Source organism: Chiloscyllium plagiosum, chromosome 16 (assembly GCF_004010195.1).
Source record: "Chiloscyllium plagiosum isolate BGI_BamShark_2017 chromosome 16, ASM401019v2, whole genome shotgun sequence".
Taxonomy (NCBI): Eukaryota; Metazoa; Chordata; class Chondrichthyes; order Orectolobiformes; family Hemiscylliidae; genus Chiloscyllium; species Chiloscyllium plagiosum.
The window spans coordinates 46744295-46864070 of NC_057725.1; the positions used below are offsets into that span (position 1 = coordinate 46744295).

The following is a 119776-nucleotide window of genomic DNA, read 5'->3' on the forward strand; positions in this document are numbered from 1 at the left end:
TCTAGCTTACGAGTCCGTTTCACACTCTCCTCTTCAACAATACGGTCCCTCTCATTCATAAATACTGAAGAAAAGTATTCATTCAAGACCTCTCCTATCTCTTCCGACTCAATACACAGTCTCCCACTACTGTCCTTGATCGGACCTACCCTCGTTCTCGTTAAGAGAAAACAAAAATAAATAGTTAAGTGGATTGAAATCCTCGAAACTGCCATTTGAATAAAACAATCACTGGCATTGAGGCAGTATGATGACAATTGTTTATAGTCACTGTCTCAAGCTGAACAGGTAAATAATAAATTGCTTAGGAAATCATTGTAGAGATTTGAAATACGATAATCAGGAGGATCTAAATTCTACGTATAAAGTCTACAGATCAATGAGAGACAAATAAAAAAAATCACCATCTTTATTTCTCAGATTGTCAAAAACATCATGGGCATTTTAGCCCTTTGATCCCTTCAGGAGAAAGTGTGGTCTGCAGATGCTGGAGATCAGAGCTGAAAATGTATTGCTGGAAAAGCGCAGCAGGTCAGGCAGCATCCAGGGAACAGGAGAATCGACGTTTCGGGCATAAGCCCTTCTTCAGGAAGAAGGGCTTATGCCCGAAACGTCGATTCTCCTGTTCCCTGGATGCTGCCTGACCTGCTGCGCTTTTCCAGCAACACATTTTCAGCTTTGATTCCTTCAGCCCAATGAACTATATTTCACTCTTCTTGAAAGCATTCAATGTTTTGGCCTCACACACTTTCTGTGGCAGAGAATTCCACAGGATCACTATTCTCTGGATGAAACCATTTCTCTTCATCTTAGTCCTAAACAGTATTCCCTGTATGCGTAGACTGTAACCTCTGGTTCTAGACTGCCTTGTCACTAGAAATATCCTTCCTGCATTTACTCTGTCTAGTCCTGTTAGCATCTGATAGGTGTTTATGAGATCCCCATGATTCCTCAAAACTGTAGTAAGTTTAGAGCAAATTGATCCAGTCTCTCATTCCTGCTCCTGTACTTGAATCCTCTTGTTTTAAGGCTAACATACAACTGGTCTTCTTCATCACCTGCTGCACTTGCATACTTACTTTCAGTGAGAGGTGCACAAGGGTATTGAGGTCTGGTTGCACCTCCCCCTTCCCAATCTATCACCATTCAGATAATAATCAGCTTTTCAATTTTTGTTATCAAAATGGATAACCTCACACTTATTCACATTATACTTCATTTGCCATACATTTGTCCGCTCACTCAACTTGTCCAAATCACACTGCAGCCTCTCCCAGTTCACTCTCCCACCCAGCTTTCTAGTGCCTGCAATGTGGATCTATTACACTTAGTTCCCCGAACTAAATCATTAATGTATATTGTGAATAGCCGGGGTCAAAGCACTGATCCCTATGGCACCCACTGGGTCACTGGTTGCCACTCAGGAAAACACCTGTTTATTTCTACTCATGCTTTCCTGTCTGCCAGTTAGTTTTCCATCCATGTCAGTACATTACCCCCAATCCCTTGTGCTCTAATTTAACATGCTGATCTCTTTTGTGGGACCATAATGAACACTCTCACTCTGAAGGTCCAAGAACACCACATCCACTAGTTCCCTGATCAACTCTACAGTCTTCAAAGTTCAAATCGATTTGACAAGCATGAGCTACCTTCTGTAATCCATACTGGCTCTGTCCAGTCCTGTCACTGTTTTCCAAATTCTCTCCTATTAAATTTGTTACAATGGATTCTAATATTTTCCCGACAACCACTGTTAAACTAATAGGTCTATAATTTCCTGTTTTCTCTCTAGCTCGTTTTTATAAATAGTGGGATTAGACTAGGAGAGGAAGTGGCTGTTACTGTACTAGCAATCTAGAAACCCAGGCAATGCACTGGAGACATGGTTTTGAATCTTACCGTAAATAAATATAGCACTCCAGCTTCGTGGGAGATAATCACATTGTTATTGGCATGCAGAAGGCTATTGTCATCAAGAACTGGTCACCACCAGTTGGAAATAATGACCATTACTTTAAAGATGCCAGTCAGGAATCAGGCCTAGACTCTGAGGCAACCCATGATTGTTCATGTACTAATAAGGCAAGTAAAGTTCAGAATATGGTTGATCGTGCACAGGGGGTATTAGCTAGCAACGGTTAATAAGTTGTGGAAGAAGATTAAAGATAGAGGAAAAATTTCAGACAACAGATCAGGAGGCCTATACCCAGTTAAACCAATGTTGTGAAGTCCTAACATGGATAGGCTGAAAACCACTACTTTTAATAAGTATTTGTTTTTTACTTGTTATGATAAACTTAATAAATTCTGGAAACATGTGAAAACACATTTGTACCTGAATTGGCCCTTGTATCTAGTCAGGACTAAGTTGGCTTTCTTTTAAAGCTCACTCTAAATTGTAACTGACTAAGATCTTGGAATTAAATATAAATTGAACCTCAAAACCTTACATCTGAGTGAGGATGTTCTTCCTCATCTCAGTCCGAAGTAGCTTTCCTTTTTATTCTGAGCATTTCAGCTCATTTTAAACTACCACAATGAGGGGAAATGTTTTTTTCTGTATTCCCACTGTCTAACTCTTGAAGGATTGTTATAAATTTCTATAAGGTTGCTTCTCATTCTTCTAGTTTCAGAAAATAATGTCGGAATGACACGCAATACTCATGTGCAGTATCACTGATGTTCTATAAATTGAAGCAATTTGACACATGTTGGATTTTTCCAGCAAATGTTCTTCTCAAAAGTGCAAAAGCAAAGTCACCTTTTGCATTGTTTGTTGGATAGCAAACACATTTCTCTGGCTTTGCAAGTATCGGAGTGGAGTACTCAAGAAGAGACAATCCTGAGTTCATACCATTAATGGGTCTGTATCGTTAATGAAAGATACAAAATTGATGTGCAGACTTTTATTTATTGACACATTTCAGATATAATGTAGATATAAATGAAATATGTGTAACTATTCATGTTCACTCTACACTTTCTGTACTCATCTTAATTTTCCAGCAATTTTGGAATAAGAAAGATATGCATAGCTTAAGGAATAAGTCAAACAAAATTATAATAGATTTTCTGATCTAAACTTTTTCTTAAGTAAAAACATGCTTTATCTATCAGCCTGGTTAGTTTAGAAGTACATAATAAAGAAGCTCCAGAGACTACCTTTGTGAAAGACTCATATTTTTCATATTTCCTAGTAAGTACAACTTAGTCTTATGAGCATTGCTTACAAAATTGATTATTTTATTAAACATGCTTCTTTTTATTCAGTTGTGAACAATAATGTATGCTGCCAGTGTCTCTTAGGTTTCTTTCAAATTCATGTTTTCAGCTAAGTCACTACATTATGGACCAGTCTTGAAAAGTAAACCAATTGTCCATTCATCCAGCCCCTCTTGGAAATATTTTGATTGCTTTGCATGCAGTAGGTTGCTTTGATGTACAAGCTGTTGCCTAGGCACATAGGCAGCAGTTGAAGTACTAGTCCCATCTTGTCTTCAAGAATCAATGAACACCAACCATCTACCAGAGCAATAGAAAAAAGTTAACATCTGTAGTATTTTCATAAAAAAAGATACAATTCAGCTGGAAAACTAGACTGGCATCTCTCACCAGTGCAATTTGCAAATTGCTTGAATAAGTTGATCATTCTCATTTCAAGAAACACTTTGAATCCCATGAAAATAAGGAAGTGAGAGAGAAAGTCAACAGGTAATGGGAGCCATTTGTGGAGAAAGAAACAGAGGGAATGTTTCAAGTCCAAAATCTTTGGAAGTACCTGAGCCTTGTTGCATGCAGTGGGAGGGTTAGACCGAGTGTGAGGTAGCAGAGAGACAATGGTGACATTTATCCTTGCGGAGCATAGAATGTCATTGATCTTGTGGCATTGCTGGGCATTACTCTGGACCATGGAAACAGCATTGACCTGTTTGGTGACCTTGAACCAAGCTGGCAGAGTTTGGTACCATGGTCTCCTCTACTGGTCTTGATGGAAAAAGAGATGCCTCCTCTGTGCCAGCCTGCCCACCTAAACCTCCAGGTCCCCATTGGTGAATGGGATGTCATCTTGACTCAGTCCACCATCTTTGGGATAGCCTTTCAGACAAAGGAAACATGTAGGGAAGCTCTGAACATTTCAGCACTTCATTTGGTGCATAACTGCATTTTAAATATGGTACAAGCACCAAGAATGTCAGGAGATCTCAGCAGTGGCAGGGTACTTCCACCTCTGGCATAGGATGAGTGGGGCATCATAGAGAGGCTATGTGTAGGTACCACTGACCACTGTAGTGGGACATATCTCAAACACTAATGAGACAGTGCAGGAAAGAGACAGCTTAGTGGCATGGTGTAATGACAACAATCTCTCCATCAATATCAGCAAAATGAAGGAACTGATTGTTCCATTCAGGAAGCAGAATGGAGGACTGTATTAATGATACTGAGGTGGAGGTGGTTGAGAGCTCCAAGTTCCCAGGAGTAAATATCACCAGTGATCTATCCTGATCCATCCACATCAAGAAAGCACACCAACACTTCTACTTCCACAGAAGGCTATGGAAATTTGGCATGTCCACAATGACTCTTAACAATTTTTACAGATACACCATAGAAAGCATCCTATCTGGATGTACCACAGCTTGGTATGGCAACTGCTTTCTCAAGACTGCAAGAAATTATAAAGTGTTGTGAACGCAGCCCAGTCTATAATGAAAACCAGCTTTTCTTCCACTGACTCTGACTACACTTCCCGCTGTTTCGGATTGAAAGTCAACATAATCAAAGACCCTCCGACCCTGTTTATACTCTCTTCTACCCTCTTCCATTGGGCAGAAGACACAAAAGTTTGAAAACATATACCAACAGATTTAAGAACAGCGTCTTCTCCACTATTGTCAGACTTGTCAATAGGTCTCTCATATATTAGAACTGATATTTCTCTGCACCTTCTCTTTGGCTGTAACACTATATTTTGCATTCTGTTCTATTACACTGATGTACATATGTAAGGTATTATTTGCCTGATCAGCATGTAATACAATGCTTGTCACTGTATCTCAGTATGTATGACAATTATAAATCAAATCAAGGTAATGAGGTGAGTTTCAGATAATAAGGCAAGAAATCTTGCTAGGGTTCATGGAGAAAATCTTCACTGAAACTTGCCAAAATGATTATTGGTGAAATTCAGCCCACAGCTTACAAAACATTCAGTTTATGCTATCATGTTAAATAGACCATGTGTGGATCCTTATGTAGTGAGAGACAGTAATAAAATTAAAGCAATCCAAAAACATACAGTGCGATTCTGTATGAATCAGTATGGGAAACAATACCAGTGTAGCATCCTTGATCAAAGACCCGAAATGGGAATCACTACAGCAATGGATTGAGGAAATTAGACTGACCGTGTTGTATAAAATATGAAATAGATGAGTGGGAATTGACAGAAACCAATATGTACTCTCTAGCAATGGCAAAAGATGAGGTAGCCAGCCATACAAACTACAAAGGCCATTTGTGACCAAGACATTTAATGAGCCATCTGTCTTCCCAAAGAAAAAGTTATAATGGAACCAGCTACCAAAGGAAATAGTCACAGATCCAGCACTTGAACTTTTCAGGCCTCAACTCTACGTTATTTATATTTGAAAGTTTCATTTTCTTTATCAGGAATACTTTCTCAGCAGATCTTGTCTGGTTTAGTTAGCATTACCTGTACCACTGTTTGTGGGTTCTTGTTGTGTTCCTATCATTGAACCCGAAACCCTGGGTTCAAGTGCCACCTGTTCCAGAGTTGTGTCATAACATAACTGAACAAGTTGATAACTATAAATGTTGACAGAAGACAGATATTAGTGTTAGTGACAGAGTTGAAGCAGAAAAAATTGCTGTATACACACAAAAAAGTATGCTAGTTCCTCCAGTGTCAAAAATGTCAGTATAGTGTGCTTTTGGCAGACTTTGTTCAGGAAGAATATTGACCAAATCACTGGAGGATCTGTCCAATACATGTGATACCTGCTTGACATTATCATAAAATAGACTCCTGATGGCAGAAGGACATTGACTTCATTATCTTCTTTGTATTTCTTGGGTTATTCTTAGAGTATTCTTGAGACTGAAATTAAAAACAAATAGTACCACTTGAAATATTCACTTGGACAAAACAGTGCTGTGCTCCTATGAATAGGATATTGTAAGATCTTTAGCAGCTACTGGAAGAATTAAGTTTTTATGTTTCAGTCAAGAACAACACTTTGAAGTTTGCACCATATATAGACAGGCTGGTTAAAAAGGCACACTTGCCTTCATTGCTCAGAACTATGTAAATAGGAGTTGGGAAGTCATGTTAAGGTTGTATAGGACATTGGTGAGGTTCTGGTTGTCCAGTTATAGCAAGGATATTATTAAGCTGAAGAGGGTTCAGAAGTGGAATGAATTTCCTGAGGAAGTGTGGACGCAGGTACAAATACAAGATTGAAAAGACATTTGGATAGGTACACGAATAGGAAAGGTTTGAAAGGATATGGGCCAGGAGCAGGCAGGTGGGACTAGTTTAGTTTGGGATTATGTTCAGCATGGACTGGTTGGACTGAGGGGTCTGTTTCCATGCCATATGATTCTATGACTCTATAAACACTTCCCTACCATATTGGAGTATCAGTTTGAATTGGCCTGGATCTTTAGAACAGCTTTCATATTGAATGTGTAAACAGTGTCCGCAAAGGTTTTTTTACAATCTGACCTTTTGGAGAGGACATGCCCCCTTTTCATCACATTAGTTGGCATTTTCAGCTTAGTTTTCAAAAGTCTCAAGTCTTTTTGTAGGTGAGTAGGTGTGAGGAAGTGAGCGGATAGACGAGTGGTGAATTGTGAGCTGAGTGAGAAGTGTATGATAGGTCTGCTTGGTATACAAATATGAGAGGGAAGATTGGATCGATTGGAGGGTATTCCAATCAGGTCATGGGGATGGTCCATCTTCAGTCAGAAGTGCCCACTGGATGATCCATTGAGTCTTCTTCTGAAATCCTCGCCATCACAGATGCCATTCTTCAGCTAATTTGATTCACTCCACATGATATCAATAAAAGCCTGACCGTATTGGAGATTGAAAAGGATGTGGGCTCCAATGACGTTCAGAAAATAATGAAGGCTTGTGCTCAAGAGCTAACTGCACCCCTAGCCAACACTGTGCCACCACTGGCATCTACTTGGCAATGTCAGAAATGTCACAGGTATTCCCCAGGCAAGAAAAATCCCAACAGTCAACTACCACCTGATCAGTCAACTTTCAATCATCAGCAAAATAATGGATGGATTCAACAACAATACAGTAAAGAGGCACTTCCTCAATAATAACCTGTTCACTGTTGCTTAGTTTGGATTCCACCTGAGCCATCAACTCCTGACCTTAGTCCAAATAGCTTTGGTCCAAACATAGACAAAAAAGCTGAACTCCAGATGCAAGTTGAAAATGTCTGTCCTTGACATAAAAGCAGGAATTGAGCAAGTATGGTATCAAGAAGCTCTAGTGAAACTTGAGTCGATGAGAATCATAGGAATAGCACTGTACAAGTTGCAGCCATATCTAGGATAAAGGAAGATGGATTGTGGTTGATAGAGGTCAATCAACTCAGTTCCAGAACTTCACAGCAGACATTCCTCAGCATAGTGTCCTCGGTCCAACCATCTTCAGGTGTTTCATCCTTGACTTTTCCTCCATTACATTGTGCAGTCATTAGTGAGTATCTCTATTTCTGACAATGTTCGGAACTATTTGTCATTGCCCCCCAGCTACCATACGCATCAAGATCTCGGCAACATGCACATGTGAGTTGATACGTAATAACGATGTACAGCATGGAAACAGACCATTCAGTCCAACTTATCCATGCCGACCAGATATCCTAAATTAATCTGGTCCCATTTGCCAGCACTTGGCCCATATCTCTCTAAACCCTTCCAGATGCCTTTGTGCCATGAAACATTCGTGACACTTAAGGCCAGGCAAAGTCATTACTATCACTGAATCTCTCCCTCTCAACACCCTGGAACTTACCATTGACCAGAAACTGAACTGAATCAACTCCAATCATATGGTTCCAATCAGAAGAAGTACTGTGTGGACTTCTGGTTGCCACATTCTAAGAAGGATATGATTGCACTGGAGATGGTGCAGAAGGAATTCACCAGGATGTTGCTTGTGTTGGAGCTTTTTAACTATGAAGCAATGTTGAGTAGGCTCAGGTTGTTTTCTTTAGAATGGAGAAGGCTGAGGGTGTACCTGATTGAGGGTGATTGGTACTCTCCACCTTCATGGATGTGTACATATTCATCAATACTCAAGAAGCTCGACACTACCCCACCTGACTGGCACCCCATTCACCACTTTTAACACTCGCTCTATTCTCCACAATGTGTACTATCTACAAGATGTGCTGCATTATCTACTGAGGCTCCTTAGCAGCTTTCAGCATTGTGACCTCTACCACCTCGAAAGGCAAGAACAGCTAAGGTATGGGAACCTGCGAGTTCACCTCCAAGTCACACACCATCCTGAAGTGGAAGTATATCATTTCTTCACTGAAGTGGATTCAAAGTACAAGGATCACATTTCTTATAGCATTGTGGATGTCCCTACATGCCAAGGACTGCAAAGGATCATGAATGTGGCTCACCACCATTTCTCCAGGGCAATTGGAAATGGTTAATGAATGCAGCCTAGCCAGCAGTGCCTAAATCCAGTAATGAATTTGAAAAGAGGATACTCAAAACAAAACTGTGTCTTTTGACAAGATTTCAGCCACTGATAGATTAGATTAGATTAGATTACATTACAGTATGGAAACAGGCCCTTCGGCCCAACAAGTCCACACCGACCCGCCGAAGCGAAACCCACCCATACCCCCACATTTACCCCTTACCTAACACTACGGGCAATTTAGTATGGCCAATTCACCTGGCCCTGCACATCTTTGGACTGTGGAGGAAACCGGAGCACCCGGAGGAAACCCACGCAGACACGGGGAGAACGTGTAAACTCCACACAGTGATAATGTGACCTTAAAATGAAGATGTCGTAGCCAGACACACCAGAAATTAACATTCATGTCCAGATGTAAATTCTTACTTAGAGAATAGGCAACAGTAACTTTTTATTAGCAATAATTGTTTAAATGACACAAAGTTCCTGTGCATACTTAATTGACTTGTATACTAATTTTGTAATGTAAAATCATGGGTTGTGCTCACCATTCAGAGTGCAGTCACAATCATTGTGAACATTTTCTTTTGATGATGCTTTGATCAGTTTGGATTGAGAACGAGTCACACTCAAATTGCCATCAGATCACTTTTGAATTTTCAAGTTGTGACTTAGCTATTGGCTTGCATGTGGAGTACAGCCTGCAGCCAGGAATGTTTGCTTTCCACCAATCCTACATCCCTGATTTAGGTGTAAATCTGGTGATACTCATAGGAATAGACTCTACAGATACTTTTGAGTGATCGGGGCTGTTTAATTTGTGAGTCAGAGTCTCATAAATCTCTTCCATCTCTTTCTTAAAAAAAGATTCATTCACTGAATGTGACTGCAACATTCATTATCTATTGCCCATCCCTGGCTACCATTGAGAAAGTGGTGGTGAACCAGCTTATGGAACCATTGCAGGCAGTGTAGTGAAGGTAATGCCACGATATTGGAGGATCACAGCGTGATAATGATTAGGAGTGGTGACTGCTTTTTCTCCTCTGCCCTGGGACATTGAAGGTAATTGTAGTATCTTGCCTGCCATCCTGAATTAAGTTAATTTTTCCTGACTGGGCTATGAACTCAAGGATTTTCCTCAGTTTCCAATTCTCTATGGCCTTGGGCAATGCATTGACTTTCTGAAGTGTTTCAGAGCTGTTACAATTCCTCCCCGTTTAATTTCTCTGGAGTGATCAATACACAAGTGGACAATAATAATGTGAGAGAAACCATAGCCTATGGGCAGCTGCACGCGTTTGTTAATTGCAGTTCCATGTAATTAGACCTAATTTCATAGTGGATTTGATTTCATAATTTTATTTGAATATTTTGGTCCAGGGGATGTAATTTACTTTGTAAAGGAGTAAAAGTGACTAACTGTGATTTATTCCAACGCAGCTGGAGTATGGTTGATGGCCTGAGTCAACCACAGTCGATTCATACACTTGAAGGGACAAAGACACTTGAATCCAAGCTCCAGTGTATAATTTGAAATAGTCTCAACATCGATTGAAGGTGGTGTTCTAGGTTTTCACTATAATAGAATTATCTTGGTGGGAGGGCAGGAGAAGGACGTGGTAACCATAATGTTATGAAATGAAATATACTATAATTATAGTAACACCAGTTACTTATTTTGGAATTTTCCTTATCAGCATGGTATTGAACTTATTTGCTTTAAATAATGTAATTAATATCTTACCCTGACCAGTCACAGATAGAAATGCAAACAAGTCAGAGAATAAAAAGGACGTGAGCAAATCTGAGTACAATGCAATATATTGCAAATTTCTTTTCTGCCAAAGGTTCAATATGTGATGTCTAGCAATTTTCCACAAGCTAAAAGATTAAATAAATTAACAGTGCCCATTATGCCAGTTCATCTTTACAAGGCCTCTTGCAGGTTGGACAAAGGCAGCATTGATATAAAGCTAGGTATACCACGTTTCTCTCAAATCAGAAATGGCACAGTGAAACTCTCATAAGATGGAACAGTAAATAATTTAACATGCTTCCAGAAAAGAAAGTTAAAAGGATCACCAATGTATCATGGGTTGTTATAAATTAATAAAGATATCACTGCTGGACTCCACCAAAGTGTTAGTAGTTAAAGGCACCACCTAGCATTATGAAGTCCGGGGAGATCTGCAGTTTACTCTGAACTACTTGATGTCAAAGCAATGCTGCTGGTTTTATCATGTGGAAGGAGATGAGAGAATTGACCACAGTGAATAACTCAGCAGGTAAAAACTGATCTCTGCACTAACACTGTTCCATCTTAATTTATATTGTAAAACTTATTAACTATCATGTGGTGCTAATGTACTCATACACTGTACAGTCGAAAACTATAAAATATTTTAGACTGCTTTCGTGTTAATAACAGTGACTTCAAAAATGTTTACTGTCATTATGGAGTATGTATGTGTCCAATTAAATGTTGATTTTTAAAAAAATTGTTCCAATGTACCTAGAATACAGTTGATGGCTTGGGTCAATGACAGTTGACTACAAGAATAGGTTAGAGGCTAGGAATATTGTGGCAAATAACTCATCTGACTCCCCAAAGCCTGTCCATAAGCTACAAAGGACAATTCAGGGTATGATGGATATACTTCCCACTTGCCTGGATTGGTGCAGCTCCAACAACACTCAAGAAATCTGAAACCTGATTGTCACCACGTCCCTCCACCACCAACACTCAGTAGCAGCAGGGTGTGCCAGCTACAAGAGGCAGTGTTATTAATACACCAAAGGTTCATAGATAGCACCTCCCAAACTCACGACCATTTTCATTTGGAAGAACAAGGGCAGTAAGTACATGGGAACACCACCATCTGCATGCTCCCTTCTAAGCCACTCCTGACTTGGAAATATATCGGTATTTCTTCAGTGTCGCTGCGTAAAAATCCTGGAATTCTCTCCCTAAGGGCACAAACTGCAGTGGTTCGATAAAGCAGCTCCATCACCATCTTCTTCAGGGCAATGAGGAATGAGCAAGAAATTCTAGCCAAAGACACCCACATCCTGTGAGTGATAAATAGAAATAAAATTGTTCATGAGATGTGGGAGTGTCGCTTGAACTAATTGGTTAGATGGGGCCACTTCAGAGGGCAATTAAGAGTCAACCACATTGCTGTGCATTTGGAGCCTGGTCTGCCCAGGTAAGGATAACAGGTTTCCTCCCCTAAAGATCATTAGTGAGTCAGATGGGATTTTACAACAATCGACAGTGGTTATAAGATTGTCAGTAGGCTACCTTTTCAATTCAAACACCAGACAAGTTACCAGCTGTACCTGATGTCTCACTGAGTCAACAGAAAGTGCACCCTGGTGTATTCTAGCTAAAGTACCCACTGAGGTATCAGCGTCTGAGCTGACAAAAGATGCAGGAGACAGCCTTGCTGGTACCTCCTCTGGAACTTCTTCCCCAAAGCTAGAGAAGATGTGTTACATGGAGAACTCCTCCTTTCAGAGCAGAGACTATGCAGTTGCCTCTGGAATCTACAGAAGTAGAGAGGGAATGAGTTGCAAATGAAATAGGAGCTTGAAGTTTTAATAATACATTCACATTGATGGTAATAGGCGAGCAGTACTTGACAATGTATGTTGTCAGGACATGGAGCTGACATAGCCAGTCTCTATATTCTCCGATAAGCTCAAGGATTCTTTTCTAGTACAAGGTGAGGAGACAAATTTTCTCCTGAAACCAAATCCTGGGCAAGATTCCCCATGTTATTATAATTCCAGATGCATAGCCAAATCATTCAGCCCCCAGCTGAGGAAGAATGAAATGGCTCTACTTGGTTATTCATTCAGCCCTTGGTTTGATTTCAATAAGTTTAATTTAAAAAAAAGATTCCTCCCTCTTGCTGTCTTTCCCCCAGATCAAACAAATTTATGCTGTAAAAGAAGCCAATTTAATCTGGCCTTTTCTCAATAGTAAGAATGGTAAACCATGATCTTGGATGGTTACAGTAGCCTAATTTGATTGATTGTGAGGCAAGATCATAGCATGGTTCAGAACTTAAGGTACTATGGATAATTTTAGCTTTTAATTTAAAACATTTTTTTTAAAAATAGAACTACAACGGACAAAATAAAAACTACGGACATACATTCAATGCTGTATATCTGTGAGAAAGAAAGAGAGAGAAAGGGAAAGAAAGAACATTCCACAATGGGATCACAATCATGTCCATCTTCTTTCTCAACTGAGGGTTCCCTGCTATCATTGTTGACAGGGCCTTATTAGTAATATACTCTTCATGAAAACCTAGAAAGACTGTTCCATATATTTTCTAAATTTTATCTTTTTCTTGAGATTGCCTACCTATTCCTAAACTGCATGCTTGTCTGTTGTGTTATTAATTCATTCCACATTTAGTAACTAATAACAAAATAGTGATCTTAAATCAAGGAAGCAATTTAAATTCACTCCTTTTAAACCAGAAAGGCATCCACAAGAGAGGGATCATTTTAAAAATAATTTTGTTATGCTAGATGTCTGAAGAAGGGGAGCCAGTTCATTACTCCTCATCTGGAAGCTTAAATGTTTTAGAGTACCTGCCTGAATCCATAACTTCAGGAAACTCACTCAGGGCCTGGTGGAGACAAGTCACAGAGATGGTGACACATACCTGTTCAGAGTGCAGAAGGTCAGACACAATCCTCCTGCATTGCTGGGCATTTCTCTGGATCCTTGAGAATATACTGACCCAGCTGGCAGCTTCAGACCAAGCTGGCAGAGTCTAGTATGTTGGCTTCTCACAATCCTGAGGAACAAAGATGGACTTCTCCAACACACCATCCATCAGCACCTCCAGGTCCTTCATCTATCAGAGTTTAGATTAGGGTGGTGCTGGAAAAGCACAGCAGGTCAGGCAGCATCCAAGGAGCAGTAAAATTGGCGTTTCGGGCAAAAGCCCTTCATCAGGAATTCTGGTCATTGTTTTTACCTTCATCTATCAGCCATCTTTAGAGTAATTCTTCTCAGACTGAAACTATAAGTGGCTCTCTGGGGCTTGCTGTATTAGATCTGGTGCACAGCTCAGCTTTAAATATGGTTTGGTGGCAGGAAATCTGAAAAGTCATAGCGCCAGTGAGGTCACCACCACTGGTCAGAACAAGATATTGTGAGAGCAGTGCTGTTGGGTCAAGGTGCATAGGTCATGCCACAAGCAGTGAGAAAACTCAGTAGAACTCACAAAGAAAACTCTCTGTGAATCTATAAAATTGACACTGAACTAAATTTTGGGAAAATTCAGCCTTGTGTTATATTTATGCCTCTAATTTTGGACTCCCACGTAAGTGGAAACATCTTTTATAGAGTTACTCTAACCAATGGCCTCATCATCCTGCATTTATTCTACTCAGTGAGGCACATTCAGTATCTCAAGAGGGGCCAGAGTCAAACAAAACCTGTCATCCATTGTTCCTGGTATGTTCTCTTTCTGCTGGAGTTGAGGATTCCATGAACTTATCCTGTCACTTGATAGTTTAAGCACAGTTCTAATGCCTCACCAAAAGCAAAAGAAAAATAAGTTTGGCAAATATATTTTTGATGAATGCAGTAGTTTCTTCAAAAGGAAGGTGTATAATACTATTTCTAACCTATACTTATTGGCCTCAACATAGTAATACTGTCTTATTTTAAGAGATATATTGTGCTTGCATGTCATTCCAGACAGTACTGTGCTGACACAACACCATCTGCTAGGATTAAACAGTAGACGAGTTGCGAATATAGATTAGGGATGTTAGCCAGTGCTAAAGCACTACCTTTATCTTCAAAGGACATCTTGATCAAATTGCAAGCTGTCCATGAGCCAGCCTCGATACAAAAGCAGATTTTAAACATGCCTTGTATTGTGCACATAAGCCAGGGATAGGCCATTGTCTATGAGGTAGAGGTTCCTGAAGATTTAACACAATGTGAAGATCAGTGACACTGGTTAGCAACAGTAAGAAATTATTGGTAGAGGGTGCAAGTGTTTTTCTGATCTTCCACCCAAAATGTTATAATAGAAAGGGTTGGAAAGACTTAGAAATTCAACTCTGCACAGTATTTCACAAAGCAAATTCCACTTACCTAAACCAATTTCACTACTATCCTTGAAAAATGGAAATGAAGAAGGGCTAATGCCCGAAACGTCGATTCTCCTGTTCCCTAGATGCTGCCTGACCTGCTGCGCTTTTCCAGCAACACATTTCCATCTCTGATCTCCAGCATCTGCAGACCTCACTTTCTCCCCAAATGGAAAGACTAGTAAACCACATATCCTATCCCCTTCTTGGGCCAACTCTGCTTGACTTTCTAGGAAGCTTTTAATCACAAGACCTGATTTCCTACATATTAACTTCTAATTATCAAACTTCATTCAAATCCCAATGCTTTCCAAATGAGAGTTTATACCTTCTTTTCATTTCATTCTGATCCCAGGAAACAAGTTGTCATCTTCCCAAACAAGAAAGCAGGTTTATCAACCAGACTGACTATCCCTATTTCTCTTTTATATAGTGAATGCAAGCCAATGAGGCCAAGTAATCATTTCTTGCTTTGTTGGTTTTCAGGTAATTAGTCCATCACTTTAGCTTGCAGAGAGTGCACTCCTCAGTAATATTCAGCATTGTTTGTATGGAGGCCTCAGTGGTGGAGGTTGGCTATACCGATAAGATTTGGCTTATTCAGAACTTGCTTAGCAAGAGTCGAAAAGTGTGGCAGTAGAAAAGCACAGAAGGTGAGGCAGCATCTGAGGAGCAGGAAAATTGACATTTCAGGCATAAGCCTTTTATCAGGAATCCTGATGAAGGGCTTATGCCTGAAACATCGATTCGCCTGCTCCTCAGATGCTGCCTGACCTGCTGTGCTTTTCCAGCACGCCACACTCTTCGACTCTGATCTTCAGCATCTGCAGTCCTCACGTTCCCCTGCTTAGTAAGAGCAACACTCACTGCGGTAGATTAGAACATGCCATTCGACAGATGGATTTTATTTTATTTGTTCAGGGGATGTGGACTTTACTGACTAGGCCAGCATTTATTGCCTATTCCTAATTGCTCTAGAGAAGGTGGTGGTGAGCTGCCTTCCTGAACTGCTGCTACAGATATGTGCTATAGATACAAACATGATGCTATTAGGGAGCATTCTAGGATTTTGACCCAGTGACACTGAAGGAATAGTGATATGTTTCCAAGTCAGGAATGTGAGTGACTTGGAAAGGAGGTGTTCCAAAGTACCTGCTGCACTTGTCCTTCTAGTTGGTAGTGGTCATGATTTTCGAAAGAACTGTCGAAGGAGTCTTGGTGAATTTTAGCAGTGCACCTTGTGTTGGTATACTCTGTTGCTACTGTACATTGGTGATAGAGTGAATGAATGTTTGAAGATGTGTCAATCAAATGAGCTACTTTGTTCCATATGCTATGAGATGCAGAAGGGTCTTTATGTTCTTGGTCATGAATCACAAAAGACTAGTATGCATTTACAGCAAGTAATTAAGAAAATAATAGGATGCTATCATTTATCATTAGGGGAAGTAATGTAGGGAGGTTATGTTTTGGTTATACAAGGCACTAGTGAGAAGGTATGTAGGGCGTTGTGTACAACATTGGCCACCTTACTTAAGGAAGGATGCAAATGTTTGGCGCTCAGAGAAGATTTCTGCTTTCCTGCCTTTTCTGGGAAGAGAGTTTCAAAATTCATACCCTTGTGCAAGAAGAAGATTCATCTAATGGGCAAATTTTAAATGGGTGACCACTAATTTAAAATCAACGAACCCTAGTTCCAGAATCAGCCAAAAGAGGTAACATTTTTTCCACATTTATCTTGTCTAAATTATTCTAAATCTTATTTACCTTAAGCAAATCACCCTTCGCTGTTCTAAACTCTAGTGAGGCGAGCCAAGTTTGTCTAACCTTTCCTCATAAAATAACCCATTTATAGCAGGTATCCATTTTAGTACCTATCCTCTGAGCCACCTCCAACATTACTAAAATGCGCAGACCAAAATCACAGACAGTATTCAGGGTGTGGTCTCACTAATGTTCTGTACAAATGAAGCAAAACATCCTTCCTTTCAGATTCCACTGTAATAACGACTAGAATGCCATTATCATTTCTGATTATGCACTGTATCTGCAACTAACCTTTTGTGACTTGTGCTCTAGTACACCTAGAATTCTGCAATTGTTCTCAGTTTAAGTAATAATCTGCTTTCTTATTCTTCTTGCCAAAGTGAAGTAGTTCATATTTTCCGTCCATCTCCCAGATTTTTACCTGTGTACTTCATTACATCTCAGTGGGCTACTGTGCTGGAAATCAAGTTAATGATTTTATAAAAATATGCAAAATTCCCCAATTATCAGTCTTCACAGATCAAAGTTGACAGAAAACACAGACCAAGTTTCTGCACTTAACAAGAATGACTATTTATTATGAATAAACAGATGCTAACTAATAGCTAGACAATTATGAATCATGACATATAACTCTACTAGTTAAAACCCTAACCTTTTATAGAGCTTTCCCTACACACTTGTACATATGAACACAAAAATGAAATGGGTGATATGGGCAGACAGAGACTATGAAGTCAATCATCTAATATCCAGAGTGTTTGCTGAGATGATTCTTTTAGCTTGCCAGGACTAATTGCTCAATTAAGAGTGGTGCTGAAAAAGCACAGCAGGCCAGGCAGCATCCAAGGCACAGGAAAAATTGACGTTTTGGGCAAAAGCCCTTCATCAGGAAGCCCTCAGATGCTGCCTGACCTGCTGTGCTTTTCCAGCACCACTCTAATCTTGACTCTAATCTCCAGCATCTGTAGTACCCACTTCTGCCCAGGACTGATTGGTCCTCAACCCTCCATCTCAAGGTACTTTCACTCGCTTGTAGGAGGTACAGAACTTCTGGTTCATACTGTTAAAGTCTCTAACATATTGGTAAAGAGCCACACCTTATAGTTAATGTCTCCTAGAAACTATTGCTCCAAAGCAGATGCTGAGTTAGAAAGCTGGCAGTAGGTGGATTGGACAGGTCATCCTGCACTGGGTAAGTGAGGTGCAGCATGGATGGTTTTAGCCAGCTTGTGGGTTTTTTTTTTGTCAGTCAGCAGATATGTGGGAGAGTGTTGTTTATGTTGACGGAAGACAAGGGAAGGATGTTGAGTGGGAGGAAGATTCCAGTTATGACATTGTGAATTCAATTTGCCTACTCCTTCTCCCAGAATATATTTTGTGGTAATATCTTATGGATATTTTTCCTTCACTTGTCTCTGTGAGCAGGGCTCAATACCATTTTTCCATAACAACACAAAATGGCTGCAATTTTCCAATGTTTTCAGGTGCTGACTGAGATACCATTCCTACCACTGAGAGAGCACAACATAGTATGTGCAAACTGCCCATTAAGACCCCAATCAGAGGCAGCATCTGGGTCCAAAGGTCTTAATCATTGACTACTTCCTAATAGATGCTGTAGCAACAAGATAATTCACTGCAATTCTGTTCTCACAAAGTGGTAGTTGAGGAGGTTGGGGAGGTTGGAGACAAAGGCAACAGGGTGATATTCAGAGACCACCCCCTCCCTCCTACCCATATCCCCAATTATCCCCAGAGTTTGATAACTTGAAGCTCCCCCCAGCCCAGCAGTCATCCTGGTTTACCAATTGGGAACAACCACTGTTGTCATCTACTGGTAAGGCAGGTATTTTGTCAGGCATTAGGCCATTAATTAGTCAGTTAAGGAGTTAATAGATGATGAGTTGAGTGTGTCAGTCATGGACCCTCTTACCTGGAACTTAATTAGTGAGCTGGCAAGAGGGGGAACTAATTGAGTGAGTTGATACTGGTGAGATATTGGTCGCTTTCTTGCCACCTCTTTCACCATTGCCAAGGAGGGGGAAATACACTCAACTTCTCTTATATCTACTCAAGGGCATTATAGTTATCTTCTGGTAACCTTTTTGACAGTATTTTGGGGAGTGGAAGTTTCTTGGTAAACAGTTATGATTATATACCCCTCTGAATGCCTTTTGTACAACCCCAATTCACAGAAGGCTGTGAAAACTCAGTCTTTGGATATATTTAAAGCAGTGATTTATAAAGTTTTGATTATTAGTGGCATAAAGGATTATTGGGTTGGTGTGGATACAAGGCATTGAAATATTTGATCAGCCAAGATCATATTAAGCAGCATATCAGGTTTGATAGGCTGAATGGCCAACTCCTGTTCACATGCTCCTGTGTTGCTATCTTCTTTCAAGGTGACCTAGTCGATGTACCAAGTACAGTGGCTAGCCAGCAGCTCTGACCTGCAGATTACTGCCCAGAGGATGAATGAGCTACCACTCATCATCTTCCTCCTCCCCACAATCAGTGATGCCTGAAGTACTCTTGGATGTGGATGATTCAGTCGAGATATGCATAAAAGAATTCTGAACAAATGACTTTGAACTCTGCACATCATCTAGAAATATTGATATTCATACATTTCAGCATAACGCTGTGCATTAATGACTCATTACAGTATTACATATTATCAGACACGACGGGACATTAAATTATTTAGAGTGCAGATGATAAGTGAATGTAATCAGTATATATATGCAATTTAAATTCAGAGTGCTTTATTCCATTAATTTGTCGAAGTTTTGAAATTGGAGGAAAAAAGAAAATTCTGGAAATATGTAACAGGTCGGTAGGCATTCCTGAAGGAAAGGTGGGTTACTGTTTTGGAAGGGGGCGTGTAATTCCTTTCTGTTTAAAAATAGTGAAATCTTGATGTCGAAGATATACTGCAGTAAACACATCAAATGTGTCGTTAAATTTTAATGTAGGTGGCAGCGTGGGAGAGTGCATGGGAATGAGAGTGGAGTGGGAATACAGGAGAATGTGGGCGGGAGAATCAGCTCTTAGCTAACATTAAAATAATGAAGTTCAAAAAATTCTCCAACCATTCAGTGCAGCTTCTAGCCCAAAGGAAAAGAAGCATAACTACTTTGTTTGGTCTGGTTATGGTTGGGTGTTAATCGGTCACTTGGTCTGTTTATTCTCCTGCCTATATTGATGTGCTTATGATAGCAGTTCACATTGGTGTGACAACAGTATTATGATATGACGAGAAACAAACTGGTAAATAAAATAACTTGATAGTACAACCAAAAGCACAAATTTGTAGCAAATTTAAAAATGAGAAACCCAAATATTAACAAATAAAAAAATAAGTAAACACAAATCCATTTCAAAAGATATTTACATTTTTGTAATGTTTTTGCCCTCCCTTAAATTTAAAGTAATATTTTTGTGTTGGGTCATTTTAAGAGGTTTTCAGAGCCCTAGTGTATTAACTCCTTTCAATGTCTTTACTTTTAAATTTGATCCTGGCCTTACAGGGACACAACACCAGATTGGTATTGTCGATTTTTGCTAATTCACATCAGTTACAGAACATTGATGGAATCACATATGTTATATTAACTTACCAGTCCATAAATGTTACTGCTTCACTCTAAAGAACTTTACTGTTTCCGTGAATAGAAGGTAAAACTATTGTGAAATAATGAAGGGACAATTTGTTATCACTTCCTGCTTTTATATTCATCATTCCTATAAATTAAAGGAGAAGCCTTACTTTTACTTTTTTTTTGTAGCCTTTAAGTAACTTCTACTTACACTCCAATATTGAAAGATCAATCTAGGTCACATCTTCCAATGTTAACAGTGGGGAGTCGAAGTATCCAGAACTGATGCATTTTCAGAACCTGATGATGTCTTGATAGCTGCACTTGCACTGCAATTACTTGGGAAATTTAAACTCTCTTTGGGCTGTTTTGTTCCCAGGACCATGTCTTTTACACTGAGATCAGAGTCAGAGATTTAGACTGGATATTCAGCACTTTGCTAGACTTTTACCTGAGAATGTTACCTGTTATGCTATTTGATCTTTATTGCCACTTTGTGATTAGCAGTAACACACCCAATTGTGGTCTGTTTTGCAGAGCCTACCTCTATCAGCTCAGGATTGGGGTACAGTAGCGGCATTGAGGCTCCTTTCTATACTGAGTCTAAGGGCCAGTTTGGTGAACAGTGGTAGACCATGCATCACTAGTGAGTCCCATCAAGAAGAGACACTTGCCTTAAAACAAGATGTTGTTTAGTGAATGATAGCAGACAGTAAAAAGTTACCTTTGCACATCTAGAAATCATTGCTAGTACAATCAGGAGCCAGAGATGACACATCAACTAGTGCATGTTCATGCTTCCTTGAAAGTGGAGTTGCAGGTAGATAGGATCGTGAACAAGGCATTTGGTGTGCTTACCTTTTATTGGTCAGAACATTGAGTACAGGAGTTGGGAGGTCATGTTGCGGCTGTACAGGACATTGGTTAGGCCACATTTGGAATATAACATGAAATTCTGGTCTCCTTGCAAGAGGAAGAATGCTCTGAAAGTTGAAAAGATTCAGAAAAGATTGACAATGTTCTTGCCAGGCTTGGAGGGTTTGAGCTTTAGGTGGTGGCTGAATAGGCTGGGTTTGTTTTCTCTGGAGTATCAGAGGCTGAGGTTTATAAAATCATGAGGGAGATGGATAGGGTGAATAACCATGATCTTTTCTGTGGAATGGGGACTCCAGCATGGGAGAGCATAGGTTTAGGGTGAGAGGGGAAAAATTTTGAAAGGACCTAAGGGTCAGCTTTTTCACTCAGAAGGTGGTGCATGTACGGAATGAGGTGCCAGAGGAAGTGGTGGAGGCTGGTGCAATTATAACATTTAAAGGGCATCCGGATGGCTATATGAATAGGAAGGGGATCGAAGTATGTGGGCCAAATACTGGCAAATGGGACTGGATTTACTTAGGATATCTGGTCAGCATGGATGAGTTGGGCCAAAGGGTCTATTTCTGTGCCGTACATTTCTATAACTCTATGACTTCATCAGGACTTTAAGCTGAACTCCTCATTGTTCACTCATGAATGGATGATATCAGATTCAGTACAGCCTAAATAAAAACTGAAAGAACTGTGGATGTTGTAAGTCAGAAACAAAAACAGAAATTGCTAGAAAAGCTGAGCAGAACTCAGAGTTCTGAGGAAGGCGCACCAGACCTGAAACATTAACATTGATTTCTCTTCACAGGTGCTGCCAGACCTGCTGAGCTTTTCCATCAATTTCTGTTTTTATTAGTATAGATAGAACCTAATGTCATCTCCACCATTAAACCTTTCAGACAATACCAGTCCATCCCACCAAACCTCACTACCGAGCCTCCCAATCCAACTGCATACTCCCCTAAGTCCCCAATTCTCATGACCAGATACTCTGACTGTTTCAATTTCCCCCGAACTGACTACCCAGTCAACCTCCTGAGGTCAGCCTGGTGAGACATATGCATATCTACATCTACACCTGAATTTCATGAGTTTATTTTGTATTTTTATTGAACCAACAATTTTTTAAATCTTTTCTGCTTATAAAAAAGATTCTCCCAAGTTAAGTTAGTCAATTTATATTCCACCCTTGTCCTTTTCTCTTTTCTTGTATAGAGGACGTAGTACTTTTGTTTCTTCGTTCATGGAATGTAGACATCACTGGCTGAACCAGCATTTACTGTCCATCCCTAACTGCACTTGATAAGGAGCCACCTTCTTGAACTGCTGCTGTCTATACGATATGGGTATACCTAGAATGTTATTAGGAAGAGAGTTTCAGCATTCCAACACAGTAAAAGTGAAGTACAGGCAATGTAGCTCCAAGTAAGAATGGTGTGTAGCCTGGAGAGATCTTTGCAGGTATTGGTATTTCCATGCAGTGCTGGCCTTGTCCATGTTGGGGATAGAGGTTCTGGGTTTGGAAACTGCTGTTGAAGAAGCCTTTGTGAATTATTGCAGTGAAATATATCAATGATACACACTACTGTCCTGGTGCATCAGTAGAAGAGGGCTCAATGTTAAAGTTCGCAAATAGAGTGTCCATCAAGTGGACTGTTTTGTCCTGGGTGATGTTGAGCTTCTTAAGTGTTGTTGGAGCTGCATGGATCCAGACAAGTTGAGAATAGTGTTGAGAGTGTGGTGCTGGAAAAGCACAGCAGGTCAGGTAGCATCCGAGGAGCAGGAGAATTGATGTTTCAGGCATAAGCCCTACCTGATGAAGGGCTTATGCCTGAAACATCGATTCTCCTGCTCCTCAGATGCTGCCTGACCTTCTGTGCTTTTCCAGTATTACAGTCTCCACTCTAAGCTCCAACATCTGCAGTCCTCACTTTCTCCAAGTTAAGAATATTACATCACACTCATAATATGTGCCTTGTGGGCAGGCTTTGTGGAGACAGGGTGATTTTCTCACTGCAAGATTTCCAGATTTTGTCCTAATCTTGTAGCCACAGCACTTATATGGCTAGTCAGTTCAGTTTCTGGTCAATAGTAATCTCCAGGATGTTGATAGTGGGGGAATCAACAATGGTAATGCTATTGGGTGTTAAGGAGTGATGGTCAGGTTCTCTATTGTTGGAAATGGTCATTGCCTGGAATTTACGTTGCATGAATGTGAACTCTCACCAAAGTCTGAACTTAAATGTTGCCTGGGTCTTGCTACATGTAGACACAATGTTTTGACAACTTAAAAATCCTATTTATACAATATTTGGCCCATTTGCTGTTTCCCATTGTTTTAATGTTGGCGGATATATACAGCCTGAGTGACATTTCTGCTTTTGATTTTGTAATTTTTGTTTTCAATAATTTTATTTAATGGTACTTCTACCTCAAATATCCTAGAATCCTACCTTTATCTTTCTATGTACAAACTAAATCGAAGAGTTCCTGACATTTTTTTATTTTCAATTAAGCTGAGTTGGAAAGTTAGAAGTGGTCTCTGTTTAACACTGAGTTTGAAAATTGGCACTTCTCACTACACAGCTCTCCCTCAGTGATGCATTGAAGTGTCTATCTGAATTAAAGGCACAAATCTCTGGAATAGGTTTTGGATGCAAAGCATACTGATTTGGAAGTATCTATGCAACTATTAAACCAGTATTCTGAATTAGGATTTATTTAACTTTTGTATATTTACAAAAGGAGGTATTTTAAATATAAACCAGGAAGAAGTGTTACTATAAAAGAGGTAACCTTGTCAGCAGCCCAGTAAACCAACTGGAATCTGTGGTCAATATTTTCTATCGACTTGCAATAAGAAGTGCAGGCATAAACCTTGGAAGGAAACTAGGATTATAATGGTATCACTCAATATATAAATACAGAAGATGCTATTTTTATCTTACTGGTAAATAAAAATCTTCCAAACTTACTGATGATTTCAATCCAGGTGAGTTTTGAGATTAGATTGTATCCTGCAATTTATCCATCCTGTACTTTAAGCAAAAAGTACCTTTCGCTGTAAGAATTATAGATTGGCAAATATTCTCCCAGGGTCTATGTTTCATGCAGGGATCAGTGTAGGGTCTTGTCCCAGTCAAATGGAAATGGTAGTAGTCTAGCCCGAAGTAAAGCAGTAATGTCACTTTCATCTGGTAAGCTTGTACCATCTCTCAGGCTCAATCAACAATAATGTTCATTGTGCTTTGTCAATGGCTGAAGTAGGGTTGAATGAAGCTTAAAACCCGACAGCTGTTCTGATGAGACTTCTGGTTGTACTCTCATCCAATTTGGTTAGCTCCATTAAACAACATTATAAAAGTGAAAATCTGTGATGTGTAAATCTAAGGGCTGGATCCTATGTTTTGTTGGCTAAGTGCAGGATACAACAAGTTATTTGGTGGTGTTTCATTGTGAGGCCTAGCAGGATTTCTTGCCATATACTAAACTTATCTCAGTAACTGCCTACCCAATCCCATGATGTCCCTCTTGTTTGATTCTACACCTATCATACCATGCATCATTCCCAAAGCAATGTGACAGCTGTGCCACCTACCTTCAGCTCATTCAACCCCTAGCTTTCTCCCATTCCAGGGGAAAACAGCACAAAACAGCGCAGAAATGACCCAGATTGTGAAGAGGGGAGGGGGGCTTGATGTTAGGCTCCTCGTCCCCTCTGAGAAGAGAATTCTATCCCTAGCAGAAGACCAAGTCCACTCCTGTGTGTCGTTGAGATATCCTTGTCCTGTTAACCAAGTAGCTATCACTCTTCATTCCACTACAGCTCTCACAATAAGTCCACTGTCAATATTAGTCATTGCATACTGCTTCTAACCAATGTTTGCAATGCCTGCTGTGTCATGGATCTTGAGGGTATCGGCACAATGTCCATGACTTCAGCAGAGAAATAGCCTATTCCACCTGAATCCACCTGCTCAACCTGGAGGATGAGAGTATGGAAACTTTAGAGGTAGCTGCCTCCTGCACCCTCCATCAACTCAGAACTGACACTTTGGTTAGACCAAGAAGGTTTGGATCAAAATCTGGTGAGAACCTTACTGTTACAGTTCTGCAGCTGGCCTAGGAAGAAATGCCCAAGGCCACTGGCACTTTGGAGACTGCTGAAGACCAGGCACCTCCTCCAGGCAGGAGAGGTCCTTGTGACATTGGCAGTCAAGACCTTTGCCCACATGCATGGGAGGGACAAGAGTGGCAGATAAATAGGTGGGACGCAATGGACGAGAGGTTGCCAGAGTCCTATAGGTACCCAACCACCTCAAGCATGTGACTGGTTGCCTCCAGGCAATTGCCATGAAGAGACAGGTCCAGCCCCCACAGGATCCACAAGAGAGGTACATGTACCTGCACTCCGTTGCCTGGCTATTGATCCTCAGGACCAAAGGTATGCTGATAGGGGGTTAGGAAGACTCCTGTAAAACTATAAGACATACAAGGAGAAGTAGGCCATTCAGCCCATTCAGTCTGCTCTGCCAATCAATGAGATCATGGCTGATCTGATAATCCTCAGGTTCCAAAGGTTTCCAGCTGTCTTGTTCATCCACCCAAACTGTTGAGCTACTTGGGAGTCACCAATCTGTAGACCAATCAGCTACTTGTTGCCAGCTAAATCTTCTTTTTCACTCATCCCATGCTGCACGTTCACCTGTGACTGACCTTCCCCTACTGATTGAACAAGCAGTAGCGTCAACAGCAGTTACAAAGAGCATCAGTTACCTGCCTTTAAAAAGTGCAGCAGTTACTTCCACAATCATTGGTTTTTGAAACAGTCCTTTTCCCATTTCAGTCCACAATCAAAAGTATAGGAAATAAACAAACAGATGGGAGTTTACAACTGTAACCCGGTCTCTCTGTCTCTCTTCACAGATGTGAACTGACCTATTTTGAGCATTTTCTATTTGTATTCCACTGTTTTGATTTTGTAAAGAAAATTGGCAAATGGGCTGCAGAACAAACCTTTCCAACCAACTGAGTTTCTATCTAAGTGATGGGGTGTCACAGAAACTGAACCCTGTGATTTAGGGATGACTACGCACTGCAAAATGCAATGAGTACCACAATGCATTGTCTAACAAAGTTATACATTTATTACTGTTTCATACATAGAAGCCAAAAAAAATGCTGCTAATTAGATGCTAGGAAAACCAGCAATGTAATGCAATAAAATAGGGCATCATTTTGTTATTTTCGGTCGCAAAGGAGATAGGTGTGTTGATCCTACTGAATAATACATCAATCTTCTTTTGCATCACTTGAGCAGCAAATTGGCTGATACTGTGAGTGACCTGTGCTAGCTTGGAAGAAGGTAGTGTGAAAAATTGAGCAATGGCCTTGATTGTTAGTGCTGATATTACATACATGGCACAGGCTTTTTGCATGTGTGCAGATATTAATTGGCTCTTTGCTGCTTTGCAAATACTGGAGCTATTTCCACTTCATTGTATTCTTTGGCTCGTACATACATTTGGTGATAAAATGGCAGCTGCATTTTCTTCAGTTTTTAACACCCAGCCTCTGAGCTTTTCTTCTCTGATTTCCTCATACACCAGAATGTGGCTGTCCTTTAATATCCACATTGGCTGTATCCAAGATGCACAGGACTATCATTTAAGATCTAAATATTAATGCCTCCATTTAAAGTGAAGTTCAGCATTCAGGGTTTGGTGCATTTTGTATATTCTGGCAATCGGTGGCTATTAACTGTTTATTACATTATTGTACTGATAGCGGGAGAACAAAGAATTCTGTCATTGTCCCAACTAGCTTTCCTCTAAGGAAAAAAGATTAACCCATCATTTCTGTTATTACTGTCTGTAAGATTTGAAATGTGTGAGTTGCTAGCCTACACAGCAGTAATTGCTTTCTACAATGTGATTCACTCTGTATGAAGCACTTAGGAACCTCTTCCAGAATGTGATAAACAAGTCTGAATTACTTGTAACGCATTTGAGAGATCACATTTGAAGGACAATACTGTATACAGTTTAGCAGAGATGATTTTATCTCACCATGACATGTAGTGACATTGCAAACATAAGTTTCCTTCTGGCAAATATTTTTGGTAAGATGGTCTTCACTTGTTATCCAGCACAAAAAGAAGGTGCAACATAGGAGAGCAACAAGAGTTATTGCCTGTCCAAGGGAGTGAGCAATGAGGAAAAATTAAAAATAGATCCAACTTTACAACTGAAGGAGAAACATTTAAAAGATTAACTCACAGAGAAATCATTGGAAGTCTAAATGGCTTAAATAAGATAAATCCTGGATATTACTCTAAAATAAGACAGAATAGTAGCATCTGAAGTCATAGATAGATAGTATTAATTGGAAGCTTGGTGAACAAAATGGTTCTTTTTCTTTCTCATCCTTGTACTTCTCTACACCCTTATATGAATCATTCCTTCACATTAATATTCTGAAGATGAAGCAATCAATATGAGCTGTTGTCTCCAGGGAAGTAGAGGCTCCAGAGCTCTGCAGATACAACTGTTCTTTTTAATTCAGTACAGGCTTATCTTGTTTGGAATTCTACACATTCTGAATATAACTGCAGTAGATTCTTTGCCTTTCTAATCTCAGTTCACATTGGGATCACTAACACCTGTAACACCTCAGGATCCTGCTGCCAATTATTTGTATCCACACCATCTAAACTTGCTGTGGTGGAAACAAACCTAAGCCTAACTTTTTGAAATTGAACAGTGCATTTTTACTGAACATTATAAATAATCCCAGCACAACACAAGCACTATTTCCATGACTGACAATCAGCATAATGAACTCTTTAAAAATATAAATTCGTTTATCAACAGAATATGTTCCTACATATAATCAACGTTACAAGTCTTGGGGCTACCGAAAATGTGCTGCAAATAAAACATGTAATTTATATGTCATGCATCCCACAGTTATTTCTGTGGGCTACATGTGGGCTGCTCAGACTTGTTTCTTTTCAATACTTTGCTTTGTTAATGTTAAGCATCCAGAATGTCACAGATAATATTTTAAAATCACCTATGATTATACTTTTATGTATCAATCCCACACAAATGACATGCTTCTCGAATTAAAACTCGTGATTTGATGTGTGGTATCTTTGTGCTTTCTTACTTTAAACTGGCTGAAATTACTATTTTTTTTCCTTTTTACAATGTCAAGCTGTTTTGGCAGTAGCCAATGGAGGAAGTTGACATCTGTACTCATTAAGGGCAATTATTGAATAATTAATGTACAAATCGCCGACCTACACACCAGTCCCTTCTATTTTTCCCTGGCAGTACTGTTATTAATACTCCCGAGGGTTATAATTAGAGGATTGTGGAGCTGTTATCATCCACTATATCTGGAGACTTTATTGAGAGAGTAAGAGTAAAGAGAAATTAGAGTGTGATTGTCGGAAAATGTTATTTATTTATTAGATGGAACAGAATATAAGATTTCTTCTAAAAGGGAAGCAGTTAAAAAAAAAAATCTCTCTACAAGTAAATGGGAAGAAAGTGATCCAAAAGCTTTTTAAATTTGGACCTCCAGCGAAAGACTAGAAGTGAAAGCCTTCTGAGAAGACTTTCTTCAGAATCAATGATGACTTGCTTCCACTCCAGTTTGAGGTGTTCTAAGATGACTGATATATCCAAGATTCAATTTGCATGAGGGGCATGTGACGCAGGAAGCGCTAGATAGATGGGTTGTTTTGAGGTTGCTGCATGGTCTAACTGAAGTCTCTTATGTGCCTGCTGCCGTTTCAAGTTAACCTTTTCCATTTTGGTTGGTCATGAGCCAAGGTGCCCATCAGTCAGCAGAGATATTTAACCAAAGCAGGAATGCTTTGAAGTTATCCATGAAGTGGATGTCCCCTGTGATGCCTGAATTCTGAACAGAGCAGGTGCCTCAGGAGTAAAATGAAGGCATGCAAATGACATATCCCACCAAACAGCTGATTTTTAGTGATTATACTATCTTGACATTGGACAAGTTGGCTTATAAGAGGGCATTGCTTTTGGAAAACATTGAGTAGCAGGCAGTACAAGTGGATTAAACCCATTGAGGATATAACTTTATCAGTTTTCATTTTTGCACCTAGCCAAACAAAATTGTCCCAACCCAATTTGATGTTAGCTGGTATCAAAATAGTTTCCTTTGCATGACTTGAATTCATTGCCAACCATAATACATCTGTGGATGCACATGACACACTTAACAATGTTTATTTTTAATGACAGGCAAAGCAACAACAGTTGTTTCTTTGTTGACATTAAAAATAAGGAAATTGCAAAGTTGAATAAACCATTAGAGCATCAAGCTTGACAAAAACAGCAACCCTTATTTCGGACAAAAGCAGAAATTGCTGGAGAAACTGAGCAGGTCTGACAATATCAGAGAGAAAACAGAGTTAACATTTTGAGTCCTGTGACTCTTCTTCCAAACTAGAATCAATTAGTAAAATGGGATATTCACACTAATGATAAGGTTTGGGATGGTGGGGAGGAGGGAGATGTGAGGAGAAAGGTGGAGATGGAGCCTTTCCCAGAGAATGAGGGAAAAAAAGATAGACTGAAAAAGGGAATGTTGGTAGTAGACCAGTGATAATAGGACTTTGAGTAGTTGAAAATGGATTGGTTAGACTGAAAACAACTTATTTTGTGACAGGACCTGGGTTGTGGGGTTAAGTATTAGATGAGGAATGGGGTGTTCTTGCTCTGAAATGATTAAACTCAATATTGAGTCCTGAAGGTTGTAAGGTGCCTAAGGGGGAGATGAAGTGCTTTTCCTCCAGCATGCATTGAGCCTGGCTGAAGCAATGCAGCAGGTCTAAGACAGAAATGTTGGTGCGAGAAACGGTGGTGCGTGACGTACCTAGAAGAGATGTGAAATATTTCAGATTGTATATATTATTTTACACCAAGAAAAATAAGATGATTTACCCCAACATGTTTTTTAGTATTTATGCTCCACACAAACCTTCTTTGACCTTATTTCATCTCTTTTTTTCAAAATATTCCTCCAGTCCTTGTTTCCATCTGATTTTTTTCAAGCTTTCCCCTAAATGTATTTATGCTGCTTCCATCAAACATCATTTAAAATAAAACACTTGTACAGTCTATTTTTTGTTTCACTGCTTTACTAAGAAGTGTACATTATGGTTATAGTAAACATACGTGTCTTGTTAATCTGTGAACTGAGATTACATGTTGGTTTCTTCTCACTTGCATTTGCTAATCAAAGATCCACTGAGCTTTATCTGGGTTCCCAATTATCCACACTAACATATATGACTTATTAAATTTAATGTAATTTTCCATTGAAGAGATCCTTACCTTCTTTCGGTTTGATTACAAATCCAAGCAGGTTTTGCCCTATCTGTGATTTGAGGGCTTCTGAATCCACAAAGACTAATAAACTTCACCAATCTCATCAACCTCATTGAGAAAAAAAAGAGTATAAATGTAAGGTGAAGGCATGACAGACACAAAGAATGCACAAGATGCAATATGTCATTTCAATGGGGGATTCCATTGTGTAACATGCAGATAGCTTGAGCTGATGCCAATTCAGAATGATACTTCATGATAGACTTTCAGATCTTCAGGATCATGTGGACAAGCATGAAATGACATCACCATAGGAAATGATGCCACCTCAGGAAATGACATCACCAACCCAAGAAAACGGGGTTTCTTATAAATAGAAAGCTGGCTACACCACTGGTGCTTCATTCAGAGGTTCACTGAAGATGTTACCTAGTATGGTGACAAAATTTCTGGAAATGAACCTTCCAGCTGAGCGAGCAAACCGACATCCAGAACAAGCAGATGCATGATAGCCTTCAGGGCTTTGCAGTTGGTTTATCTATTGCTAGGAAGGACATAAAGGAAAAGCCTTTTTGATTGTGAGGTACCAAAAGGAATGTTATAGATGACCTGAAGGACAATGATGTGAGTATTATTCTTTTAGCTACTCCCAATTATGACTGAAGCATTAGACACAAACAAAAAAAATTTGGATTCGAGATATGATTTCAGGATCTTTTGTAAGAAGGAAGAGGATGTACTTCATAGCACAAATACAAATGATTTAAGAGGGATGACTTTCAAGTAAACCTGAGGTTGACATTGTGCTTCCTTTTAGTAAACATTTGACCTATGTGACCTTAAGGATAGTATAACTATGTTTGAAGATAATCTTGCTAGATTAAGCAGCCAGTATAAAGATATTGTTGACACAATTACTAATCTAAACCCAGAACATAGAAGATAATTAATTTTGCATTCATAATACACAAAAGAATGCAAATTGAGTATCTATTTTCAAATGGACAGAGTTTTCTGAAGAACAGTAAAACATGCATGCTATATCCAAGGTGTCTCTGTGTTAAAATTTGTCAACTCTGGCAGTGCCTCTAGATCCCCAGCAAAGCACTGTTAATAGACACATGAACTCAATCTATTGACCTATTATTATGATAACAACACACAATAGGGAGGAGGAGAAAAAAAACATATTAATTATTATTAAAGAAAATCACCTGGTTTACCAAAACGTTTAGGAAAGGAAATCTGCCAAACTTATGTGGCCTGATCTACACAAGATTGCAGGTCCACAACAATGTTTTTAACTCTGGAATGCCCCCTGAATTTCCAACCCATTCAGTTGTACCAAGCCTCTATAAAGTCACAAAGAAATGAAAGCAGATGGGCTACCTGGTATTAAGGCAACATCCAAGGAGCAGGAGACGTCAGCCCTTTCTCCTGTTCCTTGGATGCTGCCTGACCTGCTGTGCTTTTCTAGCAACACATTTTCGGCTCTGATCTCCAGCATCTGCAGTCTTCATTTTCTCCTACCTGGCATTAACAAAAGCACCAGAAATAACAACTGCACACACAGCACTGTTGACCTGCAAAGCAATCCTTATTGATACCTGCAGACTTGATCCAAAATTTGGGAGCTGAGTCCTACAAACTACTCAAGTAACAGGCTGACATAATGATGCTCAACTTATAAACAATGCCCAAGACATCAGTATCACCATTCCTTCTTCATATGTGTGAATATTCTGCTCCTTTAGTAAGATTACTTTGTCCTTGGTTTTTCTTAAGAAGGGTTGTAAAAGGCAGAGCTTCTGATTTGTCTGGGATTTGGGGTCTTTGCTAGTGGCGAATAGATACTGCAACAATCAGGGAAAAGGCTTTTTTGTTAAACACTTGTGCAACAAAAGAGAAGGGGCCAGTTCTCCCAGTTCAGGGATTTTTCTACTTTGATTTAGTATTTAGCAGTTAGAAACTGCTGGGGACAAAGAAACAGATACAGTGAAAAGTGGTTCCATGGTGATTCTCTCTCTGACAGCTCTATTGTAAGAACCTGGGTTTGAATTTATCTTTTTTGCCAAGTGGTGAGTTTATGGAGATGTTGCAGGAAATTGGAACAGTATCACTATGTTGCAATAAAGTCAGTTGGGTTTTCAGATAGGTTAAGTTATTGTATATTCTGTTTGCTTTTGTTCATGTTTTTCATTCAGTAGTCTGTAAATAAATTGTTTTGTTTAAAACAGAGTGATTTGACCAGCTGCACCACTCCTGGAATATGCACCTTGCATCTGCTTAAAACAACTGAAAGGTTAGGATCTGGGCTACCTTCTTGCAATGTTTTGAGGGGGTCTGGTCTGGTCCATTACATATGTACTTTGCATTAAGGGGGAGGACCAACAGAAGATTAAATAATTAAGCAAAGTCCAAACACAGCTCATTCAATCTGGAAGCAAGTTTCAATTAGGGGGTTGGTCTCTGGCCTCTCAGTGTCAATAATACATTGCTCTGTCATGTTGTCCTGGCTGATGTTCTCATGCTCCTCTTCAGAGGATTGCTATCATTCCCCTAGGATTTTTTTGCATCCAAGGCATGCCCTCTCCCTGATCTATTCCCCACCTTTGTTATCTCCAACTGAGAAGGACACAACAATCCACAATAACGTGGCACATCCTTGCTGGACTAAATTGCAAGAGCCTTGCAGGAGCAGTCCAGCATTTAAATCCTAATGCTAAAGAGGCTATGGTCTGTTCCATTATGACCCTGGTGGAAGTGTGAAATGTATCGTACATTTGTTCTGTGTCAGTCTGAAGTTTTCATGAAAGGGTCATCAACCATTGTTGCAACCAATAACCTTTGTAACCCAGTGATTCCTGTACGGACTTAGAAAGACAGAGGAACCTCTGAGTCCCCTAGCATGTACAAGAATATCTGGTGCACATCTCATGCTTGCTGGTCACATATAATTTGAACCAGAGGGAGTGGAAGCCTTTCTGTTGATAAATTCTACAGACTGGTGATAAGGTGCTCTGAAAGTGATGTGGGCACAGTCAGTAATACATTAGACCCGAGGGAAGGCAATAATGATGGACAATTCCACTGCCAGGGATGCTTGGCTGTCCTTATCATAGGGACAGGATATGTGGAGAAACTGGTCTCAGTTATATCCTGGATGCATTTATCGTTTGAGAATTCGGAGGAATGTTCCCTGTGAGCTGCTCTGCCGCACAGCTGCTCTGAGGGTAGGCATCGTGACAATGCATTCATTTCTGGTTTCTCGAGGTGCTGCCAATTTCTCCAGCAGCTGGAGAATTTAGAAGAAAAATAGATCGGGAGATATTATAAGGTTCCAGTTGTTCCTCGAAATGAGCAACTAGCCTGAAAATTCTGGGCATTTTTACTCTACCCTGGTGCTTTGGAGTTTGATCAGGAAAACCACTGACCTCGGGCACAAGTACACAAAGCTGACTGATGTGCTCTGCCTTTAAATTGATGCGAACTAGATGACATGAGATTCTCAAGTGCTACAGACTTTACATTGAATGTACAATGTAACTCAAAGAAGTTTCACCTGAATGAGTATCATTGAATGCATATGCATTGAAACTATGAACTTACTAAAGTAAAGTGTAAGACCTGACATATAATTAACCTGCTACTGACTTAATCTTTGCATTTCAATTCACTACAAGGAAATGAATTTTGAATCCTACCTAGTTTAGTTACACTGATCACTTCCACCTCTTGTGAGGTCCTTGAAACTGAAACCCCTCCCCCTGACAGTTTATTCTATTTTGGAATACATATAGGTGATCTAACTTGATCAATAAGATTGATATGGAGAAGTGTTTGCTGTCAAAATACTTTTTTGAAGCTAACTTAAATAAATCAGAAACTAAACTTTATTTGTGGAATAAATCTGAGTCAACAGTGCATGGAATAGGCTGCCTCCTCATATATTAAATACTGATTCAGTCAAAGCACATAGGATTAATCTCAATCAGTATGGAACAGAGGGACGTGGGCATGGTGAAGGACAATGATGAAAAATTGCCAGATGTATCCTGCCATCATGACTCATGCACAGAGATGAAGGGGTCAGCAGAATTTCCTTTTATTTTCTTGCATTCTTATGATCATGATAGACCTAGTTAAAGCTTTGATAGACAAATATTAGCAATACATTTATTGTAAATGTAATTCCCAATGGAAAGTTACCCAGAAAGAACCTGATCCTCAATATCAGGTTAAAAAAAAGTCTCCACTTATGGAGTTCACTGTTGGAGCTTAGCGCAATCAGGTCAAAGCAAATAGTTCTATGTTGCAAAACCTGCAACTTAACAATGGAACAGCAGAAACCTGTTTCCACATAGTATTATTAAGGAAGCAACACTGAAACAGTCAGCATCAGTTAATTGTCCTATTTTAATTCTAATTTCTCATTTAGCTATCAAAATGTAATTTCCGTCCTAGATTTTTGACAAGGATAGGATATGAAGAGCTAGCTCTAGAGAAAATGGCAGCAGTTGCATCTCAAATGCTGTTAGGTTTTGAGAATTAAGAGCTGTCCCACAGGTCCTGAGATGCTCCTAGAAATAAGCCGCTGGCATAAAAATTCAGGGCATCCGTGACGTTAACCGACGCTAATCAGTTCGCTGAGCACAATTCCTCTTCCAGCAGATGGCACAGTTCAGAGTTGACAGCCCAGAGTGTCCTTAATTAATACCTCAACTGTCTCTCAGAAAGTTGGGGAAAATGGCAGCGACGCCTCTGGAACCTGGGTCTTAACATACTCCCTCAATTTCTTGCAGGAGCTTCACCTGCCTCTCCTCTGGAAACTGTGCAGCTTCTGCTGGAAGTTGCTGCTCTTGCTGATGATGTTGAAATTGCTATGTCCTTCTACATTGTCTTTTGAATTGAGCCAAGGTCACAGAGACTCCACTGGTGGCATTCTGTATGGGAGCTCCATGAACAGATAATCTCTGAGGAATGTCAGAAAAATAATACCATTTTATTATGATAGGGTACCTGTCACAATGAAGTTAAGCCCTTACACAGTATGACATGAATGTTTTTTCCAAGTAGGTCATTATCATGTGTCTATAAGGAGTTTGAGGAATGTTACCTTATCTAATCTGAAGTGTCACAGTCAAAATTCACATGCTAGACCAGACTTGTAATTCTGTCAATAAACCACCATAATAGTTCTCCAATCTTCTCCTCATCCTCCTCCTCCTGCTCAGTAAGTCAGCATGATAGCCCACCCAAAGTAAAGGTTCCCTTCCACATCACAATCTGTATCCATGCAGTACAAGGTAACCTATCCCCAAATATGAGTTCCCACTTTACCTAGGACTCCATCACTGCCACCTGATAAGCCCCAATCATTATTGAGAAAACCCCCGAAGACTGACCATGACCCATCCCAAACTGACTTGGTAGGACAGCCCTGACTGACTGCAGCGCAGCACCTAGACTCATTTTCCACAGAATCCTGATTGACCTACCTGTAATTCCTGGACTGCTTTCACTTGACCTATGGATTGACCACGGCCAAATTCTTTGACTCGAGGATCTCTGGATTCAAGTAGCATTAAGTGCTTGATTACTGGGACCAAATCCTGCTGTGTTGGGCCCTTATTGGACTATAACAGTACCCCTGAGTAACTGTAAGGTCCCTCGTCTTCCCATTAAAGACTGCTTCCCTTTGACTTTCACATGTCATTGTTTGCTTCGGGCACATGCAGTGTGTTTGCTGCATAAACTGCAGGTGTGTCATGAATGTAACATGGTGTTGCACAGTGACATGTCAGTTCCCTGTCTGAGTAATAGAATTGACTGTTCAGTGCTCTCTACTATCACAAGCCACCTGCCTCTTGCTGTAACAAGATGCATCATAAGCATAAAGAGTCAGGCAGTTTGTAATTGACCACTAAAGACCCCATGCCCTAAGAAAACAATGCATTTCACACAGAAGTGGCCAGCCTGTAAGTCATTATTGAGGTCACTGTAAGATGAAGTGGACAGAGGCTGGCAGCTTCTCAGTAATTGCTCAAGCAAGTGACTATTAAGAAGGAAGGCTAACAGCCAGAAGATGTGTGTGTCAATGATTTAGATGGATGTGGTGCAGATCTGTTCTTGCATGAAAAGTGAGTTCACCAAAGCATCCAAGACATGGATATCCTTGAGCTCCAAAGGTAAGTGCTAAAGCGCTGAATGAGTTAGTCTGAGAGGAGACATGATGATGTGGTGAGGCTGGTGTTTGCTGATGCCACTTTGAGTGGATGACAGATACACTAGAACATGGAGCATGGAGGGATTTTGGTCAGAAGGAGTAATTGCATGTTGGCTGGGACCAACATTTGGAGAGCTGCAGCCACCGCATACTTACTCTATATTACCATCAGGAACTTGCATTGTCTAATTTCTTGCTGAGGAGAGAATTGAAGTGACATTATAAACAAGACAAGCTAAGCTTTAATGAGATGTAACTGGATAGAACTAAGGTAGTTGTCACTCATTGGTGAAATTCTGAATTCACCATCTAAGGCTTGTTGGAAAATCAAGAAAATGTTTCTCAATGTCAAGAATCTTGTTATTTTCATTCTCGGTCTATTTCTCCACCTTTTTCTTTTACTGACTGCCTGCTTCTTTTTCCCTTGTTGTTGACAAATAATGGCTTAAATTCATTCTCCATTAAATAATCTTCTCAATTGCAATGCTGTTGAGCCTCCACTAAGAGTGAAGACATTACAGGCTTGAACCTGATTTTACTGGAAAACTACTTCAAACTTCACACACCAATTGCACATTGCATTGCATTCTCTAGAAAAAAAAAGATATTTACCAACCTCCTAGTTGATAATTTCACAAAACCGCACATTAACTGTTGACAAGTATGCTACAGATTCTCCATAGCATCATGTACCTGCCAGGACTGTTACTTGCATTCTCGCTCTATTTCCCCACCATTTTCTTTTACTAACTACCTGTTTCTCTTTCCCTTGTTATTGACAAATAATGTCTTAAATTCATTCTCCATGGGGATAAAAGTACATAAGGTGTCAAGAGATCTCCAAAACTTTGTAGGTGTCCAATCTTTAAATATAAACTGTGTATTGCTGAGAATTTCATCTACTCTGTTCTACCTTAGTTCTATCCAGTTACATCTCGTTAAAGCTTAGCTTGTTCTATTTATAATGTCACTTCCAATTCTCTCCTCAGCAAAAAATTAGACAATGCAAGTTGCCAACTATATATGCTTGTAAACTTCTGGTAGTCAATATTTTTCAAGCCCCAGGTCATTAGCATTCTCTTCCGATATAGTATAAATCATTGCACTCTTTGAGATGTGACATTTTTGCCATTTTGATCTGATGAGTGCCAGAGAAAAAACTTTGACAGGATGTTCATCTTTTCAACAATATACAATATTATGATGAATGAAAGGAAAACTTTAGTCTCAATGAAGGAAAAATTCCAACGCCTGATGAAATATACATTAAATTTCATGTCTCAATTTAGCGTGGATATGTGCCAGGGGATTGGAAAGTTGCCAACATTGCACTCATTTTTAAAAGGAGACAGAGCTAATCTGGATAATTATAGATCAGTGAGCTTAGCATCCATGATAAGTAATATTTTAGAGCCCCTAATTACGGATGAGATTACCGGATATTGGAGTAAAAAGAAAAACACTAATGGCTGATACTGATTTCAAAAGAGATGGTAGCTGTTGATGAACCCTGTTGGATATTTTGAGAAGATAAGAGATATGGTGGCTGAGAGAAATGAAAAGAAAGTAGTGTGCATTGTGTTTACAAAATCCTAATGCAAGGAATTACATGGAAGGTAAAGGAGACCACTGCACGAGATTAAATCATTTGGAATTAGTAGGAGGATTGCTAATGTGATTAAAACATGGCTAGAAAAGGGAAAAAAAAACAGAATAGAAGTGAAGGACAAGTTTTTAGCATGTTGAAAATTGATAGTGGCAACTCAGTGGTAACTTTGCTATGGGCCAGGCCTGACCCCTCAAAACGTTTCAAGAAGGTAGCTCAGACCCCAATTTTCAACCTGTTTTGAGCAGGTGTTAAGTGGATATTCCAGAAGCGATGCAGCTGGTCAAAACCCATTGGTTTTAAACAAAACAGAATTTATTTACAGACTACCAAATGAAACACAAACAAAAGAGCACGGAATACAAAATAATTTAACCTATCCAAAAACCCAACAGCCTATCCCAACTTAATGATGCTGTACTAAATTCCTGCAACAATCCCCGTAAACACCCCTTGGCAAAAAACGATAAAATCAGATATAGGTTCTTATAGTAGAGAGAGAGATGGCAGAGAGATTCAGCACAGAACACCTTCTTCCATGTAGCTATTTCTTTTGGGTTTCCAGCTAACAACTGACCAGCAGCTCTGAACAGCCAGACAGCTAAAACCAAAACAAGCCAGAGAAAAGGAGTAAAGGAGCTATAGAGTATAAATTGGGAACAATTGTTCTATGGGCAGTGCACAACAGAAATGTGGAGGCTGTTTAAGGAACACTTATTGTGAGTGTTGGATAACTTTGTCCCACTGAGACAGGCATGGAATGGTAAGGAGAAGGAGTCTTGGATGATAAGAGAAGAGGAGCTTCTTGTCAAGAGGAAGAAGGAAGCTTACTTATGGTTGAGGAAGCAAGGATCAGGCACAGCTTTAGAGGATTACAGGGTAGCTAGGAAATAACTCAGAAATAGACTGAGGAGAGCTAGGAGGGGGCACAGAAAAGCCTTGGTGGGAAGGATTAGGGAAAACCCAAAGGGGTTCTATGCTTAAATGAGGAATAAGAGAAAGATCAGAGAGAGTGTAGGGCAATCAAGGATAATGGAGGGAACTTGTGCCTAGAGTCTGAAGAGGTAGGGAGGCCCTAGGTGGGTTTTTTTGCCTCAGTATTCACTAGAGAGAGGGACCTTGTTGATAGTGAGAACACCATGGACCAGGTTAATAGGCTTGAACAGATGATATTAAGAAAGTGAATGAGCTAGAAATTCTGCAAAGCATCAAGATAGACAAATCCCCAGGGCCAGACCAGATATATCTAAGGTTACTATGGGAAGTGAGGATTGAGATTGCTGCGCTTCTGGTGAAGATCTTTGCATCCTCACTCTCCACAGGAGTAATACCAGATGTTTGGAAGGAGGTGAATGTTGTTCCTCTGTTCAAGAAGGGAAAGAGGGAAATCCCTGGGAATTACAGACCAGTCAGTCTTATGTCTGTGGTAGACAAGATACTGGAAAAGATTCTGAGAGATAGGATTTATGACTATTTGGAAAAACATAGTTTGATTAAAGATAGTCAGCATGGCTTTGTGAGGGACAGGTTATGCCTCACAAGCCTTATTGAGTTCTTTGAGGATGTGACGACTCAAGTTGTTGAAGATCGAGCAGTGGATGTGGTGTATATGGATTTCAGTAAGGCATTTGATAAGGTTCTCCATTGGAGGCTCATTCAGAAAGTTAGGAGGTATGGGATACAGGGAAATTTGGCTGCCTGGATACAGAATCGGCTGGCCGAAAGAAGACAATGAGTGGTAGTGGATAGAATGTATTCCAAGTTTTGAGACGTATTCCACCTGGAGATCGGTGACCAGAGGTTTCCTGCAGGGATCTGTTCTTGGGCCTCTGCTCATTGTAATTTTATCAATGACTTGGATGAAGGAGTGGAAGTGTGGATTAGTAAGTTTGCTGATGACACAAAGATCGATAAATAGATCCCTCAAAGTTGTCACCCAAGTTGATAGGATTGTTAGGAAGGCGTCTGGTTTTTGGCTTTCCTCAACAGAGGGATTGAGTTTAAGAGCCGCGAGGTTTTGCTGTAGTTCTATAAAATCCTGGTTAGACCATACTTGGAATATTGTATCCAGTTCAGGTCGCCTTATTACAGGAAGGATATAGATGCTTTCGAGAGGGTGCAGAGGAGATTTACCAGGATGCTGCCTGGATTGGAGGGCTTGTCTTATGAAGAGAGATTAAGTGAGCTCGGGCTTTTCACACTGGAGAGATGAAGGAAGAGAGGTGACTTGATAGAGATGTACAAGGTAATGAGAGGCATAGATATAGTAGATAGCCAGAAACGTTTCCCCAGGGCAGAAATAGCTGTCATGAGGAGTCATAATTTTAAGGTGATTGAAGGAAGGTAAGGGGAGATATCAGAGGTAGGTGCTTTATGCAGAGTGGTGGGTGCGTGAAATGTACTGCCAGCGGTGGTAGTAGAGTCAGAGACATTAGGGACATCTAAGCGACTGCTGTACAAGGACATGGATGGCAGTAAATTGGGGGTGTGTATGTTAGGTTGATCTTACATTAAGGTAAATGCTCGGTATAACATCGTGGACTAAAGGGCCTGTACTGGCCACTCCCCTTTCATTGTACAAGTGTTTTTTTTTTAACCTAAAAGCTTCTTCAAGTAGACAAACACAGGGAAAATGGAATCTCTGTTTTTATAATCCCTCTGAAAAAAATTCAAGGACAACCTAAACTTGTTAAAGAGCAGCATTATCACAACTTCTGTTCACTGTGTCTATCAATAATTTGGATGTCAGCTTAGAGTGAATGGCATAAACATTACCAAGTTCTACTGAAATAGCTGATGGTAGTGTATTACAGTCATTCTGGTAGCCTAGAGCTATGAACAGAGATGATAATTTCAATTTTCTTTCCACTAAATGATTGATCAAGAATCTTACCTACTCTTATCACTTGTCGTTAGCCTATTGGAAGGCTTCGCAAGCTGACAATCAACCAGTTTGGCCATGGTATGAATGCACCTTCTCTGGCTATCAAGTATTGGGAAGACTCAAATCCAGTCCTTCTGGTTCAGAAGCAGGCATAACATCATTGCACTATAACATCTCTATACTAAAATAAGAGTTTTCATTAATTCTTTGGATAACTGGATAATTAGAGGACGTAGCAAGGGGATGCTTGCAAATGTGTGTATAGACTCAAAAATAGCACTTGGAGTTGACTATCAATAAATTATATATTTTGGTTGAAAGAAAGAAGATTAATTATATTCTTAATTGAAATAAGTCAGTGAGGAGCAAAGGAATCGGAGGTTCAGATATTGTAAGGCCATCAAATGAAGGACAGGCAATTACTAACATAAGAGACACATAATCCATGTCTTTTGTACACATCAGGACAAATGCAAGAATGATAATTTTTGAGGGAGCAACAATTAATACTGCATGAGAAAAGGCTACTGGAGTTTGGCAAGTCTACTCCTATTGATTGAATTACTGTACCAGAATTTTATTTAATACAAAAAGGTACAATGCATGGACGTGTTCCTTTTTCTTGCAGTGGATAGCTATGAATATATGTAAATTCTCACAAGAGTATATGTAAGTCTTTTGAGTCATGTGACTCACACTGGAGTCTGATATTTTGGATTGTTTAACAAGTGATGTCTAATCATAGGAATAGACTAATTGAATACTAGGATTTGTCATAAATTATAGAATGTAAACCCACGAGATAACAACAAATGAGAACTCTTTAGGGTATTACTTGCAGAATTTGTCTCCAGACAAAAGACATTAAGGCTTCAGAGAGGCACAATATAGATTCACTCAGATGTTACATGACATAAAAATTAAAAACATGAAGAAAAAATGGGGGGATAAAAAAACTGGTATTGTTCATCTGAACAAAGCAGATAATGAAATATATTTAAAGTGAAGAAAAATTTGGACAGCACAGGTATGTCTGATAATTTAGAGATCTGGAATGAGAGCCATTAATGCAAGATTAAAAATAATTTAGAACTGAGAACAAGAGACATTTCATTGTTCATTGTGGAGAGGCTGTGAGATTCACTTCCATGGTTAATGATTGAGACTGAAACAATGTGAACATTCTTTAAATAAAGGAAAAGAGGTTGAAGACATATGAGAAAAGCCTGATTACATGTGACTAGGACTATTTTCTTAGGTGAAGAGTAAATGATTATGCTATTGGTTTCAAATTTTAGTTGCATTTTGAGGTAGTATGCATCTTCAGCCTCCAAGAACAAGAAGATGGCTGCTTAGAGGCCAAGGATCTGATCTACACCTGACTGCCAATCTCCCTCTGCTTTCAAAACACCAAGGGCAATATGTGCATGACAAAAGCCACAAAACTACTAGGATTCTCATGGAGAACATGCTAAAACAATACTTCTATTACCTGGATGGCTCAGAGGGCATCGCTCTGTTACAGACTGGACCATGCCTCTCAGTTTGTGGTAGTCTGATGCATCCATCAAAATGTTGTCGTCATGTGAGTGTAGCTTATACTGATAGTAACCCAGAGGGCACCCTTTGGTGGAAGAAGAGGTCTGTGCAGTGTATCTAGGGTCCCACACTTTGCTGCAAATGGACTGACAGAAAGCAGCTACTCAAACTTTGCTTTCTGAAGAAGAACTTTGCTTTATTGTGATGATTCAACTATTCCCCAAGTAGGGCACTGTATCACAACATATCTTTCGCTAAAATCTACAACCTAAATGACCAAAAATCACACTACCCAACATCTTAATCCAAAAATTCATCACTGCCCATTCTTTTCACGCCAATTGTTCCTCCTTAAGTTTGACTTAATGCTCTTATACAGTGCTAACCCAATTACTGCAACATGGCTGGTGAAAGAAAGACAGGTGAAGAATTCAGATATCTTAGCATTCAAGTAACTCTGGAATGCATTGGCCTGGACATGGGCAGCAAATGTCTGGGCTGATTGACTCATATACAGCAGCATATGTTCTCATAAAATGATGGTAGTGGGGAAAATGGATTGTGTCATTCTGAGCGATGATAGTGGGTTCATGCTACAGTGTCACTCCCCTTTCATTCACATAACAGCTAGATCCTAGTAATCTGTGCATTGTCTTCAGCTACATTTGATCTGATCAGCTTTTTTGATAGTTGCAGGAGCTTGTCTGGTATATCTGCCAATGAATGAAGCATTTCAGTTTGTATTCCCATCAGCATCCTTGTCTGTGCAACCTCACCAAAGTCCTCATCTAAGACTCCATAGCTGAACATTTCCATAGTCGCACCCTCCAGTGAGCTGGAACATGAGTTACCACAACAGGTTTGACTACACCCCATTCATGGTCAGTGACGCAACTCATGCTGATCCCCACTCCATAAGGGCCTCTGAAGTTTGTGCAGTGACAGTGTCTGAGCTGCTGGCTGTGAGTGTCAAATCAAGTGATGAGGCTTCTTCATCAGTGATGTGGTGTGTTTTTTTTCTCTCTCATTCTCCCTCTCTCCCTGTCTCTTTCTGTCTATATTCAACTGGAAAATGCTGTGGTGGCAGATATCAGTTCCTTTTACCTCCATGCATCATATCAGAAGAGGAAGGTTGTGATGAGAGAAGTGGGTGTGAGGTAGAAACAAGACATTCATGTCTGCACTCTTTGCAGCTCACAGTTGAAGCCAGTGACATGTTGTCCCTCCTCAATGTTCTCCATGATACCTAATGCTAAGGGTCCAGTTGCAAAATGATGGTGCAATGAACCAGCTGTATGGGTCACAGTGGATATAGGTATTTCTGCCCACTATTTCTTCTCTGTTACCTTCCATTTCATGGTTTGTTCCGGTGAAGTGAGAGTGACTGCCCTTGACAATAAGGAAATATTTAACTGAATGGGACATCAATGCAGTTTCTGCAAAACTGCAGTCAATGGGTAGCGGAGAAGAACTTTATGCCAGCTGGCTTCACACCTAGTCAGAAGAAAGATGGTTATGATGATTGAAGGTCAGTCATCTCAGCTCCAGATCAGCTCTGCAGGAGATTCCCAGGGCAGTGCCTAGACTCAACTATCTTCAGGTACTTCACCAATGGCCTTCCCTTCATCATGATGTCAGGAGTAGGAATGTTTGCTAATGGTACTGAAACAGCCTGCAGCCATATTCAGTGAGACCCGGACAACATCCAAGTGACAACTAACAGCCGCATCATGCAAATGCTAGGCAATGGCCAATTCCAAGAAGTCAGAATCTAAGTATTGCCTCTTGACATTCAATGGCATTATCATCGCTGAATCCCTTACTATCATTATCCTTGTGGCTACCATTGAGCAGCAACTGAACAGGATTAGCGAAATCAATACTGTGGCTACAACAGCAGCTCAGAGGCTAAAGTTTCTGCAGTGGATAAATCACCATCTGACTCCACACAGCCTGTCCACCATCCATAATGCACGAGCAAGGATTGAGATGAAATACTACGGCACGGTGGCACAGTGGTTAGCACTGCTGCCTCACAGCACCAGAGAACCGGGTTCGATTCCCACCTCAGGCAACTATCTGTGTGGAGTTTGCACATTCTCCCTGTGTCTGCGTGGCTTTCCTCCGGGTGCTCCGGTTTCCTCCCACAGTCCAAAGAAAATGTGCAGGTTAGGTGAATTGGTCATCTAAATTGCCTGTAGTGTTAGGTGAAGGGGTAAATGTAGGGGAATGGGTCTGGGTCTCTTCGGAGGGTCGGTGTGGACTCATTGGACCGAAGGGCCTGTTTCCACACTCTAAGTAATCTAATCTAATCTACTCTCCACTTGCCTTGATGAGTGCAGTTCCAACAGCACTCAAGAAACCTGACACCTTCCCGGAAAAAAGTAACCCATTGGTTAGCATTCCAACCACTATTTTCCACATTCACTCCTTTCTCCGCCAGCACACAGTGGCAGCTGTACACACTATCTATAAGATGTGCTACCAAAACTCACTACATGCATCCTCTAAAAGCAACTGCCAAACACGGGGACCTCCACCAGCTTAGAGGACAGGGGCAGCAGATGCATGGAAATATCATCACCTGCAAGATCCCCTCCAAGCTACATACTATTATAACTTAGACCAATATCACTATTTCTTCACTGTTGCTGGTCGAAATCCTGGAGCTCTGTTTCAAACAGCACTGTGGGTGTCTCTACACTCTAATGACTGCAGCAGTTCAAGAAGGCAGTCCACTATTGCCCAGGGAAATTAGGGATAGATGATAAATGGGTTCTCATGGCCTCTGAACTGTCAGAACTGCACTCACACATTGAGGCGTCCTTGTCAATGGCAGTTGGGGAGGGAGAGAGGTGTTGCTAAGAAATCATCAAGTAATAACGTCTGAAGGAAATGGAAGATGATGGTGCTGGATGCTTCTGCAAAAAGTCTGGTAACTGAGATTCTGGTGGTAGGGTCAAGGGGATTGGAAAGATGTTGTGAAACTTGGAAGGGTTCAGAAAAGATTAACAAGGATTTTGCCAGGGTTGGAGGATTTGAGCTATAGGGAGAAGCTGAACAGGCTGGGGTTATTTTCCCTGGAGCATCGGAGGCTGAGGGGTGACCTTTATAGGAGTTTACAAAATTATGAGGAGCATGGATAGGATAAATAGACAAAGTCATTTCCCTGGGGTCGGGGAGTCCAGAACTAGAGGGCACGGGTTTAGGGTGAGAGGGGAAAGATATAAAAGGGACCTAAGGGGCAACTTTTTCACACAGAAGGTGGTACGTGCATGGAATGAGCTGCCAGAGGATGTGGTGGAGGCTGGTACAATTGCAACATTTAAGAGGCATTTGGATGGGTATATGAATAGGAAGGGTTTGGAGGGATATGGGCCGGGTGCTGGCAGGTGGGACTAGATTGGGTTGGGATATCTGGTCGGCATGGACAGGTTGGACTGAAGGGTCTGTTTCCATGCTGTACATCTCTATGACTCTATGACTCTAAGTGACTATTCAAGATCTGTGAATTTATGTTCAATAATACCTTCTATCCACCACACCACCAGAATTCAACCTGACATTCTGCTACTCCACCTTAATCTCTATACCTTCCAATAATATCAGCCTCACCATACTCTCTTGCTGCCTTCACATACCGATAGCATTTCAGCTAAGGAAGCCACATCAATAAAAATCAGCGCTGTACAATTAGTGACATTATTTAGTCTCTTATTTAAATATACTTGTTCATTCATACAGGTTTTGCAAACTAGGCCAGCATTTATTGCTCCATCTTTGCTAATTCTCAGCAAAAGCTTCCTTTCCAATATGCACTTCCCCTTCAAGAAGGACAGACTATCTTTAAGTACTGGAGGCTAGCTATAACATGTACTAGCATATCCTGCTTGTAGGGCCACTGTTGAGCATACAGCCTCATTTGCACTTGACTGCACACAGCAATTGTGGAACTGAGGAGGCAGCACGAAGTATGTGAGCCACCTGCCATAATAGGACTGAATGTGGTCAGAAAACAAGACATAGCCCCATGTGCTTATAATCGAGTCAAATAGTGAAAAAACAAAATTGAGAGCTCTCTTGTGGTGCAGTGGTAGTGTCCATGCCCCTAGTCTGAGGGGCCTGAATTCAAGTTCGAGAGGTATGTAATAACATCTCTGATTGGAAAAATAGTTTCAATTTTAAAAGAAAAAGCAAAATGGGATGACCTGAAATTCACAGGGAAGTCATCATTTCACATTGATTTTATCTGTGAAATCCCGAGAGGATGTCTCAGGAAGCCAATGACCCTGAAGAGTCTGATAAATACCCAGCTGCTCACTCACCTATTTCCCTAGCTGAAATTGCAAAGACTGGGGAGATGGTCTGAAATTTTGCACTGCAGCACAAAATCACGGAATAGATGTTCGAGTGTATTGATGGCATGGCAGACTGTATTGCACTTGTCCAAAGACATCATGTTAAGCAGAAAACTATCACTGAAGTTTGCCAGTGATAATTCCCAACATTTTTCAATGTCTTTTACTGCACAAAAATCAAGCCATTGTAAGTTGTGAACAATTGGAAAATAAAGACATTTTTCATGAATCCACTTCTTCACTGTTTTTAATTGGTTCTTCTTTTGTCACAGGCTGCGTTTGCCAACAAAAACTAGGTAGCACGGGACCTTCTCAGCAGTCTATTGCTTTCCTTAACAGGAGTTTGTGGATACACTCCCTGCAATTTGATATATTCTACTCTGACTGTATTGGCATGATGCATTCCAGTTAGATGCAGAGTCGCTTATCATTTGCACTGCCTCAATATGAATCTTCAGCCCAATTTCAGTAATACTTCCTCATCCAAATCTCACACCATCCTGTGATCTAAGTGAGATTGTTCATTTTTCTGGCAAATAGTGCAGCTATAGACTTGAGGATCATTTAGCAGAACCTGGTTTGAGATGACGTAAATTCTATTCATATTGCAGTGTTTCAGGCAATTGACATAAAAGAACATTATCCCATCAGCTTGAGGTGAATTTGAACTTATATTCCAGAAATAAATGATCAGTGTCTAACCCATTGTGCCACCAGTTCCCTGAACACAAGCATTTAATAATTCAGTTAATTGAATCTGTTACATCCAGTATTATGAATGTTGTAGCTCAGAAAAGATATTTTATCCACAGATTTACAGCTGCCCATTAAAATTCAGTAGAAGTCACCACCTTTCGCTGTTCACCGACCATTATGAGATCAATATATATGTCAGCAAAAATGCATGTTACTTAAAACTCTCATTTGTTGGCTTGCAGTCAGCCCGGTAAAATAAACAAATGCAGTTAAAATTTTGTGGGCATTGAAAGTCCAACATTAACCCATTGGGGAAGCATATTTCCTGTTAGTATGTGCAGTTGTACTGTAAGTGGATTAATGTAATTACCTTCAGCTGATACTTGTACATAATTTTGTTATAAAATTTCTATCAGAGGTACCTTTCAAAGCTTTGTGATGCAGATAAAGTCCTACCCACACCACACGCAATGACCTATTTAATGTAAGTTATCATGTTGCGAGGTAGACGAGTTTTGGTTTAATCTAATGTCAAGTAAAGCATCAAACGTACATCGGTCATCAATAAGTATGTATTTCTTGTCTTCTCCACAAAACTTGCTTTGAGATTAGGTTATAGATTTTTCTAAATAATTTAGTTTGAGGTTGTGAGTTTCATTCTTATAATATAGCCGGTAATAATGTTCATAAGGAATTGGAAGGAATGCTATTTCATAATGGTATGGGTGCTTATAATATCATTAGTGCCTACCAATTTACAATAACAGAATGGTCAAATTTCCATTGCAACATACAACATCATTGAGATTTTTACTGATTATCTGTTTTTAGCGTTAGCTGATGTTGCTGAAGTTTTATTGCATACCTAGTAAAGTGTCATTATGGAGTGTTTGTATCTCCTCTGTGTGTTTGATCACATAGAAAGTTCAAGATCGTGATACCATTGATGCAAACAGGTTAATTCAAGGTCAGTGCATAAAAATTGATCAATGAACTTGAAAAATCTTTCTTACTTGCTCTTGAAAAAGCAAGCATGATGAAACAAGGGGGTGCCTGTTTTACAGTTTCTTAAAGATCTACTCAGTAAATTGCAGCTGAGATATAAGTGACATGGTTGTGCTAAAATAAGCACAATGGAGAGCTGCTGGAGCAATATGGAGGTTATTGCTGACTGCAGGAAGACAGAAAATAATAATGCTTTGCATTGATATTGTTTGAGATAGAAGTGCAATTTGTACCACCATGGCGATTAGTTTGTTGCAGTCATGTGACCTCTACTATGAGGCACGTGCACTGGAGGCAGTCATCTTACAAGTGCTTCAATAAAGCTGCCTTGTGAAAAAAACATAGTATCAGAAATAGAGCTGAGATATATTGTTGAAAAGCTGTGACAAAGTGCAGTTAAAGTCAGAGACAGAGTGAGAGAAAAAGAGACAGAAATGTTAAAAGCTAGTTTCCTTTTCCATCCTGGACAGCCTTCATGACAACCAGAGAATGGAGTAATGTCTAAGTGTATTTTCAATACATCACCGAGATGTTGAAGCCTGTAAAATCCCTACAAGCTTCAGAACTTTCCACTCATAAAATTTGGCATTTTACTCATGCAAGTATACATAATGAGCTGGGAACAACACGATTGTACAGTGGAGCCTGACCCCAAGCAGACATTCAACCTGCCTTTTACACTTTCCTGATTTGATCTGATTGTAATCACATGTACCTAAGTACAGTAAAAAGCTTTGTTTTGCGAGCAGTGCATCTACCTCCACACAATCAAGATGTGTCACCAAGGCACACATTATCCTGAGCTAGATCTACATCGCCATTCCTTCTTCATCACTGGGTCAAAGACCCTGGACTCCCTTCCTATGAGTATTGTAGGTCCTACACCACAGGGCTGCAGTAGTTCAAGATGACAGCACCCTACTACTTCCTCAAGAACAAGTAGAGATGGATAATAAATGCTGGCTTTGTCTACAACACCCACATTCTGTGAGTGTATTCAAAAAATCACATTCATAATTGTGCATCCATCATCCACTTAATCCACTTCCTTATGTTGAACAACTGTAACATAAACTAAGGGAATGAATTCTGAAAACTGAAACTAAATGCAAAAATGAAAGAGAATAATGCAGTTGGAAGCAATCATTTTGATTATAGTTGTGTGATATAGTGGTAAAAGATTTTCTTGCAAGTTATGCAGCCAGACAAACTCTAAGATGAATGTATATGAAGTATCTTAATGAGTATCACTTCTGGATTCCTACTTGAATATCTGAATATCTGCAATAACAGAATCTGTCAGGCCACAGTTTGAATGTGATCTCAGTTTCTTATTGATGGTCAAATTGCTTCATGGTCCTCAGACTCTTGAGTCATATTATTTAGTGTCATTTTGTTAATGGACTTCAAATTAACTTGCTTAGTCAGAAACCAAAGCAGGAAATTATGTATCAGTATTCAATGAGACTTATGGCCTAATTATTCAAGCTCATCAAAGCAGATGTGCAAATTTCAATATGTGATTTGACCTGGGGTGTTCCTTTCGTCTGGGAGATTTGTTTCATCTGACCCTGAAGGTGAAAATTACATTTCCGGGAATGATAGACATTAGTAAAGGCCAGGAACTGACATGAAGGTTGTAAAAATATCTATATGAAGTTACCAATTTAACTTAATTTGATTCACCATTGTTAAATAGAATTTAAATGTATGAAACAATTACAATCCCTAGAGTTCAGCATCCTTACTGCAGTGAATTATGTGTTCATCAAAATGAGAGACATTGATGCTAAGGGAAGTGGAACACTCCCTTTTTTTGCATCATGTGTCAAAAATCAAAAGCTCTGAAATCAGACATAAATTGCAACAATATAGGTTATGTATTAGATCAATACACTTGAGATACTTCACAGAGTTCACTCTTCTTTGAAATCCAATAGGTCATAATTTGCTGTAGCAGGATGATGAATGTTGTCTGCTGTTAGTGAGATTTGCTTTTGTCTCATTAATAATGATGTGTTTCAAATTGATGAAAGTGTGGGATGTTAATATTGTAGCGTGGGAAGTTGGACATCAATTAAAACAGATAAGCGTGATGGCCAGCAGATGACTAATTCCAGCAGCACCCCCAGGAGTTGTGGCCACTACTGAGGCTGAAGCTAATCCCCAACCAAGAGCATTGCCGAAGCCAGATAATAAGGGGGGCATTGCAGGGTTGACTCCAGTAAGTTCTGATAAAGGGGTTGAGGTGGGAATCAAGTAGGGGGTGGTGAGTAGCATGATGGGTTACAAGAACTCTGCTGTCCGTCAGATACCTGTGAAGAAGGGTCACCCTGTCTGTAACAATTCTGATAGGGTTCTCTTGGGGGTAACCAAAGAGGCTGTGTCACTCCTGCGCACCCCATTTGAGGGCCTCACATGGTTCAAGGGCTCACAGGTAACTTGACACCAACCCACGGTTGGTAAAATTCCAAAGGAATTTCTTCAATGACAGGCTCAACACCATTATGCCACTTAAATTTCAGTTGACCTGCTCAAAGTTCTGGTCAATGACTGAGTGGAGCAACTCTTTCTTTTCCCAATTAGAATAAACAATTAGATTGAACAATTGCAAAATCAATAGTCCAAGGACTGAGAGAGAATTGTTCATTGGAGTGGATGAATTCAATGACAATTAGGCAGAAGAATTAGACAAAAAGAGAAAAAGTCAGTGAAAGGAACATTTCCTTAAGGAAAAACAAGTACATTTTTCAAATCTCCAACAACAGTTAAATCTTGAAGAAATGAATCCTTATTATAATAGTAAATTTTCAGAATGAGAGAGGTTTTAGGCAGTGATACTTGCCAAGGTTTACTTGTGGACAATGTTGAAAACTTTTTTTTTCTCTCTGGCAGGTTCAGTTCATCTTTACTGCCCAAACAAAATACCTTCATAGTCTTAAATGAGTTTCAATTGTGAGGTAAAATATGAGATGCTGTCTAGAATCAAACTGTCTTAGACAGCAATATTTAGATTAATGTTGCCTCTGCTCCTCACTGTAAGTTTGCTGTGACATTTGTGGCAAATAATAACAAGGGCCATTAGCCTCACCATTTTTGCTGGTAAATTATTGCCCTCTATTTGGTTAGTTGTGAGTTTAAATGTTTAAATTATATATTGAAATTGCTTAAATTGAAACCTTTAAATTGTAATCTATGGCTTTAATTGCATCTCAGAGCCTGCAAATATAAATAAGGATGATGTTATTTATAAAAGGTGCCAAGTCAAAGCCTGGTCTGCTAGTTCAGCTGGATATTAAAGGCCTTAAGGTGTTATCTGAAGAAGAACATGGAACTTGTCCTAATTAAATCTCCCTCAATTAAGATCAGATTCATCTCTTACTCATTCTACACTAGCAAAAGCTATCGCATTTGCCGACATTGACAGCAGCCAGAATACTTCAAAAGGTTATTCATTGCCATGTGAAGCACTTCAAGGTACTTTTGCTACATAAATCCAGGGCTTTTATCCTCAGTAAGTTGTGAAGAGTTCCCAAGAGTGCCATCAGCAAAAATTTCTTTCTTGTTTTGTGCTTTCTCATTTTATGAGACATGCACTTCACACTTAATTAGGTTCCAAAGGCTTGAGAGGAGTTAACAGAATCAAGAGAAGGAACTGGAAGAAATGTGGAGGGAATATTTGAAGGGAGAAGGAAAACAATTTTCTACTGATGACTACTTTTTTTGCAATTTGACTTTCAAAGATTTATTGGGATTCTGAACAGAGATGACTGACAGTCAAAAGTATTTTTATCACTTTTGGGTATCAGATGTGGACTTGGGCACATGGGGAATGGTTAAACTTATCTATATTTGATATTATTAGACAGGTTTTCTAATTATACATTCAGGCTTTCTTGCTTGTGGTGGCTGATAACAATTGTCTGAAATTTAACTTGAGATGTGGAACTTATTATATTAATGTATAATAACAGGCTTCTCCATTTAAAAACCTTCTTTGGTGTTTAATACCTCGGACAATCATTTAGGCGTGTTGATCTGAAGATAATCATTTTTTACATTTAATGTCAAGGAGACTAAGTATACTTTTCTCATTCCAAAGGAAAGTTGCCTGTAACATCACAGTCAATACACATGTTTGTTGCCATTACCATTGGCTGCATAATTTAAACCAATGTAAGCATCACTAACACAAGGCTTTCCTTGCACTTTTAAGATTCACAGATTAAAATGCATTTTCTTTGGCAGTGCTAAATGAAGTATCCATATCAGAAATAAATCAGCACACAAAACTCTGCACTGCACAAAACCGTTATTGGTATGTCAAAAGAAAATCTCAGTAAGCATGGCTGATAATTTTTTTTGACACTTTTGTAGGTGCCACAAGCAAGTACATGCCAGATACTGTATTAAGAGTTTACTGTTGACTCTCTTCAAGGTTTATCACGAGAACATATATCTGAGTTGCATTATTTGTTTACTATTTCCTATGTGTATTTGCAAACCTGAGTTTCTGCTGCGTTTATCTCATTTCTTTTTTTTGTTTTTAGATCTTCAGCAGTTAGAATCATGGAATCATACAATCCCTACAGTATGGAAACAGGCCATTTGACCCAACAAGTCCATACTGACATTCCGAAGAGTAATCCACTTAGACCCATTCCCCTACCCTATTACTCTACATTTACCCCAACTCATGCACATAACCTACACATCCCTGAACACTATGGACAATTTAGCATGGCCAATTCACCCTAACCTGCACACTTTGGATTGTAGGAGGAATTGGAGCACCCAGAGGAAACCCACACAGACATGGGGAGAATGTGCAAACTCCACACTTTATTCTTTTTAACTAAGTTTAACACTTTTTAGGCATATCTTTACATATTTATATATTTATAAAGATATATATATATATATATGGACAAGATTAGATTCAAAGTAAACATCTACTTTATTCAAGCAGGTTTATTTAATCCTGGTTTAGCAAGAACATCTATTGCACTAGTGGAATTTTAAACATATTCTCCTGTGGTATTTTTAAAAATGAGATTGGTGATTTAATGTTATTTTTTTCATATCTCCATATGGTCTGGATTTCAACAGTCAAACCTCCTTCTATATTGGATCTTAAAATCAGACAGAAGAGTGAATAGAATAAGAAGTTAAAACTTGATTATTTAAATAGGAAGGCTATATCAGTGGTGATAAAACAGATATGTGACAATAGAGACTGATGAGAGAAGCAAGAGTCTGGAACTTGTACTCACTTTAAGTGTACATGCTTACTAGAATTAGTTTGAAAAGACCTTAGATTCCAGGAACTTTTCTTCTGTGAAGCAGTACACCCAAAATCTGCTTAGATATTTGGACAGGGCTGGATCAAAGTCCATATCTCATACATAAAAGCTGCAGTGATGCGTACCTTCATGAAGTAGGTAGTTATCTAACTGACAATAGTAACTCAATCCATAAACAACACTGAATAAGAAAACACTGCCCAAAATAAACACCAAATTTTCATTCACTAGGGTACAGAGGGAAATGGTAGATATGGACTAACTAGGGTCAGCTATCCTGCCTTCCGAATGAAAGGCTCTTGCCCGAAGTGATAATTTTCCTGCTCCTTGGATGCTGCCTGACCTGCTGTGCTTCTCCTGCACTACACTCTTGACTCAGCTATTCGTATCTAGTCCTTACAATTACATCCAATAGTGTAGCATCCCATGCTTCGTGTGCAACAGAGAAAGGTAGAGTTTAGTTGAGGGAGGGAGGATGATTATTCATCATCTACCTGAGCTCAGCTGAAATTTACAACTACAGTTGAGGCTGAAGACTACAACTGGACTGAAGCACAGCACAAGGATTTTTAGAAGGATTGTTTAAGCAGAGTGTGCATTGATGTATTATTGCAGAGATTCTAGACCAGCCAAACAGTCTGCCTTTAAGACAGTTACACAACCCCATGACGTGTGATACTCTGGTAAAAGAATTTCACTTTAAATCACCCTCTGTTAGTGCAATGGTGTTGGTGGGTGTGTTCAATCTGTCGGTGATGTGTTTGTAATGTAACAATAACAATCAACACAGAACTAGATTGTAAGTCTGAGATATCATTGTGTAAATAGTTGGTATTGCTTCAAGGCATCACTCTCAACAAGAACACAATCTTTCTGATGTAAGTTATGTGAGATAATCGGGGAGAATTCAGATCAATGCACACTGGCAATGGTGTTCGATCCAAGAAATCACATCATGGTAGTGTCAAATAGGCACCAGTATATGGTGGCATCTATTAAAAGGTGATAGCAGCTTTGTGAAAATGTATTTTTCTTTGCATTATTTACTCACCATGTACCTGAACTCCGAGCTATAACTTACAACTAGAACCAATTTAAAGACTACAACTAAAGAACAGCAAACATAATGGAAGAACAGTTATAAGTGTTTGTACTGTCTCTCTGAAAAAAATGAGAGGTCACACTGTATCTGGTTTTAAACATGATGGCTTTTAAGAATGACAGGATACCGCTCATTTGGCAAAAATGAACCTCAAATAAACTACAGCCCAAAATGCTGGGAAAAACCATTATATTACCTGTGCATAACTAATGGTTGATTCCACGATTTTGTTTTCCTTGGAAAAATGTTCAAAAGTAGAAAAAAAGTTCTCAAGACATTGCTCTGGTACTATTTTAGATGAACACCATATACGAACACTGCTCAGTTATTTCTTTCAAAAGAACAAAATAGAAAATAAAAGAAGCAACTTTAAAAGCATTAACAAGGAGAGAAACATAAAAAAGATAACCTACCAAAAAAATCAATACTGACATTTTAAAATGCATAGAACTACTGAAGAAAGATGGAAAATATACATCTGACCATGGATTGACATTCCATTGACATTTTGAAAATAGTTCAGTTATTAAAAGAAAGAATTTTTTTTCTTTCCAAATCTGCAAATCAATGAAAAAGAATGGCAAACAGTTAAAATCCTGTTGCTTTGAGAAGCAAAGGATTGAGAAGAAGCAAATGCTCCAATATTTCAAATGATGACTGCAAACAAAAGTTTCTAGACTAATTTAAAGTTTGAGGTAACTTTAGGAGACATTGGCTTGAGTTCACATCATGCACACAATAGCCAGGTGAAAAAATTAACCAGTTCATAGGCAGGTATCAATACATAGTTACAGAATGTGATTTCATCAAAGCTGCCTTAGCTGAAAAGCTTGTGGAACTTATTGCTTATGGTCATTGTCTCAATATCCATTCCATTCTTTGGAAAAGCACATTTAAACAAACCAGTAGTTCATACATCAATACACTGCCAGAAGCAGAATATATGCTCAAAGAAATTGTTGTGGTCAAGCAACATCTTCAAATGCTTGACTCTATAACCCTTGGGGGAAGGGAAATTACGATGCTGTAAGGCAGGATTTGAGGAGCATACGTTGGGAGCATAGGCTGTCAGGGAAGGATGTGGTGGAAATGTGGAACTTTTTCAAAGAGCAGATACGACGTGTCCATGATATGTATGTACCTATCAGGCAGGAAAGAAATGGTCGTGTGAGGGAGCCTTGGTTGACGAGAGAGGTTGAATGTCTGGTAAAGAGGAAGAAGGAGGCTTACATAAGGTTGAGGAAACAGGATTCAGACAGAGCAGTGGAGGGATACAGGATAGCCAGAAGGGACCTGAAGAAAAGGATTAGGAGAGCTAAGAGAGGGCATGAAAAATCGTTGGCGCATAGGATCAAGGATAACCCCAAGGCATTTTATGCGCATGTGAGAAACCTGAGAATGACGAAAACACTTGAAATAGTCAGCATTTGTGGAGACAGAAACAGAATCAAAGTTGTAATTCAAAGCCTGTTCATCAGAAGAGGATAAAGGAAAAACTTAGCTGTAATGGTATCTATTAAGCAAGAAGCAGGTAAAAGGGGGTTGGAAGTAAAGAATCATAGTGATGGAGAGGAAATTCTATTTCATGTAAATAAAGGCCATTTCAACAAGACAACTGTAGACTAGCTTACTGGTGTAATCATTCAAAGCAAGACAGCAGCTTTAGAATAGAGAGAGAAAAAAATTACATTTCTTAAGTCACAAAAAAAAAGAAAAATACAATGTGATAATTGAAAGATCTTACTTGTTGATATGAACAACAATTCTGTTTTGTTATTACTCCTTTATTCCCTTATTTAGAATTATTTCTCTTCACTTATTTATCTGATGATTAATATACTTTCCTTATACTCCCTTCGTTAGGAGTTAAGCTTCCCTAATGAAGACGTTAGACTAGAAACATGTTCCCAGACATCCATCAATGCTGTTTCACAGCTAGACCTTGGGAATGTTTGGAAACTGGTTACAATGACTCAGTCAGGTTTTCCTCTCTTCCTTTCAAAATAAAATGCTGTGGCCACTCTGACGTATGTCCTTAAACTAGCTGACTGAGGTTGTGAATAATTTTGTGTGAAATTGCACATCCAAACTCAAAGCCTACCTGGGCATCCATCTACTTTTACAGTTATACAGTCATAGAGTCAGAGATGTACAGCAGAGAAACAGGACCTTCAGTCCAACTTGTCCATGCTGACCTGATATCCTAAATTAATCTAGTCCCATTTTCCAGCACTTGGCCCATATCCCTCCAAACCCTTCCTATTCATATACCCATCCAGATGCCTATTAAATGGTATAATTGTACCAGCCTCCACCACTTCCTCTGGCAGCTCATTCTGTACACATACCACCCTCTGTGTGAAAAAGTTGCTACTTAAGACCCTTTTAAATTTTTCCCCTCTGACTTTAAACCTATGCCCTCTAGTTCTGGACTCCCATACGCAGGGAAAAGACCTTGTCTATTCACTCTATCCATGCCCCTCATGATTTTATAAACCTTCATAGAGTGTTACAAGGGGACATAAATTTAAGGTGAAGGGTGGAAGGTATAGGGGAGATGTCAGGGGTGGGTTCTTTACCCAGAGAGTGGTGGGGGCATGGAATGCGCTGCCCGTGGGAGTGGTAGAGTCGGAATCATTAGTGACCTTTAAGCGGCATTTGGATAGGTACATGGATGGGTACTTAATCTAGGTTAGAAGTTCGGCACAACATCGTGGGCCGAAGGGCCTGTTCTGTGCTGTATTGTTCTATGTTCTATGTTCTATGTAAGTATTAGAGCTATCAACAGGGTCAGTAAAAATTCAAATTACGTGTGAAGTGTGGCTTGTCTTGCTGCCAAAACAACAGCATTTTGTGCTTTATGGACTTATTCTCTCCAAGAGGAAATTGGGCTAAAATGTGCAAGAAATACAATTGCCCAAAGAAAACTTCTCAAAGTACGGGGTGCACATGGGGAGTCTGAGGAGCAAGAGGCCATCTTCACTTCACTGTCATCATTTAAATTGAAATACCATCCACACCCAGGGAAGTGCACTGGCTGACCATGCAGATGGGAATGGATACAGATAGGAAGACACAGTTGATGCATAGACACTGGATCCTTCCCTTACAGCCAGATAAGTCCATGTGAACAAGTGAAAATCATAGGATCATAGGTATTTCATCAGCTCAGAATAGATTTCACACTACTGCTCAGCAATAGGACCAGAAAGCTTGCTGGTTTGAATACTGCCGGCACCCACTTTCAAGATGTTCCATTTACAATAAAGTATACAGCTAATATTGTATCACATTGGGAATGAGATGTTTTTGCCTGGAGGGGCTGGAGTAAAGTTGTCATTTGGATTTTTGACTCTGTTGCACAATAGCTTTCCTCTGGGCACTGGGCCCACTGACATTTTATTTGCTATAGTAACTATTCCAGAGACTTCAGTATTATTATAAATGTGGCATCCTTTTGTTCCTCAAACTGTGGAAAGCTGTAAGTTTATAAACATTGAAGTCTTAGGGGGAGGGTATACCACATGAATAATACCCTCCTAAAGATTAAGGCTATTAAATACACTCATTGCAAAATCCCAGCAATAAGCTTTAGCCTAGCCTCAGAGAAACACCTGCTCTGGCATCTTGTATTTTTTCTATTCCTCATTATGGTCATGTGTATGGCTTCTCTAACTGCAGTTACCTTCAAAATGCTTAGCGGCATGAATAAATTAGGGGCTGCTCAAACATAAATTATGTAAAACTCTTATATTGAAATACACACAGGAGATTTAACACAGAAACAGATTATTTGTTCCAACTGATCCACTTAGACTTTAACTTTGCATGCAAGCAAATAGTACTAATCATGTTTCTCTTTCCCAATTTTTCTTATCCTCTTCTTTTTCATCCACCTAGCCAATCTAATCAGATATATTGACATTATTCCTGCTTTGATGATTGCCTAAAAATGAATTGCTCAGCCTCACTCCCTGTAAAAGATGTTTCTCTTCATGGTCAGAGTATTGAGTACAGGAGTTGGGAGGTCATGTTGCAGCTGTACAGGACATTGGTTAGGCCACTGTTTGAATATTGCGTGCAATATTCCTATCGGAAGGATGTTGTGAAACTTGAAAGGGTTCAGAAAAGATTTACAAGGATTTTGCCAGGGTTGGTGGATCTAAGCTACAGGGAGAGGCTGAACAGGGTGGGGCTGTTTTCCCTGGAGCGTCGGAGGCTGAGGGGTGACCTTATAGAGGTTTACAAAATTATGAGGGGCATGGTTAGGATAAATAGACAAAGTCTTTTCCCTGGGGTTGGGGAGTCCAGAACTAGAGGGCATAGGTTTAGGATGAGAGGGCAAAGATATAAAAGAGACCTCAGGGGCAACTTTTTCACGCAGAGGGTGGTACGTGTATGGAATGAGCTGCCAGAGGATGTGGTGGAGGCTGGTACAATTGCAACATTTAAGTGGCATTTGGATGGGTATATGAATAGGAAGGGTTTGGAGGGATATGGACTGGGTGCTGGCTAGTGGGACTAGATTGGGTTGGAATATCTGGTTGGCATGGACAGGTTGGACCGAAGGGTCTGTTTCCATGCTGTACATCTCTATGAGTCTATGACTCTATGATGTTTTAGAGGGACATAGAAAGACAGAAAATAGAAAAATAGGCCTTTCAGCCCATTGAGTCTGCTCCTCCATTCAATGTGATCATGACTGATTCTCTATCTCAAATGGTATGCCCCCACTCTCTCCCCATGCTGTTAATGTCACAGAAATTTATATATTGCTTTTTAAAAATAACATCAGTATCTTGGTCTCCACAGCATTCTGTGGGAGAGATTGCATCAGCCTCTGAGGGAAGAAAAAGAGAAATGATCAATTGGTCCAGCCCTGTCGGAATTTTATACGTTTCAATGAGATCTCTCATTTTATCAAACTTCAGTTGATATTTACTGAGCTAACCTAATCTTCCCCATATGACAAACTTCCATGAAGGGATCAATCTCGTGAACATTTGCTGCACCCCCTACTTGACAAGTACATCCTTGCACATAGAACTTCAGGTTTGATCTTACCAAGCCCCTGTACAGTTGAAGTAAGACATCCATACTCTTGTACTCACATTATCTTGCATGAAAACAAACCTGTCACTTACCTTCCTAATTGCTAACTGTACCTTCACATTTGCTTTCAGTGACTGATGAAAAGGACAACCAGATGTCTTTGTACTTCATTATTTCCCAACTTTTAAGTAATAGTCTGCTATTTTGTTTTTTTTTTTACCAACATGAACTACTTCACACTTATCCACATCATTCAGTGTATTTTCCTACTCATGCAACTTGTCCAAATTGCTTTGAAGTTTCTTTCCATACTGTTTTACACTCAGAATCCTACCTAGTTTTGGATGTCAGCAAACTTGGAAATATTACACTTTATTTCCACACTGAGATCATTGATATGTCCTGTGATATATCTTGTAACTTGTGTAGCTTTGTTGTTGAGTAGCAATACATTTACAAATGTGCACTAGTATTTGGAGTGAAATACTAGCCATGCTACTTACGTGCTCTGAGAAGCATTTCTTTTCAATTCTCTTCCTACTTCATGCACTGTGAAGGTCAATTCCTGGTTGGCAGCACTTGACCTGGTGTATGGCTGAACTTTAAAAAGAGCAGCAGTACCAGGAACCCAGGACAACAGTGACATCTGTGAAGGGAAGGGGAGAATGAAGGCTTACCCATCATTGGAGTTGACTGAAGCTGATCTTTGAACATTCAGCTGGATCCTCCTTGGACTTGTAGTTTGACAGTTTGACAATTTCAGTAAGGCATTTGATAAGGTTCCCCATGATAAGCCAGTGCACAAAATACGGAGGCATGGGATTGAGGGTAATTTAGCAGTTTCATCAGAAATTGGTTAGCTGAAAGAAGAGAGATGGTGGTGGTTGATGGGAAATATTCATCCTGGAGTTCAGTTACTAGTGGGGTACTGCAAGGATCTATTATGGGTCCACTGGTGTTTGTCATTTTTATGAATGACCTGGATGAGGGCAGAGAAGGATGGGTTAGTAAATTTGTGGATGACACTAAGGTCAGTAGAGTTGTGGATAGTGAAAAGGATGTTGTAGGTTACAGAAAGGCATAGATAAGCTGCAGAGCTGGACTGAGAGGTGGTAAATGGAGTTTAATGCAGTAAGGCATGAGATGATTCACTTTGGAAGGAGTAACAGGAATACAGATTACTGGGCTAAAGGTAAGATTCTTTATCATGTAGATGAGCAGAGACATCTCGGTGTCCAAGTACATAGATCCTTGAAAGTTGCCACCCTGGTTGATAGGGTTGTTAAGAAGGCATATTGTGTGTTTGCTTTTATTGATGGAGGGATTGAGTTTCAGAACCATGAGATCATGCTTCAACTGTACAAAACTCTGGTGTGGCCACATTGCTTACAATTCTAGTCACCGCATTATAGGAAGTATGTGGAAGCTTTGAAAAGGGTTCAGAGGAGATTTATTAGGATTTTGCTTGGTATGGAGGGGAAGGTCTTATGAGGAAATGCTGAGGAATTTGAGGCAGTTTTTGTTAGGGAGAAGAAGGTTGAGACGTGGCTTAATTGGGGCATATAAGATAATCAGAGGTTTAGATGGGAAGGACAGTGAGAGTCTTTTTCCTTGGAGGGCGATGGCTAGGAAAAGGGGACATAGCTTTAAATTGAGGGGTGATAAATGTAGAACAGATGTCAGAAGTAGTTTCTTTACGCAGAGAGTAGTAGGTGTGTGGAACACACTGTCTGCAACAGTAATAGACTCGCCAACTTTAGGGGCATTTAAATGGTCATTGGATAGGCATACAAACAAAATAGTGTAATAGTGTAAGCTAGATGTTTTTTTAGATTGGTTGCACAGGTTGGCGCAACATCGAGGGCCAAAGAGCCTGTACCACGCTGTAATGTTCTATGAAGGCTGCAGCATACACATAAGCAACATGGCTGACACGTCACCACAAATACGTGAATTGGGCAGCTGTGAGCAGTTGTGCTGAAGAAGCATGCTCTGGGATGTTCATAACTGTTGTCCAGAATGAAGGCTTGGGTGAAGAAGCAGTGAATTGCAGTCACCTGGTACACGCTCTGACTGTCGTGTCAGGAATACTTATCGTCTACTTTCTATCCAGCAGATGGGAGAATTGGAAACTGCATATTGATGAAGTAGGATTATGTAATAGTGATGTGTTAATGCATACACATGGATATGAATAGGCTTGTCACGGCTCACTGACAAGATTCTTGTCTTATCGTACAAACCTTGGTTTGAGAATCGGACCATTTTCTCTCACTGTCAATAATCTCATTCCTGAGGATTTCACCCTATTTTCCTAGCTGAATCATGATTGCCCACATCACTCAGGGCAGGGAGGTTCCACCTTCAGAGACTGCATTTGGAACAAACAGTCTGTCACAACCTCTGAAAGAACATTGAATACCTTTGGGGAGATTAGTGAAACCACTTGAGATACTCACCCCATAAAGAACACAGATTTTCAGGGGTGGAAAGGTGCAGTGGAGAAGGATGTGTAAATAGCTTAGACAGTATAGGTGTGTAAAGACTTGCTGGAGGTGAGGAGGGAAGTGAAGTTGCTGTGTAAAGGGTTAACTGTACCTGTATTCTAGTAATAGTTTCTGAACATATGTGTAAGGAGCTAACTCATGATGAACTCAGATCACTTGGGACAGAGAACTAATGGAAGAAAGTACTAGCAAAGTCTTACTCTATCAATCCTATGCAGGTGGTGATAGAAAATTAATGTTAATGTTTGTGTAAACCTCAGACTTAGCTCACACATGTCTCAAACTCATTGAAGCTTCTAATGATACTCCTAAAATTTCACTCGATGTGAGAACTCTTACAGAAACATTAATACTATTCCAATGATTGTGGCTGGAATTATATTTTCACATTTTCTCATGAGATATTTCAAACAAATCAAAACAAAACTGCTTTTTTTTTATTGTCTTCAGCACCCATTTTTATCCATTATCAAAGAGAGGCTTTCATCTCCGAATTGACTTGGTTACAGTCCACAACCCAAAGATAAAAATGATACTCCATATGCATTCCAATCCATAAATCAATCCATATTTGTCATCATCTCACATTTACTGCCAACATTACTCCAATATGAATTTACAGAGCAGTAAATTAATGCAGAATGTAAATTTCAGCAGCAGCTATTTACATCTTTTGCCCTCAGGATATGGGAAATGCTGGAAATGCTGAATTTATTGTCATCCTTAATTGTCCTGAGCAGGTGATAGTGGGCCTGTACTGTAAATTTTGTAATGATGCTGTCAGTTTTGAAACAGTGATACTGCTGCTTTGTAGAAATTTCCTGGATGTTAACCTAAAGATGTTGAAGGAACAGCAAAATACGTGTATGAATTAGAGAGCAATATTGTGACAATGATCTTGATTCTTTGACTTTCATGGTGATAAAAAATGTAAGACCAGTGATGTGTTAAAGCACCTTGGCACATTGTACCCAGTGTGTTCAAGGTGAGGACAGTAAATATCGAGTGCAGTACAAAGGTTACTGATCAAGTAGTCTACCCTTGCTTGGAAAGTGCTAAATGTTTTGGATCTTGTGACCTACAACCATCAATGCGTATTCCATTACATTTATGACTTCAGTTATTGTAAAAGAATCAATGCAGTGCAGGCAGAGAACAAATTGTGACAAGTTGTTCAGTCTCTGCCCTGTGTTGTGACCAAGTTGAAGCTGTGACTGTCCAGTTCTAGCAATCTTTAATGTGCAGATGTTGGAGGGAACCAACCTAACAGCAAATGGTAACCATTCACCTATGCCTTCTGGTTGATTATACGGTCACACAACACAGACTTGGCACCTTTAGATTAGATCTCTGTGAACTAAATATCACTGGTCTGTGGATTACTTTGATTTCCATGAAACACAACTCTGCTGCCCCTGCTTTGATCTTGATGGGTGTTTTGAATACACTCTAATGGAAGAACAAGCAAAGATCCAACCATATTCCATCTGCAATGATGTTGAAAGCCACTTGTTAAACTGCTAACTGTGCACTTAATGAGGTAAAGTCTGCAAATCTCTGTGCTTGCTACTGTGTATTGTACATACCACTGGTAGTTCATTTTCTAATTTGCTCGGCTGAATGTGTGAGAAGCTCAGTAGAACCTGTAATTGCTCAACCTTCAAAAACATGCTTTCTGCCTTTTTGAGAATAATGGGCTGTTACCTATATCAAGCTATACTTTGTAAGGGACTCCCTAATTCTTAGCTGATGAGTCACATTACTATTCCTAAATTGCACATTCTTGGAATAGTCCGTTCACACATATACACTTGGTTTGTATCGAGATTTCATTCTGACATTTGTGATTATTATGAAGTTGAAGGCATTTACTGTACCTTTAAGAGAGAGTGAAAGCTGTTTTGCACTGAGAGCTTACAACCACCTGTCATATGACTAACTAGCAGTCCCAGAGTGTACTGGAAAATTGGTTGTGAAATAGATACTTGAGTTGGTTGCTGTTTTGACAACAATTCAAATTTAACCAATCAGTTTAAATTATGCACCAGCATATAAAACCCAAATGAGTTTTAATTTATTATTTTGCCAACATCAAACCAATGAGATGACCTGATGTTGAGGGTATAAAAAAGGCAGGCAGTTTCAAAGTCACACGGACTAACTGCCATTTAAAATACTCTCAAAGGTACCTTTTCATATGAAATATCTTCACAGCAAAAAGAAAGAAAATGGCCCAGGGAGATCTTTAGCTGGAAGAAGAAAGACACTGGAGATGACAGTGGATATATGGTTTTGAAATTAAGTTCATGTAATTTTAACAAGTGTTTCATCAGAACTGCAGAACTGCATATTGTTATAAAGATGGAGGCAAGTAATAAACAGTTAAGAGAAAGGGGCCTTAAAGTTGTGAATAGTCATTGTTTAATTTTCACATTTAGCATTAAGGAATAAATTGATATTATTTTCTTTAAGTAGTGGAATTTGGGAGTTCTCTGCCACTCATATTTTAACATATTATGAGGTGAGGTGAGTTTTTCTGGGTGTTTGGCTTAAATAACAGAAGAGTTCACCACCGTGTCGTAACATGATCTTACAAAAACTGATGCTCCACATTGAAATTACCTTGAAAATGTTCACTATTTTGTACTACAAGTAGTAAAGAAAAAGCAACGGAGCATATAAGTATTCATAAATTAGAAGATAAATATACATGAGAGAAGCCATTTAGCCCATGACAGTTAATCTGTTTGGAAAGAAATATACGTCTTAGCTCATACCACCCAGCTAGCGTGTGACTCTAATACCAACATTTTCTTGAGTGTTCTCCTGAATGGCCACTATCATTTTGGTGGAAGGTCACTGAAAGTCCTGGTTAGGTCTGGAATCCTTGTATCAATTAATTGCAGTAATGGCTGCTAACTGGGAGTGGCATGGGGAAACTTCCATTGGAAGTGTTCTTATCAGCTACTCAAGTCATCCATCTTTAAAGTTCTTGGACCATTAAGATACAATGGTGGCTCAGTGGTTAGCACTGCTGCCTCACATCATCAGGGACCCAGGTTTGATTCCCGCTTCGGGTGACTATCTGTTTGGAGTTTGCACATTCTCCCTGTGTCTGTGTGGGTTTCCTCTGGATGCTCTGGTTTCCTCCCACAATCCAAAGATGTGCAGGTTACGTGAATTGGCCATGCTAAATTGTCCATAGTATTAGGTGCATTAGTCAGGGGTAAATATGGGGTAGGGGAATGGGTCTGGGTGGGATACTCTTCAGAGGGTCAATGTGAACTTGTTGGACTGAAGGGCCTGTTCCCACACTGTAGAGAATCTAATCTAAAAAACAGTGCAGGAAATGATTAAGGGAAAATGGAAAACTTAAATAGAACTTTTAATGCACAGGGATGATATAAATGTGTGTCTTTGTACAAGAAGCATCTTTCAACTGACAGTAGTCTGTTGCTCAATCATCTTCAGGTTACTCTTGCTGCTTCATTTGGTGACTTCTTTAATACCACTGGAACATTTCTACCTGTAGAATTCACCATACTGTTCAAGATCCTCCACCTTTTATTGCCGGATATAGCCCGATTGTTCCAGGAAACAGAAACACAACCTTGGGTTGCCTTGGAATGGCTTTTGTTTGCTGCATAGTACTAGTTTTAATAAAGCTAGTCTGGATTCTTGAGAAAACACTCTGATGTGCTTGTTAGTCTTAATCTTCCACAGCACACCAAATTTCTTCCCCACATAATGCTGGCATTGTGGATTTCTTCAATATGAACAGTTCCTACCAAGTGAGCATCCACCTGCATTTAACTGTGTTGTTAGTCACAACTAAGTAGAACATTGAGAAAGTGGAATCTTTTCACATTGACATAGTTTGAGGCATTGAGAATATTTGACCCTGTAGTTCTATAGTGACTGTCACTTTCTAAAAGTATAACATCTTACCATGGTATCACTGTTCATTTAGATGGAGTTGACATAGAACAATGCATCCTATGATTTGTTTCATGCTTGATTAATATTACTTATGTTTCAAGTGAAAAGCTGGAATAATACCATCGCATATAATTAAGCAGTAATCTTAACAGACACTGGCATCTTACAGCCTGCAGTACAGGAAAGTTGAGATGGCTTTCGTTGGGAATAAATCATCTGTAGGCATTACTGTTTTGATGAATAGTGATAGAGGCACCTTTATATAATCTGATGAGTCTGTACTATATGCCTCCTGTCCAGAGAATGATAGAAGAAGACACCGAAGAAGACCTTCCAGCCCATCAAGTCTACAACAGCTCTTTTGAAGAACAATCCAAGAATTGATTGGGGAAGGATCACTGGACCTGAAACATTAACTCTGATTTTTCTTCATGGATGCTGAGTATTTCCATCTATTTCTGCTTTTGAAGCCAGTTATTTGCCCTGGCTCTTGTTCTTTTCCCATATATATATGAATTTTTTTCTTAATGTATTTATTCAGTAGTCTTCAAAAGTTTCTACTGAACCCAGGTCCACCACCCTTGAAATGCAGTGCATTTCAATTCTAACCAGTTGTTGTAGAAAAATAGATTGTCCGCATGCTTTATGGCAATATCATAAATCAACTAAAATCTGTGCTGTCAGATTATTGGCTTTTCAAACACTGAAAACAGTTTCTCTTCTCAAAATCCTTACCATTTAAATACCTTTTATCAAATTGCTTTGAATCCTATGTCGTAATTACAACTGAAGTTTCTACTTGCCACTCCCCTAACCAGGCTATTCCAGTACAGTTGAAATACTGTCACCTACCCAACAATGTGGAAAATTACCCAGTGTGTCCAGCACACAAAAAACAGTACAAATCCAACCTGGTCAATTACTGCCCTATCAAACTATCCTTGATCATCAGTAAAGTGGTGGAAGATATTATCAACAGTACTGTCAAACAGCACCTGCTCAGTGACGGCCAGTTTGGGTTCCGCCAGGGCCACTCAGCTGCTGACCTTATTACAGAATTGGTCCAAACATGGACAAAAGAGCTGAATTCCAGAGGTAAGGTGACAGTGTCAGGCCTTGACATTAAGGATGCATTCAACCAATTGTGGCATCAAGGAGCCCTAGCAAAACTGGAATCAATGGGTATCAGGGGGCGAAATCTCCACTGGTTGGAGTCATACCTGGAACAAAGAACAATGTTTGTGGTTGTTGGAGGTCAGTCATCTCAACTCCAGGACATCTCTGCAGGAGTTCCTCAGGGTAGTGTCTTAAGGCCCAACCATTTACAACTGCTTCATTAATGACCTTCCCTCCATCATAAGGTCAGAAGTGGGAATGTTCACCAATGATTGCACAATGTTCAGCACCATTCACAACTCCTATATACTGAAGCAGTTCAAGATTTGGACAATACATAGGTTAGTACCAACAAGTGGCAAGTAACATTCATGTCTAACAAACACCAGGCATTGACCATTTCCAATAAAGGCAATCTAACTGCCACATAGTGGTGTGAAACACGGTGTCTGTAAGATCAGGTCAGGTGCTAGGAATACTATGGTGAGTAACTCACCTCTTGACTCTACAGAGTGTGTCCAATATTCACAAAGTACAAGTCAGGAGTATAATGGAATGCTCCCCACTTGCCTGGAGGAGTGCAACCCCAATAATACTCAAGAAGCTTGACAGCATCCAGGACAAAGCAGCCAACTTGATTAGCATCACATCCACAAGAATCTATTCTCTCTTTCACTGTTGCTCAGAAGCAGCAGTGTGTATGATCTACAAAATACACTGCAAACATTCACCAAAAATCCTTAGACAACAGCCTCCAAACCCAGTTTCCTTGCTATGTAAAAGGGCAAGGGCAGCAGATATATGGGAACACCACCACTTGTGAGATCCCCTCCAAGCCACTCACCATCCTGACTTGGAAATATATCACTGTTCCTTTACTGTTGCGGGGCCAAAATCCTAGAATTTTCTCCCCAATAATTTGTGGGTCAACCGACAGCACATGGATTGCGGCAGTTCAAAAAGGCAGCTCATCAACACCACCTTCCCAAGGGCAACTAGGGACAGGCAAAAAATGTTGGCCCAGCCAGTGATACCCATATCCCACAAATAAATGAAAAGAAATGTTTAGAGCTCTTATCCCTGATCCCTGGAACCACTCTATCAAATATTTTCAATACTCTCTCCAAGATCTTCACCTTCTCCCTAATGTGCGGTTCCGAGGCAGCATTTGCAACATGGATAAGTGGGTGGGATTAGGTGTCTACATGGGGGTGTCTACATGGACCAGAAGTGAAACTGCTGTGCAGCCAATTATTACGAACTAACCTCTGGATGCTATAGGTACATCAATGAAGCTTTGAAGTTTTGGATTTAGATAGCTTCGCAGGTTTATCTGTGGTGGGCCTCAAAATCCAGTGACTTCCTCAAGGAGAAGGCAGCCTTGAAAAGCGTTCTTCCTGATACAAAAGCAGTAGTAATATATTGATAATTTCATTACCCTCAACATCTCTATTCTTGTGTTCAGGAATCAGAACAGTCCTTGGAATTGGGCCTCACCTTAAGTTGGTATAACAGCCCACTCCAGCTTAGACATTGCCTGTCAATCACTGTGATCAGGCCACTCCACCCTATGATCACTGAGTTCCCACCTCCACTCCCAATCTCTCGATAACCCACTTGAATTAGTTCCCGATACCAAATCACGCTGTGTCACACTCTGCCCAATGATCTCTACCCAATGGAACAATAAATGTATTTGCCCTGGCCTGCAGCCTTGTCTGCAGAGCTCTCCACAGAGAAAACGATCAAACCTGTCAATCAGGCTTGAACTAGTGGAACTTATGTTTTGGTCTGAGGTGGTTTAATGATGAACTTGTCAGTATTTCTGGATCTATGACATTTTAGGAAAACGTATGACAGGAATAGATCTTGAATTTGTAATGGGAATTCATTTTCATTGGGAAAGTTTTGAGGACAGAGTAAATATCAAAAAGCATTGATCTGTTTTCAGTTAGAAGGATCAGGAATGATTTATTTTTTGTTTTAAGGTAACAACCATAGCTTGGAAAGCTTTTCATTTCAGTTTGCAGGTGTCCTATACTTTCGTTTGAAAGCTTCAGACCAAAAGTGTTTAATTAGAACCATGAAGGGGCTATTCAAAGCTGAAAAGGTTCAGCTCAGTTGTGTGAATACTCAAGAAAGAGACCATCAGACTCTCAAATCTGGGAATTAAAGCAATTATAAGTCAAATCAAGTGTGTTAGAGAAGGGAATTGGACGGCAACAGGATGGTGTTGGGATAAATGTAATACTTATCTTTGTTAGTGTTGAACTCTTAAAATTGTGTTGAATATAAATAGTTTGATTTATTCACTTTATATTCTTTTCTTTGGTGTAGTAAACTTCTGATTTGTTGTTAAAACAGCTCATGGAACATAGAATATAGAATAATACCATGTAGTACAGGCCCTTTGGCCCTTGATGTTGCACCGACCTGTGCAACTAAGCTGAAGTCCACCCAACCTACATTATTCCATTATCATCCATATATTTATCCAATGACCATTTAAATGCCCTTAAAGTTGGCGAGTCTACTACTGTTGCAGGCAGGACATTCCGCATCCTTACTACTCTCTGAGTAAAGAACCTATTTGACATCTGCCCTGTATTTATCCCCCCTCAGTTTAAAGCTATGTCCCCTCATACCAGCCATCACCATCCGAGGAAAAAGGCTCTCACTGTCCACCTTGTCTAATCCTCTGATCAAGCTCTGTAAAATTGTGTGCTTTTGTTTTATCAGATAAACAACAAAAAATATGATCCATCGAATATAGAACTGGAGGCTGGCTTGTACAGTGATAACATCAGCTGAGGTCACAATGATTAATGTTGCAGACAATCCGGAGGTTATTTGGAAATTGCACTGAATGGGAGGATAATGGCTACTGTTCACACTGGCACCCTTGCTTTACCCATGGGTTAACTTAAGCCTTAATAAAATTTAATTAAATTAAACTCAATATTATGTTCTGAAGTTCTTATACTGGAATATGTATTAACGTGGACTCATTTAGAAAAAAGAAATGAGAAGGAAACAATTGTTCTGTGATTTTAAAGCGACACTAGAGATATACACCATGATAATCTGAGCTAAATGAGATATGGATTACTTCTGCTAATTCAAAGATTTTTTGTTTGAAAAACCAAATAATTCAGTAATTAATATTATGCAGTTTTAATAAAACAGGAATATTGGATTTGACAAAAGTAATAATGAGTAATTTAAATTCACTGAGTTGTAGTTTGAGGAATAGGTTGGACAAAATGATAGAATGAGAACAAAAGAAACTCCTGGAATTCAGTGCTAGTAAGTGTGAATATTTTGCTATGTTGTGATATTAACAATAAAAGTAATAATTATACTTGTGATGGGGCATGCTGAATAATACAGGTATGCAGAGAAATCGGCACCTCAAATGGATGTGATAACCCCTACAATGTCCATGGGAAATCATCCCTATGGAGCTCTTTGAGTATAAGTTCTCTTGCTTACAGGTAATGGCCTGGCCAACTGGAACTCATTACCTGAGCCCTTTGTAAGGCAGAACCAGTCCCTAACACTGGACCAAGAGACCCAGGTTCAAGCCCCACCGGCTCCAGAGGTGTGTAATTACATCTCTGAACAGGGTTAATTACAAAAATAGGTTAAAAAAAAAAAACAGACCTAGGAAGAAAGAAAATAGAACAGATGCGGGTGGGCTTTTGTGTTGCAGTATTACAGTCCCTACTTCTGAATCAGGAGGCTTAGGTTCAAGTCCTAGCTGTTGCATAGGTGTGTAATAACATCCCTTAACAGGTTGATTTTTAAAAAAATAAAAGAAACAGGCCCAGAGAGGGGTGTAGATCATTGGCAAATAATTGGACTGTACATCATGAGGTCCCCAGTTGAAATCTGAGAGAAATTTTACTGAAGATGTAACAATTTAAAGTCTGCCTTTTATTATGGTTAATGGTTTTAAAAAATCACCGTGATTTGGGGTGGGAAAGCCATTCAGGTGTGTGTGATAACACTTCTGGATATAAAAAAAGAACAAAAACAAAAGCAGACCCAGTGATTGGTTTGGAGACCTCTCTGATCTGGGTTGGGACTAGCATATATATTTTATGAGTAGTAGCTCTAGATCGGTGTTCAACAATAAATGACCTTCCTTTCCTGTCAGGCTTCCCGAATTATTACAATAATTTAGTTAAAATGGACTATTTGACTTCACAGCCCAAAATTTGAAGTGTAATTAAAATCTCCAGAAGAGCTACACTTGAGCTATTGTGTGCTGTTTTTCATTCCAGACATTAGAAAAATGTTTAACAAATGGACGGATAATTTCATTAAAACAGAAAAATGTTGGACTGATTTGAGAGAAGTTTGATAAAAGTGATGAATGGTTGACAAGTGGACAGACAGTCTACAAGTGATTTTTGATTTTGGCTCAACAATGAACATGAAGGTCATATCCACTAAATACACTTGATCAAAACTAATGTCCTTGACCATTATTTTTAAGTTTGGGTCCCAGGTGATGTCAAACAGCAAGCTGTGCATGCTAATTGAACAGATTCTGCTAAGAACTGGTCAGTAGATAGTCTTCTGAATGAGCCTGCAGCTTTTAGAAACAGCCCACTGTCCTCACTGGATAGCAATAATGGAAGGGAACAATTGAGTGATTTTCTTCCTCTAAGATTGTGCCTGTGGACATGCTGTTGTTGTCATGGTCAGAACTTACAGATACCCCCAAACTGTGATGATTTTCTAAAGGATATAAGATCCTATCCGGTAAATGAGACACTATTCACACTCCTAAATGAATGTAAAAGACCCACAGCAGTAGTTTAAAGAAAAGCATGGAAGTCATGTTTGCAAGCTATCAACATTACAAAGTACTTAGTTTGATTTGATTTATTGTTTTGCCACATGTACTGATGTACAGTGAAAAGTGTTGTTTTGTATGCTCTAAAGGCAGATTGTACCACGTGAAGTGGCCCAGGTAGCAAAACAGAATGCATAATACAGTGTCACAGCTGCAGACAAGGTGCAGACAGAGAGAGAAAAAGATCAACATTACCTTTTGAGAGATCCATTCAAAAGTCTGATAACAGCGAGGAAGAAGCTGTTCTTGAATCTATTCATCTGTGTATTCAAACATTTATATCGTCTGCCCAATGGAAGAGGGTGGAAGATATGATTGGTTCTGTAGGGCTTCCTTATTTAGTGGGTTTATTTACAATTAATACTAATGCATATTGAGCAGAGTAATCTCTAAGTACATATTTAGCCTGAGATGCTGCAATGCAGAATGACTGTGGCCTCTTGTCACATGATACCATCATGTGCCTAACTGCATATTGAACTCTTCAAACAATACCATTCTTCAAATAATACAACAACCCCTTTCTTCCTCCATACTAAAAGTGAAAGTATATACAATAGGGTGATTACAGGATTAGGGGAATGTGAAGACTGCAGATGCTGGAGATCAGAGTCAAGAATGTGGTGCTGGAAATGCACAGCCGGTCAGGCAGCATCCGAGGAGCAGGAGAATCAATGATTCGGACAAGAGCCCTTCGTAATGAATGAGCTGATAACAAGATTAGTTACACAGACATAATAACTGTAAAATTTACTAATACAGACCTGTCCAGCTTGGAGATATTCACAGTTTATGAAAAAAAAATGTTTTACTTTCTATCCTGTGAGAAGTTGTGGTTTGCTGTTGTATCCTTTTTGCTGCTTCTCCCTTTAGTCTTCAAGCCCGTACCATCATCATCCTTCTGTTTTGTTTCATAAAAAGACAATCAGTGCTGCTCTCCATATAGTGATTCTCGTGATGTCTACGTGTGTCCATGACAAATGAGGCACATGACATCTGTTTACTTGAAGATCTCTTGTGGATTTACTTATAGCTAAAATTAAAACAAGCTAAAGCATACAGTACAGAGTAATCTCGAGCTGCATCCTTGGCCAATACAAAGTGACAATGGCATCTGCTCATATGATAATATCTTGGCCTTGGATCATCTGCACATTGACATCTTAAAACATCACCATTCTTAAAGGGGATAATATTACAAATTATCACTTTAACAGTGAGTAATTGGAGAGGTTTGAGTTAATTATGAACCAGCACGGATTTCTAAATAGTAAATTCTGAGACAGCGCTGTGGCTTAATCATCATTTTTTCCAGTTGTTCTTCCTTTGTTGAACCAGGCTGTACTCCTTGGATATTTGAAAATGAAATTGGGAAAGGATAAGTTTACGAGTGGTGCAGGGTGAAATTGAAAGTGGTTGCACCATTTGCAGACTATAAATCAGAAAAGAAATTAGGATGTGATAAAGAACATGAACGATAAAACATCATCATTGTGAATGGTTTTATACTCGCTGCTGGCCACAATCTCATACCCATTTCTTGAACATTGTGACATTTTTCTCTGTTTCCCAGATTATAGTCATTTCCTGTTCAACTATCAATACCTGCTTCCTTCAAAGTGCACTCTGCACTCGCCCACTTTCAGAGGGGTAGAGCTCTCATGATTTTAGCATATTAGAATTTTGAGTCTTCTGTTGGGAAGTGGAAGTGAGAAGGCAGCACAAGGTTGGTACATTACCTCCATTATACATCACAACATTGCAATCCCCAGGCCCATTTACAGATTTAATCAAATTTTGCCCATCCATCAAGCCATTGTATTGGATTATAATGAATCATGCCTTATACCACAGCTAAGGATAAATAGGAACACTGTATATAGCTGGACCTCAAAAGATTAAGGAACTGACTGTCCTAATATTGAGTTTGAAGTTAATCAAAATGAGACTTGCATGTAATTGTCTGTTACAGGACAGACTAGAGGTCTGTGTCTAAAAGATGTGAATGTTCTGACATTTATGTCACACATTCAAAATGTAACTAGATCTGAGAATAGTAAGAAAAAGGAGGTGTGTAATGCTGGAAACTTGAAACAAAATCAGAAAAATGTTAAACTTTTGTGTTTTTTTCCCATAGTTGCTGTTGCAACATTTTCTATTTTGTTTCTGCATACAAAACTGAAGATCCATTACTATCGCATCAGGAATATAGATAGTGAATCTGTTCTCAAACTTTCTTTTCCTGATGCAACCATATTTTAAAGCCTTAGACTTTGTGTTCCCAAAGTGAAAATTAGGTCAGGGTGCAAGAGGGGTGCGGGATGCGTATAAGCATTGCTGAGTAGAATGGGAGTTGTTGACTGAGGAGAGATTCTCCACAGTATAACCAGACAGGATTTTAATGTGTTGTTTAGTTTTATGAATGTACTAGGGTCCTGCTTATTTATACTAGAGGATTCAGACCTTAGATTAATGTAATAGGATACACATTATTGATGCAATAGGTCATTGATAAATGAAAATGTATACATATTGTTAATGTAGTTGGACTCTGATTATTAATTTAATAGTGTCCTCATTATTGATGTAATAGGACTGACTATTATAAATAATTCTGATTATTAATGTATTAGCATCCTGATTATTGAAGCAATAGGCAACTCATTTTTAATGCATGGGTTGAATTTTACATTTTCTTTGGCTGTCAGTTTCATCGAGTTTCACGGAGGGTTTCTCTCTGCAAGGCCAAGCGAGGTCTGTCCTGTTTCTTACCAAACTGTCCTCATTAATTATCTACCTAACCTCTGTGATACCCTTCTCATCTGATTTTCTTCCTATCTGACCACTCACTGTTCCCGGAACAACTCACCACTCACTGGAAAGCCACTGAAAGTCCATTATCCCTGGGTCTGTGCCGTCTTTAAACGACCGATGTGCACTCAGAAACACATTGACAATCCAGCATTGCCCTGACCAGCTACATAATGGCCCATCAGACACAAATTCATGCTGCACACAGCACGTCCTTGACAAACCTAACCTGTGCACTAACTTGGTGCCATATTGGCTGATTGACCACCAGGTTACACTAAAGGGAATGCATGCTGCACTCTTATCACCTTCCTGATCCAGATCCACATCAATCATTCAAATTTTTATTTCATTCAGTTGAGTCCATAGTAATCCTTAATGAAACAATCGTCTCTGCCTCCCACAGCACCCACTAACCTCTGCATCATTGAGATGCCACAATACAGTTTACAAGGGTGGTGCAAATCACCTTTGACCAGCATTTAAACTGTAAGCACATTGATTCTGCGTACATTAAATACTTGTAAATTTAAAAAACAGCTGAAGTTTCCAAGTGCATGCTTCATATATTTGCTTTTTCAATTATGCTATCCAGCAGATGTGAATCTCATGCTTTTGCAAACTGACACTGGATTCACCCACCCTCTTGGTGTTGTCCCTGCCATCTTCCGATCACAGATACCAGAGAACAGCACTTGATGGCAGGGAACGCAGCTTGTAGTGCATGCCCTCAGTACAAGGTTCCATTTGGTCCCAGAGCTTCCAAATCATATTTTACCTTCTGAAAAAGCACCAAACCACCCCCTGCCCCCAAAGAAACCAGTGAAGAACTTGTCTCTAACCTTCCTCCTTGCCCCCTGAGCACTGACATTAACTGTATTGGTGCCAATTCTGGTTCTGTACGTTCCCCCGTGTAGGCCACCTCTGATAATCCCACCTCTGTACTGTACTGCCCTCCAATGCTGAACCTCATAACACCTTATATCTCAATTTTCCCTGCATCACTGTCCCTATCTCAATTTTAACACATGCCTCTGCTTTATCCCCCCAGCCTTGACTGTCCCACACCCTTTTTAGCAAGCACCCTCTGCTTTTCCACTACAGCACTCAATGCCCTCCTCCCCCCCCCCCCCCCCCCCCCCCATTTCTCCCACTGGGTGGATCAATGCATGGCTGCCAGGACTGTATTTGCCACAGACTGCTGACTGCCTTCAATGTGCAGCCCTTAGACATGACCAAGCAGATCCCTTTACTGTTGCAGTGTTTGGCTGACGATACACCATTCCCCTGACCACTTGAGATGGTACTGCATGGTTGAATGGTGTTCACTCTCAAACTGTAGTTGGACATGCCCTGATGACTGACAATGATCAAGTCCGTGGACGGTGGACAGACACTGCCTAGGACTGACGGTATTGGGATCCTCTGACTGGCCCCGACCCTACTTTCGGGACTCAGTATTAGCCCCTACCACTCTCTGATATTGGTTGAAAAAATGTGCAATGTTTACCATGCAGGCAACTGACACATGAAGTAAATTTAGATTGATATCTTGGTGTGCCTACTGCAAGATTTCCTCACTTTCCCAGTTCCTTCCTGACAAGCAGCCTGTCTATGTGCCTGCATAAAAAAAAATCCTCAAGATGGCAGTTGTGATCATTTTTAGGCTCTAGCTAAAGTACCAAAGAACTAACAGGCATGGCACAGTGTGGCACGGCAAGGCATGGTGTGGATGTTGCATGCCACCGCTATGCTAACTGATGGTGTGCTCTGCAATGCAGGTTTGTCCTTGGTAATTATCCTGTAAGTGGATTGGAGAGATGCCATGAGGATCTTGTGGGGTTGACAAATATTAAAGTGATAATGTCTCTGGGGTGTGACTGGTGCCCATAGATGAGGCCAAGAATACTATTGTGTGGGACTCTTTGAATCCAGCTGCCAAGCTAATGTCATCAGGTAGATGCACTGACTTCCAAGTTGAGAAATCTCAGCAGCTAGTTTGCTAGCGTGGGTGGTGGGATAGGAAGCTGCACATTAATGAGGTGAGATGTGCAGCTCTTAAGGTGGTGAACAAGCAACAATCCCCTTTAATAAGTAACTCACCACTGCCTAGAACAAATCTCACCTTGACACCCAGAATTTAAACACAATAGCAAATTGCTCCTGATTTTGAGTTGTTCTTTCACAAATTTCAACCTGTTCCCCAATATTATCTGTTACAGAGACTAGAATCCAGATACATTATAGTCCTCAACAAACTGAGAGAATGCTGCAAGAACTCAGCAGATCTCGCAGCACCTGTGGAGAGACAAACAGAATTCATGTTTCAAGTCTGGTGTGACTCTTCTTCAGAGCATTCACTTTGGTTTCCTCACTACAGACGTTCCCAGACTTGATGAGTTTCTCCATCATTTTCTGTATTTGTTTCAGATTTCCAGCATCTGCAGTATTTGTCTTTATTCAAGTAATTTATGCTCCTAATTGATGACTTCCAGTTTCTCTTTCTTGAACGGTGGAAGCTATTTTGAGATTCCCCTCTCAATCTATTGATATGAATTTTTCACAATTCTGACAGGCCAAACTTTTTCAATTCCACAAACCACCCCAAACTCTCCTGGCTTTGAAAATTTTACAAACTAGAAAAAACATTGCTGATGTTTCCTGTGAATTAGAATTTGCCTATTGGGAAAGAAACTAATGCTTGCTTCTGAGCTCAACTCTTAATTCTTAACTGTATCCAGAGTTCTCTGTTCTGAAGTCAAAACAAAACTAAAGGCTTTATGTGTTTATACTCGCTGTCATTAGGACAATAATGTAAGCATCTTATTGCATTGACTCTCCAGGGGTTCTTCCAAGTCCTTGTTTGCTGTCATAGGTCTTCTTGGAACTAGTGTATTGAGATCACTGATACAACATGACTTTCTGACCTTTCTTCCTTAAAAGAAACCTTTAGCACTAGCCCACATTAATATGATTCTTTTTTCAAAATAATTACATTCTGAAAATGATAATATATTTCATTCAACTTTAATCACATTTGTCAAATTATATTTTACTTAATATTTTATTCTGCTTTTTGTTTAAGTATATATTACAGCATGTGAAGTTTTATATAGTGAATTTCTTCATTTGGGAGCATAGATTTTGGTCTTTTTTATTTCACATAAGGATATTAAACCTCATCTTAAATGTGAATTTAATAAATCAAGTATGACTTGCTACTCACACAAGGTAATTCTTTTGTAAGGTGGGCAACATCTGTCAGTGCCCTCACTGTATGTATCTGATCATTCTAATCATGTATTCACAATTGTTGGCCATAAAGTAACATGCCAGTTGCTTCAGATAGTAGAACCCTCTGAATTTGTGAGTGAAGTATTGAGTTCCAATTCAATGAATGACTAATCAAAGGTCTTTTAGTACATGGACAACTGGACTATTGTTAGAGGTGCCACCCTTTTGACAGGGCATCAAATAAAGGTCATCTCTTCATACCCCCAGCTGTACTTCAATGTATACTGATACATTGTAACATTAATGTCAAATAAACAATCAGACTTGTGGGTGAATAATGCACTAAAGGGCTGAAATGGATGTGGAGAAAGTGAGGTCTGCAGATGCTGGAGATCAAAGTTGAAACTTTATTGCTGGAACAGCACAGCAGGTCAGGCAGCATCCAGGGAACAGGAGATTCGACGTTTCGGGCACAGGCCCTTCTTCAGGAATCATGAAATGGATGTGAGCATGGAGGAGCTGACACCAATGCTTCGAGTTCATGGGTCATGGGTGTATGGACCTTTATACCTGTAGCTCTCAATATATGCTGCAGCTCCCCAAAGTTTTACATTTTGGTTGGTAAATGATAAATTCTATCCCGAGGGAAGCAGGTGAATAGGTTTATATATCTGTGATGGATGGTTAGCTTTGTAATATTGCAAGGTATGCAAGGGTAATTAGAGCGGGGAGTCTCAATTATCAGCAGTTTATATCAGAGATTCAGGCAAAACTGCCTGTCATTTTTAATTATCACAGGTTGTGCACATCCAAATTTCGAATATTTGCAGCTGGAGACTGAGATTCCACACTATGAGTGAATATTTTAAAAATAAATCTTCATGTATATTTTTCTTTAAACTTTTAAAAACATGTATGACAACTGGTATCAAATAGAAATTTATCTTTTTCCTTAACATCATGACCTACAAATAAGATCCAGTTGTATGTGAGAAGATGGACTGGATTGTTTCCTATTTGTTACGTAATGGTATAGAATCAAGTAATGTGTTGTCTCTTGTGTTTAGTAGTTCATGAATATGTGATAGCTAGATATGATATAATGCGTTGCCCTTAAAATGGTTCTATATTCAACATACTCCAGTGTGTCTTGAAAACAGGCATGAATAAGATTTCTGTGTTTGGTGACCTTTTTAAAACATCTCTATTTAAATAGAGGAGAAAAGACCTTTACTCAAGTGCTTTGTAATTGAATGGCCTGTACAGCACATTTTGAAACCTATAAAATCAGGATTATAAATTGAAACATATTTGACTCCTTACTCAAAAACTACAGTACCTTCTTGAAACAATATTTGCAGATTTCCCTTCGTAGCTTTTTTAGTTGCGGCCCATTTTATGAATTAGATTCATTTTTTAAAGGAACCGTACTGTATGCAAACAAAGGAGTGGGAGGGGGAATTCAAGATGCCAACAAATGATTCATGCACCACAGGGATGTTGTTTTCAAGGGATATTGTGACAGATTTTCAATGAATGCTTGGAAACAAATGAAAAAATAAATCAGTCAAAAGCTTTTACTTACAAACTAATAAGAAAACTTGCATTTTATTGCAGCTTTTGTGGACATATCTGAAAATTCTTTATGACTGATTATCGTATATAAAGAAACACAACAGCCATTTTATAAACAACAACATCAGATGAGCAGTAATAACCAAATGACCAGCACTAAAAGACGCAAAATTTTCTAGGACTTAAAACTTACATTTTCTTCAAATACTGTTGAAAACTCTGTAGAAAGTCCTTAAGCCGTCAGAACACACAAGTGCGTACCTTCTCTGGAGCACGTCCTGATAACATTCCAACATTCTTGTGCTGTACATGTCAGTTTACATTATGATTTCAAAGTACAGGGCTCAAATTGACTGCCAAAGGCAAGAGTGCTACTAAATAGACATATAGACCCCAGGAAACAATATTAACTTTCAACATGGAAAAACTAGAGTCACTTTGTGAAATCCAAATCCCAGTGACAACCCTGTCTCTGGGCTAGAAGGCCCACATTCAAGCTCCAGCTGCTCCATCAGTGTGTCCTAACGTGTCTCGATGGGTTGAAGATAAACATCTAAATTAGGTAATGAGCCTTCAGTTGGTCTCAGACTTAGCAGGTCAAACAGCACTGAAAAGAAAACTCAGTCCAGTGTTGTCCCTGTTTGTCCGAGAGCTCAAAAATGCTTTATTGGAAAGCATAGATATTACTCCTACTGCTGCTCTTGCTCCGATTAGTTATGTCCTTATTAGGAACAGAGACTATGCTTAGCAGTAACGTCGTTGGTTTAATAATCTAGAGACTCAGGCTAATCATCTGAGGCATGAATTCACATCCCACCACAACTGCAGATGGAATTTAACTTTGGAAAATTTCTTGCGTTGCACTGGTAGTGTCCTTTCCTCTTTCAGACCAGAGGGTTGAGTTTCCAACCCATCTCCAGATACGATGGCCCAAGCGTGTATCATAACATGACCAGATAAGTTGCAGACATTAGGTAAGGACTGGATCAGTCTTGGCTCTCATGGCCTGCATGGAGAAATAGCCTGCTTATACCATCGCACTAAATAGATGGACAACACTCCAGTATCACTGCTGCCTGTGGAAACTCTTTTCAGTTGAGGACTTGTTCAGCGTTTAACAATGTAATGGTACCAAGCAAGATTTCCCAATTTATTACAATTCCAGGAGGGATACCTCAAATTGTTAAGCTCCGAGGTAAGGATGGCGGAATCGGCTTCCCTTCTTTACTCACTCACTCCCTTGATTGGTCACAACAAGGATAAGTTAGAAAGCATCCCCTCTCTTATCGATACTTTTCTCCCATACCAAATGAATTTAAGTTTTAAAATAAATGATTTTAACCCAGCTTTCTTGAGTTAACAAGAGTGTAAGATTATTAACTACTAGGCATGAGAAGAAATAATAACTCAGCATAGATTACAAACAAGAAGAGAGTCCAAAGAAGGATGGAAGTTAAACAACACATGAATCAGCCTGTGTCATTCGTGAAGAGTGGATCGTTTAACACTATAATGACTGTTACTTTTGACATTGATGTTGATAGTTGATCAAATGATTTTGATCTGCTTAACTTTGATGTTTGTCCTGGTTTATTTTGACAGTAGCACTCAGAGTGGCACTCAGAGTCTGGTGGCACTCAGAGTGAGAAAAACCACTTTCCCTTGCTTCACTTGCATTGAAGGAGTGTTTATTGTTTATTCTCAAGTCCATGACTCTCATAACACAATATTTCACATACCGGAACATCACAGCACTAACACATGCAGATCAAGTTTGATGCTCTTGTTTTGCTCCTGCCTCCATGTGTTCTTGAAAAATCAGCAAGCCAAGTATTTATTTTGCCAAAGCTGATGTCATTTTTTATTAACATGTTCACAGGTTATCCTCTCAGAGGATTTTGGTTCAGTTTGCTGTGTATTTCCCCCTTTGAAGCTTTTTTGAGGCCTGCAGGTGTGTTATTCCAGTGTTCCTCTCCAGATAGCCGCTGGATTTACATACACAGTAATTCTGGCAATATTAATCCTTTTTTTTGAAAAAAAAAACACACATATTGGATTTTAAATTTTGATATGTCCAAAGGTGATCTGTGATTATGGTCTATGGCTATGACAGTAAACACATTTGGATTGTGAATAAGCAAGTGCTGCATAAGAACATTAATAGTCTCTATCTCTTATTTAATTCATGGATGATAGCTTTTGCCCTTGCTTCTTTACAATTTCTTAATTTCTTTATTTCCTCCCACTCATTTTCCCATATCTGTTTGGTTAGGTGCTCACAGGAACCAGGAAGTAGAGAGTGATTGTTGAGGCTGTTTTTGTGATTGGAAGCTTGTGTACAGCAGGATTCTGCAGGAATCAGTGGTGAGGCACTTCCTATTTGTGGAATAGGTAAACAATTTAGACTTGAATGTAAGAGGGTTGATCAGTAAGTTCAGAGATGGCATGAGAAATGGTGGGGTGGTAAATAGTGAAGAGTGTTATGAAGTTGAAGGCATGTACTGTACCTTTAAGAGGGAGTGAATGCTATCTTGCACTGAGAGCTTACAAGCATCTGTCATATGACTAGCTAGCAGTCTCAGAGCATACTGGAAAATTGAAAGTATGTAACATTTTGCTGTGAAACAGATACCTTGAGTTTTGGTTGCTATTTTGACAACAATTCAAATTTAACCAATTAGTTTAAATTATGCCCCAGGATACTAAAACCTAATTGATTTTGAATTTATTGTTTTTGCCAACCTCGAACCAATGAGACAATCCACTGTTAGAGCTATAAAGATGTGGGCATTTTGAAAGTTAGACAGAAAGACCAACTGCCATTGACAGAGTAACTGCCAGCAAAACACTCTCTATCAAATGTACCTTTTTCAAATGAAACATCTTTGCGGTAGAACTCAGAAGATGACCCAGGGAGATCTTCAGCCAAAAGGAGGACACCGGAGCTGACAGCCGCTGTGTGGTTTTGAAATTAAGTTGATGTAATTTTAAATGTTTTTTTGTGGAAGTAGCATATCGTTATAGAGTTGGAGGAAGATAATAAGCATTTGAGAGAAAGGAGGCTAAGAGTTGTAAATAGTTTTTGTTTAATGTTCACTTTTAGAGTTAAGGAATAAGTTGAAGTTTTTCTTTAAATAGTGGAATTTGGGAGTTCTCAGTCACTGATACTTTAACAGATTACAAGGCAAGGTGAGCTTTTCTGGGTGTTTGGGTTAATTTGCAGAAGGGTTCACCGCCATGTTGTAACAGTTTAGGGGCTCGGATCTGTGATTTGGACAAGTTTAGACAGATCCAGTCTGAGATTTGGACAGGTTTGAATGCTGGGTATGAAAGATGCTTTGTGCGTGGAAAATCATGTCTCACAAACTTGATTGAGTTTTTTGAAGAAGTAACAAAGAGAGGAGTTAGTAGCTTTCTTTACGCAGTATGGGCTACCCAGAGAGATTCAGTCAGATCAAAGGTCTAATTTTACTGTGAGAGTGTTTAAGGAAGTCATGGATAGCTTATGCATACAGCACTTTAGGTCAAGTAGGCAAAAGTGAGGACTGATGAAGGGCTTTTGCCAGAAACATAGATTTTCCTGCTCCTCGGATCCTGCCTGACCTGCTCTGTTTTTCCAGCATCACTCTGATCTAAACTTTAAGTCAAGTGCATACCATCTTGAATTCTAGGGAGCTTTGGAAAAGTGGCATCAGACCCTGAAGACCATGTTGAGAGTGTACTGTCAGGATTATCTGAATGATTGGGATAAAGGTATCCCATTCATATTGCTTGCCATTAGAGATGCCCCAACTGAATCTATTCAGTTTACTCTCTTTGAATTGATATTCAGACATGAAGTGAGAGGGACTTTGAAATTAATTAAAGAGAAATTGACAGGACCAAAGTCAGAGTTCCCACTCTTGGATTATATATCAGAGGTAGTGAGAGATTAAATCGGGTAGGTGAGTTAGCCAAACAGCATCTGAAGAGGGCACAGCATAGAATGAAGCAGGTGGCATATAAAAACTCTGAAATTTGGACATTTTCCCATTGGGGAGACATATTAGCATTGTTACCAGTGGTAGGAGATCCCTTCAAAGCCAGGTTTAGTGGTGCCTATCAAATTGAGAAAAAGTTGAGTCAGGTAAACTATCTGGTAAAGATACCGGATAGGAAAAAACAGTATCGGATATGTCGAGTATGTTGAAACCTTATTATAATAGAGAGAGGGAATTGTAACAGGTGTTAGTTATTGCCCCGCAGAGTGAGAAATCAAATCCAGATGTTGTGGAGTTTGATGTGCCTCAAAATACATTAAACAATGAGGAAGTCCTTGAGGAGTAGGATAGATTAATGAGCTATCTGTCTCAGGAGCAAAGAATCCAGTTGAAAGTCTTGTTGCAGTAGAATGAGGACATGTTCAGGAAAAAGATGGGGAGGACTCATGCTATTATGCATGGGGTAGAAGTAGGGATTGCTGTTCCGATAAAACAACACCCCTACAGGCTTAATCCTTTCAAAGCCACACAGGTCTAGAAGGAAGTGGATGTGATATTCAATGAAAATATCATCAAACTGAGTCAGGGTGAGTGGAGTTTGATGATTGTGTTCGTTCCCAAACCTGTTGGGACTCAATAATTTTGTGTGGACAATTGGAAGGTCAATGCCATAACAAAATTGAACTCATACCCGATCCCAAGATTGGAGGACTCTATAGAGAAAGCTGGGCAAGCCACTTACATCACAAAGCTGGACTTAGTATGTTATTGGTAGGTACTGTTATCAGAGAAAGCAAATGAGGTTTCTGTGTTTGTAACCCCAAATGGGCTATATCATTTCAAAGTGATGCCCTTTGGAATGAAGAACAAACCAACCATATTCAAAAGACTCATGAACAGGGTTGTGGCTGGGTTAACAAACTGTGCAGTCTATCTGGATGATGTGATCTTTAGTGAGTAATGGAAAGATCAAATGGTACAGTTGGCAGAGCTCTTTGAATGATTAAGATAAACAAAACTGGTAATAAACTTAAATAAGACAGAATTAGTGAAGGCAGAGGTGACGTTCTTGGGATATAATGTCGGTTATGGAAGGCTGACCCCAAGCAATGCAAAGATGTAGGCCATCGAGGAATTTCGATGATGAACCTCGAAGAAAGAGGTGCTTTGATTTTTGGGACTGAGTGGATTCTACCAAACGTTTGTTCCAAACTTTAGCAGCTTAGTGGCATTGCTAACAGATTTACTGAAGCAGAACACAAAATTTTGATAGACAGAACAGTGCCAGGAGGCATTTAACAATTTAAAAGCAGTAATAACCACCACACCAGTATTAGCTACACCAAATATTTTGAAACCCTTCAAAGTTTCAATTGATACTAGGGATATTGGGATTGGAGCTCTACTGCCACACAAAGATGATGATGGAATTGAATGGCCAATTGGTTACTTTTCAAAGAACCTCAGCACCCACCAGAGAAAATGCTCTACCATCACAAAGGAATTATTGAGTTTGGTACTGGCCTTACAACATTTTAATGGGGAAAACATGAGGACTCCAGATGCTGGAGATCAGAGTTGAGAGTGCGGTGCTGGAAAAGCACAGCAGGTCAGGCAGTATCCGAGGAGCAGGAGAATTGATGTTTTGGGCATAAGGCATTCATCAGGACTTACAACATTTTAATGTTTATGTGACAAACAATGTCTCAGAGACAGTTGTGTGCACAGAATACAATCCTCTTAAATTCTTGAAATGATTTAAAGACAAGAATATGAGACTGTTTTGCTGGAGTCTTATGTTACAGACTTTTAATTCACAAATTGTACATGTTGCAGTTTGTAAATATGTGATAGCAGATGTGTTATCACGGATTTAAAGGATAAAGTACAGATAAGGTTGAACAGACACCAATGCTTTATATATGTGTGCCGAAACTAATATGAATTTAGATTAATGTCCTATGTATTTCATTGTAAAGGAGTTATGACTTAGGAAAAAAAGGAAGCTATCTTTTCATTATGATGACTCATTATGACACATACATTATGAAGCTGAAGGTGTGTACTGTACCTTTAAGAGAGAGTGAATGCTATCTTGCACTGAGAGCTTACAAGTACCTGTCATATGATTAGCTAGCAGTCTCCCAGCATACTGGAAAATTGAAAATATGTAACATTTTGCTGTGAAACAGATACCTTGAGTTTTGGTTGCTGTTTTGACAACAATTCAAATTTAACCAATTAGTTTAAATTATGCCCCAGGATACTAACACCCAATTGCTTTTAAATTTATTGTTTTGCCAACCTTGAACCAATGAGATGATCAGATGTTAGGGGTATAAAGATGTGGGCATTTTGAAAGTTAGAGAGAGATCACCTACCATCCCCAGACTAACTGCCAGCAAAACACTCTCTTTCAAATGTATCTTTTTCATATGAAACATCTTTGTGATAAAAGACAAAAGATGACCCAATGAGATCTTCAGCTGAAAGAAGGACACCAGAGATGACAGCCGCTGAGTGGTTTTGAAATTAAGTTGATGTCATTTTAATATGGGTTTCCTTATTGGAACAGCATATTGTTGTAGAGTTGGAGGAAGATGATAAGCATTTAAGAGAAAAGAGGCTTAGACTTGTAAATAGTTATTGTTTAATGTTCACTTTTAGAGTTAAGGAATAAATTGATGATTTTTTTCTTTAATAAGTAGAATTTGGGATTTCTCTGTCACTCATACTTTAACAGATTATGAGGTGAAGTGAGCTTTTCTGGGTATTTGGGTTAATTCGCAGGATGGTTCACTGTCGTGTCATAACAAGATAACAGAATTATAGTCAGATAGGCTAATGAGTTGCAAATTCAATCTGGATAGGTGTGATGTGATGCATCACAAGGGAATATGTCAATTGTAGCAACCTGGGAAGCCCTGATGATTAGAGGCATCTTGTTGTGAATATACACTGGTCCCTTAAAGTGGAGGGACAGGAAGATAAGGTGGTTAAAAAGGCATATGGAATTATTACCTTTATTAATCAAGTCATAGATTTTAAGAATAGGGACATTATGCTGGAAATATATAAGATTTTGGCAAGAATATTGTGTACATTTCTGAAATCCACATTACAGGAGTGATGTGATTACACTGGAAGATGTAGAGGAAATTGAGAACTATCATAGAATCCTTATATTGTGGAAGCAGACGATTCAGCCCTTCGCGTGTACACTGACTGTCCGAAGAGCATCCCACCCACTCCCTACCCTGTGTGGGCGGCACGGTGGCACAGTGGTTAGCACTGCTGCCTCGCAGCGCCAGAGACCTGGGTTCAATTCCTGCCTCAGGCGACTGACTGTGTGGAGTTTGCACATTCTCCCCGTGTCTGCATGGGTTTCCTCCGGATGTTCCGGTTTCCTCCCACAGTCCAAAGATGTGCAAGTCAGGTGAATTGGCCATGCTAAATTGCCCGTAGTGTTAGGTAAAGGGGTAAATGTAGGGGTATGGGTGGGTTACGCTTCGGCGGGTCGGTGTGGACTTGTTGGGCCGAAGGGCCTGTTTCCACACTGTAAGTAATCTAATCTAATCTAATCTAATCTAATCTAATCTAATCTAAGTAATCTAATCTAATCTAATCTAGCCCTGCATTTGCATGGCTAATCCACTTAGCCTGCACATCTTTGGACTGTGGGAAAAAACCACAGCATCCAGAGGAAACCCACGCAGACATGGGCAGAATGTGCAAACTTCACACAGTTGCCCGAGAGTGAAATCAAACAATCTTGCTGTGAGGCAGCAGTGCGAACCACTGAGCCACCATGTTGTCCTGAGCCCTACTGGTATTTATCAGCATGTTTCTTAGGCTGGAGATTTTTTGTTACGAAGAGAGATTGGACAGACTGCAGTTGTTTTCCTTGGAGCAGAGAGACAGAGTGGAACATGACTGAGATGTGTAAAATTATGAGGGGCATAGACAGGGTTAACAGGAAGGAACTTATCCCCTTAGTGAAGGGATCAATGACCTGTGACATAGATTTAAAGTAAGGGGCAGGAGGTTTAAGGGGATGTGGGGAAACATATTATTTTCACTCAGACGGTGGCAGGAATCTGGAACTTTGCTGCCAGTCAGAGTGGTAGAGGTACAAATCCTCATAACACTTAAGATGTGCACTTTCTATGCCAAAGCATACAAGGCTGTGGGCCAAATGCTGGAAAATGCAATTAGAATTGTTCAGTGGTTGGTTTTTGAGCACAACAGAATAAATGGCCTGAAGGAACTTTTTCTGTGCTGTAGACCTCTGTGATTGTTTCTCTCTGTTTAGTCATTGTTTCTTTTCTTTTTCTTTTTTCCACACACTTTACTTACTTCGGCCATATCTCTTTTAATCAGGCATGCTACATTTTAACATTTTCCTGTTTTTGCCTTCTGCCTCTTCTTATAGTCTTAACTTTCTGAAACTATCCCAGTGGGTTATAATCGTCATTTTCAGAACATGTGCTCTTACCTTAGCAAAAGCTGAAAACAAGCTGAGACTGGGCCTGTTCATTTTAAATATCCTCATTACTCAACGATTCAACTGTATTAGCAACATCACCAAACATCTGACAACTGTCCTGAATAATTTATTTGCTATTAAATTGGCATACATTTCAACCACTACTCCCTGAGACTTATTAGGGTTATTCATCTTAATGACATGTAAAACTCAACCTTCTGCAAAGCTTCTAATTCACCTGATTAACATTGTTGCTGAATGCAACTACGTTACACAAAGGCTTAGCATCATTAGTTTGTGGAAGAACAGAAACATTTTGAAAAAGCTGAAAGAAAGTGCTTATAGAACCACTGCAGTCAGGGTATGACAAATAAGGATGCTACCTTCACTGCATTTGACCTGAGTGATCAGAATGTGCAAAAGGAGAATATCTCTATAAGCACCACTTGAAACTCTGGCTTATTTTAGTTTTATCAACTAAAATGTCGGTACCAAATATTTTCAAAAAAAGGATATTAATTCCAGAATATGTAAAATTATATGCTACACCTTAAAAAATACCCCATTTGATAGTCAGAAATCTCAGAATTAATTAAACTGCACATCCTTTTTTCTAATTCTCCTGTTGTGCATGGCAATGTTTTAGGCACATCCATCTTAAAGAAGCTGCATTCATTAAATAAAATTATCAAAATCTTGGGGCTCGAAGCAGTTGACTTTGCCTTATGAGAATAAGGTTATACAGCAATGCAGAAGGAGACCATTCTGCCCAATGAATCTATGCTCTTTTGAAAAGCTGCTCTCTTGATCTTTCTCAATTCCTGCAATGTTTCCTCCTTCATGTATTTATTCAATTTCCTTATGAAAGTTGATATTAAAACTGGATCCTCCATGTATCAACAGTCCATTCCACATCCTAATCATCGAGTAAAAAGGCATGTCTTTCTGTTGCAGCACTGCCTGCAGTTCTGCCCCCTGCCAATCTTCAATTAGTAACATCCGTATATTTGAAGATACAACTCCCTATCCCTTTATCCCAAGTCATTAATATTTGGTGAGAAACTGAAGTCTTAATATAATCCTTCATATGCATTCAACATTATTAGTGAGGTTATTTACTGAATATTTGGAAATGTAATGAAAACTTACTGAAAGTCATAGGAAGACACAGGAATCAGGTCACTGATGTGGTACTGGCTGCTAATTAGAATACAAGTGTGATCTTTTCCTGATCCCTAGAAGTGTGGTATATTTTAAAACTGTTAATTGAATTATAGGGTCATAAAGATATACAGCACAGAAACAGGTCCTTTGGATTAACTTCTCCATGCCACCAGGTTTCCTAACCAAAATTGTCCCATCTGCATGCATTTGGCTTATGTTTCTCTAAACCTTTCCCATCCATGCACCTGTCCAAGTGTCTTTTAAATGTTGTAATTGTACCCATCTCTAACTTCTTCTGGGAGCTCATTCCATATGCTCACCATCCTCTGTGTGAAAAAGCTGCCCCTCAGCTCCCTTTTTAAATCTTCCCTTTTCATCTTAAACCAAGGCCATCTCACTGTGGACATCCCCAACCTGGAGGAAAAACCTTATCTAAGCCCCCCATGACTTTATAAACGTCATCCCTTAGCCTCTAGGGAAAATAGTCCCAATCCCTCTAGCCTCTTCTGATTACTCTGATCTTCCAGTCTTGGTAACATCTTTGTAAATCTTTTCTGCAACATTTCCAGTTTAATGACATGCTTCCTATAGCACTGCAACCAGAACTGTGTGCAGTACTCCTAATGTGGCCTTCCCAATGTCTTGTACAGCTGTAACATGATGTCCCAACTGTCTACCTGCGATGCCACTTCAAGTAACTATGTACCTGCACCCATAGATGTCTCTGTTTGGCAACACTCCCCAGGACCATACCATTAACTGTATAAATGCTGCCTTGGTTTGTCTTACCAAATATAACACCTTGCACTTATCTGAATTAAACTTCATCTGCCTTTCCTCAGCCCATTGGCCCAGTTGATCAAGACCAGTTGTACTCTAGATACTTTTCTTCACTGTCCACTGCACCATGATTTTGATAGTATCTACAAACTTACTAAACATGCCACCTATATTCTCATCCAACTGTTTATACAATTGATGAACAACAGTCCTACTACTGTTTTCAATCTGGAAGGCCTCTAACAGTTTCTCCAGCTTTGACAGCCCACCAACCAACCTGATCTTCAGTTGGTCAACAAAGGTGATTAGCTGGTTCATATACATTGCAGGACTCTGACCTTCACTTGGACCTGATGGCGATGTTAAGACCCCCAGCAGAAAATTGAGCCACTGAAGAGAAGGTCAACCTTGCTTACTTCATTTACTTACTTACTTCCTTTTTTTTAAGAATTGTTACAGTGTGGAAACAGACACTTTGGCCCAACACACTGACCCTCTGAAGATTATCCCACCCAAGTCCATTCCCCGTTACTCTACATTTGCTCCTGACTAAGCCACCTAACTTACACACCCCTGAACACTATGGACAATTTAGCATGGCCAATTCACCTAACCTGCACATTTTTGGATTGTGGGAGGAAACCGGAGCACCCGGAGGAAACCCACGCAGACACGGGGAGAATGTGCAAACTTGTCTTCTTGTTTCCTTCTTAACCCACCGTTTTTGACTTTCTATGGTGAAGTCTTGAGTTGTGACGTTGGCTGATTAGGTATGGAAAGACAATGTCTTGTTCAGTTTTGGTGTCAGCTATCAGCATTATATGCACTCAAGTTTAGAACAATTAGCCGTAATGCTTGGAAAGTCCCCATTGCTGTCTTCCAACAATGTTGCAAATAATTACCCTTCATGCACCAGTGTAAGAATTCCCATTCTCACATCACACTATCCTTTTGGTCTCTGGTGATGAGCAGCTACATTAACCCAATTCTAGCCAGGTTTGTACTGAAGGTGAGTAGATTTTCAGTACATGTTTAAGCAGAACCTTAATGGTTGTCTAAGAAAATAAACATTGAAATGAACTTAGGGTGAAGGAACAATTATTATTGAATATAAACTGATAATATTCATTAATACAAGTGACTAATTTTGCTATTATGATCATTACTAATTCCTTCCCATAAAAATATCTTTAGGACTTCAAAACACTTTCCTCAGCTGCTCTGCACAATCAAATGATTAACATCATGCTGGATAATTGGACTAACTGGCATTAAAGATTGTATGTTAGACTTACCAGTTATGACAATAAATGGGCTGAGCTGAAATGAGCAACAAAGTGACAGGTTAGTCTGCAACACAAGTAAATTTAAGTTATAGTTCACAATTCATTTGTTTATACACACATTCAATAAAGAAAAATGCAAATAAATGTAAACATGACTTTTCCTTAAAGCTCCTAATTCTGATAGAATTTGGTAAATGTTCCTTGGAGTGTATCAAGGCATGGCGTAATGTGCATGTTTTACATTGAGACAAAAATTACCTTGGCAACCACATACAAGTGCTCTTTATTATCTTACATTTCAATAAAATTCCCTCAATGCCACTATAACCTCTGTCAACTTAACTGCTCCACTTGAATTCTATTCAACATTAAGTACTATATGCTCATTATCCTTCTTACAAACCACCATGTCTCCATCCTCAACACACTAAGGCCTATTTCCTCTTCTCACTTGCAATGACCACCCACATTCACAATTTACTACAAATATGCCGTACTCAGTGATTATCACAATGTTCCTGACCTGTCTTTTAGCTTGACTATAACCAGAACCCTTGGAGGGCCTGATGCTGAGATAAGGGGGAATTATGGGTTACAAGTTAGATGTCAATGACAGGCCCTTCAGTGATTGAGACTGGATGTTCTGGAATCCCATCACAAACACTTGTCTAAGGCTTTGCAATCCATCTGTGATGAAGTCAAAAGTCACATGACACCAGATTATAGTCCAACAGGTTTATTTGAAATCACAAGCTTTCAGAGCATAGCCCCTTAACAGTTCCTTGGAACTAGCCTGTTTAATTTTTCTTCTGTCACCTCTCTGTCTCTTCGTCAGTAGTTCTTCATTTGTTTTATCCACGCACAATACCCAACCTCCAGTGCCACTGTTATAGTAATTTCAATATATTTATAATATTTAACTAATCAGACAATTGTGTCTAAAGTGTCTATGTAATACAATTTTACAATTCGCTGGTGTCGATAATCTACAGAATATACTTGAACATTGATTATTTGAAAGCTAATTATTCTGATTTTTCTAGATACTATTTGAAAATCGGTCAATTAATGTATTCAATTAAAAACAATGAGTACAGCAAAAGCTCACACTGTGTATGTGCAATAATGAAACTACATGAAGCACATTAACTAGAAGACATGATGATTGATCCTAGATAGAAAGAGAATGAATAATATGACAAAATTAGAGAAGCTGAGATGCAATTATTCAAAAAGGTGATTGGGAGGATTTCATCAAAGGAGATAAAATGGTAAATGGCACAGACATGGTGATTGGACCCTTAGTGAAACTGGAGCAGACTGACCCATGGGGGAACACAAAGGAGCTGTATTTAATACAGTGCAGATTCCGACCAGTGTTTTCTGTTCTGTCGTTTCCATTGGTTGGGATAGCCAAGTGAATAAATTGTCAGGATGTTCCTGGACCCAAGTGCACAAAGACAAATTAGTGAAAAGTATGCCAGAAAGAGCAATATGCTTCTTTTTGAAAGGATGATTTGGGAGACAAATGTCCCATTGACGAAACCTGATTATAAAGGAAAAAAAAAACTTGCATTTTATCTTGCACCTTTCAATGCCTCAAGATGCCCCAAATCTCTTGACAGCCAATCATGTACTTCTGAAGTAAATGGGGACAATTAATCAGTGCATGCTGGTACATACAGAGGAACAATTCGTTTTAAAAAAAACTTTATATTAGAAACTAAACATGATCCCACTCTCGAAAATAAAACAAAAAACTGCAGATGCTGGAAACCTGAAACAAAGACAGAAATTGCTGGAGAAACTCAGCAGATTTGGCAGCAACTGCTGAGAGAAAACAGAGTTAATGTTTCTGGTTTAGTGGTAATTTTTCTGAAGCTATAGGTGTACCTAAATGAGGCTATATCTTTCTCCAAGTAAAATGTCATTTTTACCATAAACAGTAATTTTAGCAGTAAACAATAAGGACCCAATTACAGGATTTTTTGAATTAAAGAAAGAGCAACGTTTTGGTACTCCCAAAAAGAAAACAACCATTAAAAGGGATAATGTCTGCAGGAAGGAAGATAAAATAATATCTTCTTTATGCATTCCTGAGACTTAAGGTTTTTAACTTGAGACCAGAATTCATTTCTTGGACTGGCAGTAGTAGAGAATATTACAGTTACCTTTTAAGTTTTCAGTTCTCTAATGCTCCTTTCCCATCAGTTCTGTTGTACCAGGCACCTCATTTATTCTGCTCAAGAGAGATGCTTCCGTTTTGACTCCTTGATTCCATTTCTTCTGGTCTGACAAAAAAGCCTTATAATAGCATCTTGTTTGTATATTTCATGGTTTCAGAAGCTAATTTTTTTCAATCTTGACAATTATTGGTGATGTCTCATCTCCCCAAATAAGAACATTCTCACAATTGTGTAACTCCAATAGGAGATTAGGATTATTTCAATGCTCTTAGAGACAACACAACTTTCAGCTTTGATTGTCCTTATTTTAATTTTGACTTCATGCAACCTGGTCAACCAGAGTGGGTCAGGAGATGCCTGTGGCCATTTTAAGTGAATGTCTTGGCCTCTTTTTAAACTGTTTCAGTCCACAGATGTTACAGACATTAAATCAGCTAATTAGATTCAAAAATCAATAGTATCTATTTTATGTCATTGTGGTACCAGTTATACCAATTCAACATGAGTGAAGATTGTGTACAAATCTCTGTGAGGTACAGAGGAACCCCAATTGTCTGAAGGACACATGCAGGGTGTATTTTGTTCGGTTAATCGAATTCCGAATAATCAAATGCCGGATAACATAGTTTAGCCAAGCATAAGGGACCTTGAGATCTTGCCGTATAATCCAATATTGGGATAATCGAATGCTGGGTAATCGATGTTCCCCTGTATCTACTGCCACAAAGGTATAGTTTTAATGGTTTTGGAAACTGGTCCATCTACTGTTTAAAGAGCCAGTGACAACCCCACCAGAACTAACATGTGGCCTTAGCCAAGCTGTTTCAGTACAGTTATAACACTCGCAAGATCCCTCCAATGTGGGAAAAAGGTATGTCCTGTTCATAAAAAAATGCAACATTACTGCCCCGCCAGTATACACTCAATCATCAGCAAAGTAATGGAAGGGGTCATTAACTGTTGATTAAGTTCTTGCTCAGCAATACAACCACAAGACCATGAGATCTAAAAACAGTTGTAGGTCTAGTTGGCTGGATGGTTGGTTTGCAAACACTGAGTTCAATTCCTGCACCAGCTGCGGTTACCATGAAGGACTCTCCATTTCAACATCTTCCCTCACCTGAGCTGTGGTGGCCCTCAGGTAAATCGTCATCATCTCTCTCTAATGAGAAAGCAGCCCTATGGTCTGGTAAGGCTATAACAACTTGACTGGCTCTCATTCTGCTAAACTCCTCACAACTTGATTTTCTAACTATTTTTATGTAATCTACAAACTTGATAAGAGTATATTCGCTTCCCTCATCCAAATCATAAATATATATTGTAAATAACTGATTCCTGTGGCACTCCATTAATTGCAGGTTGCCTTCCTAAAAATGCTCCCTCCTTATTCCAACTCTTTATCTTCTATTAGTTAGCCAATCCTCTAGCTATGCTAATATACTACCCAAAACCACGGGCTCTTACCATTGGCACTCAGTTTTGGTTCTTTCATGGTCAGTCAGCTCCTGATCTCATTCCAGCGTTGTTCAAAACATGGACAAAAAAGCTGAACTCCAGAGATGAGGTGACAGTGACTGTCCTTAACTTGAAGGCAGCAGTCAAGCAAGTATGGCATCAAGGAGCATTTGCAAATCTGGACTCATTGGCTATCAGGTGAAAAATTCTGCACTATTTGGAGTCACATCCAGCACAAATCAGAAGTGGAAATGTTCATTGATGATTGCACAATGTTCAGCACCTTTCGTGATTCCTCAAATATTAAAGCAGCACATGTCTATGCGCACAAAGACCTTGTTGGGGAGATTTCACTGGGGTGTTTAAATGTAGGGCTAGGGAGGGTGACACTAGTTCTGCAACAGACACTTCTAGTTCCAGCCCTGAAATGGTTAACAACAGCCAAGCGAGCTGCTGCTGGCGACTGCATGACTACCTGGCTGGAGCTTGTAAGGGATATGCATAATGTTAATTAAATCTTGGAGCCTGTAAATACCAGCCAGTATCAATTGCCCCATCGAAACTCGGGATTAATAAAGAAACCGATCGGAATCTGTAACTGTTAGACAAGTGTGAATTGCTCTATCGGAACCTGTAACTGTTAAGTGTGAATGGCTCTATTTAAGTCTAAAGTTGATAAGTGTAATTGTCAATTTAGTTAAACTGAAACTATTGAAAATGGCTAGCCTGTCAGACGCATAGTAATTCCTTGAAACAATGAACTATTGAATACGGGATCGGAACTGCTCCCGGGGATGGCTGAGCCATTGTCAAGCACAGCAGGAGTTGGACAGGCACTTCGATGCGGCCAATAGGAGGACGGATCCCCAGCGCGCGCAGATGAATGGACCAATGGGGAAGGCGAACTGACCGGGGACTCCAGGCAGCGCGAAGTATAATTGTGTCAAGTTTGAACGAGAAGGGAGAACGCCTTCTCCAACGAATGCATGCTTGTAGATTCGTTGTACCAGTTAAGATTCTGTGAATAAACGGCTGTCTGTGTCTAACCATTGTTGCCAGTGTGAGTCTCTCCTTCCGAAAGAACACGCAAAGACGGGACCCCGCGGGTCCGTCTTAACAACCTGAACAGACTTTGAACAGATAATTTGCAAGTAGAATTCATTCAACACAAATGCCAGGCAAAAACCATTTCAAGCAAGAGAAATTCTAACCATCTCTCCTTTAAATTCAATAGTATTATCATTGCAGAAAAACCCACTATCAATAGCTTGGGTTATCATCTACCCAAAACTAAGTTGGACCAGCTCTATAAATACTATGGTTACAGGGGCACGTCAAAGACTGGAAATTCAGTAGCCAGTAGCTGACCTTCTGACCAGCAAATGCCTGTCCAGTGTCTACAAGGTATATCTCATAAGTGTGATGGAGTACTTTCCATTTGCCTGGATGAATATTACTGAATCAAAGTCATGGAACTCCCACACCTACAGTATTGTGGGTTTACCTACACCACATGGACTACAGTAGTTCAAGAAAACAACCCACCAGCATCTTCTCCATGACAACTAGCGATGGACAATAGATTCTGGCTGAGACTGTGCTACTCACGTTTCATGAGTAAATGATAAAACAAGTACATGCAAGCTTTTGGTTGATGTTAGAATTAGAAATCATTATGATTAGATGGGTTATCCCATAGCTGTGGGTCTAATTATGCATAAATGTCTAATTATGCATAATAATTAGACATTTTGGATCATAGTATAAAAGTTTAGACGGCTCAGAAATAACAACAGATAGATGTAAATGCATGTATGAATAGGACAGTCCAAGAGAAAATAACTGGTTATTTAATTCTCAATTCTTCTTTTAAGGTGGCTGCTTTTTGTAATGTGTTCAAAATCAGTTATAATTTCATAAAATCTTAACTGTTCCTAACTTGGAGAACATATTGAAGCATTGATTATAGAGATTAAAACGAGTTCACATTTATTACAAGATGATGATTAATGTTCCTTTTCATTGAAATGGGAAGATCTGGAATGATAGGTCCTTAAGTGTATATGTCTGCAACATTCTATTCTTTTTAAATAAATGTTAAACAAATTAGACAGTACTGTTACAAAAGCAAACGTCAAATAGTCAACAGACTCTTGCAGAACTGTAACGGAAACTAATGAAACTTAAATTAAGATGACATATATGTACCCTGATAGATGTGGAAGCCACCAGTCTCTGTGACCTGATGGCCTGAACATGCTCCTTTTCCATAAACATCTGGAGCATGGAGGTAGCCATGGAAAGTCGGGACAGAGAGTTGAGTCCTATGACCTGTCAATAGCTTGCTGCCTAGCTATGAAGCATTCTGGATTTATTCACATCTGTACAGTTCAGGGTTGTTCTCACAAGAAAAAAATGATTCAGCAATGATTTTAAGAACTGTTCTCACACTAGTATAAAAATTAATTATTGTTGGAACCAAATGACAATAATGAATCATTGCTGAATAAGTATTTCCACACCTGACCTGTCATTCACATCTTTTTTTATGATTTTAGCTGCTGGCCCTACTTTCTTGTCAGCTCTCCAGGAGAGCAAGGACATTGGAGAAGCCAAACTCTAATACACAGACATGATAAATGTATGCACTTTGTCAGCAAGTGTCAACCTTTAAGCTGATTCTTGGAATGATCTGAGGAGAAAGGGAGACAACACAGCCCGAGGAAACTGCTGTCACAATGTGAAATGGACTGACCTTTAACATTTTAACTTGAGTGCAGCACTTAGGGCTTTTCCTCAAAGTAGAAAAGCTCAACGCAAATGAAACAATGTGTAGAGTCTTTCACAGCCTCCGATCTTTTTATAATGATTGACGTACTTTAGAAACACAGGTCAGAATTTTAACCTTTAGACTTACTTTAAATATGGGAGACCAGCAAAGGAATGAGAACCACAAAGGTGCTGGACAGAGCTTTGCAGAGCTTTAACTACACCATGGCTTAAGCACTTTGTTTACAGGTTTACTGAATAGCAAGAATGCACAGGTGTAATCAATACCCACACCTGATTGCTAAAGCCTCAGCATTTAAAAAAAACCAAAGGTCAGAATGGATTCAGTTTGCATTTGTCAGGATAGAGACAGGAATTGTTCTAATAAGCCATAACATGGGAATGCCCAAATTCTTCGAGATAGGGAATACTGCAGGCTATTCGGCCAGATAATTATTATCTCAGAAGATGCAAAGAAAATGTTTGCATTTGAGAGCAGGTTAAGGAAAGTATTATACCAAAAAAGAAAGGTTTATGGTTTTGTGAAGAATTGCAGTAAGCCTGAAGATTGGGCATGTTTTAGAAATCAGTAAAGGATGACCTGAAAGTTGATAAATGGGAAAATATGGGCAATGAGAGTAGACCAGCCAGAAATATTAAAGCAGATTGAAAGAGCTTTTACATAAAATGGAGAAGAGAAGCCAAAGCTGTGAAAAGTTCCTTAAAATGCAGAGTCACTGGAAATTATCAGAGAATGAGAAAATGACAGTGGTATTGGGCAAATTTTGTGGGTCTATTTTCACAGTAGAAGTCACAAGTTCCATACAGAAACAGAGGTCAACCTTGGCATTAATAAGAAACTTAAAGAGACTATTTATTTTATGTAAAGAAAAATGTTGGAATAATTTAAGAGACAAATCTAACAAATCCCCAGAGTCTGATATTCTACATCCTAGGGTTCCAAAAGAAGTATTTTCAGAGATAGTGGATGCATCAGTTCAGATTTTTCCAAAATTGCCTAGATTCCAGAATCATCCTTATGGCTTGGAAGTTAACAAATATAAGGGAAGGTGAAGTCATCATTGTCTTAGCAGAGAGCTGACAGGTAACAATCCAACCTGGCTTGGTTGAGAGGAGAGGTTAAGGAGGAGAATCCCTCAGGTAGCCTCAACAGATGCAAGAATTGAACCTATGCAGTGAGTATTTAGTCTGCAGTGCAAACCAGCCAGCTGATGTAAACTAACCCCCAACAAATATAATTCCTCGACAAGAGGAAGAAAGTAAATCCAAAACAATTGGCCAGTTGGCATGATATTATGATGTGGAGGAGCCTGTGTTGGACTGAGGTGGGCAAAGTTAAAAATGACACGACACCAGGTTATAGTCCAACAGGTTTATTTGGAAGCACGAGCTTTCAGAGTGCCGTTCCTTCATCAGCTGATTGTGGAGTAGGAACATAAGACACAGAATTTATAGTGAAAGATTACAGTATTATGCAAGTAAAATGACATATTTAACAAACCTTGATTGTTGTTAAGTCTTTCATGTTTTAGAATGGGCTACAGATTTCAGTTCATTAATATGTAAATCTCAGAACTTCTTTTAAGTCACATTCTCAACATAAGTTAAGGTTTTATTTTAAAAAAGTGACATCTCAGCTCAGGCAATGCCTTAAAGGTGTGAGTCTGTCTGTATCCCAATTTTGACTCAGACTGGTTCTATTTCCAAAGTGGAATTTATAAAATATTATATGGATTGACTGTCTGAATTGACTGCCTACCAGTTGTGTATTTTTTGAACAAAATAGAATGTACCTGTAAACATAATTCTGCAAATACAAATACACCCTATAGACTTATATGTGTGCGCGTGCAGGAGAGAGAGAGAGTGTGAGAGAGAGTGTGTCTGGATGTGAATGTATGTGCGTGAGTGTGAGTGCATATGAGAGAGTGTGTGTTTGTGTGTGCAAGCTCGGTAATGTGTGTGTGTGTGTGTGTGTTGAGGTCATCTGTCGTGGAATGTGAATCCAAAGTTCCAGTTGAGGCCATACTCATTCACAGGCGGCATGATGGCTCAGTGGTTAGCACTGCTGCCTCACAGCACCAGGGACCCGGGTTCAATTGCTGCCCTGGGCAACTGTCTGAATGGAGTTTGCACATACTCCCCGTGTCTGCGTGGGTTTCCTCCGGGTACTCCGGTTTCCTCCTACAGTCCAAAGATGTGCAGGTCAGGTGAATTGGTCATGCTAAATTGCCCGTAGTGTTAGGTGCATTAGTCAGGGGTAAGTGTGGGGGAGTGGGTCTGGGTGGGTTGCACTTCGGAGGGTCTGTGTGGACTTGTTGGGCCGAAGGGCCTGTTTCCATACTGTAGGGAATCTAATCTAATCATTGGTACTGAACCTGGCTATCAACCTCTGCTCGGCCACTTTGCATTGTTGCCTGTCCCGAAGTCCACCTTGAAGGATGGTCACCTGAAGATCCAAGGCTGAATGTTCCTGACCGCTGAAGTGTTCCCGACTGCCTGGTGATTGCTGTATGGTGTCCATTCATCCATTGTTGTAGCGTCTACTTGGTCTCACGAATGTACCATGCCTCAGGGCATCCTTGCCTGCAACATTGTCTATCTTATACTCTCGCAGACCCTCTCTCATAATGCTCTTTCTCATACATGCACACATCCACTCCCCCACGTTTTACTTGCATGACACTGTAATCCTATTCGCTGAAAATGTGTTGCTGGAAAAGCGCAGCAGGTCAGGCAGCATCCACGGAACAGGAGAATCGACGTTTCGGGCATAAGCCCTTCTTCAGGAATCCTATTCCACAACCACCTGAATAAGGAGTGGCACTCTGAAAGCTAATGCTTCCAAATAAACCTGTTGGGCTATAACCTGGTGTTGTGGCATATTAGTCATTGAAAAAAAACATAACTGGAATTTATTATTATGAAAGTCTGAGCAATGTAATTAGAAAATCACAGGATGAATTGGCATATTCAACATAAAAAAGAATTCTTACTTGATAAATTCATTACAGCTTTATTGATATGTAATTACTGGAGGAGAGGAAAGTGACAAGCAATTTAATAAGTTGCTACACAAAAGGTTTATTTACATGAAAAAGCTCATGGAGTGGGGTTAATGTTTTATGATGGATAAAGGATTGGTGATTTGTCAAGAAACAGAGAATAAAGACAAAGAGCATTTTAAAGTTGGGATGGTTTAATGAGTAAAATACTGCAGGGTTCAATGCTGGGGCCTGAGCTATTTATAACCTACATCAATGACTTAGACAAAGAAATCAAGAATAATGGTCCAGAATTTCTGATAGGAAGATAGGTCAGTGCAGCAGTGAGGCCAGGGTCATATATCAGGAACACATGGATATCCTGACACAGTTCACTCTATGGGAATTGTCTGGGACATGTTAAATTTCCAATGGAGAAATACTCAGGATTTGGAAACCTATGAAAAAGTCTCCACTCTGTTAAAGTTGAAGATTTTGGAGGGTTTCAACTGACTTAAATGGAATAGTTACTCAATAAATGTTAGAGGATTAAAAATTGATTCTCCTGGTTAACTCACCAGTTGACTCACCAGGGACTCTCCCAACTACACCCTAACCCCTGCCCTAAATCCTTGGGCAACAAAATCACCCTTCAACACAACACACAACCCTCCCCTGCCTCAACACCCTCTAACCCCAGACCCAACAGCTCTCCCTGTGATTCAGATCACCATCGGTGGATCCAAACTCCCATCTATCTCAGGCAACCGAATCAACACGGACATCTACTACAAACCAACCGACTCCCACAGCTACCTGGACTACACCTCCTCCCATCCTGCCCCCTGTAAAAACGCCATCCCATTCTCCCAATTCCTTCGTCTCCGCCGCATCTGCTCCCAGGAGGACCAGTTCAAAATACGTACAACACAGATGGCCCCCTTCTTCAAGGACCGCAATTTCCCCCCCCGACGTGGTCGACGGTGCCCTCCACCGCATCTCCTCCACTTCCCGCTCCTCCGCCCTTGAGCCCCGCCCCTCCAACCGCCACCAGGACAGAACCCCACTGGTCCTCACCTACCACCCCACCAATCTCCATGTACAGCGCATCATCCGCCGTCACTTCCGCCACCTCCAAACAGACCCCAGCACCAAGGATATATTTCCCTCCCCACCCCTATCAGCTTTCCGTAGAGACCACTCCCTCCGCGACTCCCTTGTCAGATCCACACCCCCCACCGACCCAACCACCACTCCCGGCACCTTCCCTTGCAACCGCAGGAGGTGCAACACTTGCGCCCACACCTCCCCCCTCACTTCTCTCCAAGGCCCCAAGGGAAACTTCCATATCCGCCACAGATTCACCTGCACCTCCACCCACATCATCTACTGCATCCGCTGCAGCCGGTGTGGCCTCCTCTATATTGGGGAGACAGGCCGCCTACTTGCGGAGCGATTCAGAGAGCACCCCTGGGCCACCCGGACGAACCAACCCAACCAACCTGTGGCACAGCATTTCAACTCCCCCTCCCACTCCACCGAGGATATGCAGGTCATTGGACTCATCCACCGCCAAACCACAACAACCCGACGGTCGGAGGAGGAACGTCTTATCTTCCGACTGGGAACCCTCCAACCACAGGGGATGAACTTGGACTTCACCAGCTTCTTCATCCCCCCTCCCCCCACCTTGTCTCAGCCGAAATGGTCGGAGGAGGAGCGTCTTATCTTCCGACTGGGAACACTCCAACCGCAGGGGATGAACTTGGACCTCACCAGTTCCTTCACCCCCCCTCCCCCCACCTTCTCCCATCCGAATCCCTCCAGCCCGGCACCGCCTTCCTGACCTGCAGTCTTCTTCTTGACCTCTCCGCCTCCATCCTACTCCGACCCATCACCTTCACCTTGACCTCTTTCCACCTATCACATTTCCAACGCCCCTCCTCCAAGTCCCTCCTCCCTACCTTTTATCTTCTCCTGCTGAACACTCTCTGCTCATTCCTGAAGAAGGGCCTGTGCCCGAAACGTCGAATCTCCTGTTCCCTGGATGCTGCCTGACCTGCTGTGCTGTTCCAGCAATAAAGTTTCAACTTTGATCTCCAGCATCTGCAGACCTCACTTTCTCCCCAAACTCCCATCCCCCAATGTAATACACCCCTCATCCAGACCTGATTCCCAATCCAACCTGACATCCACTTGTCCTGAACTGATATTCCACGGAATGCATTCTCACTAATTGAACATTTGGACACGAATCCCCTCCCCTTTCCTCTGGCCTGACTGCATCCTCTCTGAGGGACCTGACCAAATCCATCATGACAGCCCCAAACTCCCCCAGCCCTGACCCAAACTCTTGAATTATTTTCAATGCTCATCCACTGATATGGCACCTTACCTCCTGGCACCCTCCCTCTTTTCCACGTCTCACAATGTCATCCTACCCATTAGCTCCATCTCTCACCTGCTACCCTAACCTTCTTCATGCACTGGCCACTGGACCCCAATCCACCTCTCCTTCCTGTTACCCTCCACCCCATTCCCCACTTCCGCTGACCTCTCTGCCCAATCAACTACCCCCAGACTTACTTTACACATTACAGTGTTTCCCTTTTCACAGTACATTTCAAACTGGATACACAATCTTTAAATGACAGAAAATGGCAATTATTTGCCCATCAATATTGAAAGTTTAAGTCAATAAATTTAAGTTTGTTAAATGTAAGCATAAGGAGGACGCTGAAAAGCTGCAAAGTGACACAAGGCTGAATCTTATTTGTTTTTGGCTAATGTCTCGAATGTTTTGGAGTGATTCTCACCTTGAGGCCAAGCAGGAGTTCTTGCCTTATATTACTAAATCACTACATACACCTTCCCTCTGGTGTCTCTCATCCCTGTGTGCTGTTCTTGGAACAACTCACTACCAGCTGGATATCCAGGTCAAGAGGATGGTGCAAAACAAAGGAGCTCCCTTCCTGGAGGGCTGGCAGAGGAAGCCATCCCACCACACCTTGGCAGCCTTGTTCGATGTTGCAACCTGGGTCAGTGCCACCTCACAACTGCCCAACCTCCCAGACCTCAAAACCATGTGTGGATCTCACACATTCAGATCCTCTTCCTGGTGACCCTTCCTGCGAACACCACAGGATTGGTTCCTCTCAAAGTGCTCACCCTATGTGAGCCATCACCTATGCACCTTTTCCCACCAGCCCCTTGCAGATGAGGTAACTCTGCCTGGTGTGGCCATACGCTACCCTCCACCAGAAGCCAGGGTGCTTCTGACCTCCGCTATCACCCAGGACTGCCTTCTTATCCCAGCTTCACAGTATGGCCACCTTGCATCTGCTGTTGCTCTTCTTCACGGTTGTCATCACCAGTCTCCCCAGTCTGCAGCTCCCAATCTAGGGAATAGGTTGCTGAGTTCCTTTCCCATGTCAGTGCCCACATCCCCCTCCTTGATTTCCAATGCCCCTTTTTCCCCCTCTTCTCCCTCTTTCCCCCAAGTTTCTGAGGACTGACATGACAACTGACCATGGTCCAATGCTTTGAGCAGCCCAGCTGGGCAATCATGGATGAGAAGTGCCCAGACTAACATTTGCCCATCTCCTTGACAATTTTAGAGCTCTCTCTGGACTAGCTGCTATGATGCCACAAGACTGACCATGAACTATTCCCTGGTATGGTCTGAACTCTCTGACTGAGAACACCCTGACTGGAAACCACACCATGGCCAATTCTTGGATTAGGATGGGACTCCCGGACTAATGGGAGCTTCCATCGACTTTGATGAGGACTATTTTTCTCAGACTTTGAGTGCTTGCTTGCATGCAGCGTGTTTGCTTCATAAGATAGATGGAGTAGATGTGTAATTGAAAAAGCATACAGTATAATGTCCAGCCTCTTCACTGACCGCTGCTGAGCAGCAAGGCAAGTTATCTGGTTGTGTGACTATGCTAATTGATGCAATTTGGCAAGGCATGGCCAGATTGCAGACAGGCACTAAGTGAGCAGGCACTAAGTGAGCTAGCAAGTAGCCTCATCCAATCCGTGAGCTTAGTTCATGTCTCGACACAAAGTGTCTTCAGAGCACCTTTTCAGTGCTAGTTGCTAACGTGACTTGCAATGCAAGATTGAACTGCATGATTATCCTCACGGATTGAATGAGGCTACTTGCTAGCTCGCTTAGTGCCTGCTCACTTAGTGCCTGCCTGCATTCTGGCCATGCCTTGCCAAATTGCACCAATCAGCGTAGTCTTGGAGAGACCTTGCCGGATGTACCATCCCATTCTATTGTAATCCTCACCATAGGCCACATCTCTTAAATCCCTATAAGATTTTGCCCATAATCTATTTAACAAGATGGTGTATGGATTATATTTTTGAAAAGGTGTAAGACTTTGGGAAGGCAAATGGCTTGCTGACCTTTGTTATATTGGGTTTGGTATAAGAATAAGAAATTCTTGCAACAACCGTACAGGGCTTTGATTGGACATGCCCTGCAGTGTGGAATGCAGTTCTGGTCTTCACATTGAGAAAGGATGTGCTTTGGTTGAATACTGTTGAAACTTAACAGGTTTGACACTGTGGCATTGCGTGTAATTTAATGTACCCCTCATGTGGCAGGTTTGTGGGCTGGGTGGCATTTTATCAGGTAGAATGGCAGTTGATGGAATACTGACCACCCTCCTGACTCCTCCCAATTAGGGCCATGGCAAGAAGGCCCATTTAGTGTTCACTTAAACTCCTCATCCTAAGGGCAGGCAGGCATCTCACCATGTGAGGAACATGACAAGCAAAACCAGTCAGCTCACATACAACTTCCTAGTTATGATCTGGGGGTCACTCATTCAAAGGCGTGTACTGCCTGATTGAGGGATCCAGCATTAAGATGTGGGAAGGATGAAGGGCGACGAGGTAAAGAGTGCCCCAATGCCCTTTTGCTGATCATCCCCTTTCCCCATTCTCTCATGTGACCCCTCACAACAACATAAATTGAGAGCATGAGGTAAGTGTTTACCCAGAGTTTAGGAACCGAGAGGCATAGATTAGATTAGATTAGATTCCTTACAGTGTGGAAACAGTCCCTTCGGCCCAAACAGTCCACACCGACCCTCCGAAGAGTAACCCACCCAGACCCATTTCCCTCTGACTAATGCACCTAACACTATGGGAAATTCAGCATGACCAATTCACCTGACCTGCACATCTTTGGACTGTGGGAGGAAACCAGAGCACCCGGAGGAAACCCACGCAGACACGGGGAGAATGTGCAAACTCCACACAGACAGTCACCCAAGGCTGGAATCGAACATAGGACCCTGGTGCTGTGAGGTAGCAGTGCTAACCACTGAGCCACCGTGCCGCAAGAGGGCAGATTAAAAAATGAAATGGAAGACCTCATGGGTCTAGTTACAATTAGTGCCTGACAGAGCCTCAAGTCATTCTTTAGGATAAATGTGTTTATTTCAGGATGTGCTGCAGCAGTGACCAACATAAACTTGTGTTTTTTTAGGTTATCTCATTTGTTTTAAATATAGGTGCTTATGAAATATTTACAAACAGAAATATAAACCTTTCAATATTTGATGGAAAAGAATTTCACTAAATTAGATTAAAACTGATATATCCCCAGATACCAGCACCGACAGCATGTTGTATCTTCAGATTATCTCAACCACTGGTGACTTGTGGATGGGATCGTTCATGGTCAACAATCCTCCTACCTACTCCTTTAAAACAAAACTTTAACTAGGTTGGTAGAACAATTCCCCCTCCCCATTTCTATGTTGAGTCTGATGCTTTGTCTAATTACTGCTTGAGAACAGGTTACTAGGACATCTTAACAAGAAGAGGTGATTATCCTTGATAACAAGGTATCATTTGTTGCATGACAGCAATAAAATAAAAATAGCATTAACCAGCTGCACATAGTTATAATGATAAATAACCAGGTATGTCAACTCTATCCCTATCCACACCTGCGTTATTGATATGGTGTGTTCATAGCAGAATAGGTGGAGGTCAATGTAGCTCAGCATTAACTCTTTCCGAACCATTAGCTTTTACAACAAATCTTTCAGAAACACTTCAAAAAGTCTGATCAATACCGTTTATAGTTATGCAAACAGCTTTCTACTCTTTCCCACTTGTGATGATTCATTGATGACTCAGCAATTTCATTCAATTGTTCCATCTAGCCCCAAACCCTAACACAGAAAGGCAGGTCTTATGTAAGTCTCTATACTTGTCTTGTTTGCAGATACTGAAGTTGCTCAGACTGTTCATTTCTGAACTTCAACATTTTACAGTCTGTTAAAAAGAAAAATCCTTTCTCCAGGACCTGCTTTTTTTTAACCTGAGATGTAACAATTTTTTTACCTGAGAATACATGGTGATACCAGGTGTGACCCAACAGATTTAAACTCAAGACAAGACATCATCATTAAGTGAAATTCAAACCTCACCAATTCCATCATAGTCTGCCAACATCTCAGATAATCAGAGTCCTCTTGGCATTGTTTCCAGTTTAATATTTGAACTTGACTGCTATGGCTCAGAAATGTGAATTATTTGACTGATTTGTTAAACATTTCTAATTAAAATCACCCAGAATTTTTTTTTGGCCAAAGGGGAATTATTGCCAACTCCAGTAGACTCCAAGTCATCCCAGGAGGATTGTCAACCCTATGTTCCCACCATCATTGACCACTGGCCTGGGATCAGTGACAATACTTTCTCTCGTCTCGTTGTAGTGTCAGCAGTATTCATTGCCTGCCCAGCGGAACCATTGTTTAATAGATGACCAGGAGTTCTTGGCAAATATAACTTCTGCTTGTGGGGTTATTAATCCTAGGGAGGACTTGCTGCTGCCCAGTGAACTACCTGATTGTCACTTAATATAATGGTTCTCTGCTAAAATGGGGGATGTTTGGCTCTCCTGCTGATATATGAGAACCCTGTTGGTTCAATTAAACACTGCCTGACACTTTTCGTGGCTGATAATTGTAGTAATTAGGGGTTCAATCTCAGGATAATGCATTGATCATTTTGGACTGAGCTGAGGAGAATTTTCTTTTACATAGAGATTGTGAAACTTCAGGATTGTCTACCTAAGCGGCTAATAAATATTCTGTCACTGACTGAGGAACAAAATTGTCTCCAAGGAATCAATGGAAAAATGAAGAGTGGTCACAGAAGTTGAGTTCAGGCAGAAGACTGACCATGATCCTTTAAGTGGTGATTATTTTCTATATTTTTTTCATGGAGGATTTCATGAGGAAGACCCGCAGTTTTTTTTTTTAACTCCTGTTCCTATTTCTTATGTTCCTGGAGTCTGAAGATTTCAGCAAAGAAACTCTGAGCCACCTTGGGGCATTGTTACTGTCATGTCCAAATAACTGATTACTCTACCTGTATATGATCAGTCCTCTAACGTCACTTTAAGTGAGCTGGAGCTCAGTCTTCATCACTTCTGTCCTGTGGAGTGGCAGGTGGTTGAGGAGAAGGTCGCTATTGCTCCTGCAGATACTGTTTTTGCTGGTGTTGTTCGTCCACTTCCTAATCAGAGGTCCAGCATCGATCTCAAAAAACTATTCCCATGCTTCAGAGCAGCTGGCAGCTGGAAAGTGCAGATCAAAGTCAAAATAAATCTCCAATGTAACCAGAATAAAATTTAAAGTCTTGGAAGTCACCTCTGAAAAGCACTGGCAGTAATCTTCCAAGAATATTTTGATTGTGGAAAAATGCCAGGGAATTGGAAAGTTGCCATAGCAACAACTTAATTCTAAAAGGAAGGAGACAAAAAAAAACAAGTACAGGCCAGTTAGCTTAATATCTATTATTGGGGAAACGTTAGTCATTTTTATTCATTCACAGGATGTGGGTGTCACTGGCTCAGCCTGCATTTATTGCCAAGACCCAATTGCTCAGAGGGCATTTAAGAGTCAACCACATTGCTGTGGAGTTGGAGTCACATGTAGGCCAGACCAAGTAAGGACAGAGGTTTCCTTTCCAGAAAGTGATGCGTGAGCCAAACGCGTTTTTTTATGATAATTGACTATCTTTTATAAAGGTTGAATGAGCAGGGCTTTTAGAAACAGGTAATGTAACCAAGCAGAGTTAGCAATGAGGGGCAAGTTAGGCCTGACCCGTTTACTTGAATTCTTTGAAGAGGTAACAAGCAGGATAGATAAGTGGAAAGCAGTGGAAGTAATGTATTTTGATTTCAGAAGATGTTTAATAAAGCATTAAATTACTTAATAAGAGTGCATAGTGTTGGAAGCGACCTTTTGGCATGGATAGAGGATTAGCTAACAAATTGCAAAACAAGACAGACAGAATAAGGGGATCGTCTACAGCACGGCAACCTGTAATTAATGTAGTGCCACAGTGATCACTACTGGGACTACAAGTAGTTACCATATATATTAATGACTTGGATGGTAGAGATGATTACACTGTTGCCAAGTTTCTGGACAACACAAAAATAAGTGAGAAGGCAAATAGTGACAATGATTCAAAGAGTCTCCAGAGGCATATAGACAAGTTAAGTGAGTGGGCAAAGACTTGATTGAAGGAATATAATATGGTTAAATGTGAGGCTGTGCACTTTGCCAGGAAGAATAGAGGGATTGAATTTTATGTTAAGTAGGAAAAGATTGCAGAAAGCTAACACAGAGGGATTTGGGTGTCCTCATGCATGAACCACAAAAAGCTGCACTCAAGTTCAGTAGTTAATAGGTAAGACAAATGAAAGGTTGGTACTTATTTCAGAGGGAATGGAATAACAAAATTGAGAGGTCTTGTTAAAACTACACAACACATAATTGGACTTTGAATGCCGTGAACAGCCTTGATCCCCTAATCTAAGGAAAGATATACAGAGGAACCTCAATTATACAATGGACATGGGCGGGAAGTATTTCACTCGGTTAATCGAATTCCAGATAATCGAATGCCAGATAACATAGTTTAGCCAAGCACTGGGACATTGCAATCTTTGGAAGCCAAAGAAGATTCACTAGGACGAATCTGGATATGGAGTAGTTGTCTTATGAGGAAAAGTGAAGTAAGATCGAGTTTAGAAAAGTGAGAGGCAATCTTACTGAAACATATTTGATTCTTCAGGGACTTGAAAGGATAGTCGTAATGAGGTTATTTTCTTTAGTGTGTGACTTTAGGACCGATAGCATTATCTCAGAGTGAGAGATCACCTAGTTAGAACAGAAATGAGAAGGATTTTTTTCTGCCAGAGTGTAGTGAATCAGAGTTGTAGAGACTGTGTTGTTATTTAGTTTGAGAGCTGAGACAGACAGATTTTAATCAGTAAGGGAAAAAAAAGAGGAAAGTGGAGTTGAGGAATATCAGATCAGTCATGATTTAATTGAATAGTGGAGCAGTCTGGATGGACTAAATGGTCTACTTCTGCTCCTATGTCTTATGGTCATGTGCTCACTCTCACAACAAATTATCTGAGGGAAAGCTTTTACTTCATCAAAGAAGTAGTTCTCATGGTTCAGTATTTAAAAGCTCCCCAGCCTGACAATTTATAGATATCTTAATACCCACTGTCCTCTCTCTTTGTTGTCACTGACAATCTTCATTTGCCAGAAAACCAAGTGGCTAACTTTTAAATCCAGAGTTCAACAATAAATCCTTAGCGAATTAACTTTTTGTATAGATGTGCCATTTGCACATGAGTTTTCCACACAATCTGAAACGTGTTCCAATTTAACATGGAAGTTGTCATACAAAAGTGGCTGCCTGTGTTAAAGTTATAACATTTGCACATGTCAATGTGGTCTACACTCGCAGATAAAAAATGCCCATGCATTCCTTGTTGTAATGGAGGAGATATGATAAATCCCTTTCTCCACAGAACTCTCCAGAGTCAATGCAAATTGAAATACAAAAACTCATTAAATGAATGGGCAGAATGTAGGAAGAGTTGATTTATTTATTTCTATTTCTACTGTAGAAGCTGCAATTATAACTGGCCACCAACATTATGCCCAGATATTTTAAAACTTCTAAACTTCATTTACATATTGCTGGGCCCCACTCCCACCTGAACCTGTCATAACATGAAGCTGGTATCAGTTCACCACTGGCAACTGATTATCAGTGAATGACGGAAAGAATGAGGATATCACAAAATCTCAAGATGCAATTGCATCATTGAGTGTGGTTATCACATTTTAGGACTTTTTGGCTACTGCTCTGAGGTTTGGATTTGAAAGAGAGTTATAATTAAACTTTGGGTTTTTAAAGCCCAATTGAAAAAGTCACTTTGGGATGAGAGATGCTTACCACTTCAAATTCATTGATCTTGAATTTTCCTTCTGCATTGACTAGAGGTATGTTTTGAGCCATTAAATTGCACAAAGCCCTGAGTTAATAAGTGATCCTGAATAGATCCAGCAACAATAATGAGGGGTTTCTCCTATCCATTGCTTTGTGGTGTGACTGCAATCTGGCCTCTTATCCATTCACTTTTCAAAGGCCAAGTTTGATATGAAATGAATACTAATTTTACATTGAAAAGCATCAAGAATCTGTGAGCTCTGGTAAGATTCCTGGCAGAGAAGATATGATACCTGACCATCAGCATCGTTGGAAAAGGCAGCAATGTTAGAATTAGGTTTTTGCTTTGAGTGTCCTCAAGTACAGGAGTCCAGTGCACAGTTTGCAGTATTGCCCCACACAGCACCATCTTGCGTACAAAGTACTCAGGGACAAATCTCTTATACAAAAGAGAGAAATAAAGAAAAAAGTTACATTACCTTAAAGTTATTCATAGCGTAAGTTAGAAAAATAAGAAATAACGTTAAAAAGATAAACATTACAGTCTTTCTATGCAGGGTCTCCAGTAATATCAGTGCAGGGGGTTTCCACACATGGTCTGACCAGACTTGCAAGCCACTGACTGCTCACACCGGTACCTAATCCAAAAACCATCCCCACTCCGCTCTGGGTATTTTGACCGTCTCACTCTGCTCCAGATACACTGAAGGTCCCATTCCACACCGACAATCCCACTCCATTCCGGATACACTGACCATCTCACTCCACTCTGGGTACACTGACCATCCCACTCCTCTCCGGATACACTCCTCTCCGGATACTCAATGTATCCAGAGTGGAGTAGGATGGTCAATGTACCCACTCCACTCCATGTACACAGACCGTCCCATCCACTCTGAGTACACTGACCAGCCCACTCCACACCGGGTACACCGACTGTCCCACACCACTCCAGGTACATAGACCATCCCACTCCTCTCCCGATACACTGACCATCCCACTCCACTCTGGGTACGCTGACCATCCCACTCCACTCTGGATACACTGACCGTTCCACACCACTCCAGGTACACAGACCGTCCCACTCCTCTCTGGATGCACTGACCATCCCACTCCACTCCGGCTACACTGACCATCCCACTCCACTCTGGGTACACTGAACGTCCCACTCCACTCCAGGTACACTGACCATCCCACTCCACTCCAGGTACACTGACCATCCCACTCCCCTCTGGGTACATTGACCATCCCACTCCACTCCAGGTACACAGACCATCCCACTCCACTCTGGGTACACTGACCGTCCCTCTCCATTCCAGCTACACTGACCATCCCACTCCATTCCAGGTACACTAACCGTCCCATTCCAGTCCGAGTACTCTGACTGTCCCACTCCATTCCGGGTACACTGACCATCCCACTCCACTCCGGGTACACTGACCATCCCACTCCATTCCGGGTACACTGACCGTCCCATTCCAGTCCGGGTACTCTGACTGTCCCACTCCATTCCGGGTACACTGACCGTCCCATTCCACTGCGGGTACACTGACCGTCCCATTCCACTCCGGGTACTCTGACTGTCCCACTCCATTCCGGGTACACTGACCATCCCACTCCACTCCGGGTACACTGACCATCCCACTCCACTCCGGCTACACTGACCATCCCACTCCATTCCGGGTACACTGACCGTCCCAATCAACTCCGGCTACACTGACCGTCCCATTCCAGTCCGGGTACTCTGACTGTCCCACTCCATTCCGGGTACACTGACCATCCCACTCCACTCCGGGTACACTGACCGTCCCATTCCACTCCGGGTACTCTGACTGTCCCACTCCATTCCGGGTACACAGACCGTCCCACTCCACTCCATTCTGGGTCCACTGACCGTCTCACTCCACTCCAGGTACATAGACCGTCCCACTCCACTCCACTCCAGGTACACTGACCGTCCCACTCCATTCTGAGTCCACTGACCGTCTCACTCCACTCCAGGTACATAGACCGTCCCACTCCACTCCACTCCAGGTACACTGACCGTCCCACTCCACTCTGATTGAGCGTGCATCGTGCTGGCTGTCTCGCTCGGTGTGAGCCTCCAGCCCTCTGTTTGCTCCAGTGTTGTCACCGCCGCTGCAAAGTAAGTTGTTTTTGAGAAAGGACGCAGTAAACCGAGAGAAGAAGAATGAGAAAAAGGTTAAAACAATAAAGTGGATGGAATGAACGAGCCCTGGACGGAGGAGCCTAGACACTGCCTACTCCACCATAGCCAGCTTCGAAAGTGGAGATGCTGCTGATGAGAAATAAACAGAATACGAAACGAATTGAGTTGGTGGCTTTGAGAAGCCCAGCCTTAATTAAACCAAGCCAAGGATTCAATTTTATGTGGTCAAAGCCCATCCAGGCTCACTCAGTCAGCTGCAGTATCTGCCTAAACACAAGCTGAAACATTAAGTTGTTGGGAGGGGTATGCTGTTCACTTGCAACTGCTCTATATTCATACTCCATGTTCAGTGCAATTTTGCTGCTCCACTCTCACATTGTTTTGGATCAGGAACAGCAAAGAAATGAAGATCTTACATTTATATCACATTGTACATCTCCTCAAAGCATCCCAAACCACTTTAGAATGAATGAACTGTGTATGATGTGTAGTTATATTAAAGTAAGCCAGAAATCGAACTTCTGCATGCCAAAGTCTCTCAGATAAAAGCAAATAGGGTAACTAGTTCACTAATCAGAAATTGCTGGAAAAATTCAGCAGATCAGTGAGAGAAATCAGAGTTAACGTTTCAGGTTCAGTGACTCTCTTCAGAGCTGGACCTGAAGTATTAACTTTACTTTCTCTCCACGGAGGCTGCCAGATCGGTTGAGTTTTTCCAGCAATTTCTGATTTTGTTTCTGATTTCAGCATCCACAGTTTTTTGGTTTCTTTGTTTAGGGTAACTAGTTAATCCATTTTAATGCAGTTGGTTGTGAAATCAGTTGAAGAAATCCCATTATTCTTCAAAATATGCATACCCAGCTGAGAAGGCAGATCAGACTTCAAATTTGCATCTCATCTGAAAGATAGTATCTCTGGATGTTCAGCATTTCCTCAGTCTTGCTTTGAAATGAGTTTAGACTAATTGCTTTTATCTAATAGGTTTAAATCACAAACTTCTGATTTAGCAATGCTGTTAAGACTGAGCTGTTCTCTCACAAGATCCGTGTCCTTCAACATTACTTTTCTAAACAAGGGCTAAAATTTCTGAGGTTGCACAACCAGAGAGAAAGGGATACTGTACAGGTATGATTTCTGAAGCATCCCTGAGTACATTCAACAGAGTTCTTCAGTTAAAGTAGAGTTTGAAGTAAAGGTAAAAAAAATCAAAAGAACTGTGGATGATGTAAATCAGAGATGAAAACAGAAATTGCTGGAAAAGCTCAGCAGGTATGGCAGCATCTGTGGAGAGAAATCAGAGTTAACATTTCATGTCAAGCGACCCTTTCTCAGGACTGATGTTAGCTCAGAAAATCTCGGTTTATATGTAGAAGGTAGAGTGGGGAGAGGGAGGAAGGAGTAAATGATGGGTGGGCATAGAGCCCAAAGAGAGAGAAGAGCAGTTAGACTGACAAAGGAGTAGGAGTGGGCAACAATCTGGCTAGGAGGGTGAATAACTGTTAGTGGGGGACTGTTACTGGCTGACAATGTGGGGGGTGGGGAGGGAGGGGGTGGTGGTGTAATAGCAGACTATGTCAAACCAAGGCCTGGTTATGGGAGTTGGGCTAAGGACATGGGAGAGTTCAGGCCCTGAAGTAATTGAACTCGATATTGAGTCCGGACGATTGTGTAGTCTCCAGGCAGAAAATGAGGTGCTGTTCTTCCAACTTACACTGAGCTTTGCTAGAGCACTGCAGAAAGCCTGAGACAGATGTTGGCCAGGGGACATGATGGTATGTTGAAGTGGCAGACAGCTGGAAGCTCAGGGTTTTTTTTGCAGGCAGGTTGTAGGTGCTCTGCAAAGCAGTCACCCAGTCTTCGCTTCAGTGCAATGGAGATCACATTGTGAGCAGCAAATGCAGTAGACTTCAACTGGAAGGTATGGTTGGGCCTTTGGACACTGAAGAAGGAGGAAGTAAACAGACAGGTGTTATACCTTCAGCGGTTGCAGGAGAGGTGCCATGGGCGTGTGGGGGTCTGTGTTGGGAATGAAGAGGGAGTGAACCAGTGTGTCCCAGAGCATACGGTCCCTGGAGAAGGCTGACAAGGGAGGGAGGGGAATATGTGTCTGGTGGCATCTTGCTGGAGGTGGCGGAAGTGGTGGCTAATGATCGTCTGGATGTGGATGCTGGAGGATGGTAGCTGAGCAAATAGGGGAGATCCTATCAATGTTGCGGGAAGGAAGAGAGGGAGTGGGGGCTGAAGTGTGTGGGATGAGTCAGACGCAGCCAAGGGCCCTGCCAACAATGGTGCTGGGGAATCTGCGGTTGAGGAAGAAGGTGGACATTTCATAGGCTCCTTTGTCAAAGTTGGAAGCATTGGAACAGTATGGTGGAGATGGCGGAACTGAGAGAATGGAATAGAGTCTTTACAGGATGCAGGGTGTAAGGATATATGGTCTTGGTAACTGTCAGAGTCAGTAGGTTTATAGTGGCCGGTCTATCCCCAGAAATGGAAACAGATGTCAAGAAAGGGGAGTGAGGAGTCAGAGATGGAATAGGTGAAAGTGAGGGCAGGGTGGAAATTGGAAATGAAATCAATAAACTATTCCAATTCCGAATGAGAGAGGGAGGCAGCACGGATGATATCATCAATATACTGGAGAAAAATTTGTAGGTGGGGGCAGAATAGGACTGGAACAAGGAATGTTCCATGTATCCTGCTGGACATAACTGGGTCCCATGTGTGTACTCATGGCCACCACTCTGCCTTGAAAATGAGAGGAATTAAAAGAGAAGTTTGAAGTAAAGATGTAGTATCTCTTGTGTTCCTAGCACAATATGGTCTGATTGAAATACTAGCAATTTTAGAAATGCTTTTCCGTTATGATTCTGCAAAAGTGACATAAAGCCAATCATTTCTGTCAAATGTAATGGATGAAGACTAACTTGAAACAAATCATTCCAATCAAATCCACTTCTTGTCTTTGGATGAAGACCACGTAGTAAGATGGATCTTCATCAGATAAAACAAAACTTCAATACTTCATCTGATAATCCCTCAAGCTGTGGGAAATTTCCCTTCACTTGTCTTTAAGCCTGTATTACTCTTTTTGATAATATCCTTTGGGTATTGTTAAGAGTAAATAATATTCTTATCCAAACCTGCGGAGCAGAGTGTCAATGCCACTAATACATTTTGCCTAGTATGTGTGTGTGGGTGGGGGGGGGGGGGGGTTACCTTTACTGGCTAAACCATTTACTTCAGTTAAACCCATTGTAAGAATTTATTTTTCAAGTCCATAGCAATTAGAGACAATGATTAAATGCCATCTCTGTAATAATATTACTAACAGTTGAATTCTTTGTCAAAAGGTGATTCATATCAAGAACAAGCTTCTTAGGTAAGGTGTCAGAGACATCACTTCTGGAATTACACAAAAAGCAGTCTGAAACTGAATGAGATTACAGTCCTCCAGAAGGATAATTGAAATGGGTCAAATGGTCTGCACGTATGTATTTAGCCTGGTGAACCAACATCACAATCTGATAATTAATCCATTTGTTGACACATGTTTTTAATTAGCTAATAAATTGTCTCAAATTAATATATGGCTCAATAGACCACAATTTGACCAGCTTCCACATTTGCACTGGCAAGGAATCAAAGGCTATGTTTTGAAATCCAAGGCTAGATTGGTTGTTATATCATCAGAAGCCCCTACAGAGCGTACTGAAATGATTTTTGCTGCTCTATAAGGAAACTGTATTGTATGGAAAGGCCAAAATTCACAGACTGACCCAAAACCAACAAGGAATTAATGTTGAACTAAAGATGTGGAAGCATAGAGCAGGATTTTATAGTGCAGATAATGTGGAAATAAAAACAAGATCAAAATCACGTAGCCATTTCTTGCACCTATTCATTTTTATTAATATTTGAGGTGCATGCATTTTTATAGTCATTAACTCTTAAATTGCTGGAATCTGCACATCAAGCCAACCTGTTACAACACGTTGTATCATACCTCCAGGGGAGTCAGATCTTGAATCTAAAACTTCCAGGTTCGAAGGAGAGGCATTGCCATTGTGTCACAACAGCCCCATCATTTGTGAAAAATTACCTGGAACTGGAAATAATTCATTGCATCTGCAATTTATTTATCCATTAATGTGTGTCTTTGGATGAAGTTCCACAAACCTACATGTTTTTGGACAGACCCATAAGTATAATTACACATACAAATCAGTCCACAAACAGTTAAGGAAAGTCTTAATTTGCTGATGGAAACTGAACATAACAGGAAATAAATCTTGATGGATTACTGCTAATTCCCTGCCTCACAGCTATTTCAATTCCCCTGCGTTTTTGCTCACTTAAGTATCTGGCTGATCAGGCAGAAGCTACATAAATAAACACGATGTGGAGGTGCCAGTGTTGGGCTGGGGTGGACAAAATTAAAAATCACACAACACCAGGTTATAGTCCAACAGGTTTATTTCTGTTGGAATAATCCTGTTGGATTATAACCTGGCACTGTGCGATAAATACAGAGGAACCGCGATTATCCGAATATCAATTATCCGAATTTCAGATTTTCCGAAGAAGATCTCAACATCCCGATAGAAACATTACACCAAAGAGGTGTTTCCAACACTGATCCTGTCTTTTGTTTACAATGATTAAAAATAAATTTGGCTTATTAAAATGCTACCGAGAACAGTCCTGGACATCGATGGGAGCCCAAATGACTGACCACTTGCCCTCTCTCCCTCACTCCCTCGCTCTCTATCTCCCCACACTTTCTCTGGAATTCTAAACAGGAATGTACCCTAAACGCACCCTCCCCTTCCCCAGATAATCTCTCCAACATTGTCCTGTACAGGGCAAAGGTGAAACTTGTCAAAAAGGTGTGTGTCTGTGTGTGTGCGTGTGTGTGAGAGACTCACCACCCAAAGGCAACAGCAGTCTTACTGTTGGTATCCAGTCTGGCTGAGCCCGGTGGGGAGGGGAGGGGTGTCTCGGGGAGGGCTGACAGATGGGGCAGGGTTGAATGGGGGGTGGGGGGCTGGAGTTTTGGGGGGCTCAGGCGCGGTGTGCTGCTGCCTAGTCTCCTGAACGGGGAGCGGACTTAACAAGTACTTGCTGAGTCAATCCCATTGAACTGATTGGGGCAGGAGGGCTTCAGCAATGCTGCAGGTCCCTAACACACAAGTGTGTGTGTGTGCTCAGAAACAAACCCTGAGACAGAGAGAGGGAGCAAGGCATGCAGAGCAAGGAAAAAGGAAACTTTAGAAAACTCCAAGCCCCAGAGGAGAGGCATTGAATCAATTAACCGAATAATCAATTTTCCGAACAAAATATGCCCGCCCATCTTGTTTGGATAATTGAGGTTCCTCTGTAAACACAACACCAGTAATAGGACCCTGGTCCACGCTCCCCAACAACCCACCCTCCCGTCCTGGCACCTTCCCCTGCCACCGCAGGAATTGCAAACCTGCACCCACACCATCTCTCTCACCTCCATCCAAGGCCCTAAAAGAGCCTTCCACATCCATCAATGTTTCGCCTGCACATCCACCAATATCCTTTATTGTATCTGTTGCTCCCGATGCGGTCTCCTCTACATTGGGGAGACTGGACGCCTCCTAGCAGAGCGCTTTAGGGAACATTTCTGGGACACTCGCACCAATCAATCCCACCTTCCTGTGGCCCAACATTTCAACTCCCCCTCCCACTCAGCCAAGGACATGGAGGTCCTGGGCCTCCTTCACCACCGCTCCCTCACCACCCGAGCCTTGGAGGAAGAATGCCTCATCTTCCACCCCGGAACACTTCAACCCCAGGGCATCAATGTGGACTTCAACAGTTTCCTCATTTCCCCTTCCCCCACCTCACCCTAGTTCCAAACATCCAGCTCAGCACTGTCCCCATGACTTGTCCTACCT

The 119776-nt window shown here is 40.4% G+C and overlaps 1 long non-coding RNA gene across 1 annotated transcript; it reads right to left on the reverse strand.

The window, feature by feature from the left end:
* Positions 1 to 2930: 2930 nt before the first annotated feature.
* LOC122558052 lies at positions 2931 to 73722 on the reverse strand. The gene is made up of 3 exons (XR_006314026.1): positions 73411 to 73722; positions 30456 to 30557; positions 2931 to 3525 (listed from the first exon to the last, which is right to left on the reverse strand). It is a non-coding gene; the product is annotated as an uncharacterized LOC122558052 (long non-coding RNA).
* Positions 73723 to 119776: the final 46054 nt, after the last annotated feature.